The sequence below is a fragment of the Stegodyphus dumicola genome, chromosome X2, assembly GCF_044657685.1.
Source record: "Stegodyphus dumicola isolate Sdum_Otavi_A_Nest chromosome X2, ASM4465768v1".
Classification (NCBI taxonomy): Eukaryota; Metazoa; Arthropoda; class Arachnida; order Araneae; family Eresidae; genus Stegodyphus; species Stegodyphus dumicola.
The window spans coordinates 92,503,579-92,625,474 of NC_140781.1; the positions used below are offsets into that span (position 1 = coordinate 92,503,579).

Genomic DNA, 121,896 nt, shown 5'->3' on the forward strand with positions numbered 1-121,896 from the left:
TAACTGGTTGCTATTTCACAATTAATCACTTAAAGCGCTTTTTTTGATTATAGTGGACTATTTTGGGTATCTTTACCTATCCTGCAGTTTGCGCTCTTTGAACACTTGCGTTATTTTAGAGATCAGGAGGTTACACGTACCATTAAGTTACACGCGCAATTACGTTATGTAAAACTCATTACGCTACTTAGTCACTTAAGAAATGGGAGTGATGTATTTATTTCTCAGCGTACTAAAGTGCTCTTGACACAACAGTAGCCGCGTGACTGAAGTTTTTGGAAAGTGATATTTATTTATTACATTTTGTAGCATTTCCTAGTCTTGTCAAAACAGTATGGCTAAATAGAAATTTTCATGATTTGCTGATCTGCAAAGGAAATTAGAATTAAATTTTCCTTAGAAAGCCTTACAGGAATGTGCCTCATATCTAAGGCAGATAGCTCTTGGTTATTTCGTCGTAATCAAAAACTGACTAGAAAAATTTTCATTAACCAGATTTCATCTGTCTTTTATGAGCTGGGGGGATAATTCTGTTATTTAATTTGGGAATGATTCAAATTATTATAAAAAAAAACTGTTTGAACAATAAAAACTGAGAAACGGGATATTGTTGTTGTGGAAAGGGAGGTTGTAATTCCTTTCTCAGACAATTTTAATTTCGTATATTGTACTTACTGTATAAATTTCAAAGTAGGTTTTGCAGATGAATTATTATTTTGGCAGAATCCCTAAGCAAAAATATCAAATCTTAGGCAAGCTTTCTAAAAAAATTAATTTATTTGCAGTTCATGTTATGTTTGCTTCAGTAACTTGCAAAAAGCTACCCAGTTTATCATATTAATAAAGAACACGCGTGAATTATCACATAAATAATTTTTAAGCCTGTAGAACCATGATACACTACCGTGTTTCATTATTACTCTAATATAAATTTATATTACTTTAATATACAGTATATTAGAATACCTACTATAATATATTTAGTATATTACCGATATGTTAATACCATTGGTGTGTGAGTACATTTCGCAGTTTTTAGCCCAAATGGTGTTAGCCCAGAAGGGCTATTAATTTCGTTTTGGCAATTTGCGTTGAAAACTTTAAATGTCGGTTCACTTTTCAAATTATTGCCACCAAATATTATCGCCTTGTGTTATATTTAAATAAATTAAATAATGAAGAATCTGCATAAATGTATGCACGTTTCTCGCATTGTGATAAAACAGCAGTACCTAGAGCCATCAAATTTTGAATAACGTAATCTTTCACCAAATATGGGCATCTGGAAGCCCTAATTTGGAATTTGAAATTTGTTTTATTATCGATTTCATATTTTGTAACACTTCAACGACTTTTTGATTAACAAAATCAACGATTTCAAAGCAAACAATGTCAAAAATGTAAGGGAAAAAAAAAAAAAAATTATCTCCAGCGCGCGAAAGTGTGTATCGGAAAATTCCAAAGATATGCTCATTTTAAAATTATTTTGCGATACTGCTGTTGAATTGAATTTCATGGTTTAAATGAAAAGAACATTTAATAAGTAAAGGTAACAAACAAAAGGTTAAAAAAAGTCCCTTTCGGTGTAATGTAAAATCTGAAAGCTTTCATATTTTTATAGTTTTGTATTTATTATTATTATTTGTAAACATAAATAAATAACTCTCATTGCTTTTGCTCTGTATTCACGAAATTAAGTTCTTATCACTATTGTTAAATCGAGGGAAATTTTGCAAACTTGCTACTTTTGACGAACGTGTGCAACTAAAATTTATGTGTATACGATTTTGCGAAATGTTTGCTACTCCATACCTTTCCTTGTGCTTGTACTACTTAAAATTTTTTAAATACAGCGTAAACCACTTATATGCGTAAATAATTTATCAATCAAAATTAATTTATAATAAATAAATAAATTATTTAGGGTCAAGTAGAAGTTGAGATAATTAGAATCTCATAATGTTAAATAAGTGAACCAGGCAGAACGGGAAATTCCTTGAAAAGCATCAACAATTAAAATAAAGCAAAAAATAATGAATCAGAAAATGAACCACCAACTCGAATAAAAACTTAGCACAAAAACGCTAAGAATCCAAGCTTGACGAAGCACTTAACAATGAATATGTATAAAATAATTTTAAAATGAAAATTTAAATTAATTGAAAAGTAAAAATGAATGCTTAAACAATGGATAATTAGCAGTATAGTTTTAAAATTTTATATTATTATATTATAATATAAAAATTATATATATAAAAATTATATATTATCCCGAAAATAGTTTTTTAATTTTCTGTAGACGGTATTGGCATTCTGACCTATTAGTTGACAAATGCTATGACATTTTGACCTGTTAGCTGACAAATAACAAAAATTTATATAGTTATAATTTCCTCAATAAGCACTCCTGAGGGGTCTCTCGAGGAGCTTTTCTTTGACAAAAATTAGGGACTGCACCATTTAAGAGCCTCTGATCTCTTTGTTGGGTTAATGAGAACGTGAGAGGAAATTGCCCTTAATTTCATTCATTACGATAATCCGATAATCTGACTGAAAATGTGGCAAAGCGCTTAGCGTTAAATAGTTATAAAAAACATATGCTGTAGAGTATAACTCGTTGAATTATTACTCGTTGAATTAGTGATGTGGATCTGAAAGATTTTCGGCAACCAATCCGAATGTAAAAATGGGCCATATGCGCTATGCACGACGTTGATCTAGCAGTAAATCACAACTCTCCACGATTATATTTGCTTTATGCATGTTTTGTTCACTATTCCGTCAGCTTTTACATTATGGAAACATATACAAAATTTAGAGCACTTTGTTTGCGTTTTTCATTCTTCAGTCAGTCAGTCTAAAACAAGTTTTGTAAAGTGACTCAGAATAGTTCAGCATAATTCTGATTTTTAGCTCTGTAAAATGGACATACGAAATATTTTTGGAGGTAAGTTTTTGTGTCTTATTACTACTTGTAATTAATTTTATTCTTTATTTTACCAAATTGCAGGACACTTCCGAATTACTATATGTAACTACGGCAGGTCTAACGCAAATAACAGCTTGTCCTTTGACCAGTATCAGTCAAAATAAATTCAAATATTGTTCCGGAGCACAATACAGTCCTAAGTATTGCATATTATACAGTCCTAAGTATTGCGTATTTTCAAGCCCCCCTTCAAAGTCTTCTTTTTATGCGAGAGAAAGGCAGAATCAAGAGGAAATTGGGGCCCTCTAAAACATGGGCTGAATCTTGCATTTTGTATCCTAGGCAGTAGCCAGGCCTTCTTGTTCGATTTTTTATTAAACAATTTAAAAATACATGCACGATTTTTGTGATTAATAATACAAAACTTAAGTCAGCTAACAGTTGTAGAACTTGGTAATTTTGGAATAATTTTAAATATTTTACGTATACGAAACCATTATAATGAAGCTAACATACCGGGTGACCCCAAAATCCGTTAAAATTTGAAAATTAAATAATTCACGGAATAATGTAGCTAGAGAGGTAAAAATTGACACACATGCTTGAAATGACATGGAGTTTTACTGAAATAAAAAATTTCAAGAAAAGGTTAACATTTGCTGCTGCGCAGCAAAATGTCAGTGACGCCGCGTGAGCATCGTGTATAAAATGAGCTATAGTGAGAGAGGGAACAGTCCCTTCATGACTTTGTCACTTTTCTATTCTCACCTCCGGGTGTTGGTCACGGTGTGATATAGATTTATCACATCAGTCGTGATCGGACCTCTTTTCTTCGAGAAAATGCGTGGTTCTGCTATTCAAACTGTCAGTGTGACGGGTGCTACGTAGGGTTCCCACCTCTCCCGGAATTCCGGGATTGAGTCGGAAATTAAAATCTCCTGGCTCCCGGAAGGAATTTAAAATAAATATTACTCTCCCGGAATATCAAGTTTCTCGAAAATAGCGACACGATGCGCACGGACGAAATGGTTGAGAGCATCGAAAATCACACGACCGCGCACAGCAGCCAAAGAACGTCTATGTCAATACATATTCTTTGCAGCAGCGATCTACGGTGAGCAAGCGCCTTACGGGATGACTAGTGGTTTCATGCCGGCGTATCGCGCTTACGCGTCTTTATCTCCCGTCACCCTCTCATTTTCAATCCATTCGTTCATTTAATTTGCAATTAGCTAGCTATCCACAAACAAATGCGTATTTTGAAATTATTTAAATGCTTTCATAATAATGTCTAGTGAGAAAAACAATTCTGATTCTGCAAATGAACAAGTGCCGCAAAAAAAGACAAAATATTCGACGTCGTTTCAAGACAAGTGGTTAACTCAATTTGATTAGCTTATGACGAGAGACAACTTTAACAAAGAATGTAAAGTATGTCGGAAAACGGTTAATATTAAGTACGAGGATGTTAGAGCTTTAACTGTACATTCTCAAAGCAAGAAACACCGGTCGTTAATATTGAATAGGGATTCATCGCAATCGGTTTCGAACTTTTTCGTGAAGAAATCTTCAGAACAAGACAATATATCAGCAATTGAAATTACTTCAGTCTATCATAGGATTAAGCACCATCACACTTTTAATAGCCGGGATTGCACAAATTGTTATAGCATTCTATCTCCAGATTCTTCTTTGGTAAAAACGATTTCTTGCGGTAGAACAAAATGCACAAGTATTTGCGAAAGTGTGCTTGCTTTTGCAGCTCAAAAAATACTTTTACACGAGATCTATTACCAGATCTGCTTATTTCGGTACCCTCTATGTGACTTTACATTTTTTCATGTTACTTTTAGCCATTTTCTGTACGCGTGTGTGTGCATAAGTTAAAATATAATTTTAATTTCAAATCCTTAAATTTGTTTGGAAATTCTTCCTTTTCAAATTGCATTACATACCAAGCTCTACATTATTTCAACTAAAATTTAATGTGTAAATGTTAACTACTGACTGTTTGACAAAACGCTTTGTTAATTAAAAATGTCTGATTGCAACATCTATCTGTCTAACCTGCTGCACTTTAATCAAGGAAAAATTACGAAAAACTCTTGAGAGTATTTCTAGATGCGGCAAGCTCTTCCAAACCTGGATGTGTTAACATAATTATTAGTCACTTTAAATGTCTGTTGAAAGTGTAAATTTTGTGTAATTTAGATGTCTATCACTTAAAATTATACGCTGCTAAAAACGAAGGATCAAATATTTCGATGCGGAGAACTGTCACAATTACCAATACTACTGATAATAATAATAATAATAATAAATTTGGATGAAATTTTAAAAAACGTCCAAAACTTGGTACGTCATTATTTTAGAAGTTTCCAAACAATTAATTTGAAATATTATTTTTCAGCTTGTCTAATGGTGTAGAGAGCGAACTTTTGCGACAATGAAAGCAAAAGTATGAAAGAAAATCTCAACACTAAATAATGAGAAACCTGCTTCAAGTGTTGAAACATTTCTTTGGAACAGTGTACTGAGCATGTACGTGAAAACTTTCAAAGAAGTTTGGTTGGTAGAAGAATCAGACATGGGCTTCAAGATTTGATACAAACAGAGAAACCAAGCTGAAATAAAATAAAATGTAAAAATAATAATAATTTATATAAAGGAAATTTAACAATATAATATGATTTATTAACTATTTGCATGCCGTTTTCTCCCATCTGGAAGTAGTCTTCAATTTCTGTATATGTATTTGGATTCCCCAGTGAACGAGCAGGTAAGACAAAAGTTTATGTAATTTGATCCGTTTTGAGCCCCGAAGCCCGCGTGTTGAGATGGTTCTTTCCATGCGCAGCGTGAATATAAGGTAGCTTCCTTTAGAAAGACATTCACGAAATCAAAGCCTTCCCATTGACAGATACACCCCTTGTGTTCTTTACTGTCATCAAATAAATATAAAAATCCAGTCCTTTTTATGCTTCGCTACATTTTTATGCGAATGAATTCTGCCTGATTTTTTTTTTTCAGAAGACTCTCTATTATGTTAAATTAAAAGTAATGTGATTATATTTTTATTTTCAGAGCTTTAATATCTTGCAGCTATCTGAATATCTCTTTTTGTTTATGGTTCCATAGCACTTAACCAGCCACCTAAACCAGAAGGAACACCCATTTCACATAATAATATTTCTAATTATAATAGCAGACATAGCAAAATTATTCCTGTGTTAATACATTAGTTTTCCCTTGAATGTGAGAGTACTAACATTTCAACCGAATCTATCATTACTTTATTCTTATTAAAAAATATGTTATCGTAACCTATTAATTTTCTGTTCTCTCTTTCAATTTACCTTTCAGTTACCCTAAAATAGAAAAAGTCGTTCGTTGTTCATTAAATTTTCTAAAACCATCGTTGAGATCATCGGCAACCTTTTCAATTTAAATAGTCGTTTAAAGTTTTAATGTATGCATCATCGATTTTCTGCATTCGAATTCTTCAATCATAGGAAATATAAATTTTATATGTATCATGTTTATATTAGCTTCGACTATTATTTTACCATCAAGAAATGTGAATATGCTACTGGGTGTGTGGATAATATTAACAGATTTTTAACGCCATTGAAAGAGCATCGTGAAGCGACCGATGTTTTATGTCCAGATATTCTGTCCACCAGCTCAAAACATCGCCATTGAATTGCAAATACCCAGGATTGTATGTGCAACAATAAATTTCAAATGCTCCAGAATCTAAAATTAAGGAATTTTAGTAAAGATCTCTAATAAATATGTATCTGAGTTTTTCATGATATCATTAGAGGGGAATAGATTTTCAACGACAGTTTATCAGCATTTATTACTGTTATCTATGATCTATATTAAAGATGTTGGACAAAATGTTTAGAAAAAAGTGTTTTGTGATTGTTATGCTTTGCAAAATTTTGAGAGTGAAACCGAACATTGGTTTTTGCATATAGTAAGTAAAGTCTGAAGACATGAAAGAGCTAACATTCGAAGACTCCGTAAAAGGAAAGACAACGTTTTTTTTTTCCTCAGACAAAACAAGTTCTTTTTCCTTTGTCTGAGCCATGTATTCGTGGTTCCCACGTACCACGGGTATTAAGTTTCTCGAACAGAATAAAAATTTGGTGGCGCTCAACAGTGACTGATGATAGTTTGGGTGACTATGCTGAGTGTATATCGAAAGCTAGTTCAAGGAAAAAAACTCGAAATAAGTAAGAAGTCCTAAACAGAGTTACCTGAGGTAGGATTAAAATTATCGTAGTATAAGTTAAAAGACGAAAAATTGTTTCAGGAATCTCATTGTTCCCATTCTCCAAACTTTTACAATCTGCTTACTCACGTAATCCAGTATATTACTCACTTATCGTTTATTCATTTCGTGTAAAACACACGATTATTTAATTACAGCTATCTGCCTAAAGGAAGGGATGACTCTGAGGAGGATTTTCTAATAGAAGCTGTCTCGTATTTATTTTACACGGATATTTGCAAAAAATCACGAAAATGCTCATGCAGCTAGCCACTTCGCCGAAACTCGAACTCTTGAGCCAGATTACTAGTGCTCAGCAGCCTTTCCACTCTATCAATGTCGGGCGTATTTCAGTCCAATTTAATTTCTGATTGTAAAGTCATTGCATCGCTCTGGCTCGGACCCTGGCTACGCCCGTATACCTCTGCATGCAGATTTCGTTAGATCAGTGGTTGAATGTAAAATGGTGTCTGCAGGATATGATCTGATTTTTTTTTTAATAAAATCTTTCAAGATGTAAAGGAAAACATTGGAAGGAATTCGAAACATTACATAACAAATTTTGAAGAAAAGGAGGAGTTAATGCCATATAACATGTTTATTTCCCAATACAGTCAGCAAAGTATATAACCACCAGTTTACGCAAGCACTTTAGCTACGCGACAGATATTGGTAGAAAAATCTGATTAAATGTGAGGATGTGCCAACAATAGCGCATCTTCCTCAGAACTTTGCCGTCCAGCAGCCGAGTGGTAAACTAGCTGAACTCTGGTAGTTCCATCCAATTTCAAATTCCAGCAAATGGGCTGGCTACATGGGAGTTTTTGTGGGTTTCCCTCATATGTAGCGTTAATACTAGCCGCGTTCCCTTTAAAAATTTCTTCATTAAGGCATCCCTTTCTTTAGGCAGACAGTGTTGCTTTTGCCGTAATCCCTTCCTAACAGCCCACTAGCGGCCGAGGGTTAAAGTCGCTGAACACGGGTAGTTCGGTTCTGAGCTTGAGTCGCGGCGAATGGGGTGGCTGTATGGATGGTTTTCCCCCTGTGTGATATGTGTACGGGCCAGTTTCCCTTAGAAAGTACTCCACGAAGGCATTCGACCCCTCAGGCATTTAGTCTTTGAGTGCTTTTCCATAATTAATTAAACCGAACCCTAAATAACTGGTCGATGAATGCTGGTTAATAATAAAACATTGCCCAGAGGAGCATAAGTGAAGAGAATTTGTTGATATTTTGTTTAGTTAATGGACGGATAACGAAAATATTCTTGTGGAAATGTGAAATTATAAAGGTAGAACTACAAATTCAACAGACATTTGCAAAGCATTCATCTTTAGTTCAGACAGCTTATACTCAAAGGTTTGCTACTCAAAATACAACGACTACCAAATCTATCGAGCAAAAAAAAAGTTTTTTATTCTTCTAGAAAGAAGCGGCAAAAAGAATACAATTAAGGTGGACAAGAAGATCGAAGTTGTCTTAACCTAGGGACAACAAGCGATATAAAATTCATTTATTTAAGATGCATTCATTTAAGATGAATTTATTTAAATTCCCACATTTAGCATTCACCTTAAATGTGGGATGAATGTACAATCCAAAATTGGAGATGATAAACAGTCGGGTACTATTTTGTTATCGAGACCGGATTAAAAAATATATAAATGTATTCACGTATGTATGCATGTACATTTATGTGTATATGTTTACAAGCACATTCATTTGTACTTACATATATACATACATTTCTGAATCCGGTCCTGATAACAGAACAGTACCAACAATATTTTATGTTTTGAACACAAGAGACTAATCGCCTCATAAATTTAAAAAAAAATAAAGGGTGTTAAATTTTTGTTTCAACGACGACGAGCATTTTTAAACAGGCCAACATTTTGCTGTCAGTTCGAAGCTTGGATTAAGGACAAGTGAAGTTTCAAATGCTTGCAAGACAGATTTAAGATATTTATTATTCTTTATACAAATGCACATTAACAAAATATAACACTATAACTATATTGTTAAAATCTATATCTTTGCATTCCAGTTAGTCTGAAATTTTAATAAAAAAAAATGAACATCACCATTCCAAGTTTATTGAAAGATAATGACAGAAAGTGGTTTCGATGCAAAAAAGCCACTAAATAATTCAGATTACAAGCACCCGTCCATCAATAAATATCTTTGCGTGGAAATGTCCCTAAAGCCAACAGTTCTACATCGGCTGGAAATAACTGCAGCGATTTGATTCTGTTCAGAATCCAGTCCAGGTCTATCAGCTGCCGAGAGGTGAAGTAGCTGAACACTGGTAGTTCAGCCCGAATTTCAAATCATGGAGAACGGGTTGCACGCATGGGCGTTCTCGTTTTTTCCCATGTGTAACGTGTATATGAGCCAGTTTCCCCTAGAAAGCCCCTCACGGAGGCATCTCTCCTCTTAAGCCGATAGTCCTCAAATGCTTTGCCACGATCAAATAAACTAAATCAAACCAGAATCCGGTGCATACTCACGTCATCTGCACTCGAAATCGCCAGTGAAGCTCCTGATTATTCTTTCATATTATTTACGTTTCCTCCGAGTAAATATTACAATATATTTTATATATATAAACTTGTTTCATCATACCATCAGTGCTCTCACAAATGAAAGAAAAAAAGTTATGTATCGTAATCAGCATCGGCCCTGTGTTCAAGAATTTGCATTATGCTCTCAATTCACGTATCTGTGCTCTTAGTAACTGTTTAACACGACTTTACGTATATTTAAGATAATACTTTCAGGGCGTAAAAAAAATTCTTTGGGCAATCGTGCTATAAATTTTTAAATTTTGCTACCAGAGATTTGCATAACATAATCAAAATTGAGTTCAAGACCAACGACTAGTACATTACCAAAAACATTAACAATACCTTCCGAACTAAAGAAAGTGAGGTACAATCACCACTAGGACTTTCTCGATTAGCCGGGACAAGGGTGAAGCAATTGAGGCACTTGCCTCAGGTCAATAATTATAAGGGACAACAAATTAGCTATGAAAAAGCAGAAATTTCTCTTAAAAAACTATGATTGTTATCTTTCGGATCTGACACACATCAAGGTGTTTTAAAACTATTTAAAATAAATTAATTTTATTAAAACTCTTTATAATAATTTAAAATCATTACATTCATAATGATTCTCTGAGCTTATAAATAGATGATTATAGGGTAAACTTCTTTCGTTATATCTCTTCACGTTCAAAATGGGCCCTCTCGCTTAAAGTTTGACACAGTGTAGTGTCAGTATAACAAGGAGCTAAGTTATTTATTTACTTTATTGCCTTACAGCAAGCAAGTTTCTTTGTATATATATTAATCGCATATTACTTTTAAATATCTCAGCTGAATAAAAACGTGAATTAAGATGAAGCATTAACTTATTTTCAAAAGCGTCAGATTTCACAGAACTGAACATACTATTTTTTTAACTTTCAAATTTATTGTTAGAATGGAAGTTTAGAAAACACCACTCTGCCGACGTAAGTAATTCTATACTAGTATTTCCCTTTAATCTAAACTACAGTTCTTAGTTCATCATAAAAAGCTTTCCAAAAGTCTAAGAACTTCGCTGCCTACAGTTTGTTGCAGTAGACTTAACGCAAAAAAGCCCATTGGAGTAGCATTAGGGAGACTAAAGAAGCCTGTGTGAAAATAAAATATACCTCATAGTGAAAATAAAATATACCTCAAGATTTTGGCTTCAGCTTTTGTGTAAAATTTGCCATTGAATGAGACGCTTCGTTCGGGATTTTGTCTTGTGCCGGATTCATTCCGGTTATTTCTGGAGCTGTTACGCTTACTGTTGAATGGCTTAAAGAATCGATTTTATTCTTTGTCAGAACTGGAATGTAAACATATAAGATGAGACGCGACTTCTCTTTTTTGAGTTGTTAATTGCGTATAATGCGAATGAAACAATAATTTTAAACAAACCGTTCTAGTTGATTCTAGTATAACTGATACTGATATAAAACTACATGGTTTAAAGAGTTTAACTTAGTTCCTCTGATTCTAAGATAAACAGATATAAAATATAATTAAGAAAGATATGTTTCTTGCTAAAAATTAATATAAAGGCAATTGCGCGAAGAAGGAGAAATAAGCGAAAGGCATAAGGCTCTTGGTTTGGATTTCTAAATACTAGGCGATGCAAACTTGTTTATTGATGCTAATAAAATTTGTAACAGAAACCTATAATATTCAAAAAATTTTAATACACTGAAGCCCCGAGCTAACTAATCAGACGGATGAAAGTAAAGATAAAGCATTATTAAATCCTATTAATTTTAAAACTGTACTAATATTATAGCAATACAGTGAAAAATGTAAACCTATAAAAATATTATTGCACAGTTATTTATCGATCATATTTATATCAGAGCTAGCTGGTATATAAATTTCTGCTCAAGCTCAAATAAGCATTTCTGACAATAAAAATTCATTTGACTGATAAAAGAAGTATAAATATTAAAGACTGATTTTTATTAATCGATAAATATCAAAGCATGTGGGGCTTATCTGCATTGAGAGAATACTTTCATGGAGGATATTCTATAGGAACTGTGTCGTATTCAAGTTAGATCAGCCCATTGGCGATACGTAGCCAACGCGTTCGTCATGAGCCGTATAAAGTGAAGTTTACCCACTCGGCCACTTGTGGACGTGAATATTAACAGAAAAAAAAGTTTTCGCACCTTTTTAGTAGAAGAATTTTCGCAGTAAAATTTCTTTTAAAACGAAAAGTTGCCAGTTGTGCTGAACATAGTCAAAAAGGTTATTTGTTGATTTGTGATAAAAAGGAAGAAAACGAAAATGAAAAAACTTAAAAGTTCATTGCATTTAACAGAATTCGAAACAGCTACGGAAGTAACTTTAGAAAAGTCATGAAGTTTCAGCATGGAAATTGCCTTGAGCTCTGAGAGTTTCACTTTGCCGATTGGCAACAGTGCATTCGCGTAAGAGCATTAGATGAATCTCCTTTAAAACGGAAAAAATCCCTTCCTTTTTATTAAACTGTCTTGGAATTGTTAATTAATGTTCAAGTCTGTAACTTTGTAAGCGCAATTAATGTTTGTGTTCCGTTTCAATAAAGTATTTAACATTAGTCATACTTAGAACTGAAAATAGAATGAACGTTCACAAAAATCATGTTTCATTTATGTCGATGTTACGTTCTACTTAGAATTATTCGGGTAAATTAAGAGCTGTCATGATTCTGAAATGTTAATAAATTAACTGTAGCAGCAAAGTATTGCAAATTTTATATGAAAACACCATAACTGGTATTTAATATTGTCCGTTATAAGAAAACACTTCAAAGATCGGAACTCCTTGAAGCAAATCAGTTTTAAATTTTTATGTATGTTATTTGCGTAGAATTTAATATTGTATGAAAAATGAAAAATAAATAAAGCCTTGCAATAATATAATAATTGCCTTGCAATAATAAAATAAATAAAGCTATACAGGATGTATCAATACAGTGGTAAAAAACTTTCAGGAGAGACAGACTACACCTAGACGATGGGAAAACACATAGCATGCATGGTCAGAAACGCTTTCCTGGCGACACAAAAGTAAAGAAAGGGTGAGAAAACATGTTTATTATTCGGAGTACAACAAAAACGAAGAAAAAACAACATAAAGAGACAACGATCATCATCAAAGAAGGTGTTCGAAATTACGACACGGACCGTGATGCAGGAATCTTGCGTCATGCATCTTCCATGCGATATTCCATGCGCCAGAGAGGTGAGGCCTGCATCACGGTCCCGGGTCGTAATTTCGAATATCTTCTTTAATGACGATCTTTGTTTGTTTTCGTTCTTATTTACAGGTTTCTGCTGCACTAAACATAATAAAACAAGTTTTGTCTCACTGTTTGTGCCCTTCCATTTTTTTGCTTTTTCTGTCGTCACTAAAGCGTTTCCAACCATGCGTTGCTTTGTGATTTCCCATCGTCTTAGGTGTACTCTATCTTTCCTGAAAGTTTGTCACCGCTGTACTTATACCTTGTATACAACTGTCTACGAAGTCACTCGATTAATAGAGGGATTGTGTCTTTTTCTTTTCTGAAAACCTTTTCTGAATGTATTCATTAGAAATGCAAAAGTTTAGCTAAAGATAACTATATTAACAGAATTTGATGGAAGACGAGAAAGAAAATTCAATAAATCAGATTATCAAGTATCAATTAATGAGAAAATTGGTTTCTTAACTGTGGAAATTTAGGAAGTGTTGGATGCTTTTAATGTCACAAATTGAATGGTGACACGAAACATTAAACAAAATAGCTTCCGATTTTCGGCTTCTGACTGATAAAAAATTTGTCTCATTAGATTTAGGTAATTTGAAGGCAAAAGAGCAGCGCTTAAATATCCGAATGATATAAATGCTATAGAAATTTAATCCGCAATATCTGGTTTTAAAACCCTAGTTACTTATATAATTCTGGGCAATAAAACAACTAAAAGCTTGGAGCATTTAAAACTAATTCCCGAATATAATTTGATTCAGTAGTACCTGAAATTTGAAGCAGTATTCCCAACATTTTTATGTTGCCAGTTAGTGTCGCTGGTGGCGAAAAAGCTTTTAACAAAGTTAATGTAGTTAAAATTTTTTTTTTTTACTTCAGCAAGAAAATCATGGCTAAGCTATGAGACTGTTTTTCAAACATCGCCATTCTATAGTAACATAGCAATTCGTTCAAACAAAAGTCTGTTTCAAACATAGCTACTCTATGGAACTTTGGAATCAAGCAGATTTTCTACAAATTACTGCTGATTTTTGTTTCATCGAAAACAAGAAAAGATACTTGCGTATTATCCCGTCAACCCTTGGCGGAAATTTTGGTAACTGTCATTAGTTGTTACTGCCGAATTCTAAAGGAAACGGTTATCCAAAATTGGCGCTAAATCGCGTCACTTGGCCTGTCGACAATACGTAAGCACCCAAGAAATATTAAACTATTAAAAATTCTCGAAAACTAAATGCGATTTTTGTAATAATTATATTACTTTTTATACTAGTTATACTATTTTTATATGGATTATATTGCTAGATTTTTATACTAATTACATTACTAATTATTACTGTATTATTTACTATTTATACTATTTTAATGCTATTTGCCATTGATTGGAAGAGAATTTTTAAAGCACAAAATTGTAAATCATAGGTATTTCTTCTGCATCTGTATATAGTTATGATAAAATTTTTACTATTTGAGTTTTGGTTCTACAGTTTGAAATGCGTCTTAATTATACATATAAAATGTACAGATATTGTTGACTTGTATTGCGTGCGTGCGGGCGTTTCTGCCTGTATTTTTTAATGGCCGTACACTTTGTTGTATATAGGCGTGCGCATTTGCTTCTTTACCTTAAATGAAACAATGTGAAACCACGGCCCTGTCGAGATGCAACGGCAGAATTATTCAAATATGAAAACTAATCTAATAAATCAAATAAAATTTTTAAATTTATTAAAAAATATCTAAATTTCGCAGTTGTACTGAAATTCACAGTAAAATTAAATTTTGCTGAAAAATCCGATATTCTTCGGAATATCCGGCTTTTCCGCGAAAACTAAATATCACTGAAATTTTTTGTAAATAATCAAGAAAATATCACTGTGAATTTCTTGGTACACCTTGTTCACTAAAATCCTTACTCGACCTTTATTTTACTATTCTTCATAGGCATACACTTCCAGTTACAAAATTGTTTATAACGATTCAGATATTCGTGTTTACCATTTTTAAATTTAAGGAAATCAGTCTTATCAAACTTATGAAATACAACTTTTTATACGTTCCTTGAGGCCCTTTGCTTCCGTTTAGGACACTTCTATACTCGTTATTAAAAGCAAAACACAAAAGAGAAAATCTGAAAGGTTTCAGATTTTAAATTAGCGTTTTTTTTTTAACATTTTGTGCCTTACTAAATTTATTAAATATCATGTTCTTCGTTCTTCACACTTAAACCATAAAATTCAGTTCAAGAGCAATATCGCAAAATAATTTTAAATTGAGCATATCTTTATAATTTCGCATGCACAGTCTCACGCGCTGGTGATAAAAATGTTTTTTCTGTACAACGTTGCCATTGCTCGCTTTGAAATCTTTGAGTTTCTTAATCAAAAATGCGTTAAAATTTTACAAAATATGAAACTGATAATAAAACAAATTCAAAATTTCAAATTTGGGCTTCTAGATGCCCATATTCGCAGTAGGATTTTGTCATTCAAAATTTGATGGCTCTAGGTACCGTTGTTTTGTCACAATGCGAGAAACATACATACATTCATGCAGATTCTTCATTATTTAATTTCTTCAAATATAATACAGGGCAATAATATTTGGTGGCAACAGTTTAAAAAGGGAAACGGCGTTTATAGTGAACCGACGCAAAATGACGAGCCTAATAGGCCTTCTGGGCTAACGCCCAAAAGATGATTCGATGCAAAATCGCAAAACGAAAACGAGAGTCCCCCAGGGACAAAGCTCATTTGAACTAAAACTGTTTGACTCCCGTGCGGCAGAAAACTGATCTAGGTATTTAATTTCAAAATTTTAAATTTTTGACTTCATATTCAATTTGCATTGAGTGGTGAGTTAATAAATAATCCTTCAAGGTTGATTTTCCCCCCTTAAATGCCATTTAGTGATATTCCTATGTGTTTTAATTCCTAGTGTCTTAATTTATAGTTTTGTCGTATTTGGTATGTCAAAATAATTTTCACACAAGTATTTGTAAGTTTTCAAAGTCTGAAAATACGTCATTTTATTACTCTAGTAATGTAACTTGTGTAATTTTATCAATTTAGAATCATAATTTGCTAATCATACAAAAATTTATTTATTAAAGCATACTTTTAATTTTTAATTATTTCAAATAATATTACGAGTTGGCTGCGTGCCAATATTGAAGTTTGTAGTGTTTCCTTGAGCACAATTTCTATAAAATTTATGTGAATTAAGATCTTAATTTTTTAAAAAATTATATTAATCAGTACTTTTCACAAAAATCTGCATAATGCTCGTCACTTAATCTCTTAACATCAGAAATATTTTTCTGATTTGTTATTTTATTTTTTAATTATGTGCATTGCTCTTCAGTTGTGTACTTTCCCTAGATATGATCCCCAACTTTAGTACCAAATATATGGGTCAATTCCTGTTTCCAGCGGCCGAGGGGTAAAGTCGCTGAACACTGGTAGTTCGGTCCGAGGTTCGAATCCCGCGAACGGGCTGGCTGCATGGGTGTTTTCGTGGTTTTCCCCATGTGTAACGTGTATACAAGCCAGTTTCCCTTAGAAAGTCCTCCACGAAGGCATCCCTTCCCTGAGGCAGATAGCCCTAGTGAGCTTTGCCATAATTAAATACACACACACACACACACCACCTGTCGTACGGGAGTCAAACATTTTGCTTTGTTTATTGCAGTTTACTGTAACCATTACGAAATTTTCTGAAGTATAATAACCAGGGGAACGCATAAAAAATTAGATTTCATAATTCATGCAATTTATATGAACATGAATCTTTACGTCACTTAAAACATTTTTGTAACTGGAAGTTACATGCCTACGACATAGGTTTGCGAAAAAAATGGCTGGGTAAGAAATTTTTGTGGACACGGTGTATATAATTTAAATATATTCAACTAGAATATCAGATTTCGTGAAATTTAGATATACTTATAATATAGTCATTTAATATATGTTAACTTATAAACACGCGTATATGTATATATAGGTAGTAAATAATACTTTTAATTAATGCAAAGACTATTTCAGCTAATGCTTCTTGTTTTTAAAGGATTTACCTCTATTTACAGGAAACTACGCAGAAGTGAGAGCTAAGAAAGATACGCCTGCAATAACGCTGATAAGCAGTTTCTCTGGTTTAACTCTGGTTTAAACAAGAATGGTTTAATTTATTTGATTGCAACAAAGCACACGAGCTCTATCTGCCTAAGGAAGGGGATGCCTACATGAAAGCTACCAGAAGGATACACATTTTTACGCATGGGAAAAACCACGAGAACGCCCATGCAGCCATCCCATTAACCGGGATTCGAACCCCGGACCCAACTACCCGTGTCAGCAGAAAACGTCACGGCAAGCACGTCGCGGAGAAAACAACGCAAGACGAAAACATCGTCGTATAAAACATCGTGAGAGATAAGAATGCAAGGAGGAAACATCGCAGTCCTAAAACACTGTGGTACAAAACATCGTCATCGAAAACAAAGCGGTTCAAAAACTTCGCAGTTTAAAAACATCGTCGTCGAAAATATTGTGTTCAAAAGTAAAGTACCTCCAAATCATGTATGACAATAATGTCTCAGATATGCGTTTTCAGGTTTTAAAAACTCGCATATTAGCGTAATGATTTGAGAGCGCAAGACGGAATGAGGAATTTTTTTTTCTTTTATATTTTATAATTTTGAATTAACTGATCAATATTTGCTGAGAAATAAGAAAGAAATTTAAGCACTCAGAGACGGAAAATGAGTAGAAAAATAATTCTAGATATTACAGTTAATAGAATTTTAAACTTTTATTGTTAACTATATAAGATAACTATAATTCCCGCCTTCTTAGTGTGCCTTCGTGGTATAGTGGTTCTGCACGCTGGTCCGGTATTCTAGAGGTCAGTGGTTCGTTTCCCGGCGAAGGCGTTGCTAATTTTTCATCTTTCCTGCCTTCAAAAGTATACCTAATATCTCTACAACTAATAAAAATTATTAATTAATTAATCTTTTTATAAAGTTGTATTGGTAATTTTTCATGAAAAACATAGTCGAAAAATACTTAATAAAGAAAGATTAATAACTGCATGTGATTACCTCTATTAAAATTATTTAATTACTTATCCAAATTATAAAATTATGTTAACAGCTATGTAGCATTAATTTTCTACTCATTTAAGTTTTTGAATGCTTAAGTTTCCTTCCGAATGTTTTAGTACAAATTTATTATTTAATTCAAAATTATAAAAATTAAACTATTCTTCATTCCTTTTTGCGCTTCATATCATTATGCGAACATGCATTTACAACTTTTAAAGCCTGAAGAAACGCATATCTGCGATGTTATCGTCCTGCGAAGATTTGTAGGTGCTTTATTTGTCAGCACGATAGTTTCGACGGTGATGTTTTGAAATGCGAAAGTTTTTGAATCGCTTTACTTTCGAAGACGATGTTTTTTAGATGACTAGACTTAGATGATTTTTTTACTATGATGTTTTTTAGAAGTACGAGGATTTCTTTTTGCTTTCTTTTTTCCCACGATTTGGTGAGGGAATACAGCTACAAATGTATGCTGATGATTTCGCGTTATTTATCTCTTGAGGAAGTAGATTAATTACAGAGGTAAAAGCTTTGGATGTTTTTTCCAAGAGAAGTGAATAAAATAAGTTGGAAATTAGAAAAAACAGCCTTGATAACTTTTCCAAAGAAATCGACGTTAGCTCATCCACCTATAGTACCATGGAAAGACAAGAATATTATTAGCAAAGAGACTATAAAATATTTGGGAATAATTATGAACACAAAACCTTAGTTGGGGTCCACATTTGAAAAATGTTAAGTTACAGGTTTATAAAATTGTTAATAAATAAAATAGATTGATGAATGGAGATAATTATAAAAATAAAAGCATACTCAGTATATTGTTGTATAAAAGAGTAATAGAAAGAATTATCTTATACTGGAGTTCCCGTATGGTAGAACGGAAAGCAAAAACAAAAGTTAAGTTATTACAGATCCAGAGAGTAGCACTACTGTCTATCACTGGTTGCTACTAAACAATATCAACAACAAGTATACAAGTTCTAGCGAGAGTTATTCTCCTGGATTTGAAGGTAGACTTGAAAGTTCAGACATATCTAGCACAACATATGGAAAAAGATATAATTTATAGTGATTTTGTGGTCAATCACGAAAATATTGATACAAATAAGATAATTATTATTATCATCCTGCAAAAATAAAGAGTGTAACATGGGAAAGAAACATCCCACAAGGATGTGACTTAGAGATATTCAGTGATAGCTCGCTGATCGACGAGAAAGCTGTAGCTGCCTTTGTAGCTTATTATAATGAACAGAAATGTGAAGATACGGGATACAGATTTAATAAAAAATGTGCAATTTTTTAGTCTGATTTATCAGCCTTTAGAAAAGTTTTAGAATGGGCTGATATATGGATAAAAGAAAATGATTTGGTAAATTATTTATTCCTATAGTTAACACGTTTAACTTACACCGATTCTCAAAGCGTGTTGAAAGCAAAAAATTACAGAAAATATATAAAGAAGTAATTGAAGTAAGAAGTAAAAATGAAGAATTTATACAAATATATAACTTGAAAATTTATTGGGTTACAGGTCATACAGGAGTGTTAGGAAATGAAACTACTCACAAAACTGCAAAGGAAGCAACTAAAAATGATAATATTGTTACGATATGTCCAAGCGCGGTAAGATGGCTTCCCCGCAAAGCAGTTTAGGGTTGCCATAAAATGGCAAGGGAAGGCAGAATTGCCACATTTGGCGAGAAATCGCCCATTTGGCGAATACCATACCATGAACGGATGAAGAACCTTCTGGAACGAATTCTTACCGGTTTAGCCCAGAATGTTCTCGAACGCCAGCCAAAAGCTATATAAACCTATAAACCCTGCTGGTCCGCAGTCAGTTAAGTGTGTGCGCCTCGTTGAGTGCGAGATAGGTGTGTCTCATCTAGTTAGTCCGTGCTGAGACGATCGAGTTGACAGCCGGCCATAGAGTACCGAGTGGGTCGTTGAGTGCATCGAAGAGTCTCTTAGTGTATCGTGGTCAGTGCATCGTCAAGAGAGCGTGTTAAGCTCCGGGAACGACTGAACCGAAGAGTCGGCAGCCTGTGCTCTGTGTGTCGTCGAGTGCATCACGAGTTGTAGCGTGGAGAGTCTCGAGAGTACGTGGAGTTCCGAGAACGACTGAGCATAGTCGGGAGCTGTACTCTGATGCTTTCAATGAAGCTGTTTCCACCGTTATTGCCTGATAGTGTGAAGGCTGTGTCGCTGAGTTTCAGCGTGTTTATAGTAGATCTTCGAGAACTGTAAAAAATGACTTTGTCCTGATTAATATTGGCTAAATAAAGTGTTTCGCTACTTCATCAAGTTTCGTCGTTATTCACTCCAAATCCACACGAACTCCGTACGAACGTGAAGGAAGAAAATAACGTAACAACTGGTGTCAGAAAAGAAAAACGCAACAATATATGTATTTTCTCCACCACCTCAATAGAATACGTGAAAACATTATTGTAAAAAGAAATAATGAAAAAAATGACAAGACCGATGGGATAACGATAATACTGGAAGAAAAGTCTTTCGATTTTTCCCAAATTTAAGGCAACAAAACTCTCTAGTGATAAAAGAATAAGTCAAGCACTGACCAGATTATAAACAAAGACCAGAATATTTAAAGAGAATTCACAGAATGAAAGTAAAATGTAAATGTGTATGTGAAGCAAAAATGCTGACTTTATACACTATTTTTGTGACTTCATATAGACAATTTCTATTAGAGAAGAATATTTATGAAATATTTCAAGAGAAAATATTAATTATTTATTTGCGAAAGAATAATCCAGGTTAGGAATCATAAAAATTGTAAATAATCTACTCATATATGAATATTTTGAGATAGATTGATTACGTAGTAAATTTTTAAAATCGTAACTAAGTTGATTGTATATTTGTGATTATTTATGTAATTTAATTAGTAAGATTGTGTAATAAGCAATAATTTATTTCACAATTCTGAATTTATGTTAAATGTTATGTAAAACTGATTAATTTATATGAATAAGTGATTCAGTGTTTTACAAAGATGGAAAATCTCCATTCACAATTTTGTTAAAACAAAATATTTAGTTGTATCATATATTATTCTAACTATTATGTTGAATTTATTCAGAATAAAGGGCGACGCCAGGGAATCTTCCTCGGAGGATGAGTTAAGGGCTAGCTGCCCAGTATTTTAATTTGGCTATTTAGTTTGTTTGTTTCTTTGATTGTTTCTTGGTTTTCCCGGTTGCCAGAATTGGCAGTACGGTTTGTAAGTTGGGTTTAGTTAGGTTTAGGTTCTCTCACGATGTTTTGTACGACGACTCTTTCGCCTTGCGTTGTTTTCTACGCGACGCTTTTGTCAGCGATGTTTTCACCTGTAACAGAACTACCAAGGACGACTTCACCGCTTGTCCGCTAATTTAAGCAAGGTAAGAATAGATTAAAGAAGATTGAATTCATCGGGTTGTTCGAAAATTAATCCAAGACTAAGAAAGAAGTATACAAAAAACTGTTGCAAATATTTTATTATTTTTATTAACGTTTATCTAATTGTTATATATTGCTATGTATTATTTCCTACGATTTTTTTCTGTTTTTCAGATAAATTTTCGATCAATGTTTTGAAGAATTCTTTTACTTTTGCTGCAAAATATTCATTTCTTACATTTTATTACATTTCGCTGCGAAATTGTTGACAAGAAAACGCCGCATTTAAGCTACTAATGATTGGAGGACTAATGTTTAAGACTTTTAAGGCATGTGAATAAGAATTACGCATTACTAATCTGCCGCAAATAATACAGCTTTATCTTACTAAAAAATAATATGAGGTCTGTTGATCAATGCAAATCGCTTAATGGTTCAAGCCCCTTTCAAGTATATAACTGATGACAACAGCCGTCGATTTAATGATTTGGTTATTTTCTAAATTTTCCGCACCCCACCTATGCAGAGCAACCATTTTCTTCGGATGCAATTCTGGTTTTACTGTAACATTTTCCTTTCCTTTTGGAATCAACCGATATTTTTTTTCGAATGACATTAGCATAAAAATACTTTTCTCATCACCAACCACAGTTCACTTTCAGGAAGGTTCCTCTTCATTTCTTGTAAACACAGATGTGCAAATCGATACTCTTTGCTGAAGGTTTTCATCTGAGAGTTGATGTGGAACAAAAACAGCCATCCGAGAAAACTTTCGTATTTTTTTTTTTTTTTTTCAAGTGATCTACTGTTGTTGACCTCGCACAATGAAACCTTTCCTCCATTTCTCTGCTGATGATACGTGTATTTGACTCTATCAGCATTTTCGATTCATCATAATTTACTTCCCTTAATCGCTTTTCCCTTAATCTACTTCCCTTAATCCCCCCTCACTTTTAGAATCTTGCTGAAGGTTTAAACTTCCACTTCATAATTTCTTAATCTACTATTCGCACTAGGATTGTCGCAATCGGTGCTACAACACCAAGTGGCAGAATTTAGAGGCGGCTTAATTTTGAAAATTTATAGAAGCGCAGAGCAGCTAAATTTTTTAAATTAAGAGATACACTATACAGCAGAATTTAGGACTCGCAAAAACTGTAAAATGACTCGCTGAAACTGCTAGGCAAGATGCCTAGCTCTGGTCCTGCTTTGCAGTGATAGCCCCTGGGTATACTAACAAAAAAAATCTTCCGACTGGTTCTACTGCATTTCTAAGAGTAGACTTATAAAAGCATGATATGGAGAATATGTAGCTTGTTATATGACAGTGGTATCAAACTGGCGACCCTCGCAATCCGAAGCAATTTTCCTGCAGCTCCAAAAGTATTTCACTTAAGTTAAGTAGCATTATTGTAGCAAGAATTTGAAGAAAGGTTTACGATTTTGATGATTTTTAAGTACGTATCACATTTTGTTTTCCGTTGGCATCAAAATGAACACAATTAACGCCTCAAAAAATCTCTAATTGAGTTCATTATTTTACACTGTGATATAAATCTTATTGAAAGATTTGAATGTACGGATTTGATTAATCTCTTTTCGCACTTGTTGAAAAATAAATGCCCTCAGTTACGAACTTTTGCAATAAGAATAATTGCATTGTTTGGAAATGCATTTATATGGGAATAGCTTTTACACGCAGTTGAAAAGTTTAAAAAAGAGCCAGATTGACCAGTGGGCATTTACACTTCGTGATAAAGATAGTTTCTCGTAATTTTACTCCAAGATTAAAACTTTTTATCAAAATCGAAACGCCATGAGGTGTTGTAACTGAAAGCTGGAGTAAGAAATAAAGAAGCTTATTATTATTTACACGCAAATACAATGTATTTTTTATGTATGCGTAAAGAAAAATTTAATAAATAAAAGAAAGATTGGCATTATTTATTCTATAATTTTGTCTCATTTGGAAAGTTTTCGTAATTTGCTTATTTTTAGTTCAAGTTAAAAGTACGTTATTCGGTTAAGTAAGTTTAAAAGTAAGTTAATTCAGAATATTAGAATTATTTGAAATAAATCTCAATCTGAAGATTTGATATTTAGAAATCGTTGCATTTGAATAACAAATTGTAACCAGCAGAAATTTCTTGCGAATTTACTTTTAGATTTCAGACAGAAATAAATATAAATTGGAATTTTTCCCTTTGCATCATTATTACTGTCCATGTATGATTTGATAAATATTTAGCAAATAATTTTTTTTAATTTAGTTAAAAAGTAATAATTTATGAAAATTCCAGTTGTAGAATTACTTAGTACAGAGGTAGGCGAATAGCGGCTCTGTAAGAGTCTTTTGTGACCTGATAAGACAGTCGGAAAAATCCTCCTTGAACCGAAATTTTCCTTTTCGTGTGCGACCAAAGATTCGTCTCGTATTTTCTACTAGGACGGCCAGGTCAATAGTCATGCACAGTGTAAATACGGTGCGCAGTGCTTTTCCGGTTAATCTGATTAATTTCAATTTTGTCTTTACAACAGCAAAAGTATAAATTTAAAACTTTAGTGAAACCATGAACCCTCCGAAAAAACGTAAAATCGGTAATAAATGTCTGTGCTTAATGAAGAATGGACAAATAAATATTTCTTTGGTAATGCAGCAAATAAAGCAGTATTTTTATTGTCATGGAACGATAGCCGTGTTTAAGAAGTACAATCTGATACGACGCCACGAAACAAAACATAGCGAATTTGTCTGCAAATTTTCCAAGGAAGAAAGCAAAATAAAAGCTGCGGATTATGTGAAAAGGCTGAAGAAGCAACGAACATTATTTACAAAGCACTCAACACTTCAAAACTGCGCTACAGAAATGAGGTTCATGGTAGCCTACAACCTTTCTAAACGCAACAAGCCTTTTTCGGATGGCGAGTTTACTAAGTAGTGTAAGATAGAGTAAAATGCAAGCGTATTGTGTCCTGATGTGAGAAGCGAATCTGAAAGTATTTCATTGTGAAGAAGGACTATAGTACGAAGCATTGGCTCATTTAACACATTGAGCGCGGCGCCGAATTTGCTGTCCTTTCCGTACAGCCGGCAGCGAGCTAAGCCGTATTTTTGTTTAGAATGTTTCAATACATTTCATTAAAACTAAATTTGATCACATTTCGTTGAGACTATATTTATTTTTTAACTTTAATACTGTCGGTCCCGCGGACCGACGCCAGCCAAATGAAAATTCCAGTGCCGATGCCCAGAGACCGACGCCGGCCACACGGAAAGTTCACTGCCGGTCCCCAGGGACCGGCGCCGCGCTCAACGTGTTAATGAAGAATTCACAGAACAGCTGAAGACTGCGAGCGAAGATTTTGTTTGTTTCCTTTGACACTGAATGAGAGTGAAGGCAGCTAAGACACTGCACAATTACTCATCTTTATCCGTGGGATTAATGAAAATTTTCATCACCACAGAGGAATTACTTGTACTTGGCCTAGAATCAATGAAGGATAGAACCACTGGTCAAAATTTGCTGGAGTGTGCTGAGAATTGTGTGAGGAAAAATGGCTTGTCCTGGTACAAAATGGCAAACATTATAACAGATGAAGCCCGAGCTTTCAGTGGAAGAAAATGTAGATATGGTTAAGCTTTTAAAAAACAAGTCACAAGCACAGTTTTTTTCATTGTTTTGCATCAGGAGAGACTTTATAAAGCTGCACTGGACTTAAAACATATGATAGATCCTGTTGTTAGTGTGGTGACTACAATCAGAACAAGGGCACCTCCGCCGTCGACATTTCAAATCTTTTCTCGAGGATGTGGAGGCAGAGTATGAAGAAGCAATTTACCGCAATAGTGTGAGGTGGTTGAGCTTGGACGCCCCCGTCTGAACGAAGCTTTAGGAGCTATCTCAGAATTTTGTTACAAAAATAGGATGTAAGTGATGATTTTAAACAATGTAGCTCTTACGGTTAGGGTGAAAAAATTTCGAAATTTTCAGACGGCAACACCTACTGTTTTCCTGCTTAGATTGACCAGCGCATTGAAAACCTATAAATGACGTTGGAACACTACACGTATGACGAAAGTTGCCGACTTAAAAAAATTGCAAAGAAGTGCATTATAAAGGACCAAAAATTAGACAAAAACTTTTATTGGAATTAAACAAGTTTTCAACATGCACACCTTTACAGAGCGAAGGCCTCTCAGTTTGCAACTAAAAAAGTAGTTTTGATTTTCATTCCTAGTTCTGAATAACAGTAGACTAAATTACTTTTCATGTGGTGAATGCAGGACTGCCTTCTAATATTACCTTAAATATTTTTACGTACTTAACCACTTCACCGGCGAGCAAAACTTCTATATTTTGTACCATTTTTCTCTTCCAAAGGTAAACATTTTGTGTCTGAAATTTAGCTCAGTTAACGAGAGAAATATTTCCTTCCCCCTTCCACTACCTGTGAGGTCTATTGAGAAATTCTATTGAAATGAACCTGAACCCCGTACTTGTCACACTCAAGGACGTCAGTGACAACCCCATAAAGGCGACCATCGAACACAAAAGCTGGTACCTCGTAGAGGAGATATTATCAGCTTTAACCACACTACCATTTAAGATCAAGCTATGTCGTCCCTGGAAATCTGTTTTTATAATTATTTTAAATATAGGAATAATTTAAAGTGTAATATATCATACATCATTTTATAAATAATAAAACTATATTCGTACGAAATATTCCTAAATTAAAAATCTTACATAAAAATAAATAAAATATCTTAATATCTTATATAATATATATATATATATATATATATATAAATGTATGTGTGTGTATTCGGGGTAATGATGTGATGATAAAACGTGTTAAAAACTCGCATCCGTCTCATCTAATGCTATGCATTTTAGGACTTTTCGATTTGCATCTGATAATTAGTAAGAAGAGTAAAATCGATTGAAAGTTATTCAAATGCAAATGCCATTTTTGATTGTGAAATAAAAGCTTTGTTAATTAAAGCAAAAATCAGTATATTTGCTTATTTGAAATAGCTATAAATAATGTTTTGCTACTATTTTTCTTAATGCACTGTAATAAAACACGTTCGAATTACTTCTCATATATTTTCATACATTTAATTATTAGCCCAAAAGCGCTATTAATCTCATATCGGGATTTTTCGTCCTGTCACTTTAAATGTCTGAATCATTTTTAAATTGTTCCCACCAAGTATGTTATCGCCTTGCATTATTTTTAAAGAAATTAAATAATGAAGAATCTGCATGTATTTTGAAAAAATGATGGTAGATACAACCGTCAAATTTTGAATAATGTAATTTTCATGCGAACATGTGCACCTGAAAGCACAAATTTTAATTTCGAATTTGTTTTATTATTTTTTCATATTTTGTAATACTTTAATTAATTATTAGTTAACAGTCTCAAAGATCGGAAAGCGAGCAGTGGCAACACTATTCCAAATAAAACAATTTTTTATCTCCGACTCGCGAGACTGTTGCCATTCGGAAAAAAAATAAGATATTTCTCTTTCATTATCAAATATTTTGTCATTTTGCTGCTGAATAGAATTTTATGTAGCGAAAGTTTATATTTAATAAATAAAATTCACATACGAAAACTTAGTAATAAAACGAAACAAAAAAGAAAAGTTCTCTAAGCCATCTTATTAAGAAAACTGAGGATTGGTATTATGAAATGAGAAAAGACTGAATAAAATAGAAAAATATATTGCAGCATTTAAAACTGCATCGGGAATTCAAAAAATAGGCTGCTTTTAAAAAAGTTGTGCAAAATCACTTTTTTAAAAGCAGCCTATTTTTAGAATTCCGATACAATGTTAAAAGCTGCTATACATTTTTATATTCTATTCAGTCTTTTTTCATTTCAAAATATTAGTGTTCAGTTTTCTTAGTAAGATAGCTTACACATTTTTTTTTTTTAATACTAACTTTTCGTATGTTAACTTTATTCATCAAATATAAATTTTCGCTACATAAATTCTATTCAGCAGCAAAATCATAGCATATCTGATACTGAAAGACATATATCTTACATCTTTTTCCGAATGGCAACAGTCTGGCGAGTTGGAGATAAAAATGTTTTATTTAGCCACTGCTTGTTTTCAATTAATTGAAAATGAATTAGAGTTTTACAAAATATGAAAAACTAATAAAACAAATTCGAAATTCAAAATCCGCGATTTCAGGTGCACATGTTCGCGTGAAGGATTGCTTTATTCAAAATTTGATGGCTCTGTGTAACATCGTTTTTTCACAATCCATGCAAATTCTTCAATATTTAATTTCTTTAAAAATGATCCAAAGAAATAGCATATTTTGCGGCAACAATCTGAAAAGTGAAACGGTCATCTAAAGTGATTCGACGCAATAAAGTGATTCAAAGCAAAAATTCCGAAACGAGACTAATAGCTCTTTTGGGCTAATAAATTTAGATTAAAAAAAAGTCTAATATGTATTAAAAAAAGAGCAAATAAAATAACATGCAAAATGATAATCCCAGATTGTGGATAACATCAAGTGATTAGAAGTCTTGTGGAAATCAAACTAAAACGATAGCTTGTGCAGCCTGATTTGAAAAGCGACCAGAGCCTGTTTTTTGCAGATGCAAGAATTTTTCTTTTTACTTTTTGCTTTTCCACAAGCAAAAAGATTCTAATCTTTCGATTTTATTCTTATTCTGGGATTATTAATTTTAATATGAGTTTATTTGCTGTTAGACATCTTTTTGTTTATATTTATTTACTCTATTTTTAATTATTTAATTGTACTTATGTACTTATTTATCACTTTTATATTAATCCTCTGCCCTCTTATTTCTCTTCTCAAGAGATATTAACCACTCTTAGCTGTAGTCCTAATAAAGAAGACTTAGACGCTCCAGAAAGATTAAGAAAATTTTTTTTTATTATTATGGATACAAGAAGTAGTCATTTTAGTTCCCTCCCTACAAGTTTTCCAACTATTTTTTTTTTTTCTCTGAAATAATAACCAAAGAAGAATAAATTAAGATTTATTCTTTCCAAAAATAAGTTAAACTATTGACCAAAAAATGAAAACATCTCGTTTATTTTTGTGAGCCCACCAGCAACTGAGCGGTAAACTCGCTGAAAAATGGTAGTTTGGTCTGGGGTTCGAATTCCTGCGGAGAGGCTGGCTGCATGGGCGCTTTCGTTGTTTTCCGATTTGTAACATGTATACGAGTCAATTTCCCTTACAAAGGCCTCTACGAAGGCATCCCTCCTCTTATGCAGATAGCCCTCGAATGCTTTGCCGTATACATCTAAACCAAACCGAAATACTTTGGGGAATGAACAAAAAGAAGAATAAAAAAAAACTGATGTGAACACCACAAGACGACTTATTTACATTATACATATTTTTTCTGCGTTTCATTTAAACTTATTTTCTCGAATTATTCTAATTAACCGATCCCTCATGCAAGTTGAAAATGAGACGAAAAATAGCACTGAATATCCCGGGAAATTTTTGTCGTGCAGATGTCAAGCTTCTTGTAACTTTTTTTTTTTTTTTTTCATAACGAGTACAGAACTAGCCTAAATAGGCATGGGAACCTGAAGAACACATTGAAAGATAGATTTCAATATTTATCCAAATAATTTTTTTTCTTTTAATTTGACATTGTCAAAACATGCATATTTTCATCATTTATAATACTTTCATAATTGGATATACGAGGGCTATCCAGAAAGTAGATTACGTTTTGGAATAAAAAAATAAACAAAGTATAGGAAACAAATTTTATTATATACAGATGAAAGCCACACTCAAATACTACTTTTCTACATAGTCACCATACAAATTAAGGCATTTATCGTAGCGATGTACGAGCTTGGAAATTCCTTCGTCGAAAAATTCGGCCGCCTGCGCCTTCAACCACTTCGTTACCTCTTCTTGCCTTCCATCTTGCACAAAACTTGTGGTAACCAAGCTTTTCGCTGATGATTTCGTGCAACAAACTTCGCGAAATTTGTGGAAAACTCAAAGAAAGTTCCGTTATTGTGAAATTTCGATTTTCACGGACTTTAGCATCGACTTTTTCGAGAAGTTCGGCGGTCACTATGCTGGGTCTCCCACTTCGATCTTCGTCGTGAACATTGGTTCGGCCATTTTGAAATCTTATGACCCACTGACGCACTCCACCTTCAGTGATAATGTTGTCCCCATACACTTCACGAAGCTGCCGATAGATTTCTATCGGTTTACAGTTTTTTGCAGTCAGAAACCTTATTACTGAGCGCACCTCGCAGCTCGCGGGATTTTCAATTAACGCAGACATTTCAAACCGTCACAGTATCTGAACGGAGCACAGCACGAACCTCTCACTAGCACGGCTAGATGCAGACTGAGCTGCGCAACGCTCTGACCCCAAGATGGCCGCGCTAGCCCCGCCCCTAGCGGACACAGACGGAAACGTAATCTACTTCCTGGATGGCCCTCGTACATGACTACCACCAAAGATTGAGAAAATAAAATAAAAGCCGTGTAAAAACATTTAAGCTGGTAAGGGGCAGTATATATATATTTGGTACTGCCGATTGCAATAAAAAAGAGAAGTGCACAACTAGATGTTATAGCTGCCCAACATACAAAATTTCATTGTTATAGGACTAATCGTTTTTGAGTTATGCGAGATACATACATACGTATGTACGTACCATACAGATGTCAGGAAAAAAATTCTATTTTGAATCTATTTTACTGTTTAACTACCCATTTAAGAAAAAATGACTTCTTTATTCTGTCCGTACGCACAGTTGGAAAAGGATTGTGAAAATGGATTTGGGAACGGGCAAAATGGATATTTCCGATGAAATATAACCCCCAAAAATTTTCGCGCTTATAAACTTCTTTTACTTCTCACAGTAATAAAATAAAACAAAAGCGAATACAATCACTTCAACTAAAAAACAGCCAAATAACATGAAAAAGTGGTACGTTTTCAAAGTGAATTCATTTCTCTACATTCAAAAAGTTAAAAAAAAAATTCTTCAAGGAATCAAAATTAAAACAGAAAATATTTTATTTATACTAAGTTAATCATGAAGGGGTAAGGGAATTATTTCTATGCGAAATTCTTATTAATTCAGAAAGAGTTCAGAGTATACAGTGTTATGTACTCAAAAAAAAAAAAAAAAAAAAAAAAAAAAAGTTCGGATTTGAAAGGATAGCATTTAAAACCTTCAGACTTGTTTGTCAGTTAATGGGAAGGTGTGTGAATTGTTGTGCATCTCTCGAAATCTGTGTTAAGGGGGATTATTCCCTCGGAAAAAGCGATCCGCCGTCGTTTGCTTTTCAGGTACAATCTGTGGAGTGAGTCTGGTCAATTAAGCCATCAATCACTTCTTTTCCTTTTCGAGTGGTGTACTGAGGGGTAGGAAAAATAAGAAGCGTCGAATCTCTCTCGGGGGTCACGGTTCATGCCAAATTTCACCTCGACGATAGTCTGCCGTCGCTGACGGTTAAATAAACATTTCAAACTGACGATACTCTATCGGGGCAAACGATGAAGTGGTTAAATCAAAACGTTTTAAAAACCTGCTTTTGAATGGAATTCGAACTCTTGATTTCACAGATTTCAGCTGCTGAGCTATGGTGATAGTTTGCTATGATCATTTAATGATTTCATATTTATAGTAGATTATATACTCTTACAGCATATGTTCCAGATCGCTTCCACGGTAAAATGTTTTCATCAAATCATCAGAAATTCTCGATATCGTTGCAGAGTAGTAAATTAGTTAAACGTACTGAAAGTGCTTCTCTGGAAATTGTGCTTTGGGAATTGGAAATACGAAATGAACAGTCAGCGTTCCAGGTTCAGATTTAAAGGGAATGATATTCTTACGGAATGTTACCGACTGTTAACTTTAAGAAATGTTCTTTTGCTTAAACTTAGATGGCTAGAAACCATTTACTCGCACTCTCTTCGATATAGGTGTTGGTAAAAGAAAGATACCTTATTAGAATGTAGAGTTACGCTGTCTACCAAAACAAATGTTAAAATTCAAAATCTTTGCAGCGACGTTTTGTGAATTAGAAGGAAAATATCTGCGGTTTTTCGCGGAAGAAGTTTCGAATCACCATTCATAACTTACCGACTCACAATTCATTATTTTCTCAAGACTTTCACCCAATCATTTTTCTCAAAGATATGTAATTTTCAAAAAGTAGGTTTTTTAGAAGATATAGATTTTTCCTGGAATGCAATATACTGGTTCAAAATCATACAATTTTTTTTTATTCCATATAATCTTAACTGAAGACACGTCGGCTATGCGGTAACAGTTAACTTTTTTTTTAGTTAATGAAATTTTTTAAAAAATTATGCAGAAATAATCATTTGAGTAGTTTAATTATTTATTTATTATTCAAGAAATTTATTCATTATTCTAAATTACAGAATTTTTATTTGAATTTACGAGTAAGGAATAAGTTTTATATATTTAATTTAGACAGATAATAATTTGCTTCAGAATTTATTTTTACGCTTTAAATTGCGCAAAACCTTTTGAATGTATATTATATTTGTATATTAAATACTGCAGCTATAGAAAAGATATGCATCTTCAGATGATCGCAGCAGTACTAAGTTTATAAACGGGAATGATTAAAATAGTAGTAAATTTATTTGATGTGTTATATAAAGAACAATAGTAACAAAAATTTTATTGTAGCTATTGCAAATAAAAATTACTCTTTCTAAAATAAAAATTTATTTTTCGCAAAATATGTTTCAAAGATGCTCATATTCGAAACGAAATTACGTAAAATTTGTACAAAACATTATTATAGTATTTTTATCTCGGAAATTTGTAATTTTTTTAAATATCGTTGTTTTTACATAACTTTAATTATATTTTAGAACCACATCTTACTTTAATTTTAAATTTCGTAGTTATAAAAAAACTAACTCATATTTAATTTTAAATTGCAAAATGGCCGAACAGGAATAGAAATAACAACAATTAATTGTAAAGAAATTGTTGGAAAATCTTTTCCTTCTGCAATGTAAAACTAAATTATTTGTCTTAATAAAAAATCACGAATTCGTAGCTGGACACTAAGGAGCGGGAAAAGGTTAGATCAGATCATATATGCAAAACGGGAAAAATAAAATTCAGCAGTCGAATAGCTTTTCCAATATGTCATTATATCTACCATTCAGATGGAAGAGTGAGTTGTCCAGCTACTTGGAACACCCTGATGGCATTGACTGCAGTGTCAAAAACAAACGTTAATGCATTCACTTTATTTCAAGGAATGGAATTTGTTTTCGTATTTGCGTGCTTAGTTCTCGATGACTTCCCTAGCCAAAGATTAATGTCAGGCGGGTTTTCGTAGCTTTACTCGCAGAATAATGTTTTCCAAGATCAATCAGACGAAGAGCTAAAAGTAAACGTAGAAGAGACAAACCTAAACAAGTCCTCGATTGCTTTTGAATAACTTAATTTTGATGTGTAGTTTACTATGCAGCAAACAAAATCGTCATTTTAAGAAAGTACTTTATAAATGAAAATATATTTTTCCCAGAATCCTGAATTTTATTACATCATTTACTCGTAGAAACTAAGGTGAATCAGTTTTCCTACAAATATAATTTTTTACTTGTGACAGAATGTAACTTAAATCTAATTTCTAATTAAGAATATTGCTATTATATTCTTTGAATTTCTCTTACTTTATTTATACCAATTAAGAAAATTCATGCTCAATGGCATCTTTGTTTATATCGAGAAGAATTGCTTAGGTCGAAAATATTTGGATAAAAACTGTACCAGTGTTAAGGACCGATTGTGAGTTACTTGATATCGACCGTTTAAAAAATAGATAAAACCTTATTCATAACGGAATAAAGAACGATAAACTCTTAGAAAGTAAAAGATTTAATGACAGTTTTAAAATTGAAAGATAAATTAGTGGTAATGTTTAAATTCATCGCCTTCCCCCGTCGTCATTAGCTTCACACAAATAGCTAATACCTGGCTCAAGTTCTTTATTCTATTGTACGAAAGCAAAGAATCTTCACGTTACACTACTTAGACGATTTCATAAATGACATAAAGATGTCAGCACCCCTTTATGCAAGTCGGAGACTGTTCGCCAAGATGAAAACTTCCCATGGGCATCCCGGTAGCTTGGTGAAGGCTGATTTTTCAAGATAAAAAATGATAAATAAAGATTCTGGACTTTGTCTCTTGGCGAACAGTAGCCAACTTGCAAAACGGTGCCAACACCTTTATGCAAATTGACCGGTTAAAACAATGTCATCTGCTTCTGACAGCAGTTATATTAAAAAAAAAATGGGAAGTTATCATATGAATCCATAAAACTGACAGCAAAAATAACAACTCTGCTTGTATTAAAAATCTGCGTCGTAATTGAAAGCTAGGTGGCAAAATTTGCGTATCACATCAAGTGTAAAGGTCAAAGATAATATATCATTCATTATATTGCTAATCATCGCATTAAACCTCTTCTGATCCGTAATATCAACATTTTATGTTGTTTGCACTTAATTTTTCAAAAGTAATGGAATAGTGTTAAAAACGTGAATTTCTTCCATTTGTGTTTGCTTTATTACCACTTTAATTCATTTCTTGTCAAAAGCCTTAATTAATGCCGAATTGTTTTCTTAATTTAATGCGTATTTAATGACGTTTTTAGGTCTGATTTTCCAATTATGTTAAATAAAAATTAACACGTGTGTAACTAACACGTTTGAACATTTATTGAATTTTTCAAAACTGGGAATCTAGCTGTATTATGCGGTGTCTAATTTTTCGTACTTAATTTCCAGACATTTTGATTTCTATACTCAGTCTCTAAACCCGTAGTAAGCCCAGTAAGATATACACTGAAAAGTAAATTGATGCGCAATTTTATTTCAACATTTTAAAGTTGCCTTTGCGGCTCTGTTTGATACACAATTTTATGGCCGCCAGATGGCAGCACGGAGAAAGAACGAAGATACAATCTTCATTAAGTGTAGTGATTCTGAAAATCCATAACCACTCATAGTTTCAAACGCTTTTTTTTTCGTTCAATTCACTGGTTGTTTGGCTAAAGGCGGAAAGATTTTAATCTAAAGTTTTAGGTTTTATAATAATAACAATTATCTGGAAGCAATTAAAAGAATTTTTAACTTTAAAATAGTTCACTCTAGTTGTACGGTAGTTAAATGTTACTGTAGTGTTTCAATCTAATTAATATGAACAGTTATATATAGATAAATATTTTCATATCGGAAAAGAAAAACATTGTACAATACTTAAAATTTATCTAAAAAAGAGTGTATCGGAAGGATTTATTTCAATAGGAGAAAACTTGCATATTAATACTAATGATCAAGATTTAATTCCATATATTGTGATTTGGTTTTATTCTTATTGTTCTAGACACAACAATTTAAACCTTTTTTTAATGGAACTTTAGCTTCATTTTATTATAAAATTTGAACAGGAACAACGGATGTGAATATTTTCTCAAACTTCAAGCAATGAGTTTGTGGAAAATCGCCGAAGTTCTGTCTGCAGTGATATGATCTGTAGCGAAATCTTTGTTTTCCCTTAGTATTTGGTGAAAAAACGGCCTTTCCTTCTTATACATTGGTTCAGCATGTATTGTCATATGCAGTTTGGAAAAGCTAAAGCAGGTAATCCCATCAAAACATTCAGATATCGTTAGCAGGTAAAGGATGGACATTGTTTAAAAATCTAGTTTTAAAGCTAACGTATTTTAAAAATATGGTTTTCTAATTTAACTTTGATTATATTGGTAAAAGTGTTAATTTTAACTATGTTATTTTAATATTTACTCTTGACGTTGCCCACTGCTTGTCAAAAATCTGAAAAAAAAAATGGTATAATCTGAGAGAGAATGCTCAATGATTAAACTTTTTAACCTACGTTCTAACTTACGTAGTATATTAAGGATAGGTGTCAGAGCTGTTACGATGGAACTTTGCGCCAAAATTTAGGGACGAGAAAGTTCTATAGGCACTGGACAGTAGAAAACGTAGCACCGGCTTACATGTATTTTCAATATCTCTTTGTGAACTTAGATCGATTTGTGAAAACGTGTGTTAAAAGCCAGGAGTTCTCAGCAAACTTTAAAGGGACGAAACTTTAAAGGGAGTCAATGATAATCAAAGGGGCAATTGAGAATCAGTAGTTGAATATGTACTGGCAACTGATTGGCATAATCCGAGTCTCATTAATTACAAAATTGTTTTACTAAAACTGATGATTAATTGTTCTTTGATACAGATCTAATCATATAAATTCGAGTCTCATTCAAAACATATACACGCGCTACGTTTTCGAATCTAAAAGTCATGCAAGAGAACTATCCTAAAATAAAAATTGTTACCAAACCAACATTATTAATTTTTCCTCTTCGTATCCAGTGAAAACAGGTTTTGTCCTCATCTCCTACCTCTTCTGCCTACAGACATTTCACAAATTATTTTAAGGTAACCGAAAGATAAATTAGAAGATTATACATACATCAAGAAGATTCTGCTCCAAACATTCAAATTAAATGCTGAATCATTTCGAATTAAAATTACCACACACCAAGGACCACCTGAGTCCTTATGGAAAGATTTTTCTTACGAATTAAACAATTATCTTGAAGAGTGGCTACATAGTCTCGATGTTACAGACTTTGAATCGCTCAAAGACTTGGTCCTGACGGATCAGCTTAAAAGAAGAGTCAGTAGTGATGTAAAGAGCATTTTATTGATACTTGGGAAAAAAGAAGAGTTCATCTGAATTAGTATAGAAATTGGATAATTATGAAGCTGTGCGTCTTAAAAATACGAACTATAAAACTCAACTTCCTGGTAGGTGGAACTATTCTTTCAAATCGACTAATCCATCCTAACTCAAAGTAGAAAATCGAACAAGTGACGTACAGGGAATTCGTAAAACCTTTTCAAATCGTGGTCAGCAGCAAACGGAGCAAAACCGACCTCCTTTAACATTCTATGGGTGCTGAAAAACTGGTTTTAAAGTCTAAATGTCCAGACTGTAACCCCCAAAAACTTCAAATTCATCAAATTTTGGCACTATCCAAATATGATCCTGTTTATCTTCCACACAGACTGCTATATTTCGAATTAGTATTGGTTGTGCTTCCGATACAGCTTTCGCCGACAGTGGTGCTAGTCACTCAATCGCAAGTGAATCCCTTTATCATATTCTGCAGAAACAAGATGCAGTATTTGAAAAGACAACACTACAGGTGCCTTTCGCTGATGGTTTGGTATCTGAAAAAGAGGAACTTTGCACCGAACAAATTATTCTTCTTGAAGGCAGAAAGTTCAAAACTCATCTCCTTGTGTAGCCTGATGCCAAAAATATGTAACTTTTAGAAATTGACTTTCTTCAAAAAGCTAAAATTGTTTTAAATCTGGCTGAAAATAAGTTGAACTTTTCTCGAACCTCGAAGAAAATATAGCTTCGTGAAACCTCATCAATCCCAAGCACTGAATGAAACCCCAATTGTTGTAAACAATTGCCAACAACGGTAAAATAAAGGACAACAATTAACTACAGCCCAACGGCTTGCAACTGATGTATTGCTTAACAAATATCACACTGTCTTCAAGGTAGGGGGAGAAGACACTCCATTCATTGAACATCATATTAACACAAGAAACAGCTCCCCTGCTTCAGTCCCTCCATATCGGATGAGTCCAAGTAAGAAAGAACTGTTGAAAAAGGAACTTGATTCCGTTCTAAAACAAGGTATCATAAAAGAATGCGAAAGCCCCTATGCCTCTCCTGTGGTTCTGATTCCCAAGGCGGATGGAAGAGTACGGATATGCATTGATTATCGTAACCTAAATGCTCAGACCGTTCCAGACACTTATTCTTTGCCACGTATAGATGGTTTATTGAGTGAAGCAAAACCGACACCTTATATGTCAACTATTGACTTGAGCTCAGGTTATCATCAAATGAGAGTAGCTGAAGAAGATCAAAATAAGACTGTTTTTGTTTGCCCTTTTGGTACATATAAATTTACCCTAATGCCCTTCGGATTGAGAAACGCTCCTGCCACCTTTTCTAGATTGATAGACAAGTTTCGTTCTGGACTGAATAATGTGTTTGCTTTGTCATATTTAGATGATATGATAGTGCTGTCTTCTAGCTTCGAAAAGCATCTGTCTAACTTAGAACGAATTTTCCAACGTCTATCGTTATTCAAGCTCAACGCTAACTGTGAGAAGTGCCACATCTGTTGTGAAAAAGTAAAATATTTAGGTCATTACATTACCAAGGATGGTATAGCTGTTGATCCACACATGACTTCTGCCATTGCAGGTATGCCATCGCCGAAAACTATTAAGCAAGTGCAATCGTTCGTACAAACTTGTTCCTGGTATCGTCGATATATTATATTCCAAATTTTTCTCGAATAGCCAAACCGTTAACGGATTTAACGAAGAAGAAAGCACTGTGGAAGTGAACAACAAGAAAATGCTTTCCAAGAGCTGAAATCCAAATTAATTAGCCCGCCGATTCTTAAACAAGTTGATGGAACGAAGACTTTTATCACAGATGCTAGCAATGTAGCCATTGGAGCAATGTTGCTACAAGGGAAGAAAAATGAAGAGCACCCTATAGAATATGTCAGCCCCTTGCTTACCTCATCAGAACGAAACTATTCCACCATAGAAAAAGAAGCCTAAGCAGTAGTATAGGCACTCACCCAAAATAGAGGATACGTTGAAAGCCAGTCTATCACAATCACCTCTGACCAGCAGCCATTGAAGTGGCTGATGTCTTTAAAGTCGCCAACTGGTAGGCTCGCAAGATGGACCTTACAAATCCAGTTATTTAATCTGACTATCAATTACATCCCTAGAAGATTGAACTTTATTGCTGATCTATTATCACGTCCTATTTTTGAACACTCAAGTACTGATTCTTGTCAAGTCTCTGTCAAAATCCCTACTATTAGCTTGTAGAGACATTAGGTATTTTTTCGGAAGCAAGCAAGATAAAAAATTAGCAACGCCTTCGCCGGGAATCGAACCACGGACCTCTGGAATACCGGCCCAGAGTGCAGAACCACTACACCACGAAGGCACCCTAGAAAAGTGGGAGAAATACCTTATATACTCCCCTTTTTAAAGGGCGACTGGGGTTTTCAGGGGACCCAATCGCCAAATTCTGGGTGTGGAGAAACCTCATCCAACACCCTTTTAGTTCGGGCGCCACTGTAGAGGCATTAGGATTTTTTTAAAGCAGGAGTGAAGGAGTGATGAAAAATTAGCAACACCTTCGCTGAGAATCTAACCACGGACCTCTGGAATACCGGCCCAGCGTGCAGAACCACTACACCACGAAGGCACGCTAGTAAAGGGGGAGAATTACCTTATAAGCCCTGCAAAATTACGACAATCACAGCTAGAAGATGATGATCTTTGAAGGATCATTGAAACTTTTGAGAGTCCAGAGAAAGAAGCCGACTGTGCAACTTGGACTGGAAGAGGCTATATTATGAACAGAGGAGTTTTGTACCGATATTCCGATATGATTCGGAAGAGGAAGAAGCTCAACTAGTTATACCTTAAAAAAGAAAAGCAGAAATCATCATGATCATGATTCGCCAACGGCCGGTCACTATGGATATGAAGGAACATTTTATCGAATAGCAAGAAGACAATACTGAGTTGGAATGAGAAAGGATATAGCAGACTATGTCAAAAGCTGTCTCGAATGCTGTCGTTATAAAGCCTCTAATCAAAAGCCATCTAGCTTACTTCGAACTCCTGTCTATGCTCAACGTTTTGAGACCTTGTCAAATGATCTTTTCGGTCCCCTTCCTAAAACACCATATGGTAAAAATGGATTTTTATTGTGCAGGACTGTGCCACGAAGTAGACTGTGCCACGATGATTTAGATGATATCATCGTGGTGTCGTCTAGCTTCGAAAAGTATCTGTCTAAGCATCAGAACTGTTTGCTTTAAAGCAAGGAACGGCTTACTCCTATCTATCACCCACAACCTAATCCAGTTGAAAGAAAGAATAGAGATCTGAAACCACGTTTATCAATGCTTGTTGGTAATGACCATCAGTCATGGAAGGATAAACTGCCATTAATAAGGTTTGCTTTGAATACAGTCAAATGTGATTCAAGTGGATATTCTGCTGCATTTCTTCAATTTGCAGAAGAGTCACGAAACTTAGATAATGTAAAACATGATATAAAAGCCGTAACTGAGAACGATAATTTTGTTCCGGAAATTACTCCATATTTGAAACGTTTTGCAAGAAATGTACAACAGGCACGAGAAAGAGTCGAATTGCATCAAGATAAGCAGAAACGATATGCTGACGAAAAACGAAGAGGAACTCCGAAATTCGTTCCTGGAGATAAATTTTGGGTTACTCTCCACCCAATCAGCAAAGGTCCACTAAAGAAAACTGTTAAATTCATGCAGAAGCGAGATGGCCCTTATATGATAATGACTACAACATCTCCAAACACTTATGATATTGCCGATCCTCATGAACCAGACAAAATTCTCGGCAAGTATCATGTTTCAGCCTTGAAACCATATCAAGATCGAAATAAATTTCAGAGCTCAGCTCGTGTAAATCCAGTAGTTCCCTTAAAGAAAACAGGACGCCCAAAACGTGTATAATACCACCCGAATCTGCACCTGTTGCACAAGATGCTGGTGAAGCTAAATCTACTGCTCGTCAAACTCGAGTCTATCCATCTTGTTCTCCGCCCACTGCACAAAGTAGACAAATGTCAGTTCCAGACTTCTTGCCAAGACGTCCACGAAGTCAGAGGGGGAGGATGGAACAGAAGTATTTAACTGTAACCGAACTCTTTTATTGAAATCCATCTAGTGGCGAAAAGGAAAAACGGCAGTCGACCTCCAGCTGCGATGATGATGGATTACTATGGTACTACATGGGCCCACCAGCGGCCGAGCGGTAAAGTCGCTGAACACTGGTAGTTCTGTCCGAGGTTCGAATCCCGCGAACGGGCTGGCTGCATGGGTGTTTTCGTGGTTTTCCCCATGTGTAACGTGTATACGAGCCAGTTTCCCTTAGAAAGTCCTCCACGAAGGCATCCCTACTCTTAGGCAGATAGCCCTCGAGGCTTTGCCATAATACACACACACACATGGTACTACATGTCTCTGTAATTCTAATGTTTGATGTTCCATTTAGTATATGTTCCATTTTTATGTATATATATATATATATATTTTTTTTTTGGTTTGTAACCGTTCCTGTGTGCCCTCTTAATAAATCCTTTGAGAGCTAGCTGGCATTAGTGTCTGTTGAGGAGCATCTACATAACATATAATATGATGGTGTTACTGTACATATAAAATATATACCTAGAGTTATTTTTAAAGGTTATAAAATTGCTTTAAATGAGATCTAATTAATTTTGATTTCTCAAGTCAAATTTCATGAAAAGAAGATTTTATGAAATAAATTTGAATATTAATCGTACAATATGGGTAGTAAAGTAAACTATTACGCAGTAATATTCAGTGGTTGCATATTTGGTGGCTGTTATATGCTATTATAAATGAATTTATGTATATATATTCAAAAGTTTGATTTTGCTATTTTTGTACTTACTATGCATAGATTAGTATACAAAGAAATCCTTTATGTCATGTTTCTGTAAAATAAATTTTTTTTTTTTTGCATATTCAAAGTAATTTCATACAAGAAACACTGTGGGGGGGGAACTTTGATACTGTTAAAAATATTTTAACCACTTGCGCTAAAAAGACGTGCCACGCACGTCGAGATGCTTTTGTCTCAAGCCGCGAGCGACGTGAACACCACGTCAATAGGCATTTATCGCAAAAATGAAAATAACGTGGTACACACGTCGCCTAACAACGAGATTGTTTATTTCTCGAGTTACAGCTCTGGATTGCACTCGCAGACGCGGAGCGGCGTAAATGAGACACTTTACCTCTTGTTATATTTGTAGCGCACGGCACCACAACTGTGAAGTTTAGTCGTAGCGCAAGTGGTTAAAACACCAAATATTGAAACATGACCCTAAAATTTCAAATAATTTAATGTGGATGTAATTTTTTGAATATATTTCATTAGATTTGGAAAGAAAAACTGTATAGTGCCTACCGCTTATTAAATTCTCAGGTTATAAAACTCAGCCGCTTATTATGTTCAGATTTTCAGGAGCCGAAATAAATACGCACTAATCAATAGAAAAATCAATGTTTCTTTCACTCGTCTCCAACACTTATAAAACTCAGATTGGCAAAAGATTGTTTCTTCAGTGTCAGAATATCTTACTGGTACTTGACAAGGTATTTGTAGTTCATAAATTTAACATATTGTGAACCGTGGCTTTAACGTTCAGAAGGTACTCATAAGGACCGTGGCTTTAACGTGAATGCTTTAATAAAACGGTGTAACGTCTTAAGCTATTTTATCGACCACCACAAGTTCTCAGGAAAGGAATGACCACCTCGAAAGTTCCCACGCACAGAGTATTTCTTAGCGAATTCTCGGAAAGAGGAAGTGACCAGCAGTCACAAAACAATCTCAGCTTTTTTTTTTTTTTTTTTTTTTTTTTTTTTTTTTGTTGCTCTTATAGTTGTTTGAAAGGAGACATTGTTCAGTTCCCTTTCAGCAGTTTATAGGTTCAGTGTCTCAGACCATCCGGTTTGAGACCCCCAGTTGGAATCGAAAAGTTCCCACGGACGTTTTCCCACGCTGTCTTTATCACATTCAGTTTTTAATCAAAGTGTTCTCGCCAATCAAGAGGCGCTTCTAAAAATTACGGACAAATAAGGATCCTAGAAGTTTTTCCGACACGCCCAGGACAACTTGAACAAAATCATGGAACGCAGTTCCAGAGAGAGAGAAAACGTAAGAGTTAGTCGCAGTAAGTAGAGAGAGAAACCTTCTCTCGGTTTTTTCCAGCTCGGTCACGAGCAAATTTTTGCTTCGCTCTGCGAAGAGTGATATTAATATCTCTGCTAAGAGATTTACAGCGAGGTAGCCGGGCTCACCGCTACCTTACGAAGAGCATTCTGCTCGGATACAGCTCAGTCTGGCAACCACCGGCTTAGAGATTCGATTAATTCAAGACAGCCTCATCTTGAGCCTACCCTCATCTTGAACTATTTCCAAACAAGAACTTTCATCTTGGCTGAGTTCTAAACAGGAACTTATTCACCCTACTGTGAGAACAATATTTTATAAGTTTATTTATTTATTTTTTTGCATATAGCCTAGAAAGAACCCAAATAAATTTATTTACGCTACCTCTTGTCTTTCGAATTCGTCACAGATATAGAGGCTATATGTAAAAATGGTGGCAGCTAAGTGGATCCTGGAGGAAGAAGTAATTGAGACTTTTCCGTTTCCCGCGCAGTGTCAGCTACAACAAAGACTGTGTGGAAAACTGTGTGCAAAAAGGGCCTGCAAAACGACAGAAGAAAATTTCCTCTTATGTGGACAATAGCAAGTTTCAGCGATCTTATCTCTGAATACGCGTTTGCGGAAATAAGTACCTCCAACTGTGACACCTACTATGAAGTGATTTGCTGCATCCTGAATAGTGTTCATTGAATAGTCAATTTATTTACAGATCTTTACATACGAAGTCAACCATATATATATAGCAATTTTTCAAACTGTATATTTGTTATGAACCTTAAACTTTCAATGTCATCATAGTAAATCGTAAATCGTTGTGTGCGTGCACTTTTGACATAGAGTTTGCAGAAGAAAGTAAATGATTATAAAATTCTAATTCACAAATTATTATATGCAAGGAAAAGCTTAATCTGAAACAGGTATAGATAAAATTTTTCGGAAATTTAATATGATGCATATTATTGCAGATGAAATAGTGTACAGTATATATAAAGGTATATTTTTCTGTAAAGGGAAATAATATATATTTGAATGCTTCACATTTTTGTAAAATGTATATAAACAGTACAATAAAAGCTCCAGAAAACCTATCTGAGACAAAATAAATATTTTCACATACTGTATTTACTTTCAGTAATGCAGATTAAAATGAATGATAATTTTTCACTCAAATGCAAGACAAGCACAAATATTTTTATCCAGGACATTTCAACTGCGTAAAGTTATAATCGTATTCTTAACTGAATAGATTTATGATCCAAGTGGAGCAATTTCGTCTCGGACAGTTTTGAGAAAAAGTGATTTTGTTAAAATATATAACAGAAATAATTAGAAAGTCAAGTAATTAAAAAATATATAACCTCACAGTAACTCCTGCATTAAATCCTGTTGGGAAGAAAATATAATATTGATATAAAAGTTCTTTTGCTTAATTTCGGCTGTCGACATGTTGGTTATTGTTGCAAACTCACTCAGTGCACTAATAGTCAGAAAACATGTTTTTTGTGGTTCTGGAAGTGATTATTGTAGAATGGTTCTCTACTATTACTCCTTCCTCCTAGGCCAGTGGCATAAATAATAGACTATACTTGAAGTCAAAGTTACGATTTTTAGTTTCTTGCTGCCTGTTGTGCTGTTGGCTTTGTTTGCTTGTTTAATGATGGCAAAGTACACAAGGGCTATCTGCCTAAGGGAAGAGATGTCTTTATGGAGGACTTTCTAAAGTAAACTGGATCATATACATGTTACACATAGGGGAAAACCACGGAAACGCCCATGCAGCCAGCCCGTTCGTATGGAATGAAACCTAGGTCAGGATTACTAGAGTTGAGCGACTTGCCGCTCAGCTGGTGGTGGGCTCTGTTGAGCTTACTGTTCAGTACTTACCGATTTAGACTTTTCATCGTAAGTGAATTTGAGGCTTGTGACATTCTTTGTGTAGTAAGGGGAGTTCCAACTTTTTACTGCATTCTCCTTGATATATTTTTAACCGTTTTACTCATCTGTGAAATTTAATCGTCTCAACATGAAATAAAGTTTTAAGTTTTGTTTTTCATCTGGTTTGATTATTTTAGATGTTTATGAATTTGTACCATTAAAAATACAAAATTTGAGAAACTTTTTTAAGCAATAACTATTCAAGCATTCAGCATAACTCATCTTATCAATTTGTTTATACTGACAATGTAGAAAGAAAAGGGAATTTTCACTGAAGTTGTTATATGTTAGGTAAAGGTCATCTTGAGATAAATTAACAAATACCATACCTAAAGATGTGAACTTTATGCGAGACGAGCAAATTATTATATAGAAGTTCGCGGGAGACGAGGCTAGATTCTTAAAAGTATGGAGGAAGAAACATAATTAGGGGCATCAAAAAATGTCCTTTTCTTGACAAGGGGATAAACTGTTTATAGTGTCTCTAATTTCACTGATGCTAGTCTTTCAAGAGGTCTTATCTTGAGCTTACGAAATTTTTAATGAAGTTTTTCATTTGGTTTAAAGTTTTCTTTTAAATTGAACAAAGGTGCTATTTTCAGATAATACCAATCTAACTTTCGGGTTTGTTGTTGCCAATCTCACTTGTCTAGGAAAGGTGAGCATAGGCCCATGACAATTATCGTGACAAGTAGTCAAATGCGCCTGTCGTTGGCAAAGGCCTTGAGCACCATATAAATAATAGCCCGACTTTATTTCATTTTCGCCCCCAGCTTTGAGAGAGGGCACTGTACCCCTCTTCTCCTAAAATCAACCTCTTGAGAGGACTTTAAGCTTGCAGCTTAGCCCCCATATCGCACGGACATTATACATTTACAAACATCCATGCCATCTCCGGGATTCGAACCCGGGGCTTCGGTATGGCGGTCAGAGTCACTAACCACTACCCCGATTGAGCGGCACTCTTTCTGGTTTTATGACTGATATCTATCATTAATCTTCTTTCTAGTTTCTGTATTGTCATGTAAAATGCGTTATCTGAAATAATTTACAGTAAGCTCATATGATGAATTTTACCTACGATTAATTTCTGTTATGACGAATGGATTCACGTGCTTGTTTTTCGGGTGAGGGAATTGTTTATCCAAGAATAGTACATGATTGGTGGGCAAAATTTGTAAATTAAAAATTAGTTTACACTTTACAATTTCGCATTTCCACGCAATAATGTATTTCAAAAAGGCTGATAAAAGCTTATTATCTTGAATATTAATTTAAAACAGGTAGTTCTAATTGCAAACTTTTCAAAATTAGATTGAGGTTTGTATGACAGCAGTATCGATATTGTGGCTAAGAGGGTTTCATAATATAAAATCTAATTTTTAATATGGCCTACGTAAAGGAAAAATGCGGCAAATAAAATACTCGTTGTGCTTTTAATAAGTTAAATATGAAGGGCTCTGTATATTTATCCGTGAATTTCGTGGAGTTATTAGACAGCAAACAATTTATTGTGATCACTTCAGTGAATGTTTTCGGTAAAAATCAAATACTCCATAATATTTCTTTAAAATAAAAAAAAATTAATTAAAAAAATTTAAAAAACGTTTTTTCCTGTTATAGGCTTCCGCTGGAGAAAATGCCCTAATAGTTGATCTCGAGAAAATAATAGTTATGAATATCTCTGTGGATTTTTCGCATAGAGGTATGAAACATTTCGCATTTAACTTAGTGAGTAAAATGATCATTATAGTAACTGAAACTCCTGCTATACGGGTATTATATAAATAGTTAAATTTTATGCACTTCGGAACATCACATTTCGAGCTGAATTGATTTTCGCATTTTTTTCTATGGTTATTTTAAGAAACTTTGTGACTGGAAATACATGTCTAAGATTGCTAACGAAATAAAATCTGTAGCTGCCTTCTTCACCCTGTATATTTAACGTAATTTATATAAAGGTTGAGCTACATCATCTATGATCTGTACCCTTGAATTATACAGTAATAATTTCAATAATAAACAAGATTAATCGTTTATATTTAGTTTATTGAAAATTCTACCAGAACCTATCAACACAAACACAAAATACATATTACATCAGTTTCAGGAGAAATAAATGCTCATGCTTATATTGAGAAACAATGGTTTTAAAAATTCTGAGTCATAGGTTCCCGTCAAAAGTTTTAAGTAAGCCACCAGTATATAAAATATACAACTGCATACAAGAAAATTATGAAAAATATGACACAAATATATTTTTAATATAAAATATTGACCGCAAAGCTGGTTAAAACTATTGTGAAGAAAATTTTTTACCTCAGTTCTGTGTTTTCTTAGACCACGTTTCAATTCGTAAAACATTTTTTCACATTAAACTAAAATATATTTTTAATCAGACAAGCTGTATAGTTAAAATTTCCGATACCTATTTTCATAAAACAATCATGTAACAAAATTCCCTATGAGCTGAAAATAGTTATATAATTCTCAGTAATAAATTTATGATGAGTATATGCAATTCAAAAATATGGGATCAAAAGTCCTCAAAGATTAGATAAAATTAGAAAAATGGACATATGGAGGAAAATCGGTTTGTAAAAGATGGTTTGCAAGCGAATGAGTCTTATATAGGAGGATAATTTTGGACAATGGGATAAATATTCAAACTTTTAATGAATTTCCTCCATATGTCAATTTTTCTAATTTTATTTAATCTTTGCGGACTTTTGAACCTATATTTTCGAACTGCATATACTCTGCTGTATCTGAGAAGAACAACTGCTATCAGAATACCATTGTAAATGATTTATAGTGAAAGTCCGATAATTTGGAGTCCAATCGTTTGGCATATTCGACCATTCGGCACACATATATCCGATAGGAACGTTACCTAATCATGTCACAAGCATATCATTCGGAAGTAACTTATGGTAACTGAATACTGATGGTGGCGTAATTATGACTGAATATTATGCAACAAGATTGTGTTGAAAAAAGCAAAAGTATTGATAATCTTGTAATTTATCATTCTGAACTACTGAATTCAATCTAAATTGTTCTTTCAAACAATTCTCTAGTCACACCATTTGAAAATGAAGTTTGCTGAACGGATTCAGAAACCAAATATGAACAATTGTGGAAAACCCTACTGGTGTCAAGCAAAGAAAATTTAACTAACATTACTTGGCTTAAAGTTGTTAAACCATTAAAGACATTAGTGAAATTTACAGAACATAATAATCCCAAACAATGAAGAAATAAATAATCTTCGTATTCTCTTCCATATCTTTATTCAATATCTTTACTGAACAAGAAGGTGGGCATTCAAAGTCTGAAAGGTCTTCACGCAACAGCAATGCTGTAGATTCCAAAATATCTACAGAATAATGTGCAAAATGATTCAGAATAATAAATTATGCACATCCCGTAGTTTACACGTATTTAATATTTTGGCATTATCGAACACCCAACCTTGTCGAATTATCAAACTTTTACCGTATTCTTTTTCCATGAAATCGATTACTTATGTGATTATTTATTGTTGTTCAGGGTATATACTAACAGAAATAAGTTCTTAGGCTACTAAAGGCTTTTGATACTATTTTGATTAGTTGTTCAAGGTATCAGTTATCAGAAAAGCCTACTGAACTATGGTTTTTAGTGTTATCTTATTTATGAATGTTCCTATAGTTATGGGCCAGTGTCTTCTAACAGTGGAACGTTAAAGTTAATATTTATCTTCTGCCAAAATTATATATTAATGCGATCATTTTCGTTCAAATCTCATTTCCGCATACTTATTTTTTTTATTTTTGCAATTTTTTGAAATCTTAACAGACTACTGTCACAGATTACTCTGTATAACATACCATGCACAGGAAAATATTTCTGAGTTCTGGAAACAAATATGTAAGTTAGAAGATCAGATGCAAGTTACTTTTTCATTCTGATATCTTCTGTTGCAATTTTTTAACCTTCCTTGCTATATTTAGTGCACATAGAAAAGTAGAATTAGCAAAAATATGCACTGATATTTTATATGAACTACTTAAACTAATATTTTGAGTTATATTTTATTGTTTAAGATTAAATATATGAAACTGACCTTTCAGAAATTCAAGTCAGGTTTATATTGAAATTGTTTGTATTTGAATATGCTCTGACTTTTAGAGTGGAAAAATGAGTTTCCATGGATATTTAACCTGCATCATGCTGCTGCATTATTTTATTGTAGCCACATTTCTTACAATAAAACTCGAAATTAATTATTTTAGCTAATGAATTTTATCATTTAGTGCTATTAATTCTGTAAACTTCACAACTGATTTTTATATATTATTAAATGGATAAATTTACAATCATAATTAGGACAAACAGATTAGATAATAATTTTAAAATGTGCAAAATGTTGGAATCGTACCTGAAATGTAACACCCAGCCTAAAAGATTATTGGCTAATGCTGTCACAACATATTGAGACTGATTGTGATAGCATTAGCTAACAATATTTTATACACATATTTGTGATGGTAATGCCTCTTCATTTTTAGAATTTGCATTAACAAATGTTCTTGGAAGAGTAAAATTGTATTAGACTAGTAACAACTTCGTATATATAATATTTTGAAATATTAATGATAATAATACAAATATTATGAAAAAAAAATGATTTTTCTTCCCGAAATTTCAACAAACCCTGTGAAAAATTTCTGAAAGACTATTTAACATGATGAAAAGTATCAAGTCATATTCCTTTGCTTTGTATTGCCATGTAGAAGGTAACAGAGACGGTTGACTTAAGCAAATCAAACAGGCGATGTTGGATTAGTCCTTTGGATATTTCTGACGATAGAAACAAACCTGTTGCGTGCCGGAACTTCTTCACATTCTGAGGCTGTTTCAGTTTCAGATGGAGCTTCTGATGGCGGTTCAGAAGGATAATCTGAATTTCCATATGAATTATTAAAAATTCGAACAGTTTCAAATGGTGGAGGTGCATTCCTCACAGAATTTCCTCCTTGCATATTCTCAATAGCTTTCCTTAGCTAAATAAAATTAGAAATACAATTCACAAAGGCTTTAAATTTATTGTGCTACAATATAGAAAATACATTATTGCATCGATAGTACAATTCATAACCGTATTTATTGAAAAAGTTGTAGTATTTTTAATTTCTTCCATATTGCAAATGACAGATTTTGAATTATTACCTCAGCGTGTTTATTTATCACGCTTTATCAGCTAAATTTTACACAAACATAAATATGAATAAGATAAATTATAGCTTTGTACTAGGAATTTTACATTTCAGTTTCAACCTGTGGTTGAACTTGTGAAGAAGTCTGCAACCTGTGGGGGATTTTCTCCCCCAAGGGGGAACTTAAAGTTCTCGGGGAAGTAAATCGACCTCAGACTGGTAGATTCAGCTCATAATAAGAAATGGTTAAGACATGTTTAAAATCATAAAGGTGGAAAAATTAAGAAGGTAGATAAAAATGTTTAAGTTAGGCATTAAGGAAATGAAGCGAAATCAGAAGAAAAAATTCTTAATTTTTTTATTATATATAATAATAATAATTTATGCATTAATAAATAGATAAATAATGATGCATGTTTGTTAAATATGATGAAACTTAAATTTACCTTTATAGTATTCTAAAATAAAATTTTTAACTTTCTGCTCTACTTGCTACTTAAATATGCATTAAACTTATTACTTAAACATGCCTTAAACCAATAAATAAATAAAAATATGAATTTGAATAATATTCTGATTTGTGGTTTAAAAGGAAGAAAACAGAAGAATAAAATTTGGGAACCGCTGATTTAATAAATTCAATTCAGGGCCTGTTTCAATGCATGCACTGTTTGACCGAAACAAAAAATTATGTCATAATTGTTCTGCTACAGATAATTATGTCTTAATTCTTTTAAAGGACGTTTCGTCCCGCTTTTTTTTATTGTCAGTTATAGTTCACTAACGATGTTCGGTTTTCTTCAGTCTGTTTCTTAATTATGCAGCTGTCATTAACAAGTTGTTGTTGTTGTCTCTTATCTCAACTTTCTGAACTAATCAGAACAAGGAAACAAATATTTTCGTGGCTAAGGGTATAGGATTGCGTTTGTTGTTAGCATCGGAATTTGAGCACCATACAGGTGACCGGATGACTTTACCAAGCTTCATCCCAAATTTTGATGAACAAGAGCCCGGGGATGGCTCCGAGGGTTTCCTACCCCTCTTTCGCTACCACTAAACGACTTTAGAGGACTTTCAACTCGCCGTATAGTTTGAGGGCGACTATGCTACACAAATACTATATGTGTAAACATATTCAAACACAAACCCAACGAACGATACAGCAGTCAGGAGCACTAACAACTATATCGATGGGGGTGGCTCATTAACAATTTTAGTAATAAAGGCTTTTTTTGCATACGCAGTATTTTCTGAATTTGGGAGATATAAAAATAAAATAATTAACTGTTCGCAATTGTTGAGATGTAAATTGAATATTTTATTCATTATTGAACTTTTGGCTTGAATTAGATTTTTTCTAAAAATTTACCAAACAAACGTCATTACAAAATATTATCATTACACTTTCAGTTCCCCGATATACTACATTTTATAGTTCACGTATATTTCTTAAAATAGGAACAGAAACTAGTTAGTGCTAGATGTGGGCGCATATGTGGGTTACGCTGACATTACAAGCTGCCCTACAAGATACAGCTTGCTAAAGATCAGTGAATCTCTCTAAGTTAAATGTGTTAAATAAATATAGTACATAATATAACAGCATTCCATCTGTAGCATTGAAAAAGGTGATCAAAGAATGTAGGTAGCACCATATATGATAGTTTACTATTTTGTTTACGATATTATTTATACAATAGTTTAACCTATGTACTAGTTTACTTCAAAATAGTTTAGTGACAATAAAAATACATGCTGTAGCGCTTGAGAATTACATTATTCCGTTTCATGCATTTTACATTATACAGTATGTAAAAAGGAAGTACAGAAGTATTTTTTATTTTTCTTAGTTTTAGTTCTAATTTAGTTTAAATACGAATAACTTATACATATTAATAACTTACCTCTTTCAAAGCCACTACTCCAACCAGTCGTCCAATAGCAGTCACGTATGCATGATTCAGTCCAAGCATAGAGAATAAAGAGTGCACCTGAAAATGGCAATAAATAAATTTTCATAAGCAGTCAGAATTATATATGAGAATTTATATAAAATTTAGCTTAAGTGTGCATTATTAAGATTTGAAACAGTAAAATTAGCCAACTGAATGTAAGTTTATCACATTTGGTTGATGCAATTTTTTTAACGCTTAGAAGACGGGTGACCGAAAAAACGGCCAGAGCTGCAAAATCTCAAAAAAGACGACGGTGGCCGAAATTTCGGCTAGAGAAATTCTTTTCCCCCAATCATTTAGGGTGCGGAGAAAGTCATATCTTTCCCCTGTCACTTGTCCGTCGACCATCGCGCCTCACAACTATGGGGTTTCATAAATTCCCTTTCATTTTTCCTCAAGTATGCAATGTTAGCTCAAGGCAAAAACTTTCAGCTGTGTTTCGCATGTTTAACTTGCTCTCTAGAATTCTACATAAGTAACCTAACCATACTGATATGCATATGCGTATGGTATATGCAAGTGACGTGTACTTGCATATGAACAGAAACAAGAATGTGTAGCATGTATGCAAACAGATATATGCATATGATATGCACACGCGGATAAAGGCATACACATATACATATGTGTAAATACCATGTACATATGATAACTGTGTATATAGAGAGACGTACCCATATATCTATATGCATACATATAGTATTTGAAAATCACAGATTTAAATTCAAATATTATATTAATTTATATTTTTTTTCCGCATTCAGCATAGAAGTTTCATTCAAAAAAAAAAAAAAAAAAAAAAAAAAGAGACAAAACGCGATAATATCCAATTATTAAAATTAAAACTGTGAATGACAATATAAGAGTAAGTCCTATTTCACTAAATTCACTATTTCTAGTCCTATTTCACTTAAACAAATGTGGCTTAAGTCACATTTGTTTTAGTAAAATTTTAATTAAAATGTTTCTATTTAAAAAATAACAGCAGGTTTATTTCAATAAAATAAATATTTACTTTACAAAAATATTAATTACACAACTTGTTAATTGATTTACTTTTCAACTTTCTAAATTTAACTTTCTGCTTTTTAGTATTTTTCTTCCTGTTATTATCATAATTTTTTACTTATGATTTTAGTGAAAGAGTGGTTTTTATTAACTTTCTCCTGCTAATTTCAAATCTTGTTTTAGAAACCTTGCTATCACCCACATTATTTGAGCAATCGCCATAAGACAAGAAAAAAAATCTAATTTAAAGTTTTGTAATCAACACACGAAAGAACATAATAATCAACATAAATTATGCATCTAATAAAATCACAGTTAAACCGTATTATTCGATTTTGCAGAGTATAAGCACAGGAGAACGTCATAATAATCATATTTTGTACTTATTTTTTTAATGATAAAGAGACTCTTATTGACTTTTTTCTGCTTATTTAAAATCTTGTTTGAAAAACCGTATAAAATCTTTCTATCATCCATAATATTTGAACAATTGCATAAAACAAAGCAGTGAATACTAAAAACACGAGGAAAAGTAATTTCATGTTCTAAAACTGTGGCAGGAAGAAAAAAAATAATTCAAAACTTTGTAATTAGCCCACAAAAGTACATAAAAATCAACATAAATTATATACAATTTTAATAAAATCAGTGTTGACCGGTATTATTTGCTATTCTAGTGTTCTGGATTATCTCATTCTAAGATGCAAAAAGATATTTTAAAGTTAAAATGTTATTTTATCATTATAAATCTTAATAACTTTTTGTGAATAAGTGATTTATTTAAAAAATTTGTTTTGCATATTAGCTGCAAATTAACGATACCAAAACCGTAACCTTTATTTCTATCTAGATGTCACTTACAGAGCAAATCGCATATAAATGTGATAAAGTTTCCTTTTTACGTCCTTGTACGAAGTAAAGGAAGTATTGTAATCGCGAAAACTTTCGGGTATCATACTTAATCTGGATTATCTATTTTGACTGTTTCCGAATCCATTTGGACGATTATTTTTGCGTGACGTCTCTACGTATGGGCAGAATAAAGGACTTTTTTTCCCAAAACATATTGAAACATATTGTAAAATGGATCGTGACATCTGTACGTACTTACGTATGCACGCATTTATCTCGCATATCTCAAAACCGATTAGCCACAGAACGTTGAAATTTTGTATATAGGACTGCTATAACACCTATTTGAGCACCTCCTTTTTTGTTGCAATCGTCAGTATTAAATATGTATATACCGACTCCTTACCCGGCTTAAAAGTCCTTACCCGGCTTTTATTTTCGCAATCGCTGGTCGTAGTCATATACTTCCAGTCACAGAAGTTTTTTAACTGAAAGTATTCATGTTTTGGCAATGTCAGTTAAAAAAAAATGACAAATACGGAAATTTAACGTTTAATACGGTTTCTCGGTACTTATATTTGTAAAAGTTTAATTCTCGTTATGAGAAAATAAGGTTATGGGAGGTTTGACTCCCGTGCAAAAGCTGCCCGGGATAATTAACTAATTAGTATGTAAAACCAGTTAAGTGAAAGATCCGTGTTTCGAACAACCCAAAGCCAGCAGATTTTCATGTTTCCTGCTTCAAAAATATTTTATTTATCTGTACAGGTTTAGGCATGAATGTTATTATGAAAGATGTAAAATGAAAACAAATTCACTTCACTGTAATGATTTATAAAATTGAAGGTCACAGGAAATAAAAATAAGATTTTCTAGAGATGAATGATGAATATTTTGAAACATCTTGAACTTTTTCTTTAAGCAAAAAGCTAGATAGAGTGAGGTCAGACAATATGGATGAATCTCAGATCCATTTTATAAGAATATAAAGGGTGAGGATATGACTATTAAAATGGTTTTATTACCTTCATTAGTGAAGTTCTTTCAACTAGCTGAAAGGGAGCGGGATCGATATGGCATTTGCTAAAATCTACAGGAATATTTAGCTGCTCCTCCTCCCAGGCTAGTTGCTAAAGGCAGAAAGAAAATTCATAGAGAAATACACAGTAGGATTTTCCAGACCTAAATATTTAAATTATGTTAATATTGTACAGACAAAGTACAGAAAAAACATCGGAGACACTGAAAAAACATCTTTTGCGCTTAAGCGCGAGTACGAACTGAATATGATTTATTTCATGTACGCATTGGATATTTACTAATGTATAATTATTACTTAATATATTATGCACAACACTAGATGTACAAACAAATTAACTTACCTCTTCTTGTGACATGTCTATGACTCTTTCTTTAGGCTAAAAAAATGAAAATAATTAAAAATACTTTTATTACTTTATTATATGCACTATAGACTAGCATGAGACTAAATTTTTCGAAGGTTAAATACCGTTTACAAGATTTCCACAACTTATTATTATTTGTATTAGTTGAAATTTTAGACGAATAAAGTAACATACAGTTTAACACAATGCATAACTAGAGATTTTTAGAGCAAGACATTAATTTCATAGCAAGAGTTTTTCGTTTGAATTTAGCGGGAATAAAAATATCTTAGAATCTATGAAAGTTTGCAAAAACTGCTAATATGCACGAGTCCATTCAATGTACCAGGCAAACAATATTTTATACAGAGGATGTTTACATATTTTAAGGAACGATTTCGAGGCCTTTTAATTAATGTTTAAAATGTAAAGCGTATTTTTTTAAATGTTCGATCCGATAGCCTTTTTTCTGAGCGACTAGTCTGCGTTTTGACTCAATGAAAGAAGAGCGTTTCGTAAAATTTCCAGGGTATTGATTTCCATTGCTCTTTTCCTATTTTCCAGAGTCCATCAATCGTGGTGGGTTTGCGATTAGAAAGAGATCTTTTCAGGAGGCCAAAGGTAGAATAGTCCATTTCTGAAACTTCTGGAGACATTGAAGGAACTCGTTGAAGAGGTATATAAGCAATACCTATGTTAGTCTTCATATTTTCAAGGAATGCAGTGGTACTTTTCGAAGTAGGTGATAACTATTTATATTACCATTCATATATTTCTGTTAGAGCATAAAATTCAGATGCAAATGATAATTCCGCTTCATATTAACACACATAAATTTATTCACCTATACTAGAATGATTACAAGCATAATTATTAGGCACACACCTTACGGTATTGTTAGGCTGAACACCTTCGTTTTTCTAAAACTAAAGTTACCGAATAACTTCAGAAACATGACGCTCGGAGCGTCAACTAACGGCGGGAGCTATCAGTTCATAACAAAGTACGGCTTGTTGCTTTGTCTCGATGAAGATTCACTCCTTGGAAGTCACTGGGAAAAAAAAGTGGAATTTCATTTGTACGTACCGGACATTAAACATTTCTTGATAGTATGTTAAATTGATTTTATCACTTTTTCTCACTTTTCTTATTTTAATTTTATCCCGTTTTATTTGTTAGCTGAATCCTGCAACAACCCTAAACCTCTTACTGAAACTCTCTTTGCATTGATGGAACCCAATTTTGCACATTTTTGTCTCTTCGTTTTTGGTAATGCATAGACCTTATTTTGTTGCAGTCATTTAAGTAAACCCATGCTCCATGAAGGGTCACAATGTGTTTCCATTTATGTTACACTCATACAGTGTTCTACAAATTGTTCTGCATTGAACCACATGCTTTGCAAAGCTGATGAATATTATGATTTTTAGCTTTTTTAATTTATATAGCTTGGTTTATTATTTTATGTCTTCTTATTACAGATATATTCAAAGACTTCGAAATTGATTTCTGCATCAGCGAATTTTCTCCTTTTGCTAGAGCTTTTACTTTAGAAACATTAGAAACAATCCTTACCTTTTCCGGGTATCATTTTGGAGTCTTCTTTCCATGTAAAATAATGAGTGATAGTTTTTCCGTTTCTTTTTAATAGTGTGTCTTATTTTGCCCTTAAAAAGTTAAATACTATGCATTTCATAACGCTTTTAAATTATGGAACAGGAATATTTTTCTTTGAAAAGCGCAAAAACATATCTTTCAGTCCACACTTGTTTACATGCGACATTTTGAAAGAAGAATAAATTTAAAAGTAGCAGATGATGTTTCTCATTTCAAATAAGTTGTTGCGAGTTATTACAAGATATTTGCTTCTTTTTTAATCCTTCAGCGAAGTCTTTATAAAAATGTGTAAGCATCCTGTGTACTAGTATATAAACATAAGGTGCTGGCCCGCGAAAAAAACTGCATTTCAATTTGATTTAATTTTAGCACTTTGAAAAAATCCTGTTTGCTATCCCTGCACCAGACTGCAACTAAAAATCTCAGTGGCTGGAAATTACACATAGTAAATATTTATCACTTTTTATTTCACGATTGTCATTTTATGAAGTTTATCACAGGTTACTCTACCTACAGACTTCTCACTCTAGTATTGAAAAAAACAGGGATTTAAAGCTTTTAGGACTGGAGTTTCTTACCAGCATACATTCGAATATAAATCAGCTATGCAAAGTTCGGCAGGTGCATCCGTCTCATTAGTTTGACTACTATTTGTTTAAATTTTTAGTTAATAAGATAAGGATTATTCAAAATCTAATAACCTTGATTAATGAAAAATAACGTTATGTGCGTATGGGTTCATGATTGATTGATTGCACACAGTTCCGATGATAGCTTGATAAAATTATTTTCTCAAAAGAAACGCTCTACAGTTCTAGAATATTTCACAGAAGTACTCGTACATCTCTTCTCCATATTGCCGAGCACAACCAGAATTTAGGTTTCAAACTATTTAAGAACGTTAAACAAAAGGCAATGCAAAGCGCATCTAAAAAGTGAAGCTCGCACTGAGTCGCTCAATACTCCGAAGTCAGATCTGAAAACTGAGTAAAAACTGAAAACTGATACTCTCTCTGGTCTTATATAGATTTCCTCCGACCGCTGAGAAATTTCCAGTACCTTCTGTTCCTCGAAATTGCTGGAAGTCATACAGTTACATAAGGTTAGATACCGTTGCAGTTGCATATTTATACGGGTCGATTATACAGAAACCGGACAAAGCTGTCGCCAATTTTGGTGACTTTTGAGGATTTCTCGCGAACTTCGGTGACAAAATTAGTCATTAAAACCATCGCCAGCTTGGCGCTATCCCGTCACTTTGGTGAGATAGCCATTTACATCGAGATTAAATAGATTTGCCCCTGTAACTTTATTTTCCCTGCTTCACTCTTGAGCCTTTTCACGTTACGTTATGCAAGAGATACTGCAATTTTAAATCTAATTATAACTTCACTAAAATTATTTACATAGATACAAAATTTGTAATATTAAATTTAAATTTTCTTCTATTTAATTATTTAAATTAGTAAATTAAATTAATTAAATTTTTAAATTCTTAAATTAAATTAATTAGTTATTCAAATTATTAAATTAAATTATTAAATTAAATTAATAAACAATTTAAATTATTTAAAATTAAATTAATTAGAATTAATTGCCTTTTTAAAATATAAGTATACTGGAAGTAACGTATGCTAAAAAGATTTCTTTCGAAAGGGACAACAGTAAAGTCTTTCGCAAAATATAAAAATAGTCTCTCTTGAAAAGAGTTTGAGAAATATTGGCTTAAGTTTCCTTAAATAAAAAATAGCTTATTAAATGACTAGAATTTTCATCCCATGAACTGACAGATAAACTTTCATACTTGAATGGAAAGCATTTAGTATGTTAAATATATTAAAAAAAACTTTTATGTAATATTTAATGAATTATAGTTTTCAAGCTACTAGAATTTTAAAATTATTTTGAAAAATGTATGTTGACTACCTTTTGCTATCTTATTTTTATCATTTTCGGAACTAGGTAATTTACTATACTTATGAAGTCAAATTTATATACATCCTTCAACAAATGAAAATTTCTCTACAATTTGTTTAATTGAAAACTTATAAAACTATTACTCTGCAACGTGAAGAAAATAATTCAGAATGTGCTAGTCATCTGTTGCAGTTTAGTTCAACCTAAAGTTAAAAATCATGGAATTCTGTTAAGTTTCTTGTGTTTGAATTATGGTTGATGAAATGGCTAGTTTTAGAGTATTTTTATGAATATCCTTTTCTCAACAAAAATATATCAAGCGTATTTTTAACTATTTACCAAAAAGAAGTACAAGTGATAGAAAGCTTGTCTGTAACCCCTTTATAAATTTTTTGTAACTGCTGTGCTCACACATTTTCACATAAATATAATCGGCGAGGATACGATGTCAGATTAGTCTTTGAAAAGCTAACGAATAAAGATCTTATTTTTATATTATAATTTTGAATTACAGGAATAATTCATTGAGAGTAAATTAGACTTTAGATAGTGTGATATAAAGTATTTTAAATTACGGTACAGTCCACATCGTTAAGATGCTCACCCAGGAAAGGGACAACTTCTGAGAAAGAGAATAAACATTTAATAATTATAATATTATTCTTTAAGATGACTGCTACTTACAGAATAATAAAACACTGCTTTTTAAATTGCCAGTTAGTGGAATAATGTTTAGTTTTAACTTGAAAGATAAATTGGGAAAAATAAATGGAATCTTTTCTGTAAATATCGGACACAAAACTTTCTCTTGATAATACGTTGAGTTGATTTTAGCACCTTTTTCCCCCACTCTTCTTATTTTGAATCTTCCATTATTAGGGAATCTTGAGAGAATCATAAACCTCTTATTAAAACATTTTCAATTGCCAGAACCAAGTTTTGTACATTTTTGTTTGTTCGTTTTCGATAGAACAAAGGAATTTTTTTTTTTCATTTACGTAAACCCATGCTTCATCAAAAGTCACGGTGTGTTTCCATTTACCTTAAATAGTTTTCATGCAGGCTTCTACAAATTACTCTGTCTTGAACCCATGCCTCGGCAAAAGCTGGGGAACATTATGTTTTTTAGCTTTTTTAAGTTGTAAATCTTGGTTTATTATTTATTTATTGTTGCTACAAACATTTTTACAGACTTTGCAATTAATTTCTGTTTCTGCGAATTTCTCTTGTTAACAACTATCTAACTTTGGAAACATTATGAACAGTACATTTCTCATTTCGGTTGTTCGCTTAAATAAAGTCTCATTTCCATGTAGAAATAATGACTGACAGTTTTTACTTTTCCATTTTGCTTATTTTGCACTTAAAAATCTACATACTATGTATTTCATAAAGTTTTTGTATTATGAAATAGTAATATTTATCTTCGGAAAGCGCAAACACATATCCTTCAATCCATAGTTACTTACATTCAACATTTTGAAAGAAGAATAATGTTAAAAGTAGAAGCTGTTGCCAGAAATATTTATTCAAAAACATAAGCTTTTCTCTGATTCTTTACCGAAATCGTTCTAAAAATTTGTGAACAGCTTGTGTAAATGCCAACAACATGAGAAACGCAAATGTAGCAGCATTCAATACAAAAGTATTAGGAATGCATGTGAGCTACTAGATGTAATTTAATAGATATGCAGGACTAGATTTATTACCATTCTTTAAATGCCAATTATTTACCTTCTTTATTACCAATTCTTTAAACTCGTGCTTTCAAAATAAATCCTTACTTTACTATTTTTTTCTATAGCTGGCCAAGATATACGTATTTGCAATTATGTAAAAATATTAGGTCAAATACTGTTCAGATACATGTGGGTTTGATCCGTTCGATAGTTTGAAAGAAAAAGAAAGTTATTGCTTTTGAAATCTTTATTATTAAGGTAAAGTAAAAAAAAATGTTAATTCTACTCATATTAAATAACGATATATTATCTTTATGAATACGGTTTGGTTTATTTAATTATGGCAAAGCACACTAGGGCTATCTGCCTAAGGGGAAGGATGCCTTCGTGGAGGACTTTCTAAGGGAAACTGACTAGTATACACGTTACACATGTGGAAAACCACGAAAACGCCCATGCAGCCAGCCCGTTCGCGGGATTCGAACGTCGGACCGAACTACCAGTGTTCAGCGACTTTACCGCTCGGCCGCTGGTGGGCTCTTTATGAATACGAAAACTAATGGCAGTTGTGTTTAAACACTAAATTCGAATAAAAATAGCATCAATAATCATTTCAAGATCATGAAATCATTAGTTTTAAATACATAAAAATTATAAATGTGCGCCAAGTGTCGAAAATTTTAGAAACAATAGTGATAGCAAGGGTATACTCATAATTACCAAACAAAGGGGAATGCAGCGAAATCAACATTTTTGCAAAATTATTCGAAGGAATTAAGATTACTTTCGACTATTTTTCCTTTCAACTCACTTCATGGCAAAACAGTAGCTGCAGTTTCCTTTTCCAGTATTCAGTACGCTTTCCAGTTAATCATCATATATCATATTTGGATATTATCTCCTTTTTACCGCATGTTTTCACAATGTAATCGGGAGCACGTCCGCCTTGCAAATCAGGAGGTCTGGAGTTCGAATCCCTGTGAGGGCGCTGCACATTTTTTAAGATTTGTACTTCGAAGTAACCTTAATGACTCTACATATTAACTTCAGATATAAAAGTAAAGTGCCGCCCAGACGGTATAGTGGTTAGGGGATCCTTCTACTCTACCGAAGGGCCCGGGTTCGAATCCCGGAGAAAGCATGGATGTTTGTAAATGTATAGTGTCTTATGTTTGTAAATGTATAGTGTTCGATATGGGAGCACTCTAAATGTATGGCGAGCCGAAAGTCCTCTCGAGTGGTTGGTGGTAAGGAAAGAGAGGTGGGAGACCCTCCGACCCGTCCTCTCGGGGTGCTCTCTGTCAAAATTGGGGGCAGAACTGAGCGAAGTCGTACTGTCACCTGTATAGTGCTCAAGGCTGTATAATGCCCAAAGACAGGCATAATCTTGCTCTCGTTGCCACGATGAATTTCGTGCGCTTGTTATGAAGTTGCTCTCAGACAAATGGGGTAAGTAACAACATAAAATTGAATTAAAAAGTAATGAACAAAAATCTGTGAATATTAACTTGATCTACATAAAAAAGAGAACAATGCAGAAAGAAACCCAATGTGCGAGAAACAAAAGCTTTCATTATTGTGCAAAGGTAATGCTTCAAGAAACACTGGAAATAGCTCCAAATATCTTTGTAATTTGCATTTGGATAAACAAAATTTAAAGACGCATTTATACACTAGAAACATGTACCAAAAAAACCCATTACACACATTAGAGACAGAACTCGAAAAATTACGATTACACATCGAAATGCTTGTTGAACAGGCTATAGAAGCGTTTGAAGGAGTCCGAGGAAATCAGCGAGATCCGTTGCAAAAGCACTTGTCAAAGCTTAGATATAACGCTGAAAAACAGCATGCGGAGATTTATTGAACGTACATTAAACAATTTCGTCTTTTGCATTCTGACTTTTTGTGATAAATGTAATAAAAAACGCTTTTATATTATTCTTTCATATGCAGCAAAATTAATTTCAAATCATTATCTAGCTTTTGAGTTAAGCATTTACGCAGTAATAAAGTACCTTTCGCAGAAATTCTCTATTTAAAATAAGAATTTCAAGCTCGGAAATATATTTATAAATTAAATAGTGTATTAGAACTATAAACACGTTTTAGGACTGGCAGCTGGATCAATAATGTTTCGCATGATAGTGGCCTAATAACATTCATACAGCACTGCCTATCTGCTAAAAAATCAATGGAAAAAATATAAAATATTCTATAGACATACCAATTGCACTCTTTTTTGGATATTTGGAGTAGGAGGTCCGCTATCTGACTGCAAAGAAAAACATTTCGTTAAGTTATCCATGAACATATCTTCAAGCTGTAAAATTTTATAAGCCTAAATAACTAAAGCCATTACTATGACAGGACTCAGTATCAAAATGAAATAATATACGTTTATCATAATTTCAACAAAATATGTCGTTCAAAGTGTTTTAATTATTTTTGCCTATAATTGTTTACCTTCTCACTTGGATTTGCATCTTGTAAAGTCAACGCTTTTCGAAATATTGCTTCAAAAGCTGCTCGTAATCTGGAATCTGAAATAGATGAAATAAATAAACTTATTTAAAAGCACAACATATTTTAAATCGCTTTGCAAAGCTAGTGTTGTATTTATTTAACCTTTAATACCTTGATTTGTAAAACAACTATTTGCCTAATCTAAGTACACATCATAAGAGTGATTTCTACATCATAAGAAATAAAAATAATAATAAAAAAGAAAGGAATATTTAAAAGAACAAGGTAATGTACGCAAAGAGCAGAGAGACCAGATAGAAACAACTATGACAGTCAGAGGGTTAAACAGAATTATAATAAAAATAAGATTTTTGGAGAGGAAATGTAATTTGAACAGCCAATAATAACTAGCAAGATTGTACAGTAGCAAGTTAATTAAGGTAACATTTGCAATAGTATACAAGCAAAAAATAAGTATAAATATATGCGTTTTTGCGCATCATAATTTATATATACAGCACATCATAATTTATATCTATATTGTAGGTATTTTATCCTCCTTCCAGCATGCTTTCGTGATGTAACGGTAGCATACTCAACACGTATTCGAGAGTATTTATACTAAGTATGATACATAAGTGCAGCTAATCTGTTATTGGTTAATTTTTAGGTTGTTATGTAACATGGAAAGATCTCGAATTTGGGAGAACAGATGAACTTGTGGGGGGGGGAGAACACTGAATTCAGAATAGTTAATTTTGAGGTCACCAATCGTTTCTTAAAGCAGCCATCGTATTTTGTTATATCTTACATAGATATGTATAAATCTGATGTCATATGTGTAAATGAGAATTTAAAGAATATGTCATAATGAAAGAAAAGTCATGAGACACAAAATCCTTCAATGCTCTATTTGCTACTGCTTCCGTTGAAAAAAAAATGAAAGAAAGCAAATGCAAAAATAAACATGTTGCTATGGAATAATTAAGTAAAATATAAATACTTTTCAAATCTACCAGTAATAGTAATAAAAATAAATAATAATAAAAGCTACCAAAGATTAAAACTAAACTATATTATGAAAAACTGATATGACATTTTCTTATTATACAAAACATAAATGTGCTTATGAATAAAATTCAACTAAAAGTACTGGAATAATTTTTCAGATTTTTAAAATAAAAGTAAAGCAGTAATATAAATTTTCGTAACCTTGTAGAGTTGCGCGCCTCCAACCTGCACGCAACCAAGAGGTGACTGTTGAAACTGGAAAATAGACAGAGTCTTGCTAAGGGTTTAAGTCCCTTTTTATTCAACTTAAGAAATTACAATTGCGTGCTCTTGACGCTCACAAACTACGCCGACCCCGCGGTAAAATAAAAATAAGAACCTGAAAAGAAATAATAACAAGACTCTAATTAAGACACAATAACACGCCGAATAAATACTAATTCAGAAGTCAAACAACAAAAATCAGCGTTATACCTACAAAATTTTCACAGGACTAGTTTCGATGGTTTTACCGAACCATCATCTTCAGCTGCAAAACCGATTTTTTTTTTTCCGGTTTTGCAGCTGAAGATGATGGTTTGGTAAAACCATCGAAACTAGTTCTGTGAAAATTTTGTAGGTATAACGCTGATTTTTGTTGTTTGACTTCTGAACAAGACTCTAACTACGAGGCTCTCTAAAAGTAACTAACCTCACCGCGTTTTACAATACCGCTGCTAATTCAGCAAACTTTGAATATCACGTTGAACAATTAACAATTCTCCGAGGCAAGCACACAGGCCGAAACGCGGGGTTCTTCAATTTCTGGCTAACTATCTCCGCGCTCGTGAAGTAAGAACAGCACATCTCGAACTCGTTTCCTTTCTATTTAACTCAGAATACTTCCGCTGATAATTTGAATCCTTGCGCGTTCTACTAAAATTTACATACTCTGGCATTGGCAGTTCCAGGGGAAAGTAAGGCTTGACAGGAAAGATAGTTTAAACTTAAAATAAATGTTAGTTAAAATAAATATAAGCCCTACAACCTGATTATTTAAGAATGTTACTAGAAATGTTGAAGACTGAGCAAAGAAGAAATTAAAAGGCCTCCCAACCGGGATATTGGTTAGCGACGCTGACTGCCGTATCGAAGGGCCCAGTATTCGATTCCCGGAGAAGGCATGGATGTTTGTAAATGTATAGTGTCCGTGCGACATGGAAGCACTCTAAATATGTGGCGAGCCGAAAGTGCTCTCAACAGTTCGTGATAGAGAAAGATGGGTGGGAGACCCTCGGACCCGCCTTCACCCAGGGTGCTCGCTCTCCATCAAAATTGAGAGCGGAACTGAAAAAAGTCGTTCTGTCACCTGTATGGGTACTCAAGGCACTTGCCAACCTGTATGCCACTCAAGGCGCAATCTTGCACTCCTTGCCGCGATGAACTTCATGGGCTTGTTCTGATGTTACTGTTAGACAAGTGAGATAAGTCACAACAACAACAACAACAACTTAAAAGTAAAAATATGAATAAAGAATTTACATGCAAGGAAAAACAAGTAAAATGATACTGAAAAGCAAAATTTGCATCACGGATAAATAAAGATGTATTTGAATTAAAACATATTGGACGAAAAGACAGAAAAGTGAGGAAGATTTTGAAATGCATATGAATGTTAACTACTATTGGAATGGGCAATAAAAATTTCAGGCAGGTACCATGAATCCAAATGCACATGATCAGAAATATGCGTTGAATTACATAAAGCTATTTTTTGCGAATACAGAAGTGACTTACCTAAAGCTACTAGTAAAATAAAAATCAATTTAAATCAAAGAAAGAAATACTCGAGAATCTCTACGATCTAATACAAGATTTAAAAAGCTAAATAAACCAGTTTTGTTTTAATCAGCATGAAATACAATTAGAAAATTAGAATAAACTGGCAAAAACTGAACATTTCACACCAACATTGTAAATATTTTCCGATACAATAACAAAATACAAAGTAACATATAGGGTAAAGCAATAGGAATGATTTCTGATTATGTTCTTTTCCTGTAATTTTAGATATATTGTAAAATACAAACAAAACTTTAAAAAACGGGAGGATGAAGTGGGATACTTGCTTTCCATCCTTGAATATTGGCTTCATTTTGAAGATACAAAATGGGAATCCTTCTTTGACAGAGAAGTGTTTTAGATCTGTTTGAATTCTCAAAATAGAAGCATCAGAATAAGATCCTGACTTTAGTATTTCTTAGAGTGCTGTAGAGTCAATTACGAGAAGTTAATATTGGTGCAGCAGCAGTTAAAAATTTCCTTTTGCTTAATTGTCTGCAGATGCGACTTTAAGTTTTGTCAGTGTCTTGAAAATACTATAGAATGCCTACGACAATATAAAATAGGTAGGAATATTTTTTGTACAATGTAAGACGCTGCATGGTACTTGAACTAAGAGATATGTGGCATGAGAGACACAAAGCCATGAGAGATGTGCATAAACAAGAATTCTCCTCGTCGACCGTGGAATGGGATAGGGCAGCAGTTCTCAACCTTTTGAATAATCCGTGCCATCTAAACAAAAACTGAAAACCTTTAGTACCACCACTACAAAATACTACTACCACCACTACAAAGTACTACTACCACCACCACTCTTGAACAAAGCTCAGATCGCATAAATTTACGAGTGTTACAGAAAAAAACTCAATCAGGATGTTGGGGTTTTAATTTTTGAATTTAAATACTTTGCTTCTTTGCGTACCACCTATTTTTCTTTTGCGTACCACCGGTGGTACGCTTACCACCGATTGAGAACCCTGGTATAGGGTGTCCTTTTCGTCATGCAACTCATTTTCCGTTTTAGTGCAGATCATTAAGTCGTGAGGTTATATAAAATCACAACGGAGACATAATTTAGTGCTCTTTTTACATGCTTTCAAAAGACATTCCCTAAGGCATTAGGGTGATGTAGATAATCCCCTCACGCTTTGACTTAATTAATTACACATGCAAAATATACCCTAATGATATGGGTTGGCATCTGTTCCAGTAATGTTACTGATTCAAAAGTCTGCCGCAATTCCTTGATTTTGAAAGTTTACTTCTTCCACTAAAATACTGCGACCTGAACCTTATTTAACACAAATGAATCCTTCGCAATGGAGCACTTATTTATTATTTCCATCATTAATCCACTCTTTTGTTAGATCTCGAGTTAAGCTTTCCAAACTGGCTTGAATAATCGAATGTTTTTCAGAACAGAGGTGCTAACAATCATGCTAGGTAATGTCAGCAAACATGTTCCCCGTCTGTTACTCATAATCCGTATAAAAGTTCATGATAGTTTTTTTTTTATTATATTTCTCTTTCTGGGATTACTTTGCCTTTTCGTGCATGCTTGTAATGATCAGAATTTCATTCTTCTCTTAATTCTATATTATTCGTGAGGAAATTTAATCTATTGTAATATAATGAACTTTTTATGAACAGTTTATAAATATGCGCGTACACTGAAACGTCAATAACTTCCTGAAAGATTTATATTTATAGTTAATATCATAAAATGTAATACTATTAGACAGATAAAACCTGCATATTTGTTAAAGCTCCTTCAGCATTTATAATAAATAAAAATGAGGTCTGTTGTAATCCTAAAAAGGAATTTGTTTTTTTTTTCACTTTAAAAATACAGTAACCTAAAATTACAAAGATCAAAATGGCCAAAATAAAATCGTTAGAAACGAGAGAAAAGGAAGATCTAAATTTTGTAAGCTTATGGGATTGTTACGCAATATTATAGATATAAAAATATTTTGAAAAAGTCTTTTCGACAGGTACAAAGAGTTACACAATCAAACAGTGAAATAAGCATTTTGCTGAACTCATCAAATACAACATTAGAGGCTTAGATTATCAACCTGCTATTATAGATGCTGAATGCTAAAGCCTTAAGGCTAGGTCAGATTTTTCATTTTATTTTTATGAATGTATAAAGTATTTCTCCCGCCTTCCAAGCGTGCCTTCGTGGTGTAGTGGTCTGCATGCTGGGCGCGTATTCCAGATGTCCTTGGTTTGATTCCCGGTGAAGGCGTTGCTCATTTTTCATCTCTGCGTCCAATTAACCTAATGTCTCTACAGTGGCGCTCGAACTAAAAGGGTGGTGGATGATGATTCTCCATACCCAGGATCTGGCGATTGGGTCCCCTAAAACCCCAGTTGACCTTTAAAAGAGGGAGTATATAAGGTATTTCTCCCGCCTTCTTAGTATGCCTTCGTGGTGTGATGGTCTGCATGCTGGGCGCGTATTCCAGAGGTCCGTGGTTCGATTTCCGGCGAAGGCGTTGCTCATTTTCCATCTCTCCTGCTTCCAATTAACCTAATGCTCTACAAATGTTATGTAGAAGTAAATCCAGAGTGGCAAATACTTGATAAAGTAACCGAAAAAAAATTATAAAAGGATTAAAGAAAAAATAGTACTAACACATTTCACTGAATTTTACTTAGCGAAGCTCCTAAACTTTATAGGGTTCCAACCTCTTCTCTTATAGCTATACGTGTGGAACCTCGAAAACTGGTAAACGAATAATCGCTTTAGCTCAGAAAACAGAAACATAAACTCAAGAAGGGTTAATTACCCTTTATTGCTCAACATAAAGATTAACAAATGGCTCTTTCTCAGAAAATACAGAAAAGCCTCCACTTGGGGTTGAATTCAAGAGTACTAGAAATGAAACTTAACTAATGCTTAACTAATAAGGTATAGACGAAGCTATCAAAATTCCCAAAGTTGGACGCTAAATGTTAACTAAACGGCGAAGCTATCTAGGGCCTGAAATACGGCCGAGTGTAGTAATAGCTTAGAGAGAGTGTAGCGAAAAGGCAAACGCGCGCTAATCAGAATCTCTGGCTCTCTAACGGAGTGAGTGGAACGTCGACTTAAGTACCGCTATTCCTTCATTTGTATTAACCGCGATTCTAAAAACAGACTCTGGCAGGAAATGGTAATCTGAAATTAGGAGGGATGGGAAAGTAACTTTAACTAAATATAACTCTTAAAAACTTAGGATAAACCTTACAACTTTAAGAAATGTTCTTACCGTGTGCAATACTCGAAGTTATAGTCGAGTATGGAGAATGCATTGGAGAGTGCTTCAAAATAGACTTTTTAGGAGATGTTGGAGTCATTGGAGGAGATGGTGGTGGAGAATTTCTTGCTGAATACTAAAAATAATTGCATACAATTAGAATAACTTCTTTAAATATTTAATCACATACTTACATATAAAATCTTCAACGGCAAACTGGAACTCGTACAAATACTATTCATATCTTACTTTTTCAAGCCCAGAAACAGGAACAACTTCAAATCTGGACATCTTTCTTTCTTGTTCTTGTACTGCTTTATAAGTTCCTTCATCTACAGATTGCCTTCTGGCAACTTCTTCCAATCTGCGTTCTCGACCCAAGTGCCTCTCCAACAAACGCATAAGTTCCATTCTTTGAACAGAGCCAAGTAATATCATGGAGTCTGAAAAGTACAAAATAATAAAAGTAAAAGAATATGTGTTCATATTTACTGTGAAATTATTCGCAAAATAAAAGAATTACTTCTTAGTAAATATTTTGGTTTCAAAGTGCTAATAACAAATTATGAGCTTTTCATCTATATTTTAGATATAAGTGTGTGTAATGAAATGGTTTATAAAATCAGAATCTATGATTCACACTTATAAAAAATCTGAAAATGCATTCATTTATTACATTCTGGATTTCATCAATGCGGTAAAATTTTAGGCATCGTAGAATTTATAAATTTGTCAAGAATAAACATCTTTAAGTGAAGCAATATAATTTTGAATAAAAGCAGGTTTTTTTTACTGTACATGCTCAGTGCATTTTAGAATGTTATTTTTTAGTTATATTATCATATACATGGGATTTTTTCCTGAAGAACTGTGTACATATATATGTATATTTTTCTTTCGGAAGAAGGTTTGGGTTTCTTTTGCAAGAAATGCCTTTAGAAATCATAGCACTCAAGAGTTCGTACAGTTCAAAAACTTTAGCAAAGATTTAAAAAATCTATTTATAATATCGTTATTTGACCAGAAAAAGCCCGACCCTGTTTGGCAATTTGCCTAAACACCGAGACTGAACTAAAAAGACAGTCAGCTAGATAACCACGACACTGAAAGGTTCATCTGCAGACACATAGAATTTTAAAACAACCCTTTCATAGCGTCCGTCTCTAATTCAATTTATACATAAGTTCTGACCTCTGTCTGGTGTTTGATTTTTTAAATATACTTGAAAAATAAGAACCCTCCATGCGAAATTTCGCATGGACACAACCCTCCACTACATTTTGCATTTAAATTGAGCATGTACATTTGTGCTCATGTTTGAGCTTTTCTTGATTTAAATGTACTTGAAAAATAAGAACCTCATCCAAAATCCCTTCCGCATAACACACCCATCCACTATATCTTGCGTATAAATTGAACATATGCATTTGTTCATTGTTAAGCTTTTTTTGATCTAATTATATATGTTCATTGACCAAGTAAATAAATCAAAATGGTACCTGAAGACTCCACTAACGGAAATGAGTGCAGTCGTTTATTGCCTTTTATAATTGTTTTAATTTCTCTGTATGTAGCACCTTCTGATATATATACAATTTCACGTACCATTATATCCTCTACATAAATATTATAAGCCCTGAAATGCAATAAAATTAGATTTAATCTTCCAGTATTAATGCAAGCTTCAGTTATACATAAAAATATATTAATTATTTATAGAGCTCTGATTAAGGAAAGAGGTTTAAATTAATGAAATTCAACTTACTGAGATGACGTAGTAATAATAGAAGGCAGGTACGGGAGTTTTTTAATTTGTATTATGCTATCATAAATAGATGGCTGGAGAAACTGAGCAATAGCATTGGCAATTAGCACTGCAATCTAAAAGTGGAATGAAAATCGAATTGCTAGAAAGTTAGAGTGAAAGCTGAGAAAAGTGACTTTCTAAAATCATAACAGTGTTTCATAATGAAATAATACATTTATTTACATGAAAAAAAAACAAGATTTTAATTATTATATTCAGGAAACAAAACTAGATTAAATCTTTATCATTTTTATGAGGTTGGGGGGGTTAAGCGCTATAAACATAATTATGAAGGTGATATCCCATTCTGGGATTTTCCGATTTAGGTTTTCTGAAAATGCCAGCAAAAATCGTGCCATTTCAGGCTCCCCACCTTCTTCAGGGGCTCTAGATGAGGGTATAAAAATCGTACCTTTTCAACATTACAGGTTTTAACCAGTTGGAAAGAGATTGGAAGGGGAAGAGTAGTTTTTCAAAGAAACAGGCTCGGCTAAATAAAGCACAGAAAGGAAAACATGTCATTTACACTCATGTCCATAAATTAAGGATAATTCGGAGTCACGCGGAAATCAAACTCTAAAATAAATATATCACCTGTAAAATCACTACACACATCTTCAAGAATCATATGCAAATTTCACGAAGTAACCAGATGACATCGATGGTACGTCACAATGACGAGAGTGTAAGAGAGTGATATATAAGGAATACAAGCAAAGAAGTAAAATTGTTCGCAGGCGTTTAAGCATTTCAGTGCAATAACCGAATAGTTAAAACACAAAGGACGCATTTGGATGATTTTTTACGTGGTAGAATTATCGGCCGTCTGGAATGTGGGCGTACCCAACTGGAAGTATCAGACGAACTTGGAATTGCCCAGAGTGTCATCTCCAGGCTTTGGCAACGATTCCAAGATGATGGTAATGGGAGTACACGTTACAGCACAGGTCGACCCAGAGTTACAACGCCGAATGAGGACCGGTATTTGGCAGTTACTGCCAAAAGAAACAAGCGGAGCACAGCCTCAGACCTGTCTCGTCAGCTCTCTTCAGCCACTGGTACGACCATTTCAAGGCAGACCGTGTACAGACGCTTAGGGCAGATTAGTCTATATGCTCGTAGACCTGTCAGATGCGTTCCACTTACTGCAACTCACTGTCGCCTGCGGTTAGCCTGGAGTAGAGAGCATGCATTATGGACACCGCAACATGTTTTCCGACGAGTCCAGGTTTAGCTTGCAGTCTGATTCTCGTCGGACTTTCATATGGAGAGCCAGGTACCCGTTACCACCAAGAAAACATCATTGAACGACAACGTTACGGTGGTGCAGGAGTGCTCGTTTGGAGTGAAATTATTCTGGGTTCCAGAACTGACCTGCATGTTCAAACTGCAACCATGACAAGCCAAATCTATCGGGACGTCATTCTGGAACAACATGTACGTTTGTTTCGGGGCGCCATGGGCGCACAATTTGTGTTTATGGATGACAACGCCCGTCTTCACCGTGCAAACATCGTAAGCGAATGCCTTCAATCGGAGGATATCACCCGTATGGACTGGCCAGCATTCTCACCGGACTTGAATCAAGTAGAGCACGTGTGTGACATGCTTGGCCGACGAGTTGCAGCCCGTCAACCTCCTCCTACATGTCTACCGGAACTTCGGAGAGCATTGCTTTTTGAGTGGTGTAATATCCCCCAATATCAGTTCGATAATTTGATACTCAGCATGCCTAGGCGTTGTACGGACTGTATTGCATCGTCTCGGAGACATACAATGTATTAACAATCATACCAACCATGTAATATTGTTTTTTTGTAAATAGGGTTTTTTTTTTTTTTTTTTTTTTTTTTTTTTTTGTAATTTGCTCCAAGGAGAAAAAATCACTAATTTTTTTAATAATATCAAACATATAGCATCTTTTTTTGCTCTTTACCTTTTGTTTAATAAATAAGCTTTACAAATAAGTCAAATTTGTTTTGCTTCTAACTCTTCCTTTGCTTGATTTTACATTATCCTTAATTTATGGACATGAGTGTATTTGAATACCCTATAGTAACTCAGTTAGGCATATGATGGTAAGAGGTCCATTTCTATGTGTATGGTTTAACATTCTTCTACAGTGAAACTCATATTTTTAAATGTCTGTTAACTAATAAATCTATTTTATTAAAAACTGTGATAGTGGTACCACTTATGAATTTTATGATACTTTAGAATATTACATTTTTAATACCGATTTAATGCTTGCCAAATCCTCAAAACTTTTAATTTTTCTGTTTCAATGTGATCTTTTACTTTCGGTTTTTCAATTTTCATGATTATGTTTCAAGAAAGTAAAATAATAATACTATATTATAACCAAGTTTTAAAAACATCTTGTTTTCTTTATTACGTATAATCACCAATGCCATTAATGTTTTACTTAAGCAGTATCTAAAGTTCAAAGGGTGATATAAGTACAGTCACGTGATCTATCTCACTTTCAGGATTTGAATGAAAAGGCTGGAATGGGAATTGATTTTACCCACCCCATCAAGAGAGGCTGAAATGATGCAATTTTTTAAAAAACCTCAGTTGGGAAAGCCTGAAAGTGGGACATAACCATTACAAATTCATTCAGTGCTGTATAGTTTTATAAGGACAGGATACTTACGATCACCGGTAGCATATGTGACATTTGGCCTGTTAACTCAAATACGATAACTGAGGTAGAAACAGTATGAGTTGCACTTCCCGATAAAGCTGCAGCTCCTGAAATTCAGGTTAAAATATCCATTGAATAATAATAAATTCATTTATTTAAAATTAATTAATTTTAATTGCTTTACGAAATATCATGATAAGCATACACAAAATTAGAATTTAACGAAAGATTTCGTATTAATTTAATGTCATATATATTGCTAAAATGATTGAATCACTTTGAACAAAACATTCTGGAAGTATGGTTCTAGAAAAATAACAAACGAACTTCTTTTTTAGAATATTGAAAATTTTACATGCGTTATTTTACGAATAAAAATTTAAAAATAGGCACTTCTACTATTAACGTTCGCTATATCAATTCAAATGATGGATTTTACCAACAACAGCGTAACCTCCTGGTAATATCTTGAATATATTATCACCCATACGTATCCCGTCAGGAAACCATGCAGCCATACATTCTCCAACTAAACGTCCAAAGGCAGCACCTATGGTAGAAAGTATTGTTATATATATAAAAATTGGTAGAAAATGCTGCATGGCGTAAAAATATATATCGTAATACTTTCTACTAAAATATCACAGACATATTTGTGTTCTGAATTTCATCGTTTTATGAATTCTTATATTTAATGTCTCAAAATACTAAGATTTTCTTTTAATAATAATATAGCAATAAGTTAAAAATAGATATCTTCTGGAAAACCCCTTTATATTCCCAAAGCATTAAAATTAGAACATTTAAAATAAATAAATCTTTTGAATTTGAAGAAAAGAGATACTGGATTATGTTACTTGAAGCAAATTAAAAGAACAGAGAAGTTAAATGAACCTTACCAATCCGGAAAATGGGAATAAAAACACCAGCTGGTACTGGCAGAGTTGCACAAACCGTTGTTGTGATAAACTATAAGTACAATTTAAGATTAAACACAATGTTATGTAGAAATATAGAAGATCTAGAGTAAAAACATCGAACTAACAATGGACTTACGTTAATAATAATGAAAAGAGTAAGGTTGATGTATATATTTGTGTAAAGAGTAGTCCAGTGGCTAACAATAATTGCATCATCTACTTCAAGTTGAGAGCTCGACCAAGTGATATTACTAAACAGCTCCTTCATAACTTCGTGATTGGTAAGCTAATAAAAAGATGAAATAATATGCAGTATAATCACCTTCTTCAATCTAATACTAAAAATTCACATTGCTTACAATATATAAGAGGGTCGTTTTATTCAACCTCCGATGGACCATTAAAAGAAGACAAGCAAAGAAGAAAATGAATTTGTTGCCAAAAGTTATCTACAAAAACATGGTTACTTTTCGACAAAATCACAGTGAAGATGTCAGCATTTTTCATACTGGGGGTTACTTTCCGATCTGGTCTTCGCATAATGTTGTTGCCAGTGATGTGATATGGGCCTGGAAGTTGTTTTGAAGCTTCTTATTGGCTTTCTGGCAAGTTCTTCATTTCAGGGAAGAAATGACAAACACTCGCCACAAAATCGGGGCTATACGCCGGGTGATCAAACATGTCCCATTTAAACCGCTTCAAAATAGCCCCGACTTAGCGCCGAGTGATATTTAATTTTCCCTGAACTGAAGAACTTGCTAACCCTCTGAGTGGGATGACCGGCTTGATCCGGTCATGGAGATTTTTTACCCCTTAGCACCCCCTGAGGGTCGACTGGGAGCAATCTTGGCGTTCTGGTTAAGTCAGTATCTAGACAGCTGGAAAAAAATTAACAGTATTCACAGTGACTAGAACCATCATTTATACGGTGGTAGGTTCAGGCTCGGCAGAGACCATATAGTACTTTCTTGTCTGTCCCTTGGTTGTGGGGATGCTACGTAGTTAGATTTACAAGGTTGTTCAGGGGGACTATCTCCATCTGGTCAACACTGGAGGGGGGCAGATCCCTTAATTTGCGTTCTCTTTGTTGACAATTGTGACTAAGCGTTATATTTACCCAGACTTCGCGATTTTCTGTCCTCCTGGGTTGATCAGGGGTTAACCTCTTCAGATCGCCTTCAAAGGTTGGGGTATTTAACTGCATTGGAGAAAACTGACAGTCTTCACAGTAACTGGAAACTTCCTGTATTCGGTGGCAGGTTCAGGCTCAGTAGGGACCATATAGTACTGCCTTGTCTGCCCCTTGGTTGTGGGGATGTTTCATGGTTTCATACCGAAGGTTGTCCTTCGGGATCTAGCTCGATGTCTAACTATGTTCGATGTCTAACTATGTTCTACGATTTTCGGTGAATGCGTTGCAGTCCACAATTGACTTTGCGTTCTTGTACCCAGAATGAGCGAAACAAAAATTGTTCCCCTGTGTTGACCGAGGGGTTAGTCTTCCTTGGATCGCCTCTAGGGTTTGGGGCGATTAACCATGTAAGGCAATCTCGAGCAAGCAAGGTATAGGTACTTTTCCTCCTTAGTGCACTGTCACCTCGCACATATTAGCTTATAATTTAAGATATTTTGCTTTTTTACTTTCTTTAATAATGTAAACGTCATCTTAACGAATGTAAATTTACTAAAATAAGTAATTATACAAATTGAGCCAATAAATGCTGTTTAAATACGTGTCTTCATGATCCCAAATCCCGCGTCGCTCAGATAACTAGGAGACTAAAGATTCCACAACAAAGAGGAGCTTCAAAGCAACATTAATTACACGGGATGTGTTTGATGACCCGGCGTATAGCCCCGATTTTGCGCCGAGTGTTTTTTATTTCTTCCCTGAAAGGAAGAACTTGCTAGAAAGCCAAAGATTCCAGATCAATAAGGAGCTTCAAAACAATGTCCAAGCCTATCTTACATCACTGGCAGCAACGTTTAAGCTCATCTCACGTCACTGTCGGCAACATTCTCCGAACAGGAGATCGGAAAACTCCTACACCGATATGAAAAATCTCTGAATCTTCACGGCGATGTTGTCGAAACGTAACCATGTTTATACATAACTTTTAATAGATTCATGTTGTCCAAGTCTGTTTCCATCGGAGACTGAAGAAAAATGACCCTCGTACTAGAATCATTTTGAAAAATCATGAAATCAGTTTCAATGATAACAGTTTTACGAGATACGTCTGCCTTTTCTGGAGTATGGAGTTATAACAAGTGCATAAATCTTATTACAAGTGAATAAGTAATAAAGAATGCTTATACAGAAAAAGAAAGGTGTTGTAATCAGTAGAAACTCACTGTAATAAATCCCGTTACATAAAATACATTACATAAAAATTATCAAGCAATTTAGGAATTCTTCACATAAGATGTTAACTACCAAGCTTTGTGCACAGCAAACTGTGAACCTTCAAACAGAACTCGGAGAAATGTTCACTGGCATACAATTTTAGGGGATTAATAAGCTTTATGCATATGTCACACCTAGAAGCCTCAAAATGTTATGCCAGCAACAGTACTCTAAGCCAGATTAAAAGAGTGATAATCTATTAAACGTATCAATGAAATGAAATAATATTCTAAAATTATAAAAGTGTATAAAAAGTAACATATAACTGCTGATTACAAAGATATAAGAATTACACTTTGAAATATTTTGAATACATTAAGAAGATTAATTAAATTTTTATGAGCAACCATGCAACTATGCGTGCTAGAAAAGTTGATTAATTCAAAGTTATAGGCATTTTAAATCATATTAGCAAAATATGTTTAATATTGTAACGTTTTTGTTGTTCCAAATCTGTATGATATTAATGTAAAATCAATAAGGAATTAAAAATAAGCCTGGTAAATGCACCCCGCTCAAAATGTACATGTAAATAATAGTCTATTTGTGTTATTAATAGAACGGACGATTTTCTTAGAGAAACTGGCTTAGTATTCATGATACACATGCGGAAAACACGAAAATTACCATGCAGCCAGCCCATTTGCCTGGAATCGAACCCGGGGCGAATAACCAGTGTTCAGTGACTTCACCGCTAGTAGTAAATATAGTATAGTATAGACTCAATTATGTCGTAGTTTTGAAGAGTCATTTTTATACTGTACTTTTTTTATATTAGATATTGTGTTGTAGATCTTAGCATATTCATTAAAATTTAAAGCTTCACCGATAGCAGATTAAAATAGTCTCAGCTTTATACAGTTACACTTAATTGTTTCGAAACATTCTGAAATTATTGCTGCGTAGCCAGATTACTTAGTGATACAAACATGTGAATACTACATCTTCAAATGCTGCCCATATGTTGTCACACATTTAGGCACAATCCAGTTCTGAAATTTTTTAGCTACCATCTCCGTAACATCCTTTAAAGTGCTTTTCATAGCAGCTTTGTAGGATGCTATGTAGCGAGTCACTAGTGTTCGCCAATAAATGTAATGACTTTATAAATTAGTAGTACGAATATTGGCAGATGAATGGAGCTGCTGAACGAGATTAATGTGAGAATGATTAGGCCTGAAACTGTTTCTATAATCCTAGTTGTAAAACACTTTGTAACTACTAGATATAATTAAAGATCATAACGTTTTTGTACTGTACTGCATTAAAAACCTGTAATCAATATTTTATAGCAAGTCCTAAGTTGACATAAAGGGTTAAAAAGATATAGGAATTAATTTTAAAATAAAACATAAATCATATATGTTTATCGTTGGCTTCGAATTGTAGAGAATGTATTGACTTACCTCTTATATTTGAAAATAGTGACTTTGTAGAGACATTAGGTTTTTTTTAAAAGCAGGCAAGATGAAAAATTAGCAACGACTTCGCCGAGAATCGAACCTCGGACCTCTCAGTTACGCGCTGAGCGTGCAAACCACTACACCACAAAGGCTCGCTAAGAAGGCGGGAGAAACACCTGATATACTGTCTTTTTAAAGGGCGACTGGGGCTTTTAGGGGTCCCAATCGTCAAATCCTGGGTGGGAAGAATCATCATCCACTAACCTTTTTAGTTCGGGCGTCACTGTAGAGACATTAGGATTTTTTTGGAAGCAGGAAAGAAGAAAAATTAGCAACACCTTTGACGGGAATCGAACCGCGGACCTCTCTATTACGCGCTGAGCGTGCAGGCCACTAAGGCTCGCTAAGAAGGCGGGAGAAACACTTTATAACCTGAGGTGTGATATTACACATGACATTGGGAAAAACGTGGCTACAGGTTTTAATTTCTTGAGCGTTAAGTGTAGTAGTTTATATTATTACATGTACTTATTACCTAAGTATACTTTATATGTACGAAAAAAGGAACATATTATAAATGCCAGTTACTGTAGACAAATTGAGCTCTACTGTATTGCCTTAAGTGTAATGCTCCTTCTATAAACTTATAATGCCGACAAAAACAATTATCATCATTACTTGGTGAAATACCTTTGTAATAGATTGATGGGCACAAGATCAAGTTTGTCAAAATGTTCGGCGTTTTATACCTCAACTATCTAAAACATGGCTAGTGTGTAAACTATTTATCCAGATTTAGCTCTTTAAATGCTCCATTATGCTACACAAATGACAAAATAGAGAAACAAAAAAAAAAAAAAACCCTGCTATCAAATTATTTTAGGTATTTTCCTATAAATATATGATTTTCATACATTAAATATTAACTCACAACAGATTTATAAAACGATTATTTCCCACCAGCTCAAAAAACATATATTCTGCCGAAAGTACAAAAATATGCATTTATCTTTTAATTACGTGCATATTACATAATTAAAGGTATGTTTGAGAGACAATAAAATGTATGCTTGGGTAATTAAATTTTATCTATAAAAGAAAATAATTTAACATTTTAAACATACCTCAGCAGCCATAAATTGTCCTAAGCCCAAAGGAAACGTGAGACTAGAAATGATTATGGTAACGATGGCAGGGTACATAAAACGACTGGAGAGAAAGAAGATGGTTATAATTTTGGAATGCTATGACAGAGTTTAAAAAGCATTGACATTCACATATCATTTAAATAAAAGAATCAAAATTCATACAAAACTAAAACAACTGCTGATAACGCTCCAGCAGTACTTAAAAATTTTTGGGGGAAAATTAATGAACGAATTAAATTTTCCAATATTGTTGAAAAATGAGCGCATAAAAATCACTGTAAGACAGCAACTAAATGAAAATATAATTAAAATAATCACAAATAAAAATATCGCGTTTGTTCAAATTACAGATGAATAGATGAAGGACTTACGGATGAATAGACGTAGGAATTACTGATTCCAGAATTTATTCTAACTTATTTTTAGTCTCTGAATAAGATAAACTAAGCTAGAAACTAAGCTGTTTTGAAATATAAGGCAACAGAATTAATACCTAAATCCATAATAGTACAGAAATAGTAAAATAGTTTGGTTTGAAGCGTGAGAATTCGCATTTTTCTGCGCGAAAACTGATAATTTTTCAACAGTATGCGTTTTAAAGAATGTTATTTCTTGTCTGAGGTCATTTTTGGTTTGCGTCTAAATTTTATTTTCATTTGTCCCATTAAATTCAAATTTTTCTTCTCTTAGGTTGTCAGTTTGTTTCAAATGGGCTTCTCATTTGAAAGAAACTGTAAAAAGGTTAATCTACCTAACAGAATTTCTTGAAATAAGTTTAACGACTGAAGTAAGTTATTACAAAGCATGTCATACATTTTATATTTTCTTGTAAATGAATATTAATACTTTCTGCACTGCAACTGATGCTATGAAATATCTTACGAAATTGACTGAAACGTCTTTCTAGCTTACTTTTCTAAGCAACTATTTTACTATTTTACAACTGTTTCACCAAATTCTTTTAAATGAACGTAAGTACAATGAATTAACGCAAGTATCATAAACAAAGTTTGTCAAGAATTATTTTTTTTCTCTTGTATTGGAAAATGCATTTTATATAAAATTAATCTAAAATAATAATATGAAAGGGAAAAGCTATCCTTTATAATAGAGCTATAAAGCAAAATCTGCATTTTAGGCAGCCTGAATCTGACTAAAATGTATAGTAAGTGTTTTAAAATATGACAAAGTAAATTTATTTTAAAATATGACATTAAAACCCTTTCCATCAAATATGTCGAGGCAATCAAAAGCGAAAGTTATTTTTTAAATTGCGTTATGAACCAAGTGATATGACGTTGTGTCTTTCCCTGCATGTTTTTTCAAAGCACCAATTGTAATAATAAAAAATATTCTTGGTAGGAGGAGGTACGGTCCACTTGGAATATACAGATCTGATTACAATTCCAAAATATTAAATAATTTTAATGCAACCACTATTTTATATTTAGTCGAAAACCTAGCATTAAAATCTAGCTTTCTTTTTAAACAGAAAGGTGCTAGCTTTAATTAAGTGAATTAATAAAAATTAATGATATGCATAATAGTAATTAGGAATATATTATATATATAAAACACGCAATTATTCTTAAGCAGTACTCAAGAAGTACCAGAGTAACAACGAGAGAAAATCGTAATGGCAAATTACCTCAAGAGAAAATTATAATAATAAATTACTTTAATATAAGAAAAATCTATTACGTACAAGTCAATATAAAAGTAAAAAATGCAAAAGTTAAGTCATAAAAGTTAAATCTTTCAACCAAGCTAAATGATGACATTATTGTAGTTAGTTGCAAGATGGTTGGTTAATAACTGTTTTTGATTAACAATTTAATGAATATTCAGTTGAGATTTATTCTTAGAATGAAGACTGAATGGGTAATATGTTACATAAATAAAACAAGCTTAATATTTTATGTAAATATATTTGCAACTGTACAAAAAGTTTTGTATTCTCAGTATAAAAATAGATAAAATCTTTTAAAATATTATAATTTTACTTTTATAAAACAGATTATTTCATTGGAATTTTCGGATTATTATGGCACTAAAATCAGCTGTCTGACAAAGTTAGTTGGGAGTTGTACATGATAATGAAGAATGATAATGATTATTAAAAATTAACATATAGTAAATTCTGACGATAAAAAATGGTATACTTTCTTTGTAGGAAGGCATTTAGAGTCTTATGTCGCCGATTAAAATACACTATTTGCCGATGGAGCCATACAAAGAGAGCACCTGCAAATCCACAAACTGCTCTGAAAAATTAAAATTAAAATATAATCTTTTTAAAGAAGGCCATTATCCATGATTACAAAGTAATCAATCTATCTAAGTGACATGTAATAATAATGAGTACAAAAGAAAAAAATAGACTCGAAGTAGCTAGTAATATTTAAAATACTTAAAAAAGCAGAGTAAGGTAAAATGTATATAGAGTATTTGTTACTCAGGTACACAGGTCTTTACCTGGATACTTGCTGTGTTTACGAAATCAAGCAGACCTTAAGTCAGATCAATGTATTTCATACACTTCCTTTATCACTATTGTCAAACAAAGAGCCCTTAACTACATTATTTTGTAAATTTGATTGAATTTAAATGTTATTGTTATTATGTTGAGTTTTCGGAGCACATGAAAACTTACATAGCAAAATGTCCCTCGTCACGAGATACAGTAGAACTCCAATTATCCGAATCAATTGGGATCGGACCCCATTCAGATAATCAAAAATTCGGATAATTGGATTTTTTCCGAAGAAAAAGGCCTACGTGCACTTTAACTAATTACTGTATGTACTGTATGTTGAAAATGGGAGGAATAAACTATTTTTAAAGAAAAAGAGGTTTTAATTAATTAAAATGAAAAGGTAACAATTTCACGTACATGTTATATAGCGTACTGTACAGTACTTACAAGTGCTGAAAGTCATTGCTTGCTGGACATCTCGGTCACAGTAAGCTGTTTAACTGTGTTCAACCGTTTTCGGGCAGCGAAGTCGCGCATCCGCTTGACAATGAGAAGTTGCATGTGGTCACACTCGGGCTGACGCTCCATCCACTTCAACGCAGTTTTAAGGCCGGCAAACCCTTCACTAGCTGATGGTTCCGTGTCTTCTTCAACTTCGACATAAGAAGATCAACACTTTTTTCTCTTACACTTTCAGTAAGTTCATCATCATTTAGAATTTGAAACCCAGGGTCTGACGAATCACACACTATCCATTCTCCTGTACCCTTAGCAATAACTTCTGAAAAATCAGGGATTTTCAAAAGAATGTTTCTTAATTCCTCAAGTGACACGTCATCCTCATCTTCTCCTGTCTCTTCCCTTTCCTTTTCTTGACCTTCTTTTTACTTTTTCTCTTTTTCCTTCTCTTTTTAGTTTATTCTGAAAAATTCTGAAAGCAATTCGGATAGTCAGAGTTCGGATAGTTGGAGTTGAACTGTACTTATACGAGAGTATATATTGATCCAGGCGTTATTGAATGGAAGCCATATTTTATCATCTAGTGTTTTCCTAGAAAACAGATGCTCTATAGTAAGAGAAGGATTTGCACTTTACGAATCTATTCTAGACTCGGTATACTTTTTTACAAGTGAACGGTTTTTCTAATCAAGAAAACTATCATAACTGATTTTGGACATATTTGCTGATATACAGCATTGGTATCCAGACCATGAAATCCACATGTATCACAAGAGCTTCACGATACTCACAACAGAAAGATGATGCGGAAATATAAAAATTGATATTCAAGCTGAAAATTAGATTATTTGTGGAAATATTGACTGAAATATGTTATTAAAACTATATTTATATTCCTAGAGGAAAACCTGTAAATTTACCTGGATAGATTATGTGAAACTTTATTATTACTGTTAAATTTACGTAGCTTATGTGAAGAACGTAACCTGTAAAATACTCGGTTTTCTTCGCAGACTTAAGTTATGCAAAGTCAAAACTATTCTCTGAATTTAAAGTTTGAACTCTACATTTCTGTAGTACTCAAACAGTAGCTTTTATTCGACTTCCTTTGGATGAGCTTCCATCAGAACCAGGGATATTCGAAAATATTATTTTTTTCTAAGCCTTGTACTTAGGACAATCACTGATGTTCTGTTCTATGTGAGCAAAGGCTTATTTTGTAGGAAAAATCAAATTTTCAGACTGCTGTTTCCTGACAGAAAGTTGTGATAAATTCTTAACATAAAGTTATCCTAAAGAACATTTATAGATATGTGGGAAACATCAGCAATTAAAATTTGAAGAAACATAATGGTCTACAAAATTATGCATCACATCTCTGTAAAATTAGCTTAAAATCCTAGAAAACATGTGTGATACTTTATCCCCGGATCTGAAATAACTTTTCGATTAGTCTCTAGAAAACAAGCCTATTATCTGAAAAGCTTGAGGTTAGATATCAGACAATGGAAACTCGCAAACTGAGAGTGCTCTTTTTGCAATGAATATTAATAATTCTAGTGACAACATGAGTGGTATGATATCCTCTGCTTCCTTTTTATGCTGTAAAAAACAGCGTAACAGTGTTATAACACTTTCATAAGCACGCTGTCTATCACTACAGGACTCAACGGAGCTTCAGTGCCCAGAGGGACATACACAAACATTCCTGAGTGCATGGGGACTCATCACACTCGTGCAAAACTCGCGAGTATTATGTTACTCATGGGGAATTACTATATTTTGTTTGCGAAATAAAACGGAAACAAAACGTATCTCATACTTAGTGACCAAACCTGAAGCATGCTTTTCGTCTAATGACTACATTACAGGCCTACGAACCCAAATATCCTTGGTCCTCACTAGACCGCAGAAACTGAGCACCTTCCATTCCCAACGGTACATGTGTTACTACTTCAACCAGCCTTAAAAGTACTAGTAAATCGCTTCAATTTCTGTGACCTTACTGTATAAGTTCTCCCCACTTTCTATATTATTCGTTAGCATTTATCTTTTCATTCGTACCCCAATTTCAGCATCTAAGTTTCTCTTGTATATTCTACCCTTTATTATCTTTGTTAGTGAATTGTTTCTAGTTATGTTTCGGTTTCCATACAGCTTTTCTTATTAGCTTTGTTTAAGCCATTTTTCTCTACTTTTTGTACATAGAATTGTGTCCTGCATTGTATCGCAATTTGCCCCTGGTATTTGGTGCATAGCCTAAGTTGTATTTCATATACTGTTCTTTTCTGTTGTTTCCTTATCAAGTCAGGGGTCTGACAGGCATTAGTTCATATACAGTGCACTTCGTGTGACTTTTGCGGCTAAGAATATTATAGTGGTGTATCTAATTACGTTAATTTGTAAATATTGTTACTGATAAGAATGAGCGTGCAACTTAGTATTCTAAATGAAAATATGAATTTCGCATTTGCTGTTAAACTGCACCACACTGAATTCTGCAGCTATCAAATTCGTTATTTATTTACATTTTTGAAAAAGATTATTTCTACTTAAAAATGTAAGGTTTACTTGAATTGATTAAATTCTATAATTCTTCCTGAACTTCCTTGTATACAGCACATTATTTTAATAACTTCAAACCTAAAGCATGTATATCGGTTTATGTATTTAAAATATGATGGAGGAAATTCTTTTGCTTACGAATTTTAAATATAAAATTTACCCAATCAAAGCAAATGCTAAGAGCTCTTGAGGATCAAACGGAAAATCCAAAGAAAATTTTGTCCTGAACAGAGCAGTAATAGTGTCTGAAAAAGAAAGAATTTCAATTACAGTGACTACAATTTAAAAACGCTAATTATAAGAGGAAAAATACGGTGCATATTTTTTAAAAAAATAAATAAAAGAATAACAAAAAACTGCAAAACTGCATAATTAATACAAATTTAAAATGTTTTGCAAGCAGTTTACCAAAATTTGCTTTCTAAATTAAGTAAAAGTGATTGATTGATCTGATAATTAATTTAGATGTAAAATAAATAATCTGATGTGGTCAGATTCGAGACCATTTTACATTTATTTAAAAAAAGATATAATTTCTTCTAATCTTCATCTAATCTTCTAATCTTAGTAATTTCAGAGAGATATCATAATAATAACTCATTAAATTAATAATAGAAATACCTTCATCTTCAAACCATACGGCAAGAAGTCTATATACCACAGCCCCGCAACAAGCAGCGAAGAATCCACGCCAATAGTTGCGCACAGCAAAAAACACTGACGTTACTTCGATGCTAAACAAAATACCTACAACGAAATGACCACATGTATGAAATTAAACAACTCATAATTATTTCCTAATAAAGAAGCTGCAAAAATGCTTTATTTGTAAGCGCGAATACAAAGGTCTGCTTAAAGAAAACTTGGAGGTTAGATTTTAAGGAAGTGAATTTATCAATCATAAAAATGAGTTTATCGTAAAAAGTAACAATAAACAATTATTCTATGTTTATTTTTTTTTCCTTTCGCCTGGCAACTGTAAAACTGATGAAACCAAAATATGGCATATTTCTTGCGGAAAATTTAAACAATGTGTGTATAAAATGTCTCGAAATTCTTTGCATCACTTTTGCCTACCTTATTTTTTTCCCATCAGGACATGTAATTTTATCACTTGCATTATGGATTACTGAATAGACCACGTACTGCTAACTGACAGGGCTATACTGTAGAGATATTAGACAATTTTTGAAAGCAGGAGAGATGAAAAATGAGCAATGCTCTCACCGGGACTCGAACCACGGACCTCTCGAATACGCGCCGAGTGCACTCACCACTACACCACGAAGGCATGCTACGAAGGCTGGAGAAATACCTTATAATACAAATAATTAATGGTACAGAATTTAGGATTCGAAGTAATGATAATAAATCATGTCACTAAAATCCATAGATCATCTATCCGCGATATTAAAGTCGTATAAACTACCCACAACTATAGAGCTTATGAATTTATTGTGGCAACAGAAAAACACCACTCGTACATTTTAAACCACAAACCTTTCCTTGCACGAAGAGAATTCCCCCTCCCCGGCTTCCTTTAAAATTTGTTTTTCATTGAAATTTGCATTAATATTATGTGGGTGTTTTCCTGTTGATGTACACGTAACGTAACTCACTCGGGTTAAAAAAATACGAGTAATTCATTGCAACTGCATTTACGTTTTCAGTCTGCCAGAAAAAACATTCAATGAAACGAATTTCCTGGAAACTGAAACATACAAAAGATACATGCAATATGAAGAGCTGGACAGCAATGTATGCGTATGAAATCAGCAAAATGAGAATTCTGAGAGTATGTAGCTTTTAATAGAGAATAATAAAATCACCTGAAACATTGCACATTATGCAATGCCTCAAGTGTAACTAACTAGAATGGATCGCATTTTACTCGTAACTACCTTATATACCCGTACCTTACTCCTCTTTTCCCAATAATGTCACAGCCTGAGAGCTGGGAGGAGGCGAAATACGCGGTACATAAGTACTTCTTTACTAATAAACGTAGCAAATTAAAAGGTACGCATAAAGAAAAATTAATATTATTGTATCATGTATTTCAAAGGAAATAAAAACTGTGTAGTATTCTAATTCTAGATAGATTTGGGAGATGATTTACAGTTTCTTGCATTTTTACCTTCTGCAAACCTATACACTCTTGCAAGAGAGGTAATGTATTCGGTCTTAGAATTTGATAGTACGTTTTCAGTGAATAAGCTCAAATTAAGGTCCCTACAACACGTTTTTACTACTTTTTAGAATGATGTATGCCTGTGTGTATGTATGTGACAATATTTTCGCCGCGGTAACTCTTAGATGAAAGTTCCAAAAATTTTCTGTTTTCTGTATTTGAGCTTTCTGCATTCGTATAAAGTGTTGATTAAATTTTGGATAAATTTGGATAATCGCAAGCGGTACTTTACATGAAGCTTTTAACAGTTTTTGATGAAAAACGATATTAAAATAAAATCTAAAACTTTCCAGCTTTAATTTTTAAGACTTTTATGTCGATGTGAAGATAGATTTGGGCTAAAACTAATGAAACGGAAGTAATACTTGAAGCTTTGAGCATAATTCCGTGAAAACATGTATCATGATGAAACCCAAAACTTCTCAAATCTGATGTTTTAAATAAATATGTGATTGAGAACAATCTTATTACATTTATAAGCATTGAATGTATTCTTAGAATTATGCTAATTGCAACAATAATAAGCTCACTATGAAAAGAAGGCTATTATTATAAAGCAGTTAAAATGAGTTACTCTTGTTTTGAAGTAATAAAATATATTAGCTTCACTCCTCAAATCTGTGTTAGTTTCACTTTTGTGTGAAGTTAATTTTTAAATAAAAGCATGCTACTACCAAACTTTATTGTCAAGTATTATTTTTAAAGAAATAATATAGCAAGTATTAAAAATGTACGACAAAACTTAACACTGTATTGGGAATTCTAAACATAGGCTAACTTTGAAGATTTTGCGGTTTTGTTGGTGAATTTTAGGTGGCATATATGCGAAGAAAATGGAATTTTATGTGGCAAAGGGCGAAGACAATAATATATAATAAATAAAGCTAAAATGAGAAATAAAAATGTTAGTCATCTTATAAGAAAACTAAGTATTTTATGCTATCAACTAATAAAAGACTGCTAAAATTCTATGGCAACACTTAATAAGCTATCGAAAATTAGAAAGATATGCTACTGTTAAAAATTTTGCTTTTGTTAAGTCACTGATTCGTGAATCCGAAATATTATATGACAGGAGAGGTACACTAGTGATCAATGTGACATTTTCAATCAAAGCAATGAAAGAAAATGTGAACGCAAGCACATATAATCATCATTTTTCATTATAGTATGACAGAATAGATTAATAAAATATGAGCAGTATTTCTAATGTAAATAAATACAGAACCATACAGTTGTAGGGTTTCCCTTAGTTCATTTTGCCTATAATTCAAATTTTTATTATCTTTCCTAAATACCTCAACTTCCCTTCGCATTTCCTCGCCAGGACGTAAATTTAAAGTTAAGTGAATATTTAAACAGGTGAATCTTGGAGTTTATTCAGAGCGTGTTTTCGCTAGCTAGCACACGTTTCGTTTCTGACCTTGTTATAACGCGGAATTGCTGTCACGCCTTTTGGCCATTTGTATAATTATCATGCTTGTTAGGGTGTTGAGTCAGTCTAGTTAGTCGTAACTTAGTGTTAATCCAGTACTATTCTTTTTAGACTTGAATTGATTTGTGTAGCAACGCTTAAGTTCCACCGCAAGTTGTCGGTGTTATTGTAAAATATGAAATACGTGCCTTTCTGTTCAAAATCTAAATTAATAAAGGGTTATTTTCACCCTTCTTCTGTGCTGGTGTTACTTAACGCCTGTGCGATAAGTCGCCAGGTTCATTAGTAGGATCTAGATTAATTTATTTATGTGGCCAAAGAGAGATAAATTCTATACAGTATCTAAACAAGTTATATTTTATTTACGAACCATCAGCCGGAAGTAATACTTTACTGTAAGCTGTATGCTACTGAAAATACGTATTTGGTGGGAGAACATGTGCTGGCACACAACAGAATTTTTTATATGGCAAAGTTCATGTGCCATATTTTTTTCGTTCTAAAAAATGTAACTTTATATGTTATCAATAAAATGCTGAAGAAGATAAACAGTATTTTAAAGCAAAGTAAACTGCCTTATAAAAACGCTTTCATGGATAACTCTTTAAAGAAAACTAGCTTATATTAATGTTACACAAGGGAAAAGTCGACAGAAAATCCATGCAGCGAGCCCATTCATTTCGGGAAATGAAAGTTGAAAAATATTACAAACTTAGTTATCTTAACCATTTGCCGCATATAGATATGAAATTCTGAGGACTAAACAATTTATAATTCTGAAAATAATATATATCGTCAAACAAAATATATTACCTCCAATCGGAGCAGCAAAACTGCAAGCCACACCAACAGCACAAGCAGCTGCAAGCATTTCACTTGTTCTGGATTCATTCTGCAATAAATTTGTAAAGAAGATAGTAAGAATATTCCATGCATTCAGATAAAAGCATTTTATATATTTATGTAATATATATGAAATGGGAAGCTACAGATGTGTGTGAATTTTATAAATATGTACCATATGGAAATATTACATACAACTGCGACGAAATTCTTCAAAAATACATCAAAATAGTACATTCAAAATTGTGAATAATTACATTAATGAACTTTCAATTAATTTGAATCACCGTTTTATACTCTTCTGAAAGAAATAACTAACTTCATATATTCCTTTGAAAGAAGTAACTAACTTGCTAAGAAGTGTAGCAACCATGCTCGATATGTGCACAAAAGGCCCCTGAAACGTAAATGTTGAAACAAAATAAATGTAGTTCAAAGACAGATTTCATGACAATATAAAATATATATTATAATAAAATAGAATTCAAGAAATGCATAAGTTATATAGGCAGATTTAAAAAAAATGGAGATGCACTACACAAATGCATTATAAAAAAAGAGGTTTGCAGTTCTTTACCTCTTTGCCAATAGGTAGCCCACTACCTAATGAGCATGTTAACCCAATCACTTTCGAGACTAATGTTCTGAAGCTGAGATATTCCTTCAGAACTACACCTCTTAAAATAGTTTTCATTTCAGGAATGCCTGAACCTAGGAGGGAAAAATGAAATTACTGAAAAGTATGTTAAAAATTCTTATGGTAATTATAGTTAAGTTTCAGGTTTTTTGTTCTGAGTTAGAAAAATGAATGCCATATTCGGAAGAGAAAACCCCCGACTAACTAAATATACCATATACATATATTTTCACTAAAATTGATAAATATTACATAAATAAAACGTTTTGGTATTTAATAACGTATTATATTACAGTGAAAATAAGTTGCTGAAATTAGTTGTATGGAAAAAATGTGGATTGAACCTTAGAAACCGATTTTATATAATGGTTCAATATTCAGCTCTTTATATGTCCTTTACTCAGTATTCAGTATTAATACTTTATTCAGTATTCTACTCTGAAGTAGTCATTATTTCAGCCGTTCAGTTCGTATTTGGAGCTGGTTCTTTCAAATTCCATTCCTATCCTTGAGATTCTAATCGCATGACTTCAATAATATTGATTCTAATATGACTTCAATAATTCTGCTTATGGTACACCATTATCAATTTGCTTCCCACCACTCTATGACAAATCTGATCATTCTGCTAAACAAAAACATGGTTTTATTTTGTTCTCACATTATCTTGCTCTAGGTGTTTGCTCTTCGTATGTTTCTTACAAAGGAACACAGTTATTTCAAATCTTTTGTAATCGAAAGAGGCTGTTCTCCAGGGTTATCGACAGAATATAAAACATACTGTTCTTGCCATCGTAAAAGATATACCTATTAAAACTAGCTACAGTAAATTTATTGCCATGTCATATTCTGATTCCTGCTGCCATTCCAAAATTTGTTGGTTTTTCCAGAAATTTAATCGTTATTTCTCATGTATGAAAAAAAGAATGTTCTCTCGTGTCTTTTTTAAAGAATCTATTTCAAGTTTAATTTTTCAGAAATTTATAGTATTCTTTGTCATTGTGGCTTGAAATTTATCTGCTAAACTAAAAACATTGTTAAAGTTTCCTATTCAGGAACATGATTACAATGTCAGAAAGGGATAAATGAATAAATCTTCAATATAATAAACATAGTTGATCCTTCATCACATATTTGGTTTTAAGTCACCTAAAACTGGTAAAAAAACATGTATAGTTAGTGAGTTAGATTTTTTTTCAAATCTTCCGTAATTATAATTATACATTTGAATTAATAATATTAATTCCTTTCCAGTTTTTCGCGAAAAATTCAAAATTTTAAAGTCACAGGTTCGATTTTTCTTATTTTTCTCGACAGATGTTATTATGTTTAGTACATCTTTAGTCGCTTGCTCATTTAACTTCTCTTATTTATTTGCCATTTCGCTCCGTGCAGAGAGCAGAATTTTATGCTCTTTGAATCTCCTTCAAGATTTCCTTCAAGGGTTATATTATTTGCTTTTGAAATCGATAGCTTCATATAAAATCTCAGATAACCTAAGGTTGTTTTTGCCTGATTTTATATTATCAGAATATCCAGTCACTGAATTAAGATAATCGGATGAAAGATTTTAGGTAGGATTTATAGCTATTTTTTAAAAAATTTATAAAATTATATCTTTAATAAAATATTTAGTTTGCAACATTATGCCCGTAAATTTTTGAGTAATCTCGAAAACTGTAATTTATTAATCTATTAGAATGTCATTCATTGCACTCAGTCTTCTAATTTTAGTCCTACCTGTAATCCCAATTTAATAAACTATTATTTAATGAACTAGTAACACTCACTAGTTCAGCGGCAAAGCGTTCCATTTTGGAAGGTTTTTCCTCCAAGCAAATAAGCATTTCTAGCGATATCACATTCCAGCTTAGGAGAACTGAATGATCAAATTCGAGGTAGGGCTGAGCACGTTTTAGATTGCAACTTTTTCAAGAGTCTTAAAGACCTTTGTAAAACTTAAAAAAAAAGAAAACTTTATGAGATTATTACACTGTTGTGAGATAAAATTTGTAAATTCATAGATCTATTCCGAAGAAGGAAACGCAAAAAATCAGCTCTGCCATCATCAGGAATCGAACTCCAGATTTCTCGATTGCTAGGAGAATGTGCTTTCAATTACACCACGAAGATAGTCGATAAGGAAAGTTTAAATTCTTTATAATTTTTATGAGAATTATAGTAAGCATTTTCGAAAAACGTACTGCTATAAATTAAGGATTAGGTATATGAATTTAAAACAAATTGCATCACATAAATACTCTATTTGAAAACAGGCACTAAAATGATTCGACTAATTACCTATTGCTTGTGGTGCTATCATATGTACAAAACCAGCTGAAAATAGAATCAGTGTCAAAGGGAAAGCTATCCAAGATAAATATTGCAAAAGCGGATGCCTGGCTAAATCACGATATAACCAGATGCGAGCTGTAAATAAAAAGGAAGAAAATAAATAAAATTTTAAAGAAATTTCAACTGACAAATAAATTCAATTTAAATTATTACTTAATAAAAATCAGCTTAGCTGTGAATGCATCCCAAATTAATAATTAAGAGAAGATTTACTCTCATTTTCTACTTTTTTCGATTTTCCAGAATTTTATTGATTCATATTTCTCCAAATATTTTTTCAACACTTTTTTCAGCAATAATTTCATTTTCTATTACTGAAAGGAATTTTTATTTAGACTCTGCACTTTGTGATTTTATGCAATGAAAAGTTTTTCCGGCAGGGTTTCTTTGTAAGACGAGTGTTATGTACTTAGCGAAAACAGTTGTGATGTTTATCATTGTGTATTTGCAGTCAAAAGTGAGTAACCTTAAGAACTAGTTAGCGAATAATCGCTTAAGTTCGTGTGACAAGAAGCAACAAGATGAAAGGGTAACTAACCCTTTATTATTCCAATAAGATTTAACAGAACTCCGTCTTGGAGTGTACAATAAAAGCTGACACTTGGGCTTGAACTTAAGAGACTGAGAAATAAATTAAAACTAAGATTAATTAAAGAGATATAGCCGAAGCTATCAAGATTCTAATCGAGTTGGCCCCTTAACTCTATTTCACTACGAAGCTTATCAAGGGCCTGAGTACAGCCGAGCGTAATAACAGCTTTGAGAGAGAGTAGCTAAAAGGCAGACTCGCGCAAATCAGAAACTCTGATTCTCTCAAACTCAGCAAGTAGAACTTCGTGGTTTAAATACCGCTCCTCCTCATTAAGTATTCAGACGTGATTCTAAAACTACGTTCTGGCCGGAAGTCGTAAGTTGAAGGTAAAGATTTGATAGGAAAGACGTTTAACTCAAAATTAAAACTGTTAATAAAATTAAAATAACCTAACACAGTTTAGGTTAGATTAGGTTAGTTTACTTATTATGCTAAAACTCTAAGGAGCACTTTGCCTCAGGAAGGCACTCGTGCATAGTGATCTAAGATAAACTATTTTGTATTGTCATTACACATGGGAAAATCTGTGAAACCCCCATGCAGCCTCCCCCTTCAGTCGTCTAGAATGAAATTTAGAATAAACTATCAAGGTTCAATGATCTCTCGACCGCTAGTGAACCTTTCGAAAATGTTGAAAGCACGCGAATGAGCGAGTTGTAAGTAAAAGTTACTAAATAAAATCTATTTAGAACGTATGGTGGTACTTTCGTATTATTCCGTAGACTGTGAATGTTAGCTACTATTGAACATGGATGTGGCCGAGATTCCTCTGAAGCTTTGCCAGTTGTTCCTGCGGAATTCTGAGTATCAATTCTATCTGAAAATCTTACAATAAAACATTCGTCTGTCTCTTTGCGCAATCCGTCAAACAGCCATTGCTACGGAATTATTCGGCACGCTTCGCTTTTGTGTTTGGTAAAAGAGCTTTGATCGATTTCTACTACTTGTTAGGCTCTGCGTTTTTACCGGAATCTCTGCTTAGAACGCTTAAAATAAATATTTCTCGCAGGTGATTGTTCCGATCTTGTTTGGTCGGCCAAAACCAGCGGTTATTTTTCCTAGTCAACAGTTTTTAATTCTCTGGACTAGCTGTAAATGGGCCGGAGTGCAATCACAATGTGATTCTACAGCCCTCGAATTAATGTTTCTCTAAATGCAAGGCAAAAATACTGTAGTATTAGTTTGGGGTTACATCCAACGAAAGCATGGCTAATGAGTGTGTTGCAATGTCACGCTTATTCATAATTAGACCTAAGTCATTCTGTTTGGCGACAGTGTCATGATCGACGGAATAATACGCAAGTACCCGTTATGTATATAGTGCGCCTGTTCTACTACTGTTTACTATTTAATTGTTAAAATAAATATGTTATAAACTGAATCCCATTTCTTTATATCATTATTATAAGCAAATAGCGCCGAAATAAATATCAAGAAAATGATTCAAAAATTCCGCTTAGTAACGTGAATGTTTCCTGCCAAAACACTCCTTTCCTATTAGGAAAAACAATCACTGAAATAAGAAAAAAAAAATAGAGCAGAAAATTTGAAAAAACATGTGATCTCGCTCGGAATGAGTTGATAGATTTTCAACTGGACGTAAAAAGCAATTAATAGCACAAGGCAAATGCGGTAATTCCTTACAACATAAAATAGAAACAATAGTAATCAGATATTATTTATAAGTACTTTTCAGCTGATTAAACTTTCTCTCCCTTCTAGAACAGAAATGCAAGTCTTTTCATTTTGCGAATTAGAAGAGAGTTAGTTAACTTATTTATGAAGATTATATAAGAAAATGCAATGTAAAATTACGGCCCATGTGGAAAATTACAAGCTTTCTATGAAGCAATAATTGTATTACTTTCTGCAGTATATAGAGAATTATCACTGCAAACGTGATATAAACGCTGATTTGGTTCATATGTTCATAATCTAAAGATTAAAAAATTTCAATGCAAACCGTTAAGAATTGCTTTAGAGCGGTTGTTTAGGGTGATTTAAATAACTTGTTTAAAAAATTCATTTGCTTTATAACAACCCAAAAGGTAACATAAAAGTTTATTGCTCACAGCTGGTGGGTATTAACTTAAAAGTAATACAAAGGAAATAAGGAAATTATTCGCTTCTTGTGGACAGAGACTTGCTGGAACTCTACGGTATTTTAGATGGGTTACAGCTCCAGCAACTCTGCGCGAAGCTACAGTCGGATAAACAAAGCGCAGTTAACTTTCAGCACTTATTAACTATGACAGCACAACCAGGCATCCACGTCTGCTGAGATCAGTCACTCTATAGGCAACAGCAAGCAGACTTGCTCTCCGTATCGTACTCGTTAAGATTTCCTACTAATTTTAACATACCCCACTTGCCATAAAAATCTGCATAAACTTCTGAACTGAACAAGTACATAACAAAACAAGGCATAAAGGAGAGAATAAACATAAAGCTTACTGTTAGTAATTTTAAATCAATGTCAGAATCTTTATTGAAGTTCTTCAGTATTTAATCATTATAAGAGCTCTTCATTGACAGACAATAGCATGCATTTAAGCTATAGAAATTTATTAGGTTTCTTCAGAGCTTGAAACGCAAAATATTCAATTATCCTCTCTCCAGGTGTCGAACACCGGATTTTCTAACCGCTAGGTGGATATACTAACTATTATACGCAGTGGAGAATGTGATAATTCACCATTCGATGCGGAAAGACAGTGAGAAGGCTGTTCAAACTTTCAAAGTGCTATGATTATGACCCTGATACATTTCCTTACATTTTGTGCTATAAATTGTTGAAACTACTCGAATAATTTGAATCATAATATATAGCACATTGCAGATTGAAAGGCAAAATAAAAGTTTCCTAAATTTTTAAGTAAAATAATAACCATAAGAAATAATGGCTTTATACTAAAAAACAAATTTTCTATTTCAAATGTTCCGTTTTCCATTTTATCAAGTTATGAATGGGATATACACAAGATAAATTATATGCCTAAATATATCTGATATCAGTTCTGTATTTTAGGGAAAGGCCTTTAATGGTTGTCTAAAATGCAGAACAGGTAAAAATGAAAAACTAAAATATCGAATATTTTAAATGAAGTGGATAGATGTTTTTATTTATAACACAAATATCTTAAATTTATAATCATTACATTTACTGCAGGTCACAAATCAAAAACAAAACATATGTATAATAAATGTAATATAGCAGAGAAAGGTAAAATCATATGTAATGGACACATACTTCTTAAGCATATGGCAACTGCGTAATCCATGCTAAAACTTATTAATGATGTCAGTATTCCTAATACAGCAAGGAATACCCAGTCTTCCCCTAACTTTGCAAATGTGTATTGCCAGAATGCTGTAAAGTAGCCTGAAATAATTAAATTATTATGGTCAAAAAACAGTTAAGCGTAAATAAAGGTAAAACATTTAGCATCTAGTTGTATTCTAAAGATAATTGATAATAGATTTTTGTGAAGATATGACAAATCTGTTTTTTTATTTTAAATTTTATATATTGATAAAGCATTTGAAATACGTAATCACTAAATCTAGTCGTTTTAATCAAACCAATCACAGAAACCATGCGCAAACCATTGCTTCTGGGAAACCTTTAATACGTAGTGTGGGAAGATTATTCAGTCAGGTATTCGAAAGTGCTGACAAGATCATACTTAACAAGGAAACAACGAGGTGAATTTATAAAGCTTTTTTATCTAAATGGGGGAAATGCTGCTGAAGTAGCGCGAGTTTATCTGCGAAATCATAGCTAAGACTAGGCCCATATTCCGTAAAAAGTGAAAGTGATGTGGCAAAACAGTTAGAAGAAACTGAATGCGCATGTGATAGACTGCGATCCGGACGACCCTGTGTTTATGCTGAAGTTGGTGCGGAAGTGAAAAATGCGATTACTGCAGGTCCATTGCATACTGCAAGACCTATTGCCCGCAGTTTTGATATACCTAAAACCCCAGTTTTCAAGCTTCTGCGCTCTGTTCTGCTGATGTTTCCTTATCGATTCCAACGCGTCAAGATGTTTCAACCAGGAGACACGCAACCACGGTCCGACTTTCAGAATTTTATCTCATCAAATATGATGACGATAACAGGTTGCCGCTGGGGATATTATGCACCTATGAGGCGTATTCCTCCTTAACTGGGAACCTATGAGACGTATTCCTTCTTAACTGAGAACTTGAACTCCAAGAACTGCATTCACTGGGCTGATTAAAATGCTCACGGTGTGGCACCAACGCCTTTAAACGAAGCTAAAATGACTGTGTGATGCGACATCGCAAGTACATTCGTTCTCAGTCCGACCTTCTTCGAAGATGTCGCTTCCGCAGGTATAAAATCCTGCTCCATCACAAGGGCTCGGTACACAGCAATTTTGCAGAATTACGTAACCAGAATAGCAGCTGCGAATGACACTGTATGGATGCAAGATGCTGCTTTGGAAGTTACGGGAGATCTCCCGTAATTTTGCAGGTTTGTGACCACCGCGATCTGCCGACCTCACTTCGATGGATTTCTGGTTCTGCGGTTATCTGAAGTCGAAGGTGTACACATCAAATCCACGACATTTGTCAGAATTGAAAGATGCCATAAAACGTAAAATTATTCAGATTCCTCCTGGGATGTTACGTTCGTCATTGTTGTTAACAATCTCCCGCATGCAATGCGTTATCGTCTGTGAAGGTGAAGCATGCTAAAAATTTGTAATTGCAGTAAAAGGTTTTTTTATTCTCTTCTCTTCTGTTGTTCTTTTATAATGTTCTTCGTTGCAAATGTTTACGCAAGCAGTTTGCGGCATGCGTGTATTGTTCAAACGTTATTTAAGGTTTTTCAATGCGCTGACTAATTTGACCAGGAAAAAAAAAATGGGTATTGTCATTTGAAAATTTCGAAATTTTTTCACTGCAACCGTAATTGTTAGAGCTCTACTGTTTGAAATCATCACAATCTCGAACGCATACCTTCAAATAACAGAGTCTGAAATTTCATTTCGATTAGTTGTAGGTAGATAGGCTGCTATGGGCTAATATATCGAAGATCTTTTTGATGGTTACTCCGAATATTTTTTTTTTTGTTGTTGTTAGGTTACATTTATGAGTTTTGTGCAAAAATCGCGAATTTCACGGATGGTCATCTATTTTTATGACTCGTTTGAAACTTTGAATTTTGTTTTGCACCTGTTTCTGCATTTTCAGAATTTAAATAACCGGCTTGTCTGAGGGAAGTTATTTGTTGCCAGGCAACGCGTTGAAAAGAAAATATCACATCTTTTACAAAATTTTAAGAAAAGAGGAATAGGGAAACAAGACGATGCATGTTAGAACATAAATTATGTTAGAACATAAACTTGTAACGTTTGTCACAGTAACTAATCTGTCTTTAAATATGAATAATTTTACTTTATTTCGCATTTATTTCTTATACTATTACTAGTCATATCGTAAGATTTATGTTACTTAATTTACGCTAACCAGCGAGAGCAGTAAGGAATCTCGCAGTAGAACACATAACATTTATGTAAAATGTACTTGTATTTTAATTAATTAATGCAGCATGTACTAAAGTTTGGCTGAAATAAATAATTTCTTTAACTTTCATTATTAAAGCATAAATATACAAATTTAAAAATGCGAACATTAAACTTTGAAATGAAAGATATCGAAGATAAAAAACTACCTGCAAATCGCCTTTCCCAAGCACTGCGGTAAGTTTTCAGTTGCTTCTTTCTAATCGCTTCTTCATTCTTTCTTAATCTTTCTAAATTTTTCCATCTCCTTGCTTCTACTTTTGCATAAGTTTCTATGCCTTCTTTATATTGGCCGTACATCTAATGAAAAACATTATCATCTACAAATTCAAACAAATAGTTGCTCAAATTTTCAAAAACACAAGGAATTTGTCTTCCCGTGCTTTTTAGGCATTTTATTTTTTTGTGAATCTGAATATTACTATACTGCGATGACGTGCTTAATATGTCCATTACTACGACTTTAAGTCGAGCACCACAGCAGTTAAGCGACACACTGTAGTCCCCCCAACGGGCATTTCACCGTGGTAGTTTTAAACGATGTCTAGTAATTCCAGATCTAACACCACTTGATATTTTATTACTTGTGAAGTCAATTAAATATATCGGTTTAGCCTAAGAGATTACTGTTGTAAGCATCTAAAAGGGAGTCTAGATTGCATTCACCATCAGACTGATGCTACACTCATCGAGCCGGCGCATAGACTGGTTTACGTGCCGTAAGCAAGGAAGGTAACTTTGCAAATGTTTCTGAGCATTCTTTATGATACTCCATTTATGAGGAACCCTGAAACTTGAGGGAAAATGAAACTTACTTTTATGGCTAACGTTTCATAAGAGTATGTAATTTTTAGAATCCGTATATTATTTTACTGAGAAAATTATTATTCTATTTATCTCTTTCTTTTTCTCACCTTTAATCAAATCAGTTTAGCTTGGGCTAAAAATAAAAAGCTCACAGTTTAGAAATGCACATTTTTGAATAGGTCTCGAACCCTTCCTTTGATGTTACAGGTTGGAGCAATGCTGGCACCTGTTCATTCCCATAGGTATATATTAGGTATCGCGGGGGCTTGCTAACTGTTAGGCCTTTCCGCCAATTTTGAAGAAGAATACTCCACGGCAAGGTCCGAGGGTCTCTCGCCCTCTTTCTAGAGGACTTTCTGCTTGCCGTGTATTTTCAGAACTCCCTTGCCACGCAGACACTACATGCGGTACAGATATGCGGCACAGACGTTATTAAAAACATCCATGCCTTCTTCGGATTTCGAACCTGGGTCCATCCTTGCGGCAGTTAACGTCACTAATTACTGTACTGGCTGGGTGGCCTTCCAAGTGATAGTTGGAAGCAGTGAGTTCACTCTAAGGAAGTTGATGGTAATTTGTTTACAATCCTCCCTAGCTTCTTAAGAAACTATACGGGGAGGCGAGAGCCATTGGACTAGGTCAAACTCGTGAAGAGTTACCGTCACCCCATTACTGCAGAGTCCTTGTTCAAGGATCTTAAATATCTGCTTGTCAATTTATAAGGTATTTCTCCCGCCTTCTTGGCATGCTTTCGTAGTGTGGTGGTCTGCACGCTCAGCGCATAATTGAGAGGTCCGTGGTTCGATTCCCGGTGAAGGCGTTGCAAATTTTTCATCTTTCCTGCTTACAAAATGCCTAATGTCTCTACAGTAGCGCGCGAACTAAAAGGGTGTTGGATGATGATTCTCCTCACCCAGGATTTGGCGATTGGGTCCCCTAAAAACCCCAGTCGCCCTTTAAAAAGGGGGAGTACATAAGGTATTTCTCCCGCCTTCTTGGCATGCCTTCGTGGTGTGGTGGTCTGCATGCCTAGCGCAAAATTGAGAGGTCCGTTGTTCGATTCCCGGCGAAGGCGTTGCAAATTTTTCATCTTTCCTGCTTCCAAAATGCCTAATGGCTCTATAGATTTGCTTTAAACGTAAGGCCTTACCTTAGGTTTCGTAAGTGTGAAGGCAAGTTATCTTTAGCACAAGAATAAGGAGCTTGCAAGCAACTAAATGAATAATAAAGAAAATGTTTTTATACCACTACTTATAAAACTTATCACAAGATTTAAGTTATCAGAATTTACAATAATAACACTAAGGAATCACTAGTTTACTGACAAATTTTGACAACTAACCTGAAGCCACTAACACTTTACAACTTCAAGTATTTAATCAACCTGTCACCCGGAAAATCTCCGACTTTAAAGCTTTAATTGCACAGATACTAATTTCATCATTTAGTCAACAAACTGTTAGTTCACCATTAGCGAATAGCGTCCAAAATTTCAAAGAAATCAGTTCTATAGACCCCTATTTAGCCTTGGATAGGTAGTTGATAAACCTCACCACATAAATTCCAATCTTGTGAATTCGAAACTGTATAAAATTTGTGATGAAGGTAAGAAGAACTGGAATGCGCAAACTTGAACATATGCTATAGAGGTATTTCCTCCCCTTTGGTCAAGATTACAAATGTTCTTTTGCGAATTCAGTTAAGTGACTTGCACAATTATAGCATATTAAAATAGAACTGTGAAAGAATAATTTTTTTAAAGAAAATTCCTACAGGAGCAAGAGACCCACCAGCGGCCCGAGTAGTAAAGTCGCTGAACACTGGTAGTTCGGTCCGGGGTTCGAATCCTGCCGCATGGGCTGACTGCATGGGCATTTTTGTGATTTTCCCCATATGTAACGTGTATACCAGCCAGTTTCTTTCAGAAAGTCCTCTACGAAGGCATTTCTCCCTTTAGGCAGATAGCCCTCGACTACTTTACCATAATTAAATAAAGTAAACAAACTTACAGGAGCAAAAATACTATTACAGTGACAGATAATTCCTTCTTTTGCTACCTCCTTTTAAAAAGAGTTCGTTCAGGCTCATCAACTAATTCTTAAATGTAATATAATACTGTTAAGTGAGTGTTGTTGCTTTCGTGTAAAGATAAGTTATCCAAAACACATGGCAATTAATCAGTTATGGATACCGGCATGAATGGGATGAAATTGCATTACGGAAGCTCTATGCATCGTATGTGGTTTATGCTTACACGAGGTTTCCCTGCCCTTCAGCTTATCAACGTTATTAGTATATTAATCCAACCCACCTCCAAAAAATGCCCCAAAAGTCACCGATTTTATACACTGAAAGCTTAGCTTAATATCATTTGATTTTTACTCATAGGTACAGTAAAATTATTAACTTTAATGGAGAATATAGCTGCTCTGGAGAATTTAGGAACAAAAAATCTATCATGATTGTTGTCCGATGATCTTACCACCATCTGAAGTGGGTTATTTCGGTTTAAAATTGATTATATCTGTTTGTTATAAACAACAGAGATCAGTTTGAACCGATTCATCGTTAACTTTGAACAGAAGTTTTCTTTGATGTGGGACCTTTGAGACACTCTATATGTGGCGCAAAAGAGTGTATTCTTAAAACCTTATTCAATGTTAATAAATTGAAAAAGTAAAACTGAAGATCACATCATTGTCTTGAAATCATGTAAGTCTGCTGAAAACAAGCAGATCTGTATTTATTTATATGTATTTGGAATGAAAAGTTCTGCTATAATCAAATTACTAAAGTTTTGCCTAGGCCTGTCTACGATTATTTAAATAAACTCTCGGTGAATTCAGCTATATCGCAAAAGCGCTTTAGTAATTTCCTTGACTGTATTAAGATCAAATTTAAATAAATGATTTCATTTTATGCCAAACTTATCAATATTTTCACAGTATTTTAATATTTTTTGGTCATTCCCTATATATTCAGCTATTTCTTAATATCAAAATTATCAAACGTGTTTAAGTGCTTTCTTATCATTCAGATAAAAACTGTAGAGTGCTTATATCTCTCACGAAATTCGTTTGTCAGTAGTAAACCTTAGAACAAATTATAAAAGTATTAAACTTCAAAACTTGGACACAGAAACATATATTTCACAGAAGCACTAGTTTATATTTCTAAAGTTATCTTTATTACAAAACAAAAGAGAAACTGATTGTAAGAAGCAATTGTAAGAGATATAATAAAAAGGTAAAATGGAGCAACTTATACGGGGTGGTCATAAAGAAACCTTCCCCGATATATGAACCCCAAGCGGCCTGTCCTCACAGACAGTCGAAATGAAATTTCACATTGTGTTATTTGAACGTATGTGTTCAAAACTATGATGATTTCAAGCAACAGAGCTCTCACGGTTACGGTTACAGTGAAAAAATTTCGATTCAACTTTATCAGTTCACGTCGTTGTTTCCTTGTAAGTATCATCTTGCTAGCACGATCCAACACCTGATTGAAAAAACAGTCTTCCCCCACTGCTTAACGTTTTTCCACAAGCAATGTTTGCATATGGTGTTTTGTGATTGGTGTTTCTACTGTCTATCGGTGTGAATTATGCAAAGTGCGACAGTGCATTTCCTCTCCTTGTTTTCATTGTTCCTTTATAATGCTCTTCTTTGCAAATGTTTTACCCCCACAGTTTTCATCATATGTCTCGTGTCAACCCTATGTATGGCTTTTCAATGCGCTTATCAATTTGCGCAGGGAAAAAATGTGGGTGTTTCTATTCGAAAAATATTGAAATTTATTTTCACTCTAACGGTAACTGTTAGAGCTCTGTTGTTCCAAATCCTCACAATCCCGAGCGCACACCTTGAAATAGCAATATCTAAAATTTCACTTCGATTGGTTGAGCGGATAGGCCGCTAGAGTTTCATATATGAAGGGAATTTTTTATGACCACCCTGTATATCCGTGAGTTTAAACATATATATCTCAGTGCATTCTGTTTCTCAAGATCAGCTCAGAGATTATGACAAGCACATTTGTAAGAATAACGTATGATAGATAAGACGATATTAAACATATGTATTTAACGATGAACAGTTATATGTGATGACAGATAGATAATAATGATGCAGGTAAGTAAATCAAGAAAGTATTTTCAGTAGCTGTTCGCAGTGGCTTAATTGGACTAAAATATTTTTTTACAGTGCACAGCTTTAATTTATATAAGTTTTTTCGGAAATTTCTTGAAGGTACTCTCTTCCGTAGGCGAATATCTTTGGCGTGATTTGTCGATATTAACGAACGAAGTGGTTTGAATGTATAATTTTCATTTTTCATATTATATCATCAAAAGCCATTGCAGTGTTGCCTTGTTGAGATACGTATGAGAATAATCTTCTATAACTGTTAAATGTCGTCAAGACTGGATCTAAAGTGGAACTGTAATAGGATATAAACACTGTATGTCAATTCTTTCTTTCAAGAATCATTGATTGAGATAACCAACTGGGTTTGGTTATCAGGATCTAGATCTGATAAAGGATATGAACATTAATTCATCCATTTTGATTTATTAATAAATTTAGGTTTAGAGTACATTCGAAAGATCTTTCAGGTTTACGATGAAAGCCGTGTTTAGACTAACATAATCTGAATAGTCCATCATTAGAATTAAGTTTGGTTTAGTGAAAATAAAAACTCATTTCAAGATAAAAACGATTGAACTGGGAATAATTGTGTGACTATGTAGTATATAATGAACACTATAAATCTGAAAATTAGCATGTGTAGTCGCCTAATAGAAAATAATAATAAAAAAATTTTTTTTAAAAAAACAGCCAAATGAAAAAGTCACTATTTAATGCAAAACGTTTAGTTGATTTCTACTTATTTTTGCTTAAAATTGTTCCATTTTAAGAGCTTCAAACCTTCCTGCCATGAAAGGTACAAAATACGCCTAAGCCTGGAAAGATATCTCGTCTGGGGAACATAAATGAAATAAGTTTCTAAGCATAAAAAAAAAATCTTTAAAAGCGAACTTTGGATTCCTACACCTAACTGCTCCTCTTGGAGATGACATTTTTGACACTGTTAGAATGCTTAAGGTACAGGTTTGACGGGAGCAAATAAAAGTGATATCTTAACGCTGATTAGTGCAATGACCACTTCTGCGTAGAAAACAAGAAAAACAGCAGAATTTACTCTTGTTCTGCAGCAGTTAGTTTGAAGAAGTATATTTAATTTTTATCGCGCGCCAGAGTTATGCTTTACTAATTACATTTTTAAAGAAATTTACATGTATTCCAAAATTATTTAGCACTCGTTATCAAATATTCAATTATTATTGACTACTGAGAGCAAGAGTGTGACAGGAAAATGGGCGGAAGTTTTGTACGCAATAAATTAGATCAAAAATTGTGAAAGTGCGGTGAATGAATTTTATGGCTCAATAATTTGATGAAACTATATATATGTATAGATCGAAAAAATTTTATTGATCAAGCTTTAGATAAAATGGGATCTATGCCTGTTTAATCTCATAGACTATAACTTAGCAGTCCATAAGTAATCAAAATTGATATTCGATTAAAAAAAGTACTCGTTTTACGTTTCTCAGATATATACTAAGAATTCATTTCAAGCTCAGCATGTTTTACAGCCTAGAAAACTTCGAAATGTCCTTACATTGTTCTTTGCTTTGTTAGCGCCCTTATCTGGTACTGAACGCCGTATTTCCTTGGAACCTAAAGGTCCACCAGCGTGCCGAGCGGCAAAAATCGCTGAATACTGGTAGTTCGACCTGAGATTGGACTAAGGCAAACAGGTTGGCTGCATGGTTATTTTTCGAGGTTTACCCTATGTGTAACGTGGATACGAGCCAGTTTTTCGTAAAATGTCCTCCACGAAGTCATCCCTTCCATAGGCAGATAGCCGTCGAGTTGCTTTACATTAATCAGTGAACGGAATCTAACCTTGGAACATAAATATCGTTCAGCTATACGATTTCCGTTTCATTACACAAAACAGATTATTTATTTTTAATTTGAGCGTTACATTTTGTTAGTAAACATAGCAGTTCAAAAGAAAGTTCTGAGTTTCCTCCTGACATAACCTCAATTAGGTGTAAACATACTTTTAAGGTCTATATGTAGGAATGACAGTCAACAAACCGTCTGCAAAAACCCTTGTTTGCTGATTCATACCGTGTCGTTATAATACATGTTATCAGTATGAAAACAATATTGCATTTTCCATGTGGCAATTATAGGATCTATTCTTTTTCAAAAATATATCTCGCGAAATTCTATGTGCAAAGTATACTCCCAGAAATATGGTAGTTAGACATGATTTTTAACCTTTTAAAATGAGAAACTGCACAGTGGCGGACGGGCTAGCTACTTGAGTGGTGGTACAAAATTTAGGAGAATTAGCATGTAACAATATTTTTAAACACAATTTATAAAGTCATGTTCAGTTTGACTTAATATGAACCTTCTAGACTGCCGGGTGAAGTTTGGACTTGCCACCTCATCTTACGTTCTAAGTACAGTAAACACAAAATCAGATAAGGTTTAAAATAAACCTATCCCCCATTAGCATGTCAACACTTATGGTTACACAAATTAATAAATAACGTAAATTAATATCTGCTGTATGCAGGAAAAATCGTACAGATACTCAAAATCAAATTAAAATATGAACGAAAAAATAATGCCCGTTTCATTAAGTTTTAGCTCGGGCCTGAATATTTGTAAGGCAAATGCGGCCTGTAAAGCTAAAGCCGATAAATTAATAAAACAGCAGGGAGGTAACAGGTCAACGATAGTTGCTGAAAGCTGTCTCTCAAATTCAAGAACTCTGAGCTCATATATAATAAATAATTTGCATCCTAGTGCGTGTTGACGAAAATAGAATTGACAGTAAAAAGAAAATATTAAATAACATAAAACTCTATAAGTGCGGCATTGTAAAACTACTAATGAATTTATTGAAATTTAAGTTTGAAGTAAAGAATTAAAGCAGTTTTCAAAATTAACTTCCGCTTTTTGCGGAATTGATAGACAAAAATGGTTAAACGTATTTGCAAGTCAATAAATTTTAATTTTTAATGAAAGGCACACACACCAGTTTGTTGCAAGAATGGTCAAGACAGACTATAACAAAAGAGTTTCCCTAAGGCCTAGTTTGGCCAAACCTCTTCCTTAGATCCTTACTCCCATTCAAAATTCACTTCATTTACTTATTTTGATGGAACAGGCGAACCAAGAGAAGCACAGGGCAAATTTAACATAAGAAATAAAGTGTTTAGTAAAATAAACCTTGCGACTTCATTGAAAAAACTTCTTTAAAATTAACGGCAGTTGACTAATAATAAAGGAAAATAGCTGGATCCCGTGGCTTCAGGATAACATACGTTTCAATGCTTTACGAAGACGCTTGCAGACTGAAAATTCTTTAAAACGCTAGGTACAAAATTCCCTTACAAAGTCAACTGGAAAAGACGATTGTATCCTTTTATTGTCCTGTAATAAAAGACACTTTAGACGAGAAGTCATATATTATAACTCGTAAATTTTGTTAGATAAAAATAACAGCCTTTCTTATCCTTTTCTATGCTAATCTCATGATTGAGATTTTCATTTTTTAGTGTTCCCCAAACTGTGTGCTAATTAATGCTCACAAAGTAATGGATGCAACTTCTGAAATCTAATGTGCCAAATCATTTTTGGTCATGTTCGCATTTTAGGTTTTAACTGGACACCTTCCAACATGGTTAAGTAACAAAATAATCAACTTTGTACTGGTAATGAAGTTTCTGAATTCTCAGCATCTTTCTTTGTACATAATTAGCAGCATTCTACTCATGCTGAAGGAGTAGGTGAGTGAAGAGCTGTCTTAAAACTAACTCTCAGTTTTACAAACTCTTTACAAATTTTACCATGTACAAATAGATGTAAAACCCTTTCAAGACATGTTGTTTTTTCACTTGAATATTACATGTGCACTTAAATTTAATATTTGCTACATTTAAAATTTTCCAATTCAGTAAATATCTATCTGCAATAGAAAATATTTCATTTAATTTATCTAAGAGAAAGGTACTAGATCTGGAAAAGAATATTAAGGATTTCTTTGCTTTTATTTCACTCCCTTCAGGGAAGTTTTCAATATTTCGATCTTATCACAGATAAATTCAACGTGAAGCTGTTGTATTTACAAGTGTCCATAATAGACGGAACGAAAAATGTCAAAACCTCTCTAGTTATCTATGAAGCAGCAAATTTTAATTATTTACTTATTTTTATTTACATATAGATGTTTTAGTTTTGTAATATGCAATTTAGATAGAGATATTTAATTTATTTAATATGCTTATTATACATAGTCTTACATATAAGAAAAATACTTGAAGTATTCATTATTATTCTTAGCAGATTTGTTAATTAACTATTAAAGAATATTAAAATCTATGGCTAATGAATGCTTCAATTTTTTTCTTTGTCATTTGTCAGAAGAAATAATTCTTCAAGTGTGTTTGTAGATGATTTTTTTTTAAATTTTATTTTTATTCACTGTTGATGCTTTATTTTTTTTTCACCTGCTACTGATAGAGAAAGGCATAATGAGACAGAGAGAAGCACAATGAATAAGAGAGGCACAACAGATTTTTTAATAATATTATTATACCAAGAAAAATTTCTTCTACTACAACATTTTTATTTCAAAATTTTCATTCTAAAACGCCGTGAATTTTTTATTTTTTTCTGCGCTTCTACGGTCCTTGGTAGATGACATTCTCTGTCAAGATTTTCATAACAGTTTCTTCAATAAGATTTAGAAAATTCAAAGTTCAAAGTAATTGAATTATTACTTGAATTAAATTATTGAATTTACACTTATTATACTTGAATTAAATTATTGAATTATTAATTGAATACTTATGATTATACTTGAATTAAATTATTGAATTATTAATTGAATACTTATGATTATACTTGAATTAAATTATTGAATTATTAATTGAATTAAAGAAAATTCAAAGTTAATGATATTAAAATGTAAAAACAGACTGATGCATTTCAAAATACAGCATTGCTAAATGTTTTCAATGAAAGAACTTTAAAATTTATTTGTTTGGATATTTGTTAAGGCGTCAACCATGACTGAATAAGTATTTCACTTTAAAGTGCCTTAATATATGTTTTAGAATTTTTATCTTATTTAAGCTCATTTCAGAGCATGACGCTCGCCCTTGAAGAAAATGTCCTTCCCTGATGACAAAACTTTACTGCACGAAAGCTATTATTATTAAACATACATAGTTTTTAGACATGATAAACTGAAATAATTAAGACTTTGTTTATTTATTTATGAACGGAACTTTAGTGAATTTCAACGTTATCTCCCTTTGTAAAATCAAATCATTATCTTTCTTCTTACCACTGTTCTTCAGCATTTGCTCTGTAGCACTTAACATGATCTTTGCTATTCCGACCTTCAAAATATAAATATAACTGTGTGGACAAAGACTCGGTCTTTAATATATTCCCTGCCTGGGTTACGACAAAGTATATAATCTCATCACTCACTTTCGGCCTGCCACTTCTGGAAAGATCACCAATGCTACCAGTTTCTTAAAAACGTTTTATAGTGCTTTTAGTGTCTGGAAGATTGTACCCATACGAAATTCTTGATAACAGTTAATGTGCGAATTTGCTTCAGAATATCACAAGGTACACCTTTGTTTTCTTTCATCGACGCCATTTTTTTACTAACTATTCCTTGACGCCATCACTTATATGGTAAAAACTTTGTAACACTAGGACTAAGTAATGATGAAATTTTCAAATTTCTGTCTTACTTATTTGTCTTTGTCTTTCAAATTTCTGTCTCTTTTGTCTTATTTCTTCAATTGTTGTTACATGTAACACGTTAACATTTCATTAAAAATTTCGCAGTTATTTTCAGTTTATTTCCCTAGCGATTAAATCAGAAGACGAAGGCGATAAATAATAAAAAATGATAAGCTAAATTTAGATTTATTCCTCTTGATAGGATCAAATGTTAACAAGAATGTGAATCAATTAAGATTTTGTAGTGGAATTAAACAAATTTGGTATATTTCAATGCAGTTTCTTACTGCACTCAAAATGAAATACAAATTCGTAAGTCCAAGTCTGTAATATTATTTTAACTCTTATTATTAGGGAGGGAAAAAATTCAGATCTGATGGTGAGCACATTAGAACACTAATAAGTTATAAATTTGTTAGATCTATTTCAGATTGACAGCGATCTGATGTTATAAGAAAATTTTGAATATTATTTTACGTGCTTTCAAAACCTTATATCTTGAAAGCAAATATGTTTTGTATTAATTATCTCTACGTAATGAAGTTAAAATACTGTGATCATTTCGAATATAAAAAATATCACTTCAAAACACTTAATGTGAATTAAATATTTTTATAGTGAGTGAACATTGAAAAATGCCACCAAAACCAATACCAAAATATTTTCTAAATTAATAAACTTAAAGATTATTTTGGTACTTACTTCTAAGCTGCAATGGTTAGATCTATCTGTTAAAAGCCATGCCACACTTAAATATTATGATAGAATAAGCCTTAGAGTACGAAAAGAAAGAAAAAGGGCTGTCCTTAAAATATTACATTTTTAAATTCGACCTGTATCTTTATCAAACATTTATCCACCAAAAAATGGGTAAAAGAAATTTTAAAGTTTTTCAGTACTAAGAATTGCAGTGGTATCTCTTAAACTGGAGTAGGATAAGTAAACAACTGCACCTAGGAAACCATCTGAAGACTTTTAATCTTCATTCTCTATTTTATCTGATGGAAGATAACGATAGCGTACCATCAGCTACTTTACTCTTCACATTTCAAGATTCTTAACGTTTGTCCAAAGCTGTTGTGAAAGGATATCTAAAACTATATAGTAAACATTACGTAAAAATTCTTTCTTACCTTGCCATTTTCCCTCCCCAGAAGTTTCTAATACTACCATAAATAATTTGACGACTTTATAAGGTATTTTCTCTCTTCTTCTAGCATGCCTTCATCGTGTAATTGGAAGCACACACGGCGCGTATTCGAGAGGCTCATGGCTCGAGTCTCAGCAAAGATATTCTCATTTTTCATGTCTCCTGCTTCCAAATAACCTAATGACTCTACAGTGGCGCCTGAACTTGTAAGGATCTTAAGTTTTACTAACGTTTATTTTATTTTAAATCTTTACTATCACTTCTTATTTTCTACTTCCGGCCAGAATTAAAAGCGTTAACTTATTTATGCAAAATTTGTCTGGCGAACGCCAAGTACTTAAGTTGTGGCTTTTTGCCAAGCGAGAGAGAGGAAGGAGTTAGTCGAAGCAGGCCGCTTACCTTAGAAGTTTTACTCAGTTGCTGGTTGCCTTCCAGGCCAGAGGTTTAATCATCTTGATAATTTTAAACGTATTGTAGTGTTAACAGTTCTCTGTACTACATACGGCTTCCTGTTAATATAAGGCCAATCTTCCACGTTTATTATTTCAAAGTTAAGTTAGCGTTTAGTTATATTTTTATATTCTTACGTTTAGACCACAAGTAGTGGGTCTTTGTATTCCGAAGTACGGAAATTATTGTAAAGAGAGAAAAATAAAGGGTTTTGTATACCCTTCTTGTGTATCCTGTCTACTTCCCACAGTTATTGAACATAGCTTTAGTAAGCTCTCTGTTCCGAGTCAGGTCCTTGCATGTTCCCAAAGAAAGTAAGACGGAACATTGAACCTGATAAACTAATAGGTGGTGGACAATAATTCGTCACCACCATAATTTGGCGACTAGGTTACCTAATCCCCAGTCGCCTTTAAAAGGGGTATTTTCTCCATCCTTTCAGCATGTCTTCGTAGTGTAACGGTAGCACACCTGGCGCGTATTTGAGAGATCCAGATTTGAGTCCCGGCCTAGGCACTGCACATTTTCACATCTCTTGTTTGAAAATAAGATAATGAATCTATATCTTATTAAAATGTGTTAAGAGCAACTGTTCCTGATAAAATAATACTGGAAGTAAAAAATTTGTCAAAGTATCCTTAATATGATATTAATTAATATTTAAAAATATTTTTACAACTAATGCCTGTTTTACATTCAATTTATTCTTATACTGATACACGGAAGATGAATACATCCACTCCTTTCGGTACATGAATCCTTTTCAGAAGCTCTTCTAACTTAAGATGTTATTTTTAGAACAGCATATTTTATTTATTCCAGTTTTAAATACCCTTTCTTAGTAAACTTAAATTTCTACGTTCAAGCAAAATGTAAATATTTAGGAGAAATGCATTTGAAAGTTGTTATCAGTTTTAGACAAGCGCACTCATTCACAGGTCATATCTTACTCTACAAGAATAGAAATGCTTTCTCTCCAACATACATTTATCGATAGGGAGTATTTTGAAATAATTATGAATGGTAAGAAATCTGATAATATTTTAGTCAAGATAGGAACGATTTCCACTTACAATACAAATTCTGGTCATTAATATGTATTACACTAGCCACATTTTTAGATTGATATATAGAATATGCTTTTAATTGAGTTCATTGATACCTTTTTGATCTGCTGTAAAGGTGGTTTCCAAATATAATGCGGATCTGTGTTAAATTATTTAACATTTTATACAAAGTCTTCATTTCACTTTTACAACTTTAATGAAATAGGCGCATGAATTCAAATGGATTTTCTTAATTCGAAAACACGTATAAAGGAGCACGATGTCTTGTTAACTGGTCGAATGTGTTGCTTGTTAACTGGTCGAATGAACCTAATCAAACGGAGAAATGAGAAGTATTGGATTAATGCTTCTCAGTAAAATTCATTTTTAATGTATCGTTAAATATTTGAACTTCGGGCAACTTGAATGCCATAATTTTATGAAAGTGTAATTTTACACCAGAATATTGATACAATTTCCCTATTTTACAATGTACTGTTTATACATTGCATGAATGCACAGAAAGTACAGAAATACCTTCTACTGGAAAATATTACAGTTACCTCTCGCACAGGTTGAAACCGTGATTTCATGATAAATTTTCACCATTTAACTTGCTTAAGAGAAATGTTCCACGTATTAAAATATCTGCATCATCTTTTTCTTTGCAATCGAGAAAGGGTTTATTTTATTTATTAACGTTGTAGAGTCATTAGGTTAATTGGAAGCAGAAAAGATGAAAAATATGCAACCGCCTTCGCCGGGAATCGAACCACGGACCTCTGGAATACCAGCGTGCTACCGTTACACCACGAAGGCACGCTAGGTAAGTGGAAGAAATACCTTATAACATAAGTATAAATGTTTCCATATTCCCACTGATAATGTTGAAAGATTTTGAAAAAGTAATCCTGCTTTAAACCTGAAATATTTAATCGATTATAACATGTATTTTGTTGCATAATATGTAAAATCTAACTTCGAAATTTAATACTGAAGCTGTAAGAAAAGGATGTCGAGAGATATGCTTTAGAATGAGAGATCAGACTCCAAGAGTATATGACTAATCTACTGAATCTGTTTTTGAACAGACTTCGTCATTTCATTCAGAGATAAGTCCAGTAATCATCGCTATCTACATTTAATGTTTTCTGAGGCTTACTGCATTGTATTAAATGCAGTGGGCGAGAACCTCCACATATTACTGTCATACGCGATGCCAGTCTTTTAAGGTAGCACTCCATTTACACGCATACGCAGCGCCCGTTTTCTTAGATGTGTTCGTCTGCGTTGGATAGACATGGCAGCTGTCCGCAAAAGGTTAATGCAAGTCTTATAATATAATTAGTGTCGATTACATCAAGCAGTTAAATTTGACTATTTTTCTTGTTTTATGAAGATTTTTTTATTTGTTAGGGGTTTAAAATTATAGAAAAATAGTAATTTTTTTCACCAAAAGCTTTCTTTTAGGAACAAAGTTTACAAATTTATTTTGTTTCAATTAGAAATTAGGCATCATTTAGTGGATTAATAAACTTAAAATTACAAAAACATAATTATTTTTACAAATAATCATAAATACTATTTAATAACACCTAATATGAGTAAGGTAACACAATTCTGTATGTAGAAAAAATGTCATTCTATTAATTTATATTAACTCAATATGGATAAATTTTCTTTAGAATTCTTGAAATTTAACCTGTGCTGTAAATCACATTGTTGTATTGGCCCTCATACTCAATTTTTATCATATTTGTCGTTGTAAGTTTCTGATTACGATGTTTAAAGCCCAGCGTGCCCTAACAGAGCTCATTTTGCTCTCTTCAGAAAATACTCATATTTGCTTTGAATCTGTCAAGGTAATCTTGAAAGTTATTCACATTGAGCTATACTCTTCAACTGATTTTGGTGTAATACTTATAAAACTCCACGAAGTCTCTAATTTTATGATTACCCAGAGTTATACTCAGAGAAAGGAAGATATCTCCCTTCTATCTTTCTGTCATAGCGAGTTTCTTTGAGTATTTTTATACTATATTATCTTTCTTGTCTGTCTGATGAAGTTTCCTATTTTTATCTTTACGCTAGATAATTCAGAGAGCATACCAGGATAGAATTAACTATCCTGAAGGCAGTAAATTCTATTCTAAAAGCGTTGAAGATTTGTTTTATTAAACCCAATATGATGTGTACTTTTTGGGGGACCCAACAAAGGCTCTGCCGTTACACTATGTATCCGGGATCTTAATTTAATGTGGTCACTTTTCCTTATGGTAGTGCACCTTGGAGTCCTTGCCACACTAATGACACAGGCAGTAAAGAAATTTTATTAAATCTGCTTTAAAAAAAGTGTCAAAAAGGTCACCATTCGCCCTTCACGAATACTTTGATTTTCTTGCCATAACTTCTAAAACTTCAAGACAAGCGGCAAAAATTTAGCATTATTGTACTTCTTTTTGAAGCGCACTTCTTTGAACAGGCCAAGGATAGAGAAAAGGTACTCGTTTCCATTATGAAGTAACATAGTTTCATTTTTGCTAGTGTAGCCAATGATGAGGCAATTTCTTCCGTTTACAGGTGATTTCACTTTCGCCAAACATATTTGTCCCACTTCGGCAGACGGAAATCTCACCTCGGAAAGAAATTTCGTGAAGTTTCTCTAAAACGAAACATATTCACTTTTATTAAAATATCCCATTACTCAAAGTCAGAATCCTAGCAATAGATTTTGTAAATCTCGATTTAAGTCTCTGCGATATTCTTCTTTGAGTAGTAAGATATATTCAGTTGGTTTGGTGTAGATAAAAATCGGAATTACCCAGAATTAATATAACATCAATTGTTTGGTATTTTTAAAATATACGCTTAGAGTTGGTCACATTACTTTCTTACTCCAATAGATCTGCTTATTCTTACGGACTGATATACTTACAAGCTACATGAATCTACATTCTGTGAAACTACATTCTGTGAGAATCGTTTTTTAATGTTAGAATTTCTAGTTTTGCTTTTGATAACAGTAAAAGAGCTTCAATAAAGGTCTGGTAGGCGCAACAAGGCAATTCATGATCCAAACCAAACCAAAAACCATGATTAAAAAAATAGAAACAAATGTGTCAGCAGTGTTAAATGGAACACAACACGAAATTACAATGCCAATAAAATGGCATTTAAAACTAGGAGATAAAAAGAGCGAATTAAATTTTAATTTTACGTAAGATTACGAAGAATACTTTTTGTTCTTTGAAAACGTGACTTATGTTAGTCATCCTACTTTTACATAATATCTAGGTCAATCTAAAGTTGTTTCTTTGCCTAATTTTACACTACATGACTTCACTTCTAACTGTACACCTGCGGTGGATTCCTCTTGTGTTTCAGCTCTATTCCGTACCTGAATAGATGTCGTTAAATAAATTTTTATTTAGGATTTTAGTCTCAACTACAATAACACTCCAATTTAGGTAAATGCATTCCCTGTAAACCTTTACGTAACCTAAATTTTAAGTTAAGTCGAATTTGTGAATTGGTTAACTGCAGCTTTGTAAGAAATTGCAATATTTATTACATATTATATACAAATCAAGGTAAATAACGTTGTTTCTAAAACACTCATTAAGAAACCGTAAAGTAATTAAAATTGTGTTAAACATATTTCAAAACGCTAACATAATTACAATGTTTTGTATAAAGCCAAAATAATTTCATTCAAGTTTTAATGATAAATTAATGGCAAATGCAAAAAGTACAAAATTAAAAGCTTTAGATTTAAGACTGATTTAGCCCTGCTCTTTTTTCAGGGGATACACTTAAGTGAATCAGCCTTAAAAGCCATCTTTCTGATCTTGTCTTTAAGGGGTCAGGTACGCTTTAAGGGTAAAAAAAATCATTCTTTTATTGTTTTATATTAAACAGCTAACTAATAGCAACATTTTAAAACAAACCGCATAAAAAAATTTCCACTAGAACGAAAGATATCGAGGAAGAACCGAAGCCCAATTTTCAAAAGTCAGGATCGAGGCGTCTGTTTACCTGTTTTGACAGCTGGATATTTACAGCTGCGCTCGTGAAGAGTGGCGATAAATTCCGTTTATAAAAGCAATCTAACATTTTTTTTCTTGTGATGGCTTGGAAATAGATATATTTAATAATTATTTAATTCTCATTGCTTTCTCTAGAAGAAGAAAGCAATATATTAACTTTAACTTTTACTAATTCATTCAGTTTGTTTTGCTTGCGAATTTTACAACGTGTTCTGTATTCTGTGATAGATTTCTTGTTATATTTCTTTTCATTTAATAATATAATTAAATATTGATATTGAAAAGTCATTCCTAAGATCAATATGAATACGATAGAATGTAGACTGACACCTAAACGATCATCTGGCAGTAGAAATAAAGAGAAAATTTACTGGTAATATCCACACGCGAAAGCATTGCCAGTCCTCTACTACAGAACTGAAGGTGAGTGCTTCTGCAAAGAAAATAAAACTTTCTAATAAGCAGTTGGAAAATGAAACTAATGATGATTTTAGAGGTTTTAGGATCTTGGACTTGAATGTAATGATTTCTTTTTTCGAAAAAGAACTGTGCTGCAAAACATGTGGCAGTGATGTCACTATAAAAGAAGAAGTTGTGTGTGGACTAAGTTCGAAATTTTCTTTAAATTGTGGAAATTGTATACTACTTCGTACATTTAAAAGTTCAAAAATGATTGGTAAGAAGAACAACTGTGCTGAAATTAGCATACGTTATGCTTATACCATGCGAACAATTGGAATGGGCTACTCAGCAATGAAACTATTTTGTGGCATTATGGATCTTCCACACCCAGTATCAAAAAAAGCATACAATGCTACAGTAAAGAAGTTTATGACGTGCTCAAGTAATGTGGCACAACAATCCATGAAAAATGCTGCTTGCGAAGAAGTTCAGCTAACGGGTTCTTCAAATGTTGTGGTTAGCGGCGATGGTTCATGGAAAACCAGGGACACACATCACGAATAGGTGTGTGTACCGTTATTGGAGGCAAAAGTGGTAAGGTTCTCGACACAGAGGTTCTTTCATCTTTTTGTAAGGCATGTGATACATGGAATTCCATGAAAGGTACACCAGAGTACGATAACTGGAAAATAAAACATGAAGCGGAGTGTCTTATGAATCACAAGGGTTCTGCGGGTAAAATGGAGGTTGTCGGTATGGTTCGGATTTTCCAGCGGTCAGAAACGAAGCATGATGTAAAATATATTGGATACATCGGCGATGGAGATTCCAAGACGTTTCAATCTGTAACGGAGACCCAGCCCTATGGTTCTAATGTGTCCGTTTCTAAAATCGAATGTGTTGGTCATATTCAGAAGAGAATGGGAACGCGACTCAGAAAATTGAAACAGAAAGGTATAAAATGTGCAGATGGAAAATCTATTGGAGGAAAAGGTCGCTTGACTGATACACAAATTGACAAATTGACTGCTTACTATGGTAATGTAATTCGAGAACACAAAACTTCTTTGGCGGAAATGCGTAATGCTATATGGGCAATCTATTTTCACCACACGGTCAACTGATGTCGAACCGCTGCATACTTTTTGTCTAATAGGTCCCAATACTTGGTGTAAATACCAAAAAGCTGTAGCTAATGGAACTGTGAGTGAATTCAGACATAAACCAACACTTCCTTTTTGTGTTATGGATGTTATTAAACCAATATTTAATGATTTATCACAACCGACACTATTGCGAAGATGTCTTGGCGGAAAGACACAAAACTGCAATGAATCTTTAAATAATTTGATTTGGAAATTGTGTCCCAAGACCCTTGGTTCAGGAAGAAGAATTGCTGAAATAGCAACGAGTGAGGCTACAATACTTTACAATGAAGGTAATCAGGGAAGATTAAAAGTTATGGCGGAACTTGGGCTGTCAGTTGGTTCGTGTAGTAGAGCATGTCTATGTAAATTAGACGAGCAACGTGTGAAAACTAGTAAATTACGCCATTTGCAAAGTACAAAAGAGATGCTTAAAAAAAAGAGAAATAAACAAAAGGCTATTGCAGAGAATGTGTTGTTACATGAAGGCAAAACATATTCACCTGGTGCATTTTAAATATATACGCTTTACATTTTTTTGTTTTGGGACAATAACTTATATTGTCCATTTTTACAACCTGTATTATATAATTTTAGAGAATTTTAAGTAATTTTATTCAAATACCACTCAGTATGAAAAACCTTAATCTCCAAAATGACTAGCCTGAATAAAAAGTGAGTTTGTGTAAAAATTGTAAATTTTCTCGTCATCGCGTTAAACTTTTCGTTTCATATTTTCATGAGTTGTGTGAACTTATTTTGTTTTTAGATGTTTTTATACTTGAGTATCCATATATAAATAATTATATCATGTATTTGATTTAATATGAACGCTTAGTTTTCTTAAATAATGCATATTTCTTTGACAAAAACATACTTTTATCTTTGAAGTCAATTTTCTCAAAACTATGATTTTACTCACTGCGCGCAGCATTTCTCTGAAACGGCTAATCCAAAGTGCACCAAATTTTACATGGATGTTTATATGCTAGATATGCTTAATATGACGAACCAAAATGGTTCTTATGTAAAAGCTTTTAAAATTGTAGCTAATTTATGCCTAAAAAATCTGATAAAATTTGAATTTTGTTTTTAAAAAATTATTTTTGCAGGAAAGGAACATTTGAATAAAATAAATCTTCGTCATTTTAAAGATACATTATTTTTCTACCATATAAAAAAATTGGGTTCCTCTTATGCTTTATATAGTTGCAATGCTGCGCGCAATGAATGTCCAAATATTAGCTATAAAAAAGGGCTCTACATTAAAATATTTATTTAAACGTTTTACTAATGAACATGACTTATTTAGTAATCTTAAACAAATAAGTAAGGGTTCTACTATATGTGTTAGAAATTTCATTTTTATGGGACTATTAGTTTTGGAGATACATCACTTGTAATTTGAGTATTTTTTGACATATTTTACCATTCAAAAGGTACTTGACCCCTTAAATGAACTTGAACCGTAATTTTGTAATTATGAACGTCATTACATTAAAGTTCAGTTTATAAGTAATCATTAATTGAAATTCATGCAGAGACAATAAATGCAGACAATTCATGCAGAGACAAAGTAGAATGTGCCATTTAGAAAATGAATGCTTCAGTGTGATATTTCAAAAATACTTCAGACTATATTTCATTATTTTTCTCATCAGTGTCAGTTGGGAATGAAGAGCTGTGTAGTTATTAGTTTATTTTGAAGCAGGAGAGTGGAAAATATGCCATACCGTCACTACTACTACTACCCTCGAAATAGTTAAATGTAGGAGTTTTATTAAGCTTGATTTTATCTTTGTTTATTTTTATTATTATTTAAGCAATATTAATATATAACTGAATCATCATGCAATAGTATTTACTCGCATATGAACTATGAAAGTATAAAAGAATACAAAAAAAATTGAAATAACACTTTTCCAGTAAAAAAGTGTCTTGTGGTAGCTACTAATTTTGATTCTGTAGTGTAAGAGTCGGCGCTAGAAGTGGATATTTGGCACTTTCTTCCCCTTTCGATGTTGAAAGACAGTGGATAGCCGAGGTTATTTGAGTTTTCATCTTCACGTTGTTGTGAGCAGCATCTCATAAATATGTGTAGAGTAGAATTTATGGTCACATGCTTTTTGTCAGGAATTAGATATATCGGAATAAATACGGATGCTAACATTCTCGAACCACTGGATTTTTGATGCCATAGATTCTAATGTTTTAGATCTATGTTATCAGATTAAAAGCCTCGTTTAGTTACTTAGTCCCTTTACTGTAAAATTTCGTAACATCTGGAATAGGTGATTCAATCCGCATAGTACCGGAATGCCTTCAAATAAATAAGGTAGTCATTAGTAAGCATTTTATCCTTCAACTCAACGTCAGCATTTTCTAATTCCAACTAATTGCTTTGACAGTTGCTTTTGCCACTATCAGTGGCCATAATTGCTTGGACTAATGCGTTAGCTTTCGCCGAAGACTTATGAAAGCAGAAGAGCGCTTTGATCCATACGTTGTAACTGTGTAATGGTTATAGGAAGCAAGCAACAAGGTAATTCATTCAAATATTTAGGGTGACCAGGTGTATTTTCAGAAGGAGAAGCACTTTCAAAAGGATTTGCTTTTTGGCACACTATTTCTGCACCTGAAAAGGAAATAATTATTGAAACAGTCTTCGAACAACATACATGTGATCCATGCTTTAGTATTGCATCTTCATATTATGGGCAGCCTTATACGGTTGCGGTCTTTGGTAATGATACATTACAAGAGGTTTAAGTTTTAAGTATTCTTTTTCCTCCTATCATAACAGTGATCAGATCTTTCACGACCTTGAATCCAAGCATACATTTTTCCTCTTTTACAGCAAATGTCTGTGTTGTCATTTTCATCGATAAAAAAAAGTCTTTTCTTCAACATTAAATATTTGCTCGTCATATATTCCTCTTCATCAGTTATTTCTGCCAGAAGTTCGGGAAATTTATTTGCATCGTCTGTATTTGCACTTGCTTCCTCACCCATGACTTAGTTGCTTTGCAGATTTGCACATTTCTTGAACGTCTGAAATGCACAGTACTAGTTTTAAATGTACTCTCTGTGCCCGTGATGCTGCCTTCTGTTCTAAATCTCTATTTAAAGATCTAGATCTGGTTAGTCGGAAAACTCAGAAGTATCTGGTTATGTATCAGATCCTCCATTCAATGAGTCAACTCTTTCTTCAGCTCTGAAATTGGTCTTTATAATGATACCTGTTACAATACCATAGCTTTAATTAAGACACAATAACACGCCGAATAAATACTAATTCAGAAGTCAAACAACAAAAATCAGCGTTAATTTACAAAATTTTCACAGGACTAGTTTCGATGGTTTTACCGAACCATCATCTTCAGCTGCAAAACCGCAAATAAACAAGATAGGAAATAATGATTAGATAAGATAAGAAAGCCTGGACAAGAATAAGCAAGTGGCGCCATCTGGTGGAGAAACCAGAACTAAAACATAATTTCTCTAAAAGCCTAAGGCAAATTTGGATTGGAATTAGGATCGTTAACTAGAACAGAAAGATTTTTATGAATGTGAAATGCCTCTAGAAAATCTAGTTCTCCAATGGAAGATGTTTTTTGAATAATTTTGGCAGCAGAAAAATTGAAAGTGTGATTTTCGGACCAACAATGTTGAGCAACAGAAGACTTCTGTGTTTCCTTTTTTCTAACATATGCCTCATGTTCTAATAATATAATAAAGATGGTTTAAATAAAGGCAATAAAGATGATTTAAATAAAGTTCTTTCAACAATGAATTCTATTGATCCTGCTATTCAGTTCACTTTTGAACTTGAGACTTCCAATTCTCTTCCGTTTCTCGACATTCTGGTCACACGTAACACATCCAACTTCAGTACTACAGTTTACCGTAAACCTTCATAGGTTTGCCTTCCACCACACTTTAAATCATGTCATCCAACTAAACAAAAGTTAGCTTCATTTTATTCCTATGTTTTCCGTGCTCTTCAAGTTTGCTCCTCCAAACTAGCCCTTGATGAAGAACTAAATTATTTAAAAGCAATAGCTATTGACAGGGGCTTTTCACCCAACATTATTAATCAAGCAGTTAAAAAATTTTCATCTCAACACACAAAAAGCCACACTCTTATTTTAGGAGATTATAAAAATTCTGTTGTCATTCCCTTCTTTCCATCAATTAGCTATAAAGTTGCACATATTTTGCAGAAATTTAACTTTCGGGTTGTTTATTCTCCCATCAATAAAATGCCAACTTCTATACTCAAGGACCCCATTCCGGATATGAATTCCTGGGGTATTTATAGGATTCCTTGCCAGTGTGGTTTAATTTACATTGGCCAAACTAAGAGAGCCTTAAAATTTCGCGTCAAAGAACATGAGGCATATGTTAGAAAAAAGGAAACACAGAAGTCTTCTGTTGCTCAACATTGTTGGTCCGAAAATCACACTTTCAATTTTTCTGCTGCCAAAATTATTCAAAAAACATCTTCCATTGGAGAACTAGATTTTCTAGAGGCATTTCACATTCATAAAAATCTTTCTGTTCTAGTTAACGATCCTAATTCCAATCCAAATTTGCCTTCGGCTTTTAGAGAAATTATGTTTTAGTTCTGGTTTCTCCAACAGATGGCGCCACTTGCTTATTCTTGTCCAGGCTTTCTTATCTTATCTAATCATTATTTCCTATCTTGTTCATTTGCGGTTTTGCAGCTGAAGATGATGGTTCGGTAAAACCATCGAAACTAGTCCTGTGAAAATTTTGTAAATTAACGCTGATTTTTGTTGTTTGACTTCTGAATTAGTACCATAGCTTTAATCTATACCTTTTATTATGCTATATCTTTTACAATTTTATTCATTTTTGGAACGACAGTGGTTCGGTTTACAAACCAAACCAATTTTTCCATAATTGTCTCACCTTCATTCATTAAGAATTACATTGAAATTTCTTTCTGAAGTAAGTGC

At 33.3% G+C, this 121,896-nt stretch overlaps 1 protein-coding gene and 1 pseudogene across 1 annotated transcript; one reads left to right on the forward strand and one right to left on the reverse strand.

Moving 5' to 3' along the window:
* Nucleotides 1-46,440: 46,440 nt before the first annotated feature.
* Nucleotides 46,441-109,606, reverse strand: LOC118198107 (chloride channel protein 2-like). Its single transcript, XM_035369715.2, has 25 exons — nucleotides 109,378-109,606; nucleotides 98,164-98,314; nucleotides 95,711-95,842; nucleotides 91,815-91,943; nucleotides 89,454-89,587; nucleotides 89,196-89,273; nucleotides 88,847-88,925; nucleotides 85,029-85,154; nucleotides 84,568-84,652; nucleotides 81,070-81,171; nucleotides 78,884-78,968; nucleotides 74,086-74,235; nucleotides 73,929-73,998; nucleotides 73,469-73,579; nucleotides 73,039-73,136; nucleotides 70,341-70,456; nucleotides 70,075-70,211; nucleotides 68,825-69,018; nucleotides 68,588-68,711; nucleotides 62,496-62,572; nucleotides 62,257-62,304; nucleotides 54,811-54,846; nucleotides 54,454-54,558; nucleotides 51,518-51,604; nucleotides 46,441-49,460 (listed from the first exon to the last, which is right to left on the reverse strand). The coding sequence occupies exons 2-25, from the start codon at nucleotides 98,312-98,314 to the stop codon at nucleotides 49,221-49,223; spliced, it is 2,694 nt and encodes an 897-aa protein (XP_035225606.1). The 5' UTR covers nucleotides 109,378-109,606; the 3' UTR covers nucleotides 46,441-49,220.
* A 6,430-nt stretch (nucleotides 109,607-116,036) lies between these two features.
* Nucleotides 116,037-117,544, forward strand: LOC146992824 (uncharacterized; annotated as a pseudogene).
* The last annotated feature ends 4,352 nt before the right edge of the window (nucleotides 117,545-121,896 follow it).

What these genes read in the sequence shown, in the direction of transcription:
- LOC118198107 (XM_035369715.2), bottom strand. Translation starts at nt 98,314, where the DNA reads ATGTACGGCCAATATAAAGAAGGCATAGAAACTTATGCAAAAGTAGAA. An exon ending in AGTTGCCATATGCTTAAGAA is followed by an intron (nt 91,944 to 95,710) that starts GTATGTGTCCAT and finishes TTTTATTTACAG; the next exon opens with CTCGCATCTGGTTATATCGT. An exon ending in GACAATTTATGGCTGCTGAG is followed by an intron (nt 74,236 to 78,883) that starts GTATGTTTAAAA and finishes TCTTTTTATTAG; the next exon opens with CTTACCAATCACGAAGTTAT.